This window comes from Hyperolius riggenbachi, chromosome 3 (genome assembly GCF_040937935.1).
Source record: "Hyperolius riggenbachi isolate aHypRig1 chromosome 3, aHypRig1.pri, whole genome shotgun sequence".
In the NCBI taxonomy this organism is placed as follows: domain Eukaryota; kingdom Metazoa; phylum Chordata; class Amphibia; order Anura; family Hyperoliidae; genus Hyperolius; species Hyperolius riggenbachi.
The window spans coordinates 59,093,994-59,227,429 of record NC_090648.1 but is presented as its reverse complement, the minus strand read 5'-3'; the positions used below and the strand labels follow the sequence as shown (position 1 = coordinate 59,227,429).

The window sequence follows — 133,436 nt, the reverse complement described above, 5'->3', positions numbered from 1 at the left end:
GACCTGACATACTGTGCATGTGCAGCATAGTCTGTTTACTTCAAAGGGTGCCAACCAAGCTTAGGGCGTAAGGATTTTTACTGCACAAGGATGGTGATGCTGGCACACAGGAGGTGTGGTAAGCATCTGCACACCTCCTCACACTCACATACAGCCATTACATTTTTTCTGCTCCAGCTCGACTCAGGTATCCTTTAAGTGATGAGGACAAGGGGCTTGATTCACAAAGCGGCGCTAAGTGTTAGCTCCACTGTGAAAAGCCTTTAGTGCCCCTTAACGGCCGCTTAGCTACTTCGCTCACAGGACCACGCACATTGTGCGCAGTGCGACGGGACAGTAATAGTGCGCCCTGTAACCGGTGCACCCGGTGTGATGAAAACAGCGCATCGGGTGCTCCCGCGCACTATTACTGTCCCGCCGCGCTGTGCGTGATGTGAGTGGTCCTGTGGGCACAAACCACCTAACGCTGTGGTTTGCGCCCACTAGCTCTCAAGGCCTCCTAACCGGCTTAGCGTCGGCTAGTGAATCGAGGCCATTGAGTGATGGCTACATGCAGCAGTGATTTCTTAGGAAATTAAAATTAATGTATTTTTGAATACAATATCAGAATGCGCAAAAGGTGAATTTATTTGAAACAAATTATTCAAATTGTATTTTTTAAGATAAAACAAAATCTGTGTAATTCTTGTGAATTACAACCTAATATGAAACAAGCAGTATTATAGATTATCACATGCTAATTCCAAGTGTCAAAAAAGGGATTATCATCAATTAACCACTTCACCACTGAGGGGTTTTACCCCCTGAGCACCAGAGCAATTTTCACCTTTCAGCGCTCCTTCCATTCATTCGTCTATAACTTTATTATTACTTATCGCAATGAAATGAACTATATCTTGTTTTTTTCGCCACCAATTAGGCTTTCTTTAGGTGGGACATTATGCCAAGAATTATTTTTTTCTAAATGTGTTTTAATGGGAAAATAGGAAAAATGTGGGGAAAAAAATAATTATTTTTCAGTTTTCGGCCATTATAGTTTTTAAATAATGCATGCTACTGTAATTAAAACCCATGAAACGTATTTGCCCTTTTGTCCCGGTTATAAAACCATTTAAATTATGTCCCTATCACAATGTTTGGCGCCAATATTTTATTTGGAAATAAAGGTGCATTTTTTTCAGTTTTGCGTCCATCCCTAATTACAAGCCCATAGTTTATAAAGTAACAGTGTTATACCCTCTTGACATAAATATTTAAAAAGTTCAGTCCCTAAGGTAACTATTTATGTATTTTTTTTAATTGTAAATTTTTTAATTTTTTTTTAATTACAAAAAAAAAAAATGGGGAGTGTGGGAGGTAATGAGTTAATTTTATGTGTAAAAGTCATTTATTTGTATGTGAAAAATGTGTAGGGTGTAGTTTACTATTTGGCCACAAGATGGCCACAGTAACTTTTTGTTTTAATGCGACCTCCTAGCTTCCTTCCGGAAGCTTGGAGGAAGAATAAGGAGGCTGGACACGTGAGTTTTTTCTCACAATGATCGCGCTGCCCATAGGAGAGCAGCTGATCATTGCGGGGCTTAGATCAACGAACGGGAATGGATTTTCCCGTTCATTGATCTCTGGGCGAGCGGGCGGCGGCGGTTTTACTAGCGGCGGGCGGCGTGTTTACGAGCGGGAGCGCGGGCAGCGTCGGGAACGCGGAAAGTACGTGTTTCTCCGTCCCTGGTTTTTAAAGGATGGAAAAAGGGGCGGAGAAATACGTACGCGCGGGGGTAAAGTGGTTAAGTTGAAACAATATCTGGCCTCAATAGTTGAAGCCAACCTGTAAATACTTAATTTTTCTGCATTAATTTTCCCTTTAAGTGACAAAGACAATACATTGCAGCTTGTAGAGCAGACCACAATTCTTCTTTGCTAACCATATTACTCAAGAGGACCTGTCTGTGATTCCAAAATCTTAAGCGCTATGGGCAGTATAAGATTTTACAAAATAGAGGTGAGCCTAAATAAACAATAGAAAAACACAGAGCACATTTTTATGGTCTATCTTTTAAAGTGAACTAGGACACCCTTTTTTAACATTTTTCTTCTCAGTAAAGAATATTGTACTAAAATAGCCTGAAAAGGGCTACAGTTAATCATATTTTAGAATTTTAAAAATAAATGCAATTTCTTGATTTATTTTAATGTATGCTCACCAGTAGTCTATATAATAATGTTGTTTCTAAAGTTATATAGAATAAAAATAGGCTCAAATGTAAAACTAATATCAACCTAGAGGTTAGCCTGCATGGATTATCCAGGCAATACCAATAGCATTTTATTATTATCACCAACATATGTAGCTTTGTTCAAGTCAGTCTTTTTAGAGAGATCACTTGTGACATCAGCAGGAATGCTCTTCTAAAATTCAGTTATTTTTTTAAAGGTTTAGCCGATAGGCGTCGGCAGGTCGAAGTGGTGTTACCATGGAAACGGCCGTTCCATGTCAGTTCACGGAGGGTGTCTCCGTGAACAGCCTGCGAGCCTCCAATCGCGGCTCGCAGGCTACATGTAAACACGCGGGGAAGAGATCCCCTGTGTTTACATCCTACGGCACTGCTGCGTAGCAGCGCCGTAAAGGAGATTGGCGATCCCCGGCCTCTATTTGGCCAGGGATTGCCGGCATCTGATAGGCTGAAGCCTATCAGAGGCGGCGCAGGACGGATCGACATCCTGTGACGCCCAGAAAGAGGAGGGGAGAGAGGGAAAGAGAGGGAGGTTGGGAATCGCTGCAGAGGGGGGCTTTGAGGAGCCCCCCGCTACACGCAGGTAGCTGGCGGTGATCAGACCCCCCCAGCAGGACATCCCTCTAGTGGGGAAAAAAGGGGGAAGTCTGGTCACCCTGCCTGCAAAGTGATCTGCGCTGTGGGCTGAAGAGCCCACACAGCACAGATCATATCAAAATCGCCTGGTCCTTAAGTGGTTAAATAGAAAGGTATGAAATAAACCTAATGAGAGGAGGTCACCTGATAGCAGAGCATCAGAGCACATTTCCAAAGTAGGAAGAAGAATTTTGTGCTGTGATATACAAGTATTTAATATATTCAGATATTAAATAATGTAAGTTTTAATGCCAGAGCAAGAAAATAATAGAAAAAAAATAAATGAATAGATTTTAAGGAAAATGCTTTCCAAGTTTGTAAATTAGGTACTGAACATATTATAGTGTATGCATTGAACAGTGAAACTAATTATCATTATAGTGACCTCTGTATTGTGGTCACATCTGTTGTTATGTTATTGAAGAAGGTCCAACTTTGGTCAGATTCTCACCCTTACCTTTTGTTTGTATTGTGAAATGTTAATGATGTTCTCACTTTGCTAGGTGGGGGTTTATTTAAATAAAGAGGTGTTTAAACTGCACTTTTATACTACTGTAAACACACTTTTTGTTATTAAAAAAAACGTTTTTTAACCAATGGAAAACAACCTCACATTAGTGAATAGAGAAAAAGCAAATGTAAGATGGGTCAGGCCTAAGTCAGGTAGCAGAATACCAGAGACTTCCCAGGAAAAAGGAGTTCCAGTACTGCATCCTACCAGGTAACTATGACCATTCTGATTTATTCAATTGAAATATTAGTCTAAATGCATTGTAGTTTTGTATTGTGCTATTTTGCTTTCTTTAGTTTATATTTTTTAAGATCAATTATGTTAATAAGTTTGATATTACATAAACCAGTAGGTGGAACTCTTATAACTGGGTGATAGATGTTGTGGTGTTATACTGTACAAAAGTGCACCTGTTATAAGGAAAACATTAATACTAGTTTTAAGCCTGAGCTAAACTTTTTTGTATGTGGTTAAAAGATTTAACTTCTTGTTAATAAGTGCTTTTTAAGTCATCTTTGTCTGATTATTTAAAAATAGTGTAAATATTATTATTGTACATAAAAAGGCTAAATAAATCCCACATGCAAAAGAGAATTTGATAAACAAATTAGGAATGATAAAAGGAATTTACCGTCTATCAGACTTCAGTCACCAGTCATAAGGAGATACGTAGGTCAGTTATAAAAAATAATAATGTAACATTTTAAAAGAGAAGTAAAACAATCTAGAGGGCAGTAGTCAAATAAGAACTAAAGCCTGACTGGCAAGGGACAGTAGAGAAGGGGAGGCTGACAATAAGTGGCCAGAGGGCACAGTTCTCAGAGTCATCTGAGGGTAAGTGGTATGAGGAATAGTGACATGAGCCAGTAAAAAATAAACTCCTTCCTGGAAAGGACCTATACAAAGTTGCCAGTAGACTGCTTACTCATGGCACACTATTCTGGCAGCTGGAAAGTGCACTTTGCATATACGGTAAGTAAAAGAGGCAAGTGTTCATGTTGGTGCTGTTATTTCTTTTGTTATGAATGTTGTCAACAATATTGTAATAACAGCTTAGCAACAGTCATTTAAATGTCACTATTATCATTGCTTAACTATCTCTAATACTTCTAAAGTTAAATAAATCTTAACCTTCTAAAATTATGAAATCAAGCCCCCTACTACCCTATTTCATAACACTTACTTTTCTAGATCTAAGCTGGATCCTAATATTAACCCTATGCTAAAGCACTAACCTTTCTATAACTATGCTTCACCTTAACTTGTTACCCCCTCTGCTAGCACTAACTCTGCTATAATTAACTACTTGACAACAGAGGCAATTTTCCCCTTGTGGACCAGAGCAATTTTCACCTGTCAGCGCTCCCCCCTTTCTTTCGCCAATAACTTAATCACTGCTAATCACAGTGAAATGATTTATATCTTGTTTTTCTTGCAACCAATTAGACTTTCTTTGGGAGGTACAGTATGCTAAGAATTATTTTATCCTAAATGCATTTTAATTGGAATAAAAATGGAAAAAATGCATTATTTCTCAGTTTTGGGCCATTATAGTGTTAAAATAAAACATTCTACAGTGGATAAAAGCCACACATTTTATTTGTCCACTTGTCCCGGTTATTGCAATGTTTAAAAAATTTCCCTAGTATAATGTATGGCGCCAATATTTTATTTGGAAATAAAAGTGCATTTTTTCATTTTTACATCCATCACTAATTACAAGCCCGTAAATTAAAAATTAATAGTAATATACCCTCTTGACATAAATATTAAAAAATTTCAGTCTCTAAGCTAACTACTTATATATTTTTTTAACATAATTTTTTTTCCTATACAAAAAAAAAAAAGTTTAGATACTATGGGAGGGTGTGGGAGGGAAATGGTTAATTATAAAACTCATTGTTGGGATTTTAATTAAATAAAAATGAATTTTGGTGTAATTTACTATTTAATATAAACATATTTTACATTTTCCTGTTTTGTTCTTTTTTCAACTAGTTTACAAATGTCACATAAATCAAAGTTGTTGTTTTTTCGGTGTATTAATAGATTTGTGGTGCATCCAGCACTGTGTGTTATGGTGGAAATTTTCAAATATACCAAGATAATAATACCAATATATTCATAATCTATGGATTTTGTTTTATTACAGTGATAGACTTTTTTTATCCTAAGAGGAATTAAAATTATGTCTTTAATATAGGTTCTGCTGTTGTTGATAAATTTCATGTCCGACTAAATTATTCCTCTAATGCACAAATCTTTATTTATTTATTTATTTTTACTGCATGAAGGCAAACCTCTTTATGAGATAATATTGTATCTGTTCTTATATTCTGGCCATGAAGACTTTCCTTTTTAACATAACGGACACCTGATGGTACAGAAAAAAAGAATAGTGTAAGTGTGGGGGAAGTGCAGAGACGCTTGCCGCACCTCCTGTGTGCCAGTGTCCCCTCCCATTGTGCAATAAAAAGCCTTGTTCTGGAACCCTGGTCAGCGCAGTCAGCTCTCTTTGATCCAGACATACTATGCTGTGCATGCACAGTAGCCTTGTGACTGTGCTCCCTGCTTGTCTTCTTCCATGTGCACATGCAGGGAGTGCAGTTACAAGTAGTATTTATCTACTTCTATATGTGGGTTTTTTTCTGAGATAGTATGGCTGACAGTTCCTCTTAAAATGTACTAGGACACACTTTTTTAAACTTTGTTCCCAACAAAGACTATTGTACTAAAATAGCCTGAAAAGGGTTACAGTTAATCATCTTTAAGAATTGTAAATTAAATGCAATTTCTTGATTTATTTTTAAGTAAGCTGACCAGTAGTCTATATAATAATGTTATTTTTCAAAGTTGTATAGAATAAAAATGGACTCAAATGCAAGAATATGCAAGATCTCAAAATCAACCTAGAGGTTAGCCTGCATGGCTTAACCATGCAACGCAAATATCATTTTATTATCACCAACACATGTAGCTTGGTTCAAGTCAGTCTGGTTCGAGTGATTCATTGTGACATCAACAGGAATGCTCTTCTAAAATTCAGTTGAATAAATGAGAGTGTAGAGAATTTTTTATTTTCTCATTTAATTTTAAAAGTTGTTTCAAATTAAAAAAGGTTTAGCTAAATAGAAAAGTATGGAATAAACCTAATGAGATGAGGTCACCTGATAGCAGAGCAGACACATTTCCAAAGTAGGAAGGACATTTTTGTGCTGTGGTATACAAGTATTTAATATATTGAGATATAACATAATGTATGTCAGAGCAAGAAAATAAGAGAAAATATTTGAATAGATTCTTAGGAGAGTGCTTTCCACATTTGTGAACTGCGTACTAAAGATATTATTGTGTATGCATAGAAACACTGAAACTGCCCATAATCTAGTGACCTCTGTATTGTGGTCACATCTGTTGTTATGTTATTGCACAAGCCTCAACCTTGATCAGCTCCTTCAATGTACCTTTTGTTCATATTCTGAATTGGTAATGAAGTCGTCACCTTGCTGGGTGGGAGTTTATTTGAGTAAAGAGGTGTTGAAACTGCCCTTTAATACAACTGTAAACACACTTTTTGTTGTTAACAATAAACCTTTTTTAACCAATGGAAAACAACCTCTTGCTAGTGAATGAAGGAGAAGCGAATAAAAGATGGGTCAAGCCTAAGTCAGGTAGCAGAATAACCAATACTACATCCTACCAGGTAACTATGGCCTTTCTTGATTTACTCAGCTGCAATATTAGTCTAAATACATTGTAGCTACATTTTACTGTGTTATTTTTCCTTCTCTAGTTTATATTTATAACATTTTGTTAATAAGTTTCATATTAAATAAACCAGTTTTTATAGTGTACCTGTTATAAGGAAAACATTAAAACTACTTTTAGACTGGGCTATACGTTTTTTTTGTAAGTGTTTAAAATATTCAACTTCTTGTTTACAGGTGCTCTTTAAGTCAACTTTGTTGATTTTAAAACAGTGTAAATATTATTATTGTACATAAAGAGTCTGAATAAATCCCACATGCAAAAGAGAATTTGATAAATTAGGAATCATAAAATGGATGTACAGTCTATCAGACTTCAGTGACCAGTCATAAGGTGATATGTAGGTCAGTTATAAAAATGTAGGAATGTAACATTTAAAAAAAGAGGTTTAACAATGTAAAATTTTGGAGAGCAGTAGTCAAATAAGAACTAAAGACTGCCTGGCAAGGGACAGGGATGAGCTTCGGATGAAATCTGAATGGGTTTCATTTGGAATTCATCCTGATAATTACTACACCTGAGTGGGCAGGTGAGGAATGGTTAACTTACCCAGGAGCCATCTGCAAGAATGCGTCCCACGGCGTGCTTCATGCTGCTTACTCATGACACACGTATATGGAAGCTGGAGAGTGCACTTTGCATACATGTAAAAGAGACATGTGTTCATTTTGGTGCTGTTATTGCTGTTGTTATGAATATTGTTAATAATATTGTAATAACAGCTTAGCATCCCTAATTTTAATGCCACTATTATCATTGATTAACTATCTCTAACACTTCTAATGTTAAATTAAGCTTAACCTCCTAACATTATCAAGCACCCTGCTACCCTATCCCATAACACTTACTTTTCTATATCTAAGCTGGACCTTAAAGAGGAATTCCAGTGAAAATAATGTAATAAAAAAGTGCATTTTTACAATAATTATGTATAAATGATGTAGTCAGTGTTTGCCCATTGTAAAAACTTTTAAATCCCTGATTTAAATTCTGGCATTTATTACATGGTGACATTTTTACTGTTGGCAGGCGATGTAGCTGCTGCATGCTTTTTTGGGCAGTTGAAACAGCTGTAAACAGCTATCTCCCACAATGCAACAAGGTTCACAGACAGGAAACTGCCAGGAGTACCACGGACCTCAGAGTTTCTTGTGGGAGGGGTTTCACCACAATATCAGTCAAGCAGCGCCCCATTATGGTCTGTTTGTGAAAAGGAATAGATTTCTCATGTAAAAGGGGGTATCAGCTACTGATTGGGATAAAGTTCAATTCTTGGTCAGAGTTTCTCTTTAATATTAACCCTATGCCTAAACACCAACCTTCCTATAATTATGCTTCACCTTAACTTGTTACCCTCTCCCCAGCACTAACCCTTCTATAATTAAGCCTAACCCTAGATTTTGTAGTTCACTTTTTCAACTCTGTCATAGCCAGTAATGTTACTCAGCTATACTTATAGTTGATAATAGTACTTGGCTATCAGCTCTGCACCCAATCCGGAGTCTTCAGTGCTGACTGCCCAACTCAATCACTTGCAACCCCAATAGTTAGTGTTCAGCGATATAATAGCCGTACTTCAGTATCAAATTTCATTACTCAATGCAACATAGCTGAAAATTTACATTGTGATTTATAACAGTACCTGATTTAACAAATTGGGCACGCCAATTCACTGATTTGGTGCACTTCTTTTCAGGGACTGCTTTTGATCGTAAAGATAATCGTGAAAAAACCCCAGAAGGACGCAGGCTAATCTAAAACCTGTTGGTGAGAGTTTCAGAGCTGTCAGTTAGTAATACCCACTGTAAGTGACATCTACATAGGAAAATACATTTAGTGTGCAGTGTACTCTTGGACAAATGTACCTCCTTTATGTGTGTATGTAAACATATTTCCTGTTTTTTTTTCACTGGTGTACAAAAGTCACATAAATCAATGTTATTTTTTCGGTGTATAAATAGATTTGTGGTGCATCCAGCAATGTGTGATATGTTGAAGCTTTCCAAATATACCAAGATAATAATACCAATATATTCATAATCATTTTTTTCTAGTGTTAGAATGTTTTTGTCCTGAAAAAATGAATAATGTGTCTTTTATATCTGTTCTGCTGTTTTTGTTCATTTCATGTCAGGCTGAATTATTCCTCTAATGCACAAATTTTAATAGATTTTTTTACTGCATGAAAACAATCCAATCATGAGATAATATTGTATCTGTTCTTATATTCTGGCCATGCAATCTTTTTAACATAAAGGATACCTGATGATACAGATAAATGAATGGTATAAGTGTGTGTGGGGAGGTGCAGAGATGCTTGCCGCACCTCCCCTGTGCCAGTGTCCCCTCCCATTGTGCAGTAAATGGCCCTGTTTTGTTTTCGTGGTCAGCACAGTCAGTGCTCTTTGATCCAGACATACTATGCTGTGAACTGTGCTTGTGACTGGACTCCCTACTTGTCTTCTTCCATATGCGCATGCAGGGAGTACAGTTACAAGGCTGCCAACCTGACATACTGTGCATGTGTAGCATGGCATGTCCGCCTCAAAGTGCACCAACCAAGCTTACGGAACAAGGTCATTTTACTGCACAATGGAAGAGGACACTGTCACATGGGAGGTGCTGTAAGCATCTGCACACCTCCCTACACTCACATATAGCTGTTACATTTTTCTGTACCAGCTCAGCTCAGGTATCCTTTAAGTGATGAGGACATTGGGCCTGATTCACAAAGCGGTGCAAACACTTTTCACGCCTGTGAAAAGCCCTTTATCACGCCTAAACTTAGTTTAGGCGTGATCTGAAGCAACTCGCGCGAAGCTCCCACGCACAAAGTTTTGCGCGCGCAATCGCGTAGGCGCACGCACAGAGCACCACGCTTCGCGTGCAGCGCCCATTAAGCCCTATGGGACTTTGCGCACGGGAGCTTCGCGCGAGTTACAGCACAAAGCGGTGATAACTTTGCTAGTGCAAAGGTTATCATGCCTAAAGTCTTTCAGGCGTGATAACTGAGTTATCACCGCTTTGTGAATCAGGCCCATTGAGTGATGTCTACATGCAGCAGCTGTGATTTCTTAGGACAATTAAAATTAATGTATTTCTGAATACAATATCAGCATAGGCAAAAAGTGGAATTATTTAGAGCAAATTATTCAAATTTCATTTTTTATTTAGACTACAATTTTTCTGTGTAATTCTTGTGAATGACGTTCTAATAAGAAACTAGCAGCATTATGGATTATCCTGTGCTAATTTCAAGAGTCTTAATAGGGATTGTCATCTGAAGTATAGTTTCATGGCAAACCTAATTGTGTTTGATACATTCTAAGAATTTCTGGGAATATAGTAACAATCACATATACTATCTTCAATTGCAGAAGCAAAAAGTATCTCCATGAGCACATGATGAGTCACAGAGGAGACAAGCCGCATCACTGCTCAGAGTGTGAGAAAAGCTTCAATTATCCTTCACAGCTTATTAAACACCAGAGGAGTCACACCGGGGAAAGGCCGTTTTTCTGTTCGGAGTGTGAAAAACATTTTACTATAAAGTCACACCTTGAAGCACACCAGAGGATCCACACCAGAGAGAAGCCATTTTCTTGTTCTGAATGTCAGAAATGTTTCAGATGGAAGGATTACCTCAGGATTCATCAGAGGATTCATACTGGAGTAAAGCCTTTTTCCTGCTCAGAATGTGACAAATCTTTCACTGACAAGACAACCCTTACAAACCATCAGAGGATTCATACTGGAGAGAAGCCTTTTTCCTGCTCTGAATGTCAGAAATGTTTTGCCAGAAAATCATTTCTTAAGTCACACCAACTCACTCACACAAGAGAAACGACATTTAAATGTACAGAATGTGATCAGTTTTTTTTACACAAGGCAAATCTTACTGAGCATCAGAGAGCTCACACAGGAGAAAAGCCATTTCAATGTACAGAATGTGATAAATGTTTTTCACGAAAGACAAATCTTACTGTGCATCAGAGAACTCACACAGGAGAAAAGCCATTTAGTTGCCCAGAATGTGACAAGAGCTTCTCACACCAGTCACATCTGAGAAGACATCAGAAGATACATGAGCGAGTGGATGTCAACCTGTAAACTGTGTTTAATGAACATTTTTCTGTATTATCACAGGATTATGATGTTTGATGAGTAGAAACGATTCTATAACATGTGATTTGAAGGTTAAAGAGAAACCATGACCAAGGATTGAACTTCATCCCAATCAGTACCCCCTTTCCCATGAGAAATCTTTTCCTTCACAAACGAATCATTGGGGGCTCTGTATGGCTAATATTGGGGTGAAACCCCTCCCACAGTGTGATGTCAGGACCGTGGTTCTGACATCACACTATGGGAGCCTTGTTGCATTGTGGGAAATAACAGCTGTTTCCAACTTCCAGAAAAGCAAGCAGCAGCTACTTCCACTGACATCACCTGCCAGCAGTAAAAATGCCACCATGTGGTAAATGTCTGAATGTAAATCAGAAGTGAAATATTTTACAATGGGCAAACACTGACTAAATCATTTATACATAATTATTATAAAAAATAAGCACTTTTGTTCATTACGTTATTTTCACTGGAGTTCCTCTTTAACTGCTTGCCGACCGCTCCGAGCTAATTGGTGACATCAATCTCCCAGCGGTGATCACCGCTAGGAGACTGTTAGATGGAAAAACCGCCATCTATTTACACTGTACAGCGCTGCGATCTATGGCAGCACTGTACTGGGGACAGCCATGTGACACGGCTGTCCCCCTGGGAGGCACAGAAATGATCAGCTGTCATAGGCTGATATCTATGACAGCCGATCACTGTGATTGGTTGGGGGGGGGGGGGAGGAAGGGATATCAAAATAATTTAAAAAAGGAAAATTTATAAAAAAAAAAAAAAAAAATTAAAAGAAAACAAAATAAACATGCTGACAGGGATCATAGCCCAAACACAGAAAGCTCTGTTGGTGGGCAGAAAAGGGGGAGGATCACTTGTGTGTTAGGTTGTACTGCCCTGCAGCAAGGCCTTAAAGCTGCAGTGGCCTAAATTGTAAAAAAAATAGCCTGGCCACTAGGGGGGTGTAAGCCTACGGTCCTCAAGTGGTTAATGCACAAAGCTGCAGTAATAGTGCTGTGTGCAGACAGTGCACAACAATATTACCATTACTGATATTAATATTAATAACAAAGCCCCCATACATGGTACAATCCCCCAAATTGCATGGATTATCGAGGTGATAAGGGGCAACATAACTTCAACATAAAAAATTCCAAATTTTTTTTTTTAATGGCTTTTAACCACTTCGCGTCCCTGGGGTTTTCCCCCTAAAAAACCAGAACAATTTTCTACATTTCACGCTCCTCCCATTCATTTGCCAATATCTTAATCACTACTTATCATACATAAATGATCTATACCTTGTTTTTTCCGCCACCAATCAGGCTTTCTTTGGGTGGTACTTTTTGCTAAGAATTATATTCTTTTCTATGCATTTTAAAGGGAACAAGGGGTAAAAAATAAAAAAGTCATTATTTCCCAGTTTTCAGCCATTATAGTTTGAACATAAAAGTTGCTGCTGTACGTTAAACCCACACATTTTATTTTTCCATCCGATCTGGTTTTTTCACCATTTAAAATTCAATCCTAGTACAATGCATGATTACAATAAATTATTTGGAAATAAAATGCATTTTTTTCAGTTTGTGTCCGATTTTTATTGTTGTTTTTTTCCTCGTTTATAATTCGATTCTCCCCCCCCCCCAGTTAGCCAGATGTGCACCCACATATTCCTCCCTCCCCCATAGTTGGTCAGATGTGCCTCTGGATACCCCCCCTCCCCCCAGGCAGGCCTTAGTACCCTTCCCCCCAGCTAGCAAGATGTGGATATTTATCTATTCCCCCCCCAAGCTGTCTGGCTGTGGCTATTCACCCCCCCCCTCCATAGCCAGGTGTGTGTGCGCCCCTTTAACTCCCCCCCTGTTGATCCTGTGTTGCTTACCCGAACCCCCCCCCCCCACACAGAGCAGCGGGGTTTCTGTAATGCTCCCCATCCATCCCCCCCCCCTTGCAGAGATCGGCTGCGCAGGGAAGCTATGAAAAGTCTCACCTAATCTTGTTCCTGCGGCGGCGATCGGCTCCCCTCCATTCAGTACCGCTGACAGCCTCTATGTGCAGAATGGATCGTGTCCCGGCTTGATGACGTCATTAAGCCGGGACCCGATCCATTCTGCACATAGAGGCTGTCAGCGGTACTGAATGGAGGGGAGCCGATCGCCGCCACAGGAACAAGATTAGGTGAGACTTTTCATAGCTTCCCTGCACCGCCGATCTCTGCAAAGGAGGGGGGGTTGTAATTACAGGGGATCGCGCTTGGGTGGGGGGATCGGACACCTGGGAGGGGATCCTTTATTAGTGTAGTTAGAGGGAGGGGGGTTGATGAGCCCAGGTGCGTGCTAGCACGCACGCTGTGCTCATTTAAAGGGGGCAATGTATAATCACGTCATGTGGCTTTCACAAGCCACTTGCAATGACGTGATTATACTGTAGCTGGGACAGGAACTGGTTAGAGACAAATCACCACTGTAAATGGGGCTATTAATTGGTAATACGTGGTTTTAAAAAGGGATATACGCGTTAAGCAATCAAAGAGGTGAAGGCGAGTTCCAATGGCACTTGGCGGCGAAGGTACCGCTGGAGGAGGATGAGTGGCTGATGCCAAAAAGGCCCCAGAGAGGTTTTTGTAATTTTTTTTTTTTTGCAGCAATTAGCAATGACATCGCAGCAGAGTTGTCAGTGGACACGGGCAGTGTGAACGCAGAGTGCAGTGGTGGTAGCGACTGAGTCAGGAGAAGGACTATGCAGGCGGTCAGTTCAGCAGCACATAAGGACCACGGCAACATACTGGTAGTAGTAGTAGCAGCACAGCGTCATAGTGCTGGCCAAAAAATTAAATGCACCCGGTGACCCGGGCAGTGTGAACGCAGGCAGAGTACATTGGTGGAAGCGAGTGAGTCAGGAGGAGGAGGAGAATGCGGGCGGTCAATTCAGCAGCACAGAAGGACCATGGCAACATACTGGTGGTAGTAGTGGCAGCACAGCGTCATAGTGCTGGCCAAAAAGTTAAATGCACCCGGTGACCCGGGCAGTGTGAACGCAGACAGAGTACATTGGTGGAAGCGATTGAGTCAGGAGGAGGAGGACAATGCGGGCAGTCAGTTCAGCAGCACAGACCATGGCAACAGGACCATGGCAACATACTGGTGGTAGTAGTAGTAGCACAGTTGAATGTTGTCAACAATATTGTAATAACAGCTTAGCAACAGTCATTTAAATGTCACTATTATCATTGCTTAACTATCTCTAATACTTCTAAAGTTAAATAAATCTTAACCTTCTAAAATTATGAAATCAAGCCCCCTACTACCCTATTTCATAACACTTACTTTTCTAGATCTAAGCTGGATCCTAATATTAACCCTATGCTAAAGCACTAACCTTTCTATAACTATGCTTCACCTTAACTTGTTACCCCCTCTGCTAGCACTAAATCTGCTATAATTAACTACTTGACAACAGAGGCAATTTTCCCCTTGTGGACCAGAGCAATTTTCACCTGTCAGCGCTCCTCCCTTTCTTTCGCCAATAACTTAATCACTGCTAATCACAGTGAAATGATTTATATCTTGTTTTTCTTGCAACCAATTAGACTTTCTTTGGGAGGTACAGTATGCTAAGAATTATTTTATCCTAAATGCATTTTAATTGGAATAATAAGAAAAAAATTGAAAAAATGCATTATTTCTCAGTTTTGGGCCATTATAGTCTTCACTTTTCCCGGTTATTGCAATGTTTAAAAAATTCCTCTAGTATAATGTATGGCACCAATATTTTATTTGGAAATAAAAGTGCATTTTTTCATTTTTACATCCATCACTAATTACTAAAGCCCGTAAATTAAAAATTAATAGTAATACACCCTCTTGACATAAATATTAAAAAAGTTCAGTCTCTAAGCTAACTACTTATATATTTTTTTAACATAATTTTTTTTTCCTAATCAAAAAAAAAAGTTTAGATACGATGGGAGGGTGTGGGAGGGAAATGGTTAATTATAAAACTCAGTGTGGGGATTTTAATTAAATAAAAATGAATTTTGGTGTAATTTACTATTTAATATAAACATATTTTACATTTTCCTGTTTTGTTCTTTTTTCAACTAGTTTACAAATGTCACATAAATCAAAGTTGTTGTTTTTTCGGTGTATTAATAGATTTGTGGTGCATCCAGCACTGTGTGTTATGGTGGAAATGTTCAAATATACCAAGATAATATTACCAATATATTCATAATCTTTGGATTTTGTTTTATTACAGTGATAGACTTTTTTTTATCCTAAGAGGAATTAAAATTATGTCTTTAATATAGGTTCTGCTGTTGTTGATAAATTTCATGTCAGACTAAATTATTCCTCTAATGCACAAATCTTTATTCATTTATTTATTTTTACTGCATGAAGGCAATCCTATTTATGAGATAATATTGTATCTTTTCTTATATTCTGGCAATGAAGACTTTCCTTTTTAACATAACGGACACCTGATGGTACCGAAAAAAAGAACAGTGTAAGTGTGGGGGAAGTGCAGAGATGCTTGCCGCACCTCCTGTGTGCCAGTGTCCCCTCCCATGGTGCAATAAAAAGCCTTGTTCTGTAACCCTGGTCAGTGCAGTCAGCTCTCTTTGATCCAGACATACTATGCTGTGCATGCACAGTAACCTTGTGACTGCGCTCCCAGCTGGTCTTCTTCCATGTGCACATGCAGGGAGTGCAGTTACAAGTAGTATTTATCTACTTCTATATGTGTTTTTTTTCTGAGATAGTATGGCTGACAGTTCCTCTTAAAATGTACTAGGACACACTTTTTTAAACTTTGTTCCCAACAAAGACTATTGTACTAAAATAGCCTGAAAAGGGTTACAGTTAATCATCTTTAAGAATTGTAAATTAAATGCAATTTCTTGATTTATTTTTAAGTAAGCTGACCAGTAGTCTATATAATAATGTTATTTTTCAAAGTTGTATAGAATAAAAATGGACTCAAATGCAAGAATATGCAAGATCTCAAAATCAACCTAGAGGTTAGCCTGCATGGCTTAACCATGCAACGCAAATATCATTTTATTATCACCAACACATGTAGCTTGGTTCAAGTCAGTCTGGTTCGAGTGATTCATTGTGACATCAGCAGGAATGCTCTTCTAAAATTCAGTTGAATAAATGAGAGTGTAGAGAATTTTTTTATTTTCTCATTTAATTTTAAAAGTTGTTTCAAATTAAAAAAGGTTTAGCTAAATAGAAAAGTATGGAATAAACCTAATGAGAGGAGGTAACCTGATAGCAGAGCAAACACATTTCCAAAGTAGGAAGGACATTTTTGTGCTGTGGTATACAAGTATTTAATATATTGAGATATAACATAATGTATGTTTTAGTGTCAGAGCAAGAAAATAAGAGAAAATATTTGAATAGATTCTTAGGAGAGTGCTTTCCACATTTGTGAACTGGGTACTGAATATATTATTGTGTATGCATAGAAACACTGAAACTGCCCATAATCTAGTGACCTCTGTATTGTGGTCACATCTGTTGTTATGTTATTGCACAAGCCTCAACCTTGATCAGCTCCTTCAATGTACCTTTTGTTCATATTCTGAATTGTTAATGAAGTCGTCACCTTGCTGGGTGGGAGTTTATTTAAGTAAAGAGGTGTTGAAACTGCCCTTTAATACAACTGTAAACACACTTTTTGTTGTTAACAATAAACCTTTTTTAACCAATGGAAAACAACCTCTTGCTAGTGAATGAATGAGAAGCGAATAAAAGATGGGTCAAGCCTAAGTCAGGTAGCAGAATAACCAATACTACATCCTACCAGGTAACTATGGCCTTTCTTGATTTACTCAGCTGCAATATTAGTCTAAATACATTGTAACTACATTTTACTGTGTTATTTTTCCTTCTCTAGTTTATATTTATAACATTTTGTTAATAAGTTTCATATTAAATAAACCAGTTTTTATACTATACAAAAGTGCACCTGTTATAAGGAAAACATTAAAACTACTGTTAGACTGGGCTATACATTTTTTTGTAAGTGGTTAAAAGATTTAACTTCTTGTTTACAGGTGCTCTTTAAGTCAACTTTGTTTGTTGATTTTAAAACAGTGTAAATATTATTATTGTACATAAAGAGTCTGAATAAATCCCACATGCAAAAGAGAATTTGATAAATTAGGAATCATAAAAGGGATGTACAGTCTATCAGACTTCAGTGATCAGTCATAAGGTGATATGTAGGTCAGTTATAAAAATGTAGGAATGTAACATTTAAAAAAGAGAGGTTTAACAATGTAAAATTTTGGAGAGCAGTAGTCACATAAGAACTAAAGACTGCCTGGCAAGGGACAGGGATGAGCTTCAGATGAAATCTGAATGGGTTTTGTTAAATAGAAGCTTTTGTGAATTTTTCCAGCAATGTCTTTGTTCTCCAGTCAGAGATAGGCGTTGAACAAAAATCACCTTTTAATGAGGTTTATTGTTTCAGCTTATAAATATACAAAGTCCATAGTACAAGTCTTCTAAGTAAAATAAAAGAGTTATTAAAGATCTTAAATAAAATAAGAATTAAATAAAGTTTCTTTGTCTTGAAATGTTTGTGAGAATAGTAGGACTTAGGTGTGTGTGCTCAGTCCAAAGTCCATCTAAGAATGACCAGCGTGTGTGAGCTCGCTCAACCCCCCTTCTCCTTATTTAAATAACAACCCGAACTTCTGACGTATCAGATTCCAAGCTGCCTTCTGATTGGTTGATTCAAATGATACTTAGTTCTATTTGCTAACACATATAAGCTTATACTAAACAAATGTACTCATTATAAACTATCTACTCATTACTAACTATATATATGTTCTTACATATAACTCACTATTCTAAAGATGCTATAGTTATTGTACAAATACATTCTTGTTAGAATTCTTGGGTAACTCCTATTCAAGGTTTGAAAGAGTTAAACAGGCTGCTTTGTCCAGTGCTGGCAAAGGAATTTCCCATCCTCCAACCCTCAATAATAGAAGCCAGATGGCTAGCTACCTTGTGGGGGAGACAGTATCTCCTGTTACCATGGGGGGTTGGAGTGGCATAACAACTTTTAAGACAGAGAAATGATGACAAAGATTCTTGTACTAGACTGGAAGCAAAACCATATCCCCATACAACCCTGGTTCACCTTCTAATATTTCCAAATGGGAGATTACTTCCACTAATTAAATAACCTCAGACATAAGTCTAATCAACAGGATCCTTGTCAATTAAACTTTATCAAAATATAATATTTCATATCTCCCCCTTGAAAATATTATAATATTTTAAAATCATACATAATTCCCATTCACGTCACATTCGTATCCATTCATACTGGTCTATGAAGATTTGGCAAAGCTCCTCTATCTACAAGATCTCTGTCCACATTAATCAATTGTCTTAATTTCCTTTGAATTATAGTTCTGATATACAATTCCATTTCCCTAATTTCTATTTTGATTAGTCTATAAAATTTCCTAATTCTAAATGCTAAAAGTATTTGACATATAATACAAAATATTATTATAATAAACAAAAGGAATATAGGATGTAATAATAAATTTCCTGCAGCTGATAACACTGAAGTATTCCCTAAAGTTCTTATCGATTTTTTCAAACTATTCCAAAAAGACGTACTAGAAAATGTGATAAAAATCATGTTCTACATTTTCCAATATTCCTTGCTGATGGTTAAATTTAATTTCTGCCGCATGCAACTCTTTAGTCAGGGTTAACAACAATCCTTTGTCTTTAATTATTTCTTGTGTCCATTTATCCCAGGGAAATTCATTTATTTGTGAGACATTATATTGTATAGGGAGACTATCAACATCTTCAGATATCAAAGATGTGATATTAATTCTTAGATCATTTAAACTAACTGCATTTATGTCCCCTTCTACACAGTACAAACCTCTAACTAACTTCTCTGAATGAACACACGATTTAAAATGCCCTTTAACCATTTCTTCACTGGACATTACTTGAAAACATATCTTTCTTTGTTCCACGTGTGTGATTAGATCAGTGTGAGTGTTAACCCTTTCAATCCTTGCAGTACACAGACTCTGATTGTGATAACATGAATGATAAATAGATTTTCCCTGATTAGGCAAACAAATAACCTTTGATTGAAAATGCAAACACGATGATAAATCTAATTGATCAACATTATCACTGTTTTCATCCATGGCAAAATCATTATAAAACATTTGATAATACAATAATTGTGTATTACTCACTGGAACCCCTAATATAGTCACAGGCACTAAAATTTGTTCTTTCCCCGCTATTGGTATCATCGATGTACTAATGCATTCATACTGATTGCATCCGTACCATTTATTAATCCACAAATCTATATGATTTAACGCATATTTATATTTCTTAGGTAAATTTCGTAGTATTCCTAGAGGTGTTATTCCTCCTTGGAAAGCCTGTGCTATAATTTTAAAATTTGTTGAATATTCAGTTTGGGTTTCCAAACATATCCTTGCCAACTGTGATTTCTGTTCACTATCAATCAACATTAAAGCTATATCTTGCAAATGTGATACAGAAGAACCTAATACAGATGCAGTTTGTATTATCATATGCTCCATCAATTGGTTTATATTCCTTTGCACCTTTAATCCTTTACCTCCTAACAAACCCACTGTTTCCAAATCAGATTTCAAAGTTTTTACATCCAAGCTGTTAGTTATGGCACCAATGGTTCCTGCGCCTCCTAAAATACCTTCTAGAATACCTCGTTTGTTCCTAGGGAAAGTTTCAAAACTATTTTCAAACCATTGTTCCATTCCATGTATCGAATTTGCAAGATAATTTTGGCATATTGGATATCTTGTGGAAATTTTCCAACTTGAAATATTAAACTTCCAAACAATTATCACAAATCTACCTTCTCTTAACAGTGGCTTGGTCTGGAAATGATTGAATTGAAAAGGACTTGCCTTGTAGAATTTTTTATCATTACAAATGGTCCTTTCAGGAGATTTTACTGTGATTTGAGTCATATCACATTTAGTAGGAAATCCTTGTAAACTAATACAACATTTATAGGTTCCATTATCCTCCATAGCCACTTCATTAAAAGAATAAACCAATTTAGAATTTATCCATTTTACACTACCTTTAGCACCTTGATTAATCACATGGATATTACCCTTATAAAAATTTCCTAGAAATTCATTATTTTTACTCCATGTTAAAGTTGCATTTGGAGGTAACAATACACTAGTATTGCATATCAATTGTATATCCTTATATCCTTCTCTGATTTCTAAAGAACGTGGCATAACTTTAATCTCTGGATACTCTATATTTGTCACGGTCAAATTAACTTTTATATTTGCTACTACCTCTCCTCTGGATATTTGAAATCTCCAAAATCTATTAATATCTCCTTCAGCATCACTTTTAATGGCATTACTATCAGGAAATAAGAATACCATTACACCTTCGGACAATAAAACATCCTTTTCCCCATTTTCCCCTTTCATATACTCACTTCCAGTTCCTTTAGTAAAATTTCCAGACCAAACTGCTGAGTCATTGCCCTTGATTTGTACATACCAGAAATTAAATTCAGTTAAACTACAATTCATATTTCCTGTTATTTCATTATGGATATATTGTCCTGTCAATTTAGTGAATACATTTCTAGATTCTATCACTGCTTGGACACCTATATTTGTGTTATGTTGGAAAAACAATTGTAAACAACAATCATTATCTGACCCTAGGCAAAAACATCCTACAATGTCATTTGTGGTATCTACAGTGCTTTCTTTAAAAAACTCTTCATAAGAATAGCCTTTTCCTCTGGATAGTGTCTTTTCCTTCATCGAAACTTCAGAGTTTAAGTTTGTTTCTTCAGCTTGCACTGTCACTGTCAAACAATGGATCACCGAAGTCATCAAAGTCACATAAAAAATAAACAACAAGAAAACGTCTGTTGCTTTGTCTTTCAAGGCATCCCCCTTTAATCCATTCTTTGGATTAATCTTCTTCCATTTGGATTTATGCCCAGACATGATACCTGCAAAACAAATGCAGCATCATTATTTTGTAACATACAATTTGCATTGATCTACATGAACCCACATTTCCTGCTGCCTACGAATATTTTTAGCAGAGATCTGAGGTCTCTTAATTTTAATCATCACTTGGCCCAATGTATCAATAATTTCAAAAGGACCTTCCCAATTACTGTGCCATGGTCCTGGTTTTTTAAACATTTTGACCATCACTAATGCCCCTTTCACAAATTTTGAATTATGAGGTGGCGCCATTTTCTGCATATGAGATGCAGCATGTGGCAAAATTGCATTCAAATTTTCCTGCAACAACTGTAACCATTTAGTTTTTTCTATAGCCTCTCTCTGTGGAGTAGACAATCTTGGCTCCTGAGGAAACAAAAGTGGCATTTTCCTTCCTGTCATCAATTCAAAAGGAGTGTATTTAGTAGTTGCATTAGGAGTGCTCCTAATACCCATCAAAACAAAAGGAATGGCATCTACCCAAGTATTTCCTTTTTCCATTAGCATTTTAGCAATTCTTTGTTTAATTGTCCTATTCATCCTTTCCACAATGCCTGCTGACTGTGGGTGATAAGGCACATGGAATTGTTGCTTAATTCCCATGATATTACACATTGCTTGCATCACTTTTCCTGTAAAATGTGTACCTCTATCACTGGATAAATTTTGTGGAATTCCCCATGTTGCAAACACATGACTGACTAGAGCCCTAGCCGTACTCAATGCATCATCTTTTCTCAAGGGAATAACTTCTACCCATTTTGAAAAAACATCAACCACTACCAATGCATATCTCAAACCTTGTTTACCCATAGGCAATGGACCTATAAAATCAATTTGCAATGTAGACCAAGGACCATCTGCAGGTGGAGTTCTCTGCAGAGGTGGCTTCTGTCCCTTTGGCCTGGGATTTATCTGTGCACAAATCAAACATGATTGAACTACATTCTGCACTGTTTCTTCCATTTTCTCCCAATAGAACTTCTCCTTCAAAACTTCTAGCAACTTTTCCTGGCCCAAATGTCCCAAACTACTATGATTGAATTTAACAAATTCCACTTGTAAATGTTTGGGAATTACTGGATACAGAATTCCTCTCAATTCGTAAAACAACATTTGATCCTTGCAAACAAAAGGAGATTTAGGATCTGTCATTTGAGCCACTAAAGAAGGATCTTTAGCCTGCTCTGCTGCAAAAGATACCTTTGTGACATCATCATCTTTCCTGACAGCTGCGACAATCAATTTAGACTTTTCCTGTTCTATCTCTACGCCTCTCATTGCTGCTTCTTTGGCCAACATATCTGCCAAATTATTACCTTCAGACAACTCACTATCATCTTTCCTGTGAGCGGGAACCTTTATAATCGCATAAGCTAAAGGATTTCTTTCTGCAATCTCGATAATCGATTGTAACATGTCTTTATACACAAGAGCCTTGTTAGATGAATCTACAAAACCTCTTCTCTTCCAGATTGGCAAATAATCTAGCAATGAACGTGTCAACCAAGAACAATCAGTGTAAATCACTAAAGGATTCTTATTCTCCTTTTCATCCAATTCCAGCACTGTTTTGACAGCTTGCAATTCTGCTCTTTGTGCTGAGTAATGACCAGGTAATTTATGCTGGATCGCATAACCTCTCTTAGGATACCAGATCGCATAGCCTGTACAATACTTCCCATCAACTTGATGTCGAGAACCATCTACAAACACTGGTTCATCAGACCTTTGCTCCTCCCGCCGGAAGAGAGAAGGAAAAGTTTCTGAACCCTCACAAGGACATACATGTTCTTGCCCTTGATAATCCATAAGTTGAGGAAGAATGTACTTAGCATTGTGATCTACCTGGATTTGTTTTGTCGACAAAGCTAATAACCACTGATTGAATCTTTGGTTAGTCACGCCTGGCAAATTCCTCTCTAGCAAAAGTTTCAAAGTAGAATGGGGAGTCTGCAAAATGATGTTATTAAATCCCACAATATGTTCAGTTGCTTTCACTGCATAATAAACTCCTAGCAGATGTCTGACACAAACATCAAATCCTTTTTCCACAGGTGTCAACAGTCTAGAGAAATATCCCAATATTCTCCAGTTTCCACTTTGTTTTTGTAAAAGAACCACTGATATGGACACATCTGAAACATGCACTTGAATAGCAAAACTAGCCTCTGGTGACTTATCAATTGTTGCTAGTGCTGGTGCATTTTGCAAAGCCTTTTTCAAATTTTCAAATGCCTGCATGTGTCGATCTTCCCATGGGCCAAAACAATCTTTACTTTCTCCTTGCAACAATTCATACAAAACCGCTGCTTTTTCAGCAAAGCCTTCTATGAATTCTCGCGAGTAATTTACAAGACCAAGGAATTGTCTCAGTGCTTTGTGATTGGTTGGAATGGGAAGTGACATGACTGCTTTAACCCTTTCCTGCAATGGCTGTCTTACACCATGGGCTATTTTCACTCCCAAGAATTCCACTTCAGTTTTCAAAAGTTTTACCTTGCTGGTATTTAATTTCAGACCTGCTTCTGACAAAATCATGAACAATTCATCTAGCAGTTGCAAATGCTCACTCTCTGTCTCACTAAAAAGTAAAATATCATCGATGTAGGATATAATACAATCTGGCCTCGAAAATTTTGACAAAACCTTTGTCATCGCTTGACAGAAAATTGAACTTGAAGAATGAAAACCTTGAGGCAGACGTGTAAATACAAATTGTTCGTTGTTGTAACTAAAAGCGAATTTGTATTGACAACTTCTTGCCAATTTAATGGAGAAGTATCCATTGGCTATGTCCAGACTTGAAAAGTATTTGGCATTAGCTGACAATTTTGACATGACATCAGGCGTGCTCGAAACTATCGTCGTAATGTTTGGAGTATATTTATTAAGCATACGTAAGTCCAACAGAAATCTATACGTTTGATCGCGCTTGACAATACTCCAAACCGGAAAATTACATACAGAATTTGCCTTTCTTATAACGCCTTGATCTAATAGATCTTTAATTAGTTTCCCGATCGGTTCAATCGCATCTGGCGGCAATTTGTACTGCTTTTGAGGGGGAGGATCTCTGCCCTCAATATTCACTACAACATCTTTCATTGTCCCCACTTCACTTCGAAACTGAGCCCATAACTGAGGATACCTTTGTATGACAGCTGTCAAACTTGGATTGTCATCCACCTCAGGCCATTTACGACAGGTGGTTTTGACTTCTGTCATGCAAATGCTACTCACTTCATGGAAATCGTTAGGGTCTAGCAACACAGGTTTACGGTTGATAGAATCTTTCCAAATTACTGCATTGCCCAGGTCCAAAACCCAGCCTCTTTTCGTCATTTCATTTGAACCAATTATCGACTCCGCCCCTTTATAATGCCAAATATCAATTTCAGTCTGCACATAACCTGGAATTTCAAAAGACACATTTTTGCACAAAGTAGCTCTGTTACCTGTCTTCCCATCAAAGCCCACAACTGCGCATGTATTTGCCCCAGGCTGTAATGGCAAATCTTTTGTAGTGACACTGATCTGAGCGCCTGTGTCTAGCAAAAATAAAAATTCCTCTCCCTCTAAAATGGCTTTTACAAATGGTCTCCCACAATTGTCTAAAAATAAAGGTGCTACAAATTCCAAATTCCTAATCGGTTTAACCTCTGCTAGTCACGGAGTTTTTAACAGCCCCACTGACTGAAACCTGTCATGATCATCATTACCATCATAGCTGATCTTGATTTCATGTAACTGTTTGATCAGAGGTGCATATGGTGAAGATGTCTGAACTTCTACCTCTGCAGCTGGTGCAGAAGGTTTGGATTGAAAATTGACCAATCCATTTTCTTTGCCAAAGTTCTTCCGCATTTGCACATCATTCAAAAATCTATAACATTTCCATTTAATGTGTCCAGGCTTATTGCAATAATAACAAACCATTGGAGATCTTTGGTATGACTGCTTCTCCTTCTCATTCCTGCAGGGGGCAGCATCAGCTGGTTTTGTAAAAGAGACCTTACCCAAATCTCCTCCCTGCATTTCAACATTTTTATTAGCAGAAATTTTAGCTTTGATATTCTTAGTTCTGATCTGCCTGCGAATTTTGTCAATAAACGCAGCTATTTGATTCAGATTCTCTTTTTCTACCGCGATAGTAGCTGAGATAGGGTCTAAATACTGAAATTTCTTAACAAAAGCTTTCCTTAAAGCTGAATCTGACTCATCCTCTACTGTAAACAGCATGTTATATATCTTTAAGAATTTCTGTTTGAATTCAAAAGGATCAGTTTCAAGAGTCGCCTTTAATGACTCTAACAAATCCAAATTTGGAACGTCATCTCCTGTCATAAACTTTAATAACTGTCTTAGTCTATCATCCTCAGTGTGGTGTCTTTCATCACCTCCAGCTGATAAAATAACACTTGGTTCTAACCGTTTACTCATGTGACTAGGTAACCACAAACGGAACAAAGTGTTTTTCTGTAATTGAGATAAATTAAAACGGTCCGTGAAATCCTCAAATATTGTGATCAATTCAACGGCATCCAAACTTTTATTAAAAGGTGGAAGCATCTTAAATATCTTCATCAACTGATCATGTATTTTTAATTTTAATTTTCTAGCTCTATCTAGCATTTCTTTTTTAATTAATTGCCTGGGAGTAAGTGCTTCTTCTTCTTCATCTTCATCCTCTTTATGTTCAGCATTCAGGCTGCTATCACCCTCAACACATGTCAATGGATCTGGAAATACATGCTGTTTACTAGGACAACCACTAGGTGGAGCCCTTAATGGAGAAACTGATGGGTCTGTAATTGTGCCAGATTTAGTAACCACAGAAATATTTTTTCTCTGCATTTCTAGCATTTGCTGTGTCCTAAATTCTAATTGCTTCTCCAATTCTTCTAAATATGCTGCTAAAATGTCGCAGTTTGGACAGCCCTCTGACTTTTGCTGAACCGTACAAATCTGAGATGCAGATTGCACGTCTGTTGTAACTTGTGACTCCTTTGCCTCACCAATAATTAAAGAATTAAACATCTGTACTAACTTCATTACATTTTTCGTTTTCTTTTTAATCTTACACAAAGTAAATCTAGAAGAATCTATTTCTTCATTAGCAGCCATGCATTGGCTATACATAGAAATCCACAACTCAGAATCTTTAGTACATGTCCCTAAATCCTTAAACACCAAATTACTCTTCTCTGCGGAAAAATTAATAAAATCCATACTTATCAGACTCTAGTCGATGGCCTCTGGAAAACCGTCACTTTAAGCCTCTGTAGATTCTCTTGGAAAACTTCCAACACTTTCAGAGATAGGAAGATTTTTTCCCGCCAAAATCAAAGTTCAAAAAAAAATGAATAAAAATTCTTCCAAATATCAATCTTCCCCCGTGATGAAAGTGAAAATATTGTTTTCCAAGTCCTTTGTTGGCTCGCCACTATGTTAAATAGAAGCTTTTGTGAATTTTTCCAGCAATGTCTTTGTTCTCCAGTCAGAGATAGGCGTTGAACAAAAATCACCTTTTAATGAGGTTTATTGTTTCAGCTTATAAATATACAAAGTCCATAGTACAAGTCTTCTAAGTAAAATAAAAGAGTTATTAAAGATCTTAAATAAAATAAGAATTAAATAAAGTTTCTTTGTCTTGAAATGTTTGTGAGAATAGTAGGACTTAGGTGTGTGTGCTCAGTCCAAAGTCCATCTAAGAATGACCAGCGTGTGTGAGCTCGCTCAACCCCCCTTCTCCTTATTTAAATAACAACCCGAACTTCTGACGTATCAGATTCCAAGCTGCCTTCTGATTGGTTGATTCAAATGATACTTAGTTCTATTTGCTAACACATATAAGCTTATACTAAACAAATGTACTCATTATAAACTATCTACTCATTACTAACTATATATATGTTCTTACATATAACTCACTATTCTAAAGATGCTATAGTTATTGTACAAATACATTCTTGTTAGAATTCTTGGGTAACTCCTATTCAAGGTTTGAAAGAGTTAAACAGGCTGCTTTGTCCAGTGCTGGCAAAGGAATTTCCCATCCTCCAACCCTCAATAATAGAAGCCAGATGGCTAGCTACCTTGTGGGGGAGACAGTATCTCCTGTTACCATGGGGGGTTGGAGTGGCATAACAACTTTTAAGACAGAGAAATGATGACAAAGATTCTTGTACTAGACTGGAAGCAAAACCATATCCCCATACAACCCTGGTTCACCTTCTAATATTTCCAAATGGGAGATTACTTCCACTAATTAAATAACCTCAGACATAAGTCTAATCAACAGGATCCTTGTCAATTAAACTTTATCAAAATATAATATTTCATATCTCATTTGGAATTCATCCTGATAATTACTACACCTGAGTGGGCAGGTGAGAAATGGTTAACTTACCCAGGAGCCATCTGCAGGAATGCGTCCCACGGCGTGCCTCATGCTGCTTACTCATGGCACACTTATATGGAAGCTGGAGAGTGCACTTTGCATACATGTAAAAGAGGCATGTGTTCATTTTGGTGCTGTTATTGCTGTTGTTATGAATATTGTTAATAATATTGTAATAACAGCTTAGCATCCCTAATTTTAATGCCACTATTATCATTGCTTAACCATCTCTAACACTTCTAATGTTAAATTAAGCTTAACCTCCTAACATTATCAAATCAAGCACCCTGCTAATATATCCCATAACACTTACTTTTCTATATCTAAGCTGGACCTTAAAGAGGAATTCCAGTGAAAATAATGTAATAAAAAGTGCATTTTTACAATAATTATGTATAAATGATGTAGTCAGTGTTTGCCCATTGTAAAAACTTTTAAATCCCTGATTTAAATTCTGACATTTATTACATGGTGACATTTTTACTGTTGGCAGGTGATGTAGCTGCTGCATGCTTTTTTTGGCAGTTAAAACAGCTGTAAACAGCTATCTCCCACAATGCAACAAGGTTCACAGACAGGAAACTGCCAGGAGTACCACGGACCTCAGAGTTTCTTGTGGGAGGGGTTTCAGCACAATATCAGTCATGCAGCACCCCAATATGGTCTGTTTGTGAAAAGGAATAGATTTCTCATGTAAAAGGGGTATCAGCTACTGATTGGGATAAAGTTCAATTCTTGGTCAGAGTTTCTCTTTAATATTAACCCTATGCCTAAACACCAACCTTCCTATAATTATGCTTCACCTTAACTTGTTACCCTCTCCCCAGCACTAACCCTGCTATAATTAAGCCTAACCCTAGATTTTGTAGTTCACTTTTTCAACTCTGTCATAGCCAGTAATGTTACTCAGCTATACTTATAGTTGATCATAGTACTTGGCTATCAGCTCTGCACCCAATCTGGAGTGTTCAGTGCTGACTGCCCAACTCAATCACTTGCAACCCCAATAGTTAGTGTTCAGCGATATAATAGCCGTACTTCAGTATCAAATTTAATTACTCAGTACAACATAGCTGAAAATTTACATTGTGATTTATAACTGCCCAGAGTGTGAGGAAAGCTTCCCTTATCAATCAGAGCTTATTAGACACCAGAGAAGTCACACCGGGGAGAGGGTGTTTTTCTGTACAGAGTGTGAAAAACAGTTCACTGACAAGTCGAACCTTAAAGCACACCAGAGGATCCACACCGGAGAGAAGCCATTTTCTTGTTCTGAATGTCAAAAATGTTTCAGTCAGAAGCAACACCTCATGACTCATCAGAGGATTCATACTGGAGAGAAGCCTTTTTCCTGCTCCGATTGTGACAAATCTTTCTCTGACAAGGTAAACCTTACAAAGCATCGGAGGATTCATACTGGAGAGAAGCCTTTTTCCTGCTCAGAATGTGACAAATCTTTCTCTGAGAAGACAACCCTTATAAAGCATGAAAGGATTCATACTGGAGAAAAACCTTTTTCCTGCTCTGAATGTCAGAAATGTTTTGCCACAAAATCATCTCTCATTTCACACTAACACATTCACACAGGAGAAAAGCCATTTAAATGTACAGAATGTAATACAAGTTTCGCAAAGAAGGTACATCTTACTCGGCATGAGAGAACGCACACAGGAGAAAAGCCATTTAAATGTATAGAATGTGATCAATGTTTTTCACTTAAGGAATATCTTACTCTGCATCAGAGAAGTCACACAGGAGAAAAGCCATTTAGTTGTTTAGAATGTGGCAAGAGCTTCTCACACCAGTCAGATCTGAGAAGACATCAGAAGATACATGAGCGAGTGGATGTTAGCCTGTAAACAATGTTTTAATGAACATTTTGCTGTAGCATCACAGGATTATGATGCGTGATTAGTAGAAAAGATTAATTCACATATGTGATTTGGGGGTTGATGCACAAATCTGCAGTAATATTGCTGTACACAGAGCAATATTACTGTTACTACCGGCAGCAGGTTACCGTGAGTCCTGTTATTTGTATGACCCATGGTACTCAGGTAACAAGAGCATTCCTATGGTAACAACATTAGTAACGGTTGTTATTGTAGCAATGCGAGCAGTATTTGAGCACCGCAGGTTGCGCTAATAGAAAAAGTCGCAGTAACCTGCTGCCAGTAGTAAAGGTAATTTTGGCGTGCATTGTCTGCAAACAGCAATATTACCACAGCTTCATGCACACATAGGAAGCTTAAGCCACCATCACAGAACATAAGAAAAACAGAAAGTACAATATTTTTGGTGACGTATTAAGACCATTACAATGAAGTGAACTGTGATCGGCGGGTACATGGAAACCTGGCCATTTTTTTAAATATACATTTACATTATGTGCACAATGGACTGTAATAATAGAAGGATACCCATTTTATCAGTGTGTCATGTAGTGTTAGGTTATGATCTGTAACTTGCCCTTGCAATCTATTGTTAACTTTGATGTGAAATGATGCAACTTTTTTTATTTCTATATTTGCATGAATATGTGTTCATCATTGAATTTAGAAAATTATGTCAATCTGAAGTTAAAATAATCTTTGAGGCCCCGATTGACATAGGGTGGTGGGATAGATGAAGATTTGAATATGTTTTAATTTGTCGTATATGTTTTATCTGCTCATTAATGGAGGTGGTTATGTGATTTAAGATTGTTTTAATAAAAACTGTAAATTCTTTAATATGTTTTCTGTGCTGGAAATATTGTTTGAATTGTTTTTCTATAATATGTATCTTTAGTTTGATTGCCACTGTATCTTCTCTTAAAAACAAAAATACCAATCCATGGCTTAGCCAAGTAGGGTTATCTGATTTATCCAATCAGCAGAATGTACAGAAAGACTGATTCAGTGTTTCAGGACAGATAACTGGGGACCAGAGAAAGGAATAAAGCCCAAATCATTGTGCTTGTGGGTCTTTTTATATGTTCTACAGGTTGAATATTTGGCATAGACCTCGTATCCCGCTTTTTCAGTCGTGTATCTGGGTGTGGTGGTAACTGGGAATGAGTGAGAAAGTCTCTGGCAGTTTCAACTTTTTTTTTGCGAAAAGCATTAAAGTCAAGGGGGAAACTTTAGAGTTTAAATGCATGCTGGAATCACCAAATTTGCTAAGTATATTAAGGAGAACAGTGGTAACAATTGCCTGTAATTTAATAATATTGTTGAATGCACGTGTGTTAGTCCCTTGGCACTATGTAACAATTAACCAGCGCCACAGTCCTACATGCAATCACCATAAACATAGTTGTCGGGTGGGATTGCTGCAGATAGTCCAATTTCCAAGTGTTTACTGTTGATCCTGCTGCGCTTTCCACCAGTAACAATAATACAAAAATAAAGCATAAGGTAATAACATCCAAAAACCTTCATTCAATCATACCCCAGTGTCTGTGAAAACAAGTGCCATGCGTCACTACAAACTCCTAATACTGCATTGCTCACCAGATGTAATCCACCTCTGTTGTCAGGTGGGTCATGCGTATTTTGGTCTCAATTCCTTTCTGCGCATTCTGGGTTATTCTAAAATGACACAGTTGATCTCCACATAGAGTAGGACAGTTATAATTAGAACAATCTGTGCTCAAACCTATTCCCTGTGTAAGCGGGACGCCAGCAATCAGTGCTATTTCACACTCCCCAAGATTCACACTGTAACTGCTCACCAGATGCAGCCCAAATCTCTCTTGCAGGTGGAAACAGCGCTGGAATAAACTGATGCACTCCAAATGTTTTAGCTCCAACTTGTGCTTTTAAACAAATAACGATTCTCAATAAAACATAAAACCAATATAGTGCAAAACCTTTTTCCACCTGCAAGAGAGAGGTGGGTCACATAAGTCCCAAAAGTCCCATAAACCAATGTTATTTTTTCAGTGTATAAATAGCAATCTTAAAGGGAACCAGAGACGAAGCACCCTCATGTATTTTACCATATATATCAGTGGGAACATTTGAGAAAACACCTACCTTGCTTTCTGCTTCATTCTGCACTGCACAGCCTGCTTCAGTCTGTGTTCTCTCATGTCTTTTCAATTCCAAGCCTACCCCCTGCTGGCTCTGCTCAGGAATAATTATAGCTGAGTCATTATAGCAAAGCCAGACTGAATGCTCAGTAGGGGATTTTATCAGGTTTGATAAGGAACAAGCTGTGCAGTGCAGTGCAGAATGAAACAGACAGCAGGTTAGGTGTTTTCTCTAATGTTCCCACTGATATATAGTAAAATACATGAGTGTGCTTCGTCTCTGGTTCCCTTTAGACAAATCTTTATAGTTTTTTTTTTACTGCATGAAAGCAATCCAATTATGAGATAGTATTGTATCTGTTCTTATAGGCTGACCATGAAGACTTTCCTTTTGAGCATAAAGGATACCTGATGGTACAGAAAAATGAATGGTATGAGTGTGTGTGGGGAGGTGCAGAGATGCTTGCTGCACCTCTCGTGTGCCAGCATCTCCTTCTATTTGCAGTAAAAAGCCCTGTTCTGTAACTGTGGTCAGCATGGTCAGCACTCTTTGATCCAGACATACTACACTGTGCATGCACAGTAGCCTTGTGACTGAACTTTCCGCTTGCCTCCTTCCATGTGCACATACAGGGAGCGCAGTTACAAGACTGCTGACCTGACATACTGTGCATGTGCAGCATAGTCTGTTTACTTCAAAGGGTGCCAACCAAGCTTAGGGCGTAAGGATTTTTACTGCACAAGGATGGTGATGCTGGCACACAGGAGGTGTGGTAAGCATCTGCACACCTCCTCACACTCACATACAGCCATTAAATTTTTTCTGCTCCAGCTCGACTCAGGTATCCTTTAAGTGATGAGGACATGGGGCTTGATTCACAAAGCGGCACTAAGTGTTAGCTCCGCTGTGAAAAGCCTTTAGTGCCCCTTAACGGCCGCTTAGCTACTTCGCTCACAGGACCACCCACATTGTGCGCAGTGCGACGGGACAGTAATAGTGCGCCCTGTAACCGGTGCACCCGGTGTGATGAAAACAGTGCATCGGGTGCCCCCGCGCACTATTACTGTCCTGCCGCGCTGTGCGTGATGTGAGTGGTCCTGTGGGCACAAACCACCTAACGCTGTGGTTTGCGCCTACTAGCTCTCAAGGCCTCCTAGCCAGCTTAGCGTCGGCTAGCGAATCGAGGCCATTGAGTGATGGCTACATGCAGCAGTGATTTCTTAGGAAATTAAAATTAATGTATTTTTGAATACAATATCAGAATGCGCAATAGGTGGATTTATTTGAAACAAATTATTAAAATTGTATTTTTTAAGATAAAAAAATTTCTGTGTAATTCTTGTGAATTACAACCTAATATGAAACAAGCAGTATTATAGATTATCACATGCTAATTACAAGTGTCAAAAAAGTGATTATCATTAATTAAGTTGAAACAATATCTGGCCTCAATAGTTGAAGCCAACCTGTAAATACTTAATTTTCCTGCATTAATTTTCCCTTTAAGTGACAAAGACAATACATTGCAGCTTGTAGAGCAGACCACAATTCTTCTTTGCTAACCATAATACTCAAGAGGACCTGTCTGTGATTCCAAAATCTTAAGCGCTATGGGCAGTATAAGATTTTACAAAATAGAGGTGAGCCTAAATAAACAACAGAAAAACACAGAGCACATTTTTATGGTCTATCTTTTAAAGTGAACTAGGACACCCTTTTTTAACATTTTTCTTCTCAGTAAAGAATATTGTACTAAAATAGCCTGAAAGGGCTACAGTTAATAATATTTTAGAATTGTAAAAATAAATGCAATTTCTTGATTTATTTTAATGTATGCTCACCAGTAGTCTATATAATAATGTTGTTTCTAAAGTTATATACAATAAAAATAGGCTCAAATGTAAAACTAATATCAACCTAGAGGTTAGCCTGCATGGATTATCCAGGCAATACAAATAGCATTTTATTATTATCACCAACATATGTAGCTTTGTTCAAGTCAGTCTTTTTAGAGAGATCACTTGTGACATCAGCAGGAATGCTCTTCTAAAATTCAGTTGAACAAATGAGAGTGAAGAGTATTTTTTATTTTCTTATTTCATTTTAAAAAGTTGTTTTTATTTTATTTTTTTAAAGGTTTAGCCGATAGGCGTTGGCAGGTCGAAGTGGTGTTGCCGCCATTCCATGTCAGTTCACGGAGGGTGTCTCCGTGAACAGCCTGCAAGCCTCCGATCGCGGCTCGCAGGCTAAATGTAAACACGCGGGGAAGAAATCCCCTGTGTTTACATCCCACGGCACTGCTGCGCAGCAGTGCCGTAAAGGAGATTGGCGATCCCCGGCCACTGTTTGGCCGGGGATTGCCGGCATCTGATAGGCTGAAGCCTATCAGAGGCGGCGCAGGACGGATTACCGTCCTGTGACACCCAGAAAGAGGAGGGGAGAGAGGGAAAGAGAGGGAGGCTGGGAATCGCTGCAGAGGGGGGCTTTGAGGAGCCCCCCCGCTACACGCAGGTAGCTGGTGGTGATCAGACCCCCCCAGCAGGACATCCCCCTAGTGGGGAAAAAAGGGGGGAAGTCTGGTCACCCTGCCTGCAAAGTGATCTGCGCTGTGGGCTGAAGAGCCCACACAGCACAGATCACATCAAAATCGCCTGGTCCTTAAAGGGACTCCGAGCTCACCCAAAAAAAGAAAGTTGTACTCACCAGGGGCTTTCTCCAGCCCAGTGCTGGTCGGGAGGTCCCACGCCGGTGTCCTGGCTCCTCTCCTTCTCCCCGCTCGGGAATGGCTGACAGGCCGCAGCCCGGGCGACACTCGGCAGAGTGTCGGGCTGCAGCTTCCGCGTATGACGCGGCTGACGTCACATGACGGCCGCCTCGCGTCATCACGGCAGCCGGCGTGAAAGTACTGCGCATGCGCGATTAAAGCGTGCATGCGCAGTACTTTCACGCCGGCCGCCGTGATGACGCGAGGCAGCTGGCGTGTGACGTAATCCGCGTCATACGCGGAAGGAGCAGCCTGACACTCGGGCGAGTGTCGCCCGGGCTGCGGCCTGTCAGCCATTCCGGAGCGGGGAGAAGGAGAAGAGCCAGGACGGCGTCGTGGGACCTCCCGACCAGCACTGGGCTGGAGAAAGCCCCAGGTGAATACAACTTTCATTTTTTTTATGAGCTCGGAGTCACTTTAAGTGGTTAAATAGAAAGGTATGAAATAAACCTAATGAGAGGAGGTCACCTGATAGCAGAGCATCAGAGCACATTTCCAATGTAGGAAGAAGAATTTTGTGCTGTGATATACAAGTATTTAATATATTCAGATATTAAATAATGTAAGTTTTAATGTCAGAGCAAGAAAATAATAGAAAAAAAAATAAATGAATAGATTTTAAGGAAAATGCTTTCCAAGTTTGTGAATTAGGTACTGAACATATTATAGTGAATGCATTGAACAGTGAAACTAATTATCATTATAGTGACCTCTGTATTGTGGTCACATCTGTTGTTATGTTATTGAAGAAGGTCCAACTTTGGTCAGATTCTCACCCTTACCTTTTGTTTTTATTGTGAAATGTTAATGATGTTCTCACTTTGCTAGGTGGGGGGTTATTTAAATAAAGAGGTGTTTAAACTGCCCTTTTATACTACTGCAAACACACTTTTTGTTATTAAAAATAAACTTTTTTAACCAATGGAAAACAACCTCACATTAGTGAATAATGAAAAAGCAAATATAAGATGGGTCAGGCCTAAGTCAGGTAGCAGAATACCAGAGACTTCCCAGGAAAAAGGAGTTCCAGTACTGCATCCTACCAGGTAACTATGACCATTCTGATTTATTCAATTGAAATATTAGTCTAAATGCATTGTGGTTTTGTATTGTGCTATTTTGCTTTCTTTAGTTTATATTTTTTAAGATCAATTATGTTAATAAGTTTGATATTACATAAACCAGTAGGTGGAATTCTTATAACTGGGTGATAGATGTTGTGGTGTTATACTGTACAAAAGTGCACCTGTTATAAGGAAAACATTAAAACTAGTTTTAAGCCTGAGCTAAACTTTTTTGTATGTGGTTAAAAGATTTAACTTCTTGTTAATAAGTGCTTTTTAAGTCATCTTTGTCTGATTATTTAAAAATAAAGTGTAAATATTATTATTGTTCATAAAAAGGCTAAATAAATCCCACATGCAAAAGAGAATTTGATAAACAAATTAGGAATGATAAAAGGAATTTACCGTCTATCAGACTTCAGTCACCAGTCATAAGGAGATATGTAGGTCAGTTATAAAAAATAATAATGTAACATTTTAAAAGAGAAGTAAAACAATCTAGAGGGCAGTAGTCAAATAAGAACTAAAGCCTGACTGGCAGGGGACAGTAGAGAAGGGAAGGCTGACAATAAGTGGCCGGAGGGCACAGTTCTCAGAGTCATCTGAGGGTAAGTGGTATGAGGAATAGTGACATGAGCCAGTAAAAAATAAACCCATTCCTGGCAAGGACCTATGCAAAGTTGCCAGTAGACTGCTTACTCATGGCACACTATTCTGGCAGCTGGAAAGTGCACTTTGCATATACGGTAAGTAAAAGAGGCAAGTGTTCATGTTGGTGCTGTTATTTCTTTTGTTATGAATGTTGTCAACAATATTGTAATAACAGCTTAGCAACAGTCATTTAAATGTCACTATTATCATTGCTTAACTATCTCTAATACTTCTAAAGTTAAATAAATCTTAACCTTCTAAAATTATGAAATCAAGCCCCCTACTACCCTATTTCATAACACTTACTTTTCTAGATCTAAGCTGGATCCTAATATTAACCCTATGCTAAAGCACTAACCTTTCTATAACTATGCTTCACCTTAACTTGTTACCCCCTCTGCTAGCACTAACTCTGCTATAATTAACTACTTGACAACAGAGGCAATTTTCCCCTTGTGGACAAGAGCAATTTTCACCTGTCAGCGCTCCTCCCTTTCTTTCGCCAATAACTTAATCACTGCTAATCACAGTGAAATGATTCATATCTTGTTTTTCTTGCAACCAATTAGACTTTCTTTGGGAGGTACAGTATGCTAAGAATTATTTTATCCTAAATGCATTTTAATTGGAATAAAAATGGAAAAAATGCATTATTTCTCAGTTTTGGGCCATTATAGTGTTAAAATAAAACATTCTACTGTGGATAAAAGCCACACATTTTATTTGTCCACTTGTCCCGGTTATTGCAATGTTTAAAAAATTTCCCTAGTATAATGTATGGCGCCAATATTTTATTTGGAAATAAAAGTGCATTTTTTCATTTTTACATCCATCACTAATTACAAGCCCGTAAATTAAAAATTAATAGTAATATACCCTCTTGACATAAATATTAAAAGTTCAGTCTCTAAGCTAACTACTTATATATTTTTTTTTAACATAATTTTTTTTCCTATACAAAAAAAAAGTTTAGATACTATGGGAGGGTGTGGGAGGGAAATGGTTAATTATAAAACTCATTGTTGGGATTTTAATTAAATAAAAATGAATTTTGGTGTAATTTACTATTTAATATAAACATATTTTACATTTTCCTGTTTTGTTCTTTTTTCAACTAGTTTACAAATGTCACATAAATCAAAGTTGTATCTGTTCTTATATTCTGGCCATGAAGACTTTCCTTTTTAACATAACGGACACCTGATGGTACAGAAAAAAAGAATAGTGTAAGTGTGGGGGAAGTGCAGAGATGCTTGCCGCACCTCCTGTGTGCCAGTGTCCCCTCCCATTGTGCAATAAAAAGCCTTGTTCTGGAACCCTGGTCAGCGCAGTCAGCTCTCTTTGATCCAGACATACTATGCAGTGCATGCACAGTAGCCTTGTGACTGTGCTCCCTGCTTGTCTTCTTCCATGTGCACATGCAGGGAGTGCAGTTACAAGTAGTATTTATCTACTTCTATATGTGTTTTTTTTCTGAGATAGTATGGCTGACAGTTCCTCTTAAAATGTACTAGGACACACTTTTTTAAAGTTTGTTCCCAACAAAGACTATTGTACTAAAATAGCCTGAAAAGGGTTACAGTTAATCATCTTTAAGAATTGTAAATTAAATGCAATTTCTTGATTTATTTTTAAGTAAGCTGACCAGTAGTCTATATAATAATGTTATTTTTCAAAGTTGTATAGAATAAAAATGGACTCAAATGCAAGAATATGCAAGATCTCAAAATCAACCTAGAGGTTAGCCTGCATGGCTTAACCATGCAACGCAAATATCATTTTATTATCACCAACACATGTAGCTTGGTTCAAGTCAGTCTGGTTCGAGTGATTCATTGTGACATCAGCAGGAATGCTCTTCTAAAATTCAGTTGAATAAATGAGAGTGTAGAGAATTTTTTTATTTTCTCATTTAATTTTAAAAGTTGTTTCAAATTAAAAAAGGTTTAGCTAAATAGAAAAGTATGGAATAAACCTAATGAGATGAGGTCACCTGATAGCAGAGCAGACACATTTCCAAAGTAGGAAGGGCATTTTTGTGCTGTGGTATACAAGTATTTAATATATTGAGATATAACATAATGTATGTCAGAGCAAGAAAATAAGAGAAAATATTTGAATAGATTCTTAGGAGAGTGCTTTCCACATTTGTGAACTGGGTACTGAACATATTATTGTGTATGCATAGAAACACTGAAACTGCCCATAATCTAGTGACCTCTGTATTGTGGTCACATCTGTTGTTATGTTATTGCACAAGCCTCAACCTTGATCAGCTCCTTCAATGTACCTTTTGTTCATATTCTGAATTGTTAATGAAGTCGTCACCTTGCTGGGTGGGAGTTTATTTAAGTAAAGAGGTGTTGAAACTGCCCTTTAATACAACTGTAAACACACTTTTTGTTGTTAACAATAAACCTTTTTTAACCAATGGAAAACAACCTCTTGCTAGTGAATGAAGGAGAAGCGAATAAAAGATGGGTCAAGCCTAAGTCAGGTAGCAGAATAACCAATACTACATCCTACCAGGTAACTATGGCCTTTCTTGATTTACTCAGCTGCAATATTAGTCTAAATACATTGTAGCTACATTTTACTGTGTTATTTTTCCTTCTCTAGTTTATATTTATAACATTTTGTTAATAAGTTTCATATTAAATAAACCAGTTTTTATACTATACAAAAGTGCACCTGTTATAAGGAAAACATTAAAACTACTGTTAGACTGGGCTATACATTTTTTGTAAGTGGTTAAAAGATTTAACTTCTTGTTTACAGGTGCTCTTTAAGTCAACTTTGTTTGTTGATTTTAAAACAGTGTAAATATTATTATTGTACATAAAGAGTCTGAATAAATCCCACATGCAAAAGAGAATTTGATAAATTAGGAATCATAAAATGGATGTACAGTCTATCAGACTTCAGTGATCAGTCATAAGGTGATATGTAGGTCAGTTATAAAAATGTAGGAATGTAACATTTAAAAAAGAGAGGTTTAACAATGTAAAATTTTGGAGAGCAGTAGTCACATAAGAACTAAAGACTGCCTGGCAAGGGACAGGGATGAGCTTCAGATGAAATCTGAATGGGTTTCATTTGGAATTCATCCTGATAATTACTACACCTGAGTGGGCAGGTGAGGAATGGTTAACTTACCCAGGAGCCATCTGCAGGAATGCGTCCCACGGCGTGCCTCATGCTGCTTACTCATGGCACACTTATATGGAAGCTGGAGAGTGCACTTTGCATATATGTAAAAGAGGCATGTGTTCATTTTGGTGCTGTTATTGCTGTTGTTATGAATATTGTTAATAATATTGTAATAACAGCTTAGCATCCCTAATTTTAATGCCACTATTATCATTGCTTAACTATCTCTAACACTTCTAATGTTAAATTAAGCTTAACCTCCTAACATTATCAAATCAAGCACCCTGCTACCATATCCCATAACACTTACTTTTCTATATCTAAGCTGGACCTTAAAGAGGAATTCCAGTGAAAATAATGTAATAAAAAGGTGCATTTTTACAATAATTATGTATAAATGATGTAGTCAGTGTTTGCCCATTGTAAAAACTTTTAAATCCCTGATTTAAATTCTGACATTTATTACATGGTGACATTTTTACTGTTGGCAGGTGATGTAGCTGCTGCATGCTTTTTTTGGCAGTTAAAACAGCTGTAAACAGCTATCTCCCACAATGCAACAAGGTTCACAGACAGGAAACTGCCAGGAGTACCACGGACCTCAGAGTTTCTTGTGGGAGGGGTTTCAGCACAATATCAGTCATGCAGCGCCCCATTATGGTCTGTTTGTGAAAAGGAATAGATTTCTCATGTAAAAGGCGGTATCAGCTACTGATTGGGATAAAGTTCAATTCTTGGTCAGAGTTTCTCTTTAATATTAACCCTATGCCTAAACACCAACCTTCCTATAATTATGCTTCACCTTAACTTGTTACCCTCTCCCCAGCACTAACCCTGCTATAATTAAGCCTAACCCTAGATTTTGTAGTTCACTTTTTCAACTCTGTCATAGCCAGTAATGTTACTCAGCTATACTTATAGTTGATAATAGTACTTGGCTATCAGCTCTGCACCCAATCTGGAGTCTTCAGTGCTGACTGCCCAACTCAATCACTTGCAACCCCAATAGTTAGTGTTGAGCGATATAATAGCCGTACTTCAGTATCAAATTTCATTACTCAATGCAACATAGCTGAAAATGTACATTGTGATTTATAACAGTACCTGATTTAACAAATTGGGCACGCCAATTCACTGATTTGGTGCACTTCTTTTTCAGGGACTGCTTTTGATCGTAAAGATAATCGTGAAAAAACCCCAGAAGGACGCAGGCTAATCTAAAACCTGTTGGTGAGAGTTTCAGAGCTGTCACTTAGTAATACCCACTGTAAGTGACATCTACATAGGAAAATACATTTAGTGTGCAGTGTACTCTTGGACAAATGTACCTCCTTTATGTGTGTATGTAAACATATTTCCTGGTTTCTTTTCACTGGTGTACAAAAGTCACATAAATCAATGTTGTTTTTTCGGTGTATAAATAGATTTTTGGTGCATCCAGCAATGTGTGATATGTTGGAGCTTTCCAAATATACCAAGATAATAATACCAATATATTCATAATCATTTTTTTCTAGTGTTAGAATGTTTTTGTCCTGAAAAAATGAATAATGTGTCTTTTATATCTGTTCTGCTGTTTTTGTTCATTTCATGTCAGGCTGAATTATTCCTCTAATGCACAAATTTTAATAGATTTTTTTACTGCATGAAAACAATCCAATCATGAGATAATATTGTATCTGTTCTTATATTCTGGCCATGCAATCTTTTTAACATAAAGGATACCTGATGGTACAGATAAATGAATGGCATAAGTGTGTGTGGGGAGGTGCAGAGATGCTTGCCACACCTCCCCTGTGCCAGTGTCCCCTTCCATTGTGCAGTAAATGGCCCTGTTTTGTTTTCGTGGTCAGCAGAGTCAGTGCTCTTTGATCCAGACATACTATGCTGTGAACTGTGCTTGTGACTGGACTCCCTACTTGTCTTATTCCATATGCGCATGCAGGGAGTACAGTTACAAGGCTGCCAACCTGACATACTGTGCATGTGTAGCATGGCATGTCCGCCTCAAAGTGCACCAACCAAGCTTACGGAACAAGGTCATTTTACTGCACAATGGAAGAGGACACTGTCACATGGGAGGTGCTGTAAGCATCTGCACACCTCCCTACACTCACATGTAGCTGTTACATTTTTCTGTACCAGCTCAGCTCAGGTATCCTTTAAGTGATGAGGACATTGGGCCTGATTCACAAAGTGGTGCAAACACTTTTCACACCTGTGAAAAGCCCTTTATCACGCCTAAACTTAGTTTAGGCGTGATCTGAAGCAACTCGCGCGAAGCTCCCACGCACAAAGTTTTGCGCGTGCACAGAGCACCACGCTTCGCGCGCAGCGCCCATTAAGCCCTATGGGACTTTGCGCGCGGGAGCTTCGCGCGAGTTACAGCACAAAGCGGTGATAACTTTGCTAGTGCAAAGGTTATCATGCCTAAAGTCTTTCAGGCGTGACAACTGAGTTATCACCGCTTTGTGAATCAGGCCCATTGAGTGATGTCTACATGCAGCAGCTGTGATTTCTTAGGACAATTAAAATTAATGTATTTCTGAATACAATATCAGCATAGGCAATAAGTGGAATTATTTAGAGCAAATTATTCAAATTTCATTTTTTATTTAGACTACAATTTTTCTGTGTAATTCTTGTGAATGACGTTCTAATAAGAAACTAGCAGCATTATGGATTATCCTGTGCTAATTTCAAGAGTCTTAATAGGGATTGTCATCTGAAGTATAGTTTTATGGAAAACCTAATTGTGTTTGATACATTCTTAGAATTTCTGGGAATATAGTAACAATCACATATACTATCTTCAATTGCAGGAGCAAAAAGTATCTCCATGAGCACATGATGAGTCACAGAGGAGACAAGCCGCATCACTGCTCAGAGTGTGAGAAAAGCTTCAATTATCCTTCACAGCTTATTAAACACCAGAGGAGTCACACCGGGGAAAGGCCGTTTTTCTGTTCGGAGTGTGAAAAACATTTTACTATAAAGTCACACCTTGAAGCACACCAGAGGATCCACACCAGAGAGAAGCCATTTTCTTGTTCTGAATGTCAGAAATGTTTCAGATGGAAGGATTACCTCACAATTCATCAGAGGATTCATACTGCAGTAAAGCCTTTTTCCTGCTCAGAATGTGACAAATCTTTCACTGACAAGACAACCCTTACAAACCATCAGAGGATTCATACTGGAGAGAAGCCTTTTTCCTGCTCTGAATGTCAGAAATGTTTTGCCAGAAAATCATTTCTTAAGTCACACCAACTCACTCACACAGGAGAAACGGTATTTAAAGGTACAGAATGTGATCAGTTTTTTTTAAACAAGGCAAATCTTACTGAGCATCAGAGAGCTCACACAGGAGAAAAGCCATTTCAATGTACAGAATGTGATAAATGTTTTTCACGAAAGGCAAATCTTACTGTGCATCAGAGAACTCACACAGGAGAAAAGCCATTTAGTTGCTCAGAATGTGACAAGAGCTTCTCACACCAGTCACATCTGAGAAGACATCAGAAGATACATGAGCGAGTGGATGTGAGCCTGTAAGTTGTGTTTAATGAACATTTTTCTGTATTATCACAGGATTATGATGTTTGATGAGTAGAAACGATTCTATAACATATGTGATTTGAAGGTTAAAGAGAAACCATGACCAAGGATTGAACTTCATCCCAATCAGTACCCCCTTTCCCATGAGAAATCTTTTCCTTCACAAACGAATCATTGGGGGCTCTGTATGGCTAATATTGGGGTGAAACCCCTCCCACAGTGTGATGTCAGGACCGTGGTTCTGACATCACACTATGGGAGCCTTGTTTCATTGTGGGAAATAACAGCTGTTTCCAACTTCCAGAAAAGCAAGCAGCAGCTACTTCCACTGACATCACCTGCCAGCAGTAAAAATGCCACCATGTGGTAAATGTCTGAATGTAAATCAGAAGTGAAAGATTTTACAATGGGCAAACACTGACTAAATCATTTATACATAATTATTATAAAAAATAAGCACTTTTGTTCATTACGTTATTTTCACTGGAGTTCCTCTTTAACTGCTTGCCGACTGCTCCATGCCAATTGGTGACATCAATCTCCCAGCGGTGATCACTGCTAGGAGACTGTTAGATGGCAAAACTGCCGTCTATTTACACTGTACAGCGCTGCGATCTATGGCAGCACTGTACTGGGGACAGCCATGTGACACGGCTGTCCCCCTGAGAGGCACAGAAACGATCGGCTGTCATAGGCTGATACCTATGACAGCCGATCACTGTGATTGGTTGGCGGGGGGAGGGAGTGATATCAAAATAATTAAAAAAAAGGAAAATGTATAAAAAAACAAAACAAATAAATTAATAGAAAACAAAACAAACATGCTGACAGGGATCAGAGCCCAAACACAGAAAACTCTGTTGGTGGGCAGAAAAAGGGGGGGGGGATCACTTGTGTGTTAGGTTGTACTGCCCTGCAGCAAGGCCTTAAAGCTGAAGTGGCCTAAATTGTAAAAAAAAATAGCCTGGCCACTAGGGGGGTGTAAGCCTACGGTCCTCAAGTGGTTAATGCACAAAGCTGCAGTAATGTTGCTGTGTGCAGACAGTGCACAACAATATTACCATTACTGATGGCAGCAGGTTACCGTGAGTTCCGTTTGGGCTAACATGAGCATTGCTATGGTAACAACATTACTAATGCTTGTTATCATCACATCCTCCTCAGGGCTCAAGCACCGCAGGTCGCGCTAATAGCAAAACTCGCAGTAACTTGCTGCCGGTAGTAATGGAAATATTGCCATGCACTGTCTGCACACAGCAATATTACAGCAGCTTCATGCACCCTTAGAACATTAATCTACCATCAGAGATCACAGGACAAACAGAAAGTATATATTTTTTTAGGTGACTTATGTAAACTGTGTTTAGAAAATCACAAATGAACAGTACTGTGCTCAGCTGGTACATGGAAACCTGGCCATTTTTTAAATATACATTTACATTATGTACACAATGGACTTTAATAATAGGATACCCATTTAATCAGTTTGTCATGTAGTGTTAGGTTTATAATCTGTAACTTGCCCTTGCAATCTATTGTTAACTTTGATGGGAAGTGAGTCTACAATTTTTTTATTCCTATATTTGCATGAATGTGTGTTTATCATTGGTTTAGATAAATTATGTCCATCTGAAGTTAAATAGGTTTTGAGGCCTTGGTTGCCAAACGGTGGTGGGATAGTTGAAGTTTTGCATAAGTTTTGATGTGTATATGTATTATCTGCTCATTAATGAAGGTGGTTATAGTTTGTTTTAGGGCTCGTTCCCACTATCGCGAATCTGCATGCGTCCAACGCATGCAGATCCGCACATGTAATGCAAGTGGATGGGCCTGTTTCCACTGTAGCATTGTTGAGGTGCGTTTTTTTCAGCGGTAAAAAAACGCACAAAAGAGCCAACGAATTCGCCTGCGTCGGGAATCCGTGCGAATCGCCGCTAATGTATTTAATAGTAAAAACGCATGCGTTTGTTACATGCGTTTTTACCCGCGATTTCGCGTGCGATTTCGCACCTTTTTCAATTTTATTTAGCCCTGGCAGTGTCATGGTTAATTTCGCATGGCACCCTGCCATGCCAAATCGCACGCGAAATTGCGGGTAAAAACGCATGCGGAAACGCATCCGCATGCGTTTTTACAAGCGTCGGAATGCGGCCGAAATCGCGTCGCAACAGTGGAAACGAGCCCTTAATAAAAACTGTACAATTTTTAATGTTTTCTGTGTTGGATATATTGTTTGAATTGTTATTCTATAATATGTATCTTTAGTTTGATTGCCACTGTACCTTCTATTGAAAACAAAATAATCAAACCAGGGCTCAGCCAAGTAGAGTTATCTAATTTATTCAATCAGCAGAAAATACAGAAAGACTAGCTCAATGGCCCAGAGGAAGAGAATAAAGCCCAAAACATTTTGTGGGTTTTCTTATACCCCACCACCAGACCTAGGGTTGGTCACTGCCCATTGGTGACCATCCACATTGCCCCTCCAAAGGAAAGAACTTCTACCATGTAGCAAATTGCAACCAGCTGCATGAGTATGCTAGATTCATGACCTGGGAGTAGAGATGGCCCGAACGGTTCGCCCGACTGGTAGTTCGCGCAGATATCAGCTACCCCGCTCGTGGTGGGTAGCGAATACATAGCGTGTTCAACCTGCCTCCTATACCTCGACTTTGGGCTAAACTTTGACCCTCCACATCACAGTCAGCAGACACATGGCAGCCAATCAGGCTGCACTCACCCACGGACCCCTACCCCCCTATAAAAACACAGCAGTGTTGGCCATGTTCTCAGTCTGCTGATGTTGCTGTAGTGAGAGGAAGGGAAAACATTAGTTAAGCTGTTGTTAGCTTGCTCCTCACTGAAAATCTCTTTTGAGAGCTAATATTCTTCTGATGTGTTTTTTTGTGTGTGACACAGACAGGCATAGATACAGCCCTGTCTATCACAGCTGGGCCTAGTTGCTGTACTGTGCCAGCCCCAGCACACTCTGTATTACCATTACATATCTTTCCACTGTATTGTGATTTATCTTACATAGTATAGCTGTATTTGTGGGTGACACTGCATCACTGCATAGATACAGCCCACAGACAGTTGCCAGCCAGGCCAGCTGGGATTTGTAGTCCCACCACTGGCAGCACACTGCCTAGTGTGTTCCTAACCTAAAGGATTTAATTGGGTTTCCTATGCAGGTGCTGTTTCTTCAAACAAGTTCAGGTGAAGCATATATGTAAAGGTGGCCATATATCTCTCGACTTGGCAGCAAATTGACCATCTGATTTCATGACTATAATTGAATTGCATGAAAATCAGTGCAGCCAAGTGCATGCCCAATCAACAATGCAACCAATTTCAGGCCAACATTGTTTTTTGTAAATAATGTAGGCATTAACTACATTTATAAAAACCTATCTCTCCAAAAGAACTAACCCCTGTATACTGGGGTGCATCTATTGCACTTGACATTAAAATATCTTTTAAACTGGGGGCTCTTCTATACATAACTTCCAGATTCTCTGGCAAAAAGGAGCACAAAATTGGATCCTCCTTAACCACTTGAGGACCACAGTCTTTTCGCCCCTTAAGGACCAGAGCCTTTTTTTCCATTCAGACCACTGCAGCTTTCACGGTTTATTGCTCAGTCATACAACCTACCACCTAAATTAATTTTACCTCCTTTTCTTGTCACTAATACAGCTTTCTTTTGGTGCTATTTGATTGCTGCTGCGAGATCTAGTTTTTATTATATTCATCAAAAAAGACATGAATTTTGTCAAAAAACTTTTTTAACTTTCTGTGCTGACATTTTTCAAATAAAGTAAAATTTCCTATACATTTGAGCGCGAAAGTTATTCTGCTACATGTCTTTGATAAAAAAAAAAACATTCAGTGTATATTTATTGGTTTGGGTAAAAGTTATAGCGTTTACAAACTATGGTGCCAAAAGTGAATTTTCCCATTTTGAAGCATCTCTGACTTTTCTGACCACCTGTCATGTTTCATGAGGTGCTAAAATTCCAGGATAGTATAAATACCCCCCAAATGACCCCATTTTGGAAAGAAGACATCCTAAAATATTCAGTGAGAGGCATGGTGAGTTCATAGAAGATTTTATTTTTTGTCACAAGTTAGCGGAAAATGACACTTTGTGACAAAAACAAAAAGTTTCCATTTCTTCTAACTTGCGACAAAAAAAATGAAATCTGCCACGGACTCACTATGCTCCTCTCTGAATACCTTGAAGTGTCTACTTTCCAAAATGGGGTCATTAGTGGGGTGTGTTCACTGTCCTGGCATTTTGGGGGTGCCTAATTGTAAGCACCCCTGTAAAGCCTAAAGATGCTCATTGGACTTTGGGCCCCTTAGCGCAGTTAGGCTGCAAAAAAGTGCCACACATGTGGTATTGCCGTACTCAGGAGAAGTAGTATAATGTGTTTTGGGGTGTATTTTTACACATACCAATGCTGGGTGGGAGAAATATCTCTGTAAATTACAATTTTTTGATTTTGTTTACACACAATTGTCTATTTACAGAGATATTTCTCCCACTCAGCATGGGTATGTGTAAAAATACACCCCAAAACACATTATACTACTTCTGCTGAGTACGGCGATACTACATGTGTGACACTTTTTTGCAGCCTAGGTGCGCTAAGGGGCCCAACGTCCTATTCACAGGTCATTTTGAGGCATTTGTTTTCTAGACTACTCCTCACGGTTTAGGGCCCCTAAAATGCCAGGGCAGTATAGGAACCCCACAAGTGACCCCATTTTAGAAAGAAGACACCCCAAGGTATTCCGTTAGGTGTATGGTGAGTTCATAGAACATTTTATTTTTTGTCACAAGTTAGTGAAAACTGACACTTTGTGAAAAAAACAATAAAAATCAATTTCCGCTAACTTTTGACAAAAAATAAAATCTTCTATGAACTCGTCATACACCTAACAGAATACCTTGGGGTGTCTTTTTTCTAAAATGTGGTCACTTGTGGGGTTCCTATACTGCCCTGGCATTTTACGGGCCCAAAACCGGGAGTAGTCTAGAAACCAAATTTCTCAAAATGACTGTTCAGGGGTATAAGCATCTGCAAATTTTGATGACAGGTGGTCTATGAGGGGGCACATTTTGTGGAACCAGTCATAAGCAGGGTGGCCTCTTAGATGACAGGTTGTATTGGGCCTGATCTGATGGATAGGAGTGCTAGGGGGGTTACAGGAGGTGATTGATGGGTGTCTCAGGGGGTGGTTAGAGGGAAAAATAGATGCAATCAATGCACTGGGGAGGTGATCAGAAGGGGGTCTGAGGGGGATCTGAGTGTTTGGCCGAGTGATCAAGAGCCCACACGGTGGCAAACTAGGGCCTGATCTGATGGGTAGGTGTGCTAGGTGGTGACAGGTGGTGACAGGAGGTGATTGATGGGTGTCTCAAGGTGTGATTAGAGGGGGGAAATAGATGCAAGCAATGCACTGGCAAGGTTATCAGGGCTGGGCGTTCTGAGGGTGTGGGCAGATGATTGGGTGCCCTAGGGGCAGATAGGGGTCTAATCTGATGGGTATCAGTGACAGGGTCTGATTATTGATGGGTGATCAGTGGGTGATTAGATGGCAGAACAGATGTAAACAAAGCACTTTGGAGGTGATCTGAGGGTAGGTCTGGGGCAATCTGATGGTGTGAGTGGGTGATCAGATTGCCCGCAAGGGGCAGGTTAGGGGCTGATTGATGGGTGGCAGTGACAGGGGGTGATTGATGGGTGGCAGTGACAGGGGGTGATTGATGGGTGATTGATAGGTGATTGACAGGTCATTGACAGGTGATCAGTGGGTTATTACAGGGAAGAACAGATGTAAATAATGCACTGGTGAATTGATAAGGGGGGGTCTGAGGGAAATCTGAGCGTGTGGGCGGGTGATTGGGTGCCCGCAAGGGGCAGATTAGGGTCTAATCTGATGGGTAACAGTGACAGGTGGTGATAGGGGGTGATTGATGGGTGATTTATGGGTAATTAGTGGGTGTTTAGAGGAGAGAACAGATGTAAACACTGCACTTGGGAGGTGATCTGATGTCGGATCTGCGGGCGATCTATTGGTGTGGGTGGGTGATCAGATTGCCTGCAAGGGGCAGGTTAGGGGCTGATTGATGGGTGGCAGTGACAGGGGGTGATTGATGGGTGGCAGTGACAGGGGGTGATTGATGGGTGATTGATAGGTGATTGATGGGTGATTGATAGGTGATTGACAGGTGATCAGTGGGTTATTACAGGGAAGAACAGATGTAAATAATGCACTGGCGAATTGATAAGGGGGGGTCTGAGGACAATCTGAGCGTGTGGGCGGGTGATTGGGTGCCCGCAAGGGGCAGATTAGGGTCTAATCTGATGGGTAACAGTGACAGGTGGTGATAGGGGGTGATTGATGGGTGATTGATGGGTAATTAGTAGGTGTTTAGAGGAGAGAAAAGATGTAAACACTGCACTTGGGAGGTGATCTGATGTCGGATCTGCAGGCAATCTATTGATGTGGGTGGGTGATCAGATTGCCCGCAAGGGGCAGGTTAGGGGCTGATTGATGGGTGGCAGTGACAGGGGGTGATTGATGGGTGATTGACAGGTGATTGACAGGTGATCAGTGGGTTATTACAGGGGGGATAGAGGCATACAGTACACAGGGGGGGTCTGGGGGGGTCTGGGGGGGTCTAGGGAGAATCTGAGGGGTGGGGGGTGATCAAGAGGGAGCAGGGGGCAGTTTAGGGTTAAAAAAATAGCGTTGACAGATAGTGACAGGGAGTAATTGATGGGTGATTAGGGGGGTGACTGGGTGCTAACAGTGGTCTGGGGGCTGGGCAGGGGGGGGTCTGAGGGGTGCTGTGGGCGGTCAGGGGGCAGGGGGGGGAAATCAGTGTGCTTGGGTGCAGACTAGGGTGGCTGCAGCCTGTTCTGGTGGTCCCACGGACACTGGGACCACCAGGGCAGGAGGCAGCCTGTATAATAGGCTTTGTATACATTACAAAGCCTATTATACAATGTTTCAGCTGCGATTCGGGTGCTAGTAACCCGCCGGCGCTTCCGAACGGCCGGCGGGTTACAGCGCGAGGGGGCGGAGCCAGTCGGCGGCAGCTGATCGCATCACGAATGATGTGATCGCCACATAACAACGCCCGCCGCCGTCTCCGCCGATGGGCGTATTGCGGTCGTTTGGGCCCAGCCCTTGCCGCCGCCCATCGGCTTAAGGCGGTCGGCAAGTGGTTAAGGAGCGACCAATGTTTTGAAATAATCCTTTTCACCTTTTTTTGTTGTCTACTATATCCTGTTATGAAGGGACAGATCATCTTATTGTCCACCTTCTCTTTTTCTGCTAAAATTATTTCTCTGTCTATTTGTGCTACTTCACTCTGTACTTGTATCAACTTAGATGATTCATAACCTTTATCTTCAAATTTTTTCTTTAATTTCTCACTCTCTGCATAATAATTCTCAATCTCCCCACAGTTCCTCCTCATCCTTAAAAATTGGCCCTTGGGAATAGCTCGTAGTCAATTGGGGTGATGGCAGCTACTGACGGGTACAAAACTAATCCTATCAGTAGGTTTGAGGAAAGAATAAGTCTTTATCTTATCATTTGATTTTTTATATTCAGATCTAAAAAGTGTATCTCTGATTTACTATATTCACAGGAGAACTTTAAATTAACCACTTTATCATTGAAGCTTCCAATAAATCTCTCTAAGGATATCATATGCCCTTTCCACATAAACAGAATATAATTGACACATCTTTTCCAGATAATTAATTCCCTTCCTTGTTCCCTATAAACGAATTTCTCCTCCCACAGTGCCATATATAAATTCACCATGCTAGGAGCAAACTTAGCCCTCATGGCTACGCCCACTTTCTGAATGTAATACTCCCCCCCCGAACCAAAAATAATTATGTTCTAAAGCAAATATGGTACATCTAACAGTAAACAATATTTGACCATCCTCCATCAAAAATTGCTCATTAGCCTTTAAATCTTCCCCATGCGGTATGACCATATAAAGTGAAGTTACATCAGCAGTAACTATGACTGGTGGTTCTTCAAAGCATAAATCCTGATGAATAAATTGTAAGGCTGTTTAAGGTGAGAGCCTGTTAGGTTAGGCCTGTAATTGTATTATTATCATTATGGGGATATGGATGGGGTGCAGATATGAATTAGACCATTAGATGGCAGTAGACTAGGAAGAAGAGTTGCTATAGGGTATGGTTTTCTTTTTCTTTTCATTTTTCTTTTTATTGTTTTTTTTTAAGTTGCTGTAGTATAGATGAGGAAAGTCAAATGAAATTATGGATTGGTTTTGCAAATAAAGTGCCAGAAAAAAATCTACCAGATCTCAATGGAGCGGCGCAGAGTTCGAGCAATGATATCCCTCTTCTGTGCGTTCCATGCGTATAAGCTGAAGGAAGTAAATACTTTACCTTCCGTGCGCTCCAAGCGGCGGAAGTACTTTGACGTAGCGGCGGAAGTGACGCCGCCTTGACATGCGTATTGGAGAGCCGTGTCCGAGGCGGCTAATCCGGAGACGGTAAATCTATTTAAGATGCCGTATTGTGACCATTCGGTAAGCATGCCCCTGATGACGCCATAGCAAAAATAGTCGGGCTTACGAATGGTAGATGGAAAGACGGCACTTTATGACCTTGTGAAGTGCTATCGTACGCTGTGGGTCCCTGTTACAAGGGCCCGGATGTGAGTATTTTACCTGTTTTTAGAGAAGCAATAAAAGGTTAAGCATTTTAAATGGAGTACACTTAGATGTGTTTCTGGTTATTGTTGTTTTATGCTGAGGATTAATTCTGCTGCATAAGGAGAGTTGGATCCTTGGGGAGGACAAGGAAGAAACAGTGATCGTTGGATGACTAATATATGCGTATAGACCTTGTAATTTGGGTCTTTCTTTTAATTGGTAAGCTTGCACTTTGAAGGGTGTCTGGTGATGGATTTGGTAATCTGATATTCTGCTCAGCGCTGAAGTTAAGGAGAATATTGATCAGATATGCTGCAAGATGTTGGGTCCTCACGGTTGATCGGGTGAGCAGAGGTAACGGCAAGCAATATCAGGACTAGCGTTGAAACTCCCAGTGCTTTTTCCCAAGTGTATAAATGTACATGTGTGCATTTATACATAACCTGTCCTCTGTGCCCATCCATCTTCCGAATCCACTGCTCTTCCATTAGCGGTAATCACGCTGCGGGCGCATAACATGTTGTGTTGTCATCGGGGCAGAAGATGCAGCAGACTCAGAGTGATTCCCCCAGAGATTTCATGCTGAAATTGATTGGGAATCAGCCTCCAGTGTATGGGCAGCCAACAGATCTCTCTCTAATCAGATTCAATAAGAAAGAGATTTGTCTTTTGATCGAGTCTGCCCATCATAACTAGATGTATGGCTACCTTAAGATAAACATTCATTACATGCTAGGGGAACTCTCGTATCTGAATGCAAAATAAAAATGTGCCTTTTTTAAAACAAAAGGTATTTGCAATTATTCAAATTGGAGTAAGCATATGATTTTTTCCCATGATGCATCACTACTAAATATACAAATCATCCTTTGTTGTCCCTGTAAGCTAAACACACCTCCAGAACCGCTGAAATGCAATGATGTGTCTGCTTGTTAATTGTACAGAGCCACAGTAATCCAACATGCATGCAGTTTCTGTTTGGTTTACTCTGCTGCAGACATTTTGGAACCAGATATCACAAGGCCCATTTGAAGGAGTCTTAAACACCAATAGTGGTGCTCACCGCCAGGTCGTGATCACGCTTACGTGTGGATTCACAACCATTTTGACGCATTCCGCCTCGGACACGCTAAGCCGTGAATAGATTTTCAACCACGAAAATCTACTTCGGCTTCGCGTGAATGCGGACAGAAATCCGCATTCATGCTCGTGAAACCCGGTGCTGAAGTCGTGGTTTGCGGAAATGCGTCAAACTATGCGGAAGTGACACATTGCAGGCCAATCAGAGTGCCCCAGCCAGGCCCTAGCAACCAATCACAGGAGGGAAGCTATGCCCTCCCCTCCTGAATATAAAGCGGCGGCCATGATGGAAAAGCTCTGTCCTTGCTAGACTGTGGTGCTGAGAGGATTATCTCCAGGCCATTGTTGTTTGAGCAAGTGCATTTATTGTGTTAAAAACAAAGCGTTTTTTTTGCTAACACTGCTCTTATACTGTACACAGTTAGCTAGTCAGTGAGTGATTGCTGTAGTTAGTTGTAGTCAGTGTAGTGTAGTGGGAGTGTGGGAGTCTAGTGATTATTTAACTGTGTGTAGTGCAGGCAGGTTCAGTGCTGCAGTGTAGTCAGTGTAGTGGGAGTGGGGATTATCTGTGTGTAGTGCAGGCAGGCAGGTTAGTGCAGCTGCAGTGTTCACTTGTATATTCCAGTGACAATTATACACTTGTACTATTTGCAGGCAGCCAGTCACACCGCCGGCGCCGCCACTCTCTGCCAGCGCTGTTCATTCATTCTGTCAGTGACCTTGTGCCGTGCCCAGTGCCCACTGCTTGCTCGCTGGCATATGAGCATCTCATTACACAGTGTGACATCCTTGTGTACCCACTGCATCCTTCAGGGCTCGTTTCCACTGTAGCGGTGCGGAATCGCCTGGATTCCACCGCAGAAGAAATCGCATGCAGGTGCGTTTTTTTACGCGTTATTTTACGGGATTACGCATGCGATTTCGCATAGGTTAGGCTATGTGCATTTTTAACCATGTCACTGCCTGTGTTAATTTACATTGGTTCCTATGCGGAATCGCATGCGGAATCACGTAAAATAACGCGTAAAAAAACGCATGCGATTTCCCTATTAAATACATTAGCGGCGATTCGCATGCATTCCACTAGCAGGCGAAATCGTTGGCTCTTTTGTGCGTTTTTTCACCGCTCATAAAAACGCACCACGCAAACGCTACAGTGGAAACAGGTCCATTCACTTGCATTACGTGTGCGAACCTGCATGCGTTGGATGCATGCGGATTCGCGATAGTGGAAACGAGCCCTCAGTGACCTAGTTGTATATCCAGTGCCCACTGCTGTGCCCACTGCATCCTTCAGTGACCTTGTACTGTGCCCACTGCATCCTTCAGTGACCTTGTACTGTGCCCACTGCATCCTTCAGTGACCTAGTTGTATATCCAGTGCCCACTGCTGTGCCCACTGCATCCTTCAGTGACCTTGTACTGTGCCCACTGCATCCTTCAGTGACCTTGTACTGTGCCCACTGCATCCTTCAGTGACCTAGTTGTATATCCAGTGCCCACTGCTGTGCTCACTGCATCCTTCAGTGACCTTGTACTGTGCCCACTGCTGCATCCTTCAGTGACCTTGTACTGTGCCCACTGCTGCATCCTTCAGTGACCTAGTTGTATATCCAGTGCCCACTTCTGTGCCCACTGCATCCTTCAGTGACCTTGTACTGTGCCCACTGCATCCTTCAGTGACCTTGTACTGTGCCCACTGCTGCATCCTTCAGTGACCTAGTTGTATATCCAGTGCCCACTGCTGTGCCCACTGCATCCTTCAGTGACCTTGTACTGTGCCCACTGCATCCTTCAGTGACCTTGTACTGTGCCCACTGCTGCATCCTTCAGTGACCTAGTTGTATATCCAGTGCCCACTGCTGTGCCCACTGCATCCTTCAGTGACCTAGTTGTATATCCAGTGCCCACTGCTGTGCCCACTGCATCTTTCAGTGACCTTGTACTGTGCCCACTGCATCCTTCAGTGACCTTGTACTGTGCCCACTGCTGCATCCTTCAGTGACCTAGTTGTATATCCAGTGCCCACTGCTGTGCCCACTGCATCCTTCAGTGACCTTGTACTGTGCCCACTGCATCCTTCAGTGACCTTGTACTGTGCCCACTGCTGCATCCTTCAGTGACCTAGTTGTATATCCAGTGCCCACTGCTGTGCCCACTGCATCCTTCAGTGACCTTGTACTGTGCCCACTGCATCCTTCAGTGACCTTGTACTGTGCCCACTGCATCCTTCAGTGACCTTGTACTGTGCCCACTGCTGCATCCTTCAGTGACCTAGTTGTATATCCAGTGCCCACTGCTGTGCCCACTGCATCCTTCAGTGACCTTGTACTGTGCCCACTGCATCCTTCAGTGACCTTGTACTGTGCCCACTGCTGCATCCTTCAGTGACCTAGTTGTATATCCAGTGCCCACTGCTGTGCCCACTGCATCCTTCAGTGACCTTGTACTGTGCCCACTGCATCCTTCAGTGACCTAGTTGTATATCCAGTGCCCACTGCTGTGCCCACTGCATCCTTCAGTGACCTTGTACTGTGCCCACTGCTGCATCCTTCAGTGACCTAGTTGTATATCCAGTGCCCACTGCTGTGCCCACTGCATCCTTCAGTGACCTAGTTGTATATCCAGTGCCCACTGCTGTGCCCACTGCATCCTTCAGTGACCTTGTACTGTGCCCACTGCATCCTTCAGTGACCTTGTACTGTGCCCACTGCTGCATCCTTCAGTGACCTAGTTGTATATCCAGTGCCCACTGCTGTGCCCACTACATCCTTCAGTGACCTTGTACTGTGCCCACTGCATCCTTCAGTGACCTTGTACTGTGCCCACTGCTGCATCCTTCAGTGACCTAGTTGTATATCCAGTGCCCACTGCTGTGCCCACTGCATCCTTCAGTGACCTAGTTGTATATCCAGTGCCCACTGCTGTGCCCACTGCATCCTTCAGTGACCTTGTACTGTGCCCACTGCATCCTTCAGTGACCTTGTACTGTGCCCACTGCTGCATCCTTCAGTGACCTAGTTGCATATCCAGTGCCCACTGCTGTGCCCACTACATCCTTCAGTGACCTTGTACTGTGCCCACTGCATCCTTCAGTGACCTTGTACTGTGCCCACTGCTGCATCCTTCAGTGACCTAGTTGTATATCCAGTGCCCACTGCTGTGCCCACTGCATCCTTCAGTGACCTTGTACTGTGCCCACTGCATCCTTCAGTGACCTAGTTGTATATCCAGTGCCCACTGCTGTGCCCACTGCATCCTTCAGTGACCTTGTACTGTGCCCACTGCTGCATCCTTCAGTGACCTAGTTGTATATCCAGTGCCCACTGCTGTGCCCACTGCATCCTTCAGTGACCTAGTTGTATATCCAGAGCCCACTGCTGTGCCCACTGCATCCTTCAGTGACCTTGTACTGTGCCCACTGCATCCTTCAGTGACCTAGTTGTATATCCAGTGCCCACTGCTGTGCCCACTGCATCCTTCAGTGACCTTGAACTGTGCCCACTGCATCCAGTGATTCATTACTACCAACATGTCTGGCAGGGTTTCGCGGGGTGAGAGGAAAGGGAGTTCAATTGCCTCAGCCACTTCTGGGACTGCTCCACGTCCAGGGAGAGGACGCCCAGCTGTACGTGGTCGTGATGCAGCAGAAAGGGGGGCAGCAAAGCCTGGGCCGAGTCAGCGGACGCCATTGTCCAAATATTTTAAAGTTTCTGGTCCCCGTGTGGTGGTTGAGCAAATGGAACCTGACGTACTCATGGACATCATGACTTCCTCCCAGACCTCTACTGTGAGCACCACTCCAAGCAGCAGCAGCAACCAATGTCCCACGCTTGTTGTGACATCCACCCCAGCGCCCACTGGTCAGCAGCCCTCCCAGGATGACAGCGTTCTGTCCCTCAGTCCGGCTTCTGGGAACCTGCTGATGCAAGAAGCTCAGGACTTACTGGGGACTGATGTGGCAGAGATTGAGATCGAGCCACAATCACAAGCGTTGTTGAGTTCTGGTGATGAAGAAGAGGGGTCTGTGTCTGGGGATGTAGGGACAGAAGAGGAGGCGGGGGAGTCAGAGGAAGAGCTGGATTATGATGATGCTGCTGATGATGACGACGTTGTGGACCCTAACTATGTGCAGCCTGCTGAGTCTGTGGAAGAATGGTCAGAGGCAGAGCAGGATGATGAGTCACCTCGGCCTAGGCAAGGATATCGCCATATGTCAGGCAGGGGCAGGGGCATCGGCAGCAGTGGGCGTGGAGGAAGTAGACAGAACACTGCTTCAGCCGGCACCACCACCATGCAACCCCCGGCAACTACTACCACACATTGTTCCGCTGCACCCTCTGCTAGTGGGGGCCGCAGTAAATTAAAGTCACCAGTGTGGGATTGCTTTGAGGAATGTACTGATGACAAAAGGTATGCGGTGTGCAGGTTATGCAGCAAAGGATTGAGCCGTGGGAAAAGTCTGAGCAAGATGGGTACCTCATCCCTCCAGGGCCACCTGAGAAGCCGCCACTGCTGCGAGTATGCGGACTTTAAGAGGAAGCAGGCACTGCTGGCAGGGGTTCCTGAGAGCAGAAGGCCCACCAGCGCAGCAGCATCATCCCTCCCTCAGGGTCGTGAATCCCCCACAGCAGCAGCAGTAGTAGCACGCAAGCGCTCTTCCACCTCGGCTACTCAGGACACAGACATTGAGGCTGGCAGCCAGTGTTCGTCTCTCTCCTCTGTCTCCCCTGCATCCCAGCGTCGTCAGACCCTGCTGAGCGACACCTTTCAGGGTCTGACCAAGCCTCTGCCTCCAAGCCACAGGCAGATCCGCAAACTAAATGGCTTGCTGGCCCGGGCCATGGCATCACAGCTGCTTCCCTACTCCCTGGTGCAGGAGGGGAGCGCCATGCGGACGCTGCTCCAATTTGGCATCCCCGAGTGGCAAGTCCCCAGTCGCCACTATTTCAGCAGGAGCGCGATCCCAGCACTCCACAAGTTTGCGGTGGAAAACGTGGCCCGTTCCCTGGACTACTCTGTGGGCAAGCGGGTCCACGTGACCATGGACTCGTGGAGTAGCAGATTTGGGACAGGTCGCTACCTGTCCTTTACGGCCCACTGGGTGACACTGATGGAAGGGAGGGAGGACAAGAGCGCATCAGCCCAGCTAGTGGTGCCACCACACGGGATCAGGGGGGATGCAGAAGGGTCCTGTCACGACACTCCCTCTGCACCTGGAAAGCAAGCCCGCCTCGGCAGCAGCAGCGCCAAGCCTCGGCACTGCCAAGCCCTTTTAAAATTGGTGACCCTGGGGAAGGAGAGGCTTACGGCCACCAACGTCCTGGCCGCCCTCAGGAAGCAGGAGCGGAGGTGGCTGACCCCCAGAGGCCTGGAAGTGGGGTATGTGGCAGCCGATAATGGGGCCAACCTGGTGGCAGCAGTGCAGCAGGGAAACCTCCAGCACATCCCCTGCTTGGCCCACGTGCTCAATCTTGTGGTGCAGCGCTTCTTGCGCACCTACCAGGGGATGAGCGAGCTGCTGCAGGATGCCCGGGCGGTGATACGCTTTTTCCGCCTGTCAGCCACTGCCTCTGCACTCTTATCCACCTTACAGCAGCAGTATGGAAGGCCACAACACCGGATGATCATCGACATGCCAGTTCGCTGGAATTCGACTCTGGCCATGTTGGAGCGGCTGTGTCAGCACAGGCTGGCTCTTAGGGCCTACATGCTAGACTCAAGTGTCCCCAGCAACCAGCAAGTCCCCATGATTACTGCCACTCAGTGGACACTGATGCAGCAAGTATGCCTGGTGCTGAGTCCCTTCCTGGAGGCAACCAAGATGGTCAGTGAGGAGCGGGCCTCTGTGTGCCAGTGGGTGCCCTTGGTTTGTCTACTGGAGCAGGCAATGGACAATTTAATTGAGCGTGGGGATGAAGCCCTGAGGCAGTTGGAAGAACAGGAGCAGATGGCAGCACAGTCCAGCACAGAGGAGGGCTCACAGCAGGTAGTGGAAGAGTTGGAGGTCCCTAACCTGAATGAGGAGGAGGAGGAGGAGGAGGAGCGGAGTGCAGCAGGCATTGTACGTGGATGGCGGTTTGAGGAGGACAACGACATGGCACAGGAAGAGGACAGGCATGCGTTATGGGACAATGGCGAGGACGAGGAAGATCTTGCTGGCAGGGTCCACTTGTTTCCCATGGCTGTGCACATGTTGCGCTGCCTTCGCAGGGACCCCCGGGTGATCCAGATGCGTTCAAGGGAAGACATCTGGATTACCTTGATGCTTGATCCCCGTCTGAAGGGGAAGCTGGGAGACTTAATGACGCCATCCACCACCGAGCAACGCACAAGGGAGTTGAAGGAGGCCCTTGTGCGCAGACTACTGGAAGCATTCCCCCAGCCTTCCACCCCCACTGTAACTGCTCTGCCAAGCCAGCAAGAGGTGCCTGCCATTGCCACTAGCAGCACAACAACAACCACCAGCAGCAGCAGCAGCAACTGGCGCCCCGGAGACCTGCAGAGCCTAAGCAAGAGCCTGTATGCAGTGCAGCAGCCCAGAACAGAGGTGCCCGCCACAGCATCCACCACCAACCAGCACAAGCAACGACTGACCACCATGGTGTCTGACTATATGGGGTCATCCAGCGGGCTCAATGACACCGACAGCCCCATGGACCCCTTGGAGTACTGGGTCAAGAGACTGGACATCTGGAGCGAGCTTTCCCAGTAGGCCCTGGAACTCCTATCCTGCCCTCCTTCCAGTTCTCTCTCAGAGAGATGCTTTAGTGAGGCCGGTGGCGTGGTCACAGAGAAGCGCTCTCGGCTCTCCCACGCCTCTGTGGACAAACTCACCTTCCTGAAAATCAACCAGGCTTGGGTGGAAGGTGAGTTCCTGGCCCCTATTGTCGGACACAGGGGGACATGAAGTGGCTGCTGCATGTGCTGTTGTTAACTATGCCTGCCTTTATAAAGACAGTTACTACCTGCCTAGTGCCTACCTTGGTTAATTTTTTGGTGTTATGGTACTACTACCAGTAAGTTGCCATGGTCCTCCTTCTGAGCTGCTGAACTGACCGCCCGCTTTGTCCTCCTGACTCAGTCGCTACTACACTCTGCGTTCACACTGCCCGGGTCACCGGGTGCATTTAATTTTTTGGCCAGCACTATGACGCTGTGCTGCTACTACTACCACCAGTATGTTGCCATGGTCCTTCCTTCTGTGCTGCTGCTGCTGCTGAGCTGAACGCCCGCTTTGTCCTCCTCCTGACTCAGTCGCTACCACGGTACCACCAATGCACTCTGTCTGCGTTCACACTGCCCGGGTCACCAGGTGCATTTAATTTTTTGGCCAGCACTATGACGCTGTGCTGCTACTACTACTACCAGTATGTTGCCATGGTCCTTCTGTGCTGCTGCTGCTGAACTGACCGCCCGCATTGTCCTCCTCCTCCTGACTCAGTTGCTTCCCGCTGCTGCACTCTGCGTTCACACTGCCCAGGTCATCGGGTGCATTTAAGTTTTTGGCCAGCACTATGACGCTGTGCTGCTACTACTACCACCAGTATGTTGCCATGGTCCTTCCGTGCTGCTGCTGCTGCTGCTGCTGCTGAACTGAACGCCCGCTTTGTCCTCCTCCTCCTCCTGACTCAGTCGCTACCACGGTACCACCAATGTACTCTGTCTGCGTTCACACTGCCCGGGTCACCGGGTGCATTTAATTTTTTGGCCAGCACTATGACGCTGTGCTGCTACTACTACCACCAGTATGTTGCCATGGTCCTTCCTTCTGTGCTGCTGCTGCTGCTGAACTGAACGCACGCTTTGTCCTCCTCCTGACTCAGTCGCTACCACGGTACCACCAATGCACTCTGTCTGCGTTATCACTGCCCGGGTCACCGGGTGCATTTAATTTTTTGGCCAGCACTATGACGCTGTGCTGCTACTACTACCACCAGTATGTTGCCATGGTCCTTCCGTGCTGCTGCTGCTGAACTGAACGCCCGCTTTGTCCTCCTCCTGACTCAGTCGCTACCACGGTACCACCAATGCACTCTGTCTGCGTTCACACTGCCCGGGTCACCGGGTGCATTTAATTTTTGGGCCAGCACTATGACGCTGTGCTGCTACTACTACTACCAGTATGTTGCCATGGTCCTTCTGTGCTGCTGAACTGACCGCCCGCATAGTCCTTCTCCTGACTCAGTCGCTACCACCACTGCACTCTGCGTTCACACTGCCCGTGTCCACTGACAACTCTGCTGCGATGTCATTGCTAATTGCTGCAAAAAAAACAAAACAAAAAATTACAAAAACCTCTCTGGGGCCTTTTTGGCGTCAGCCACTCATCCTCCTCAAGCGGTACCTTCGCCGCCAAGTGCCATTGGAACTCGCCTTCACCTCTTTGACTGCTTAACGCGTATATCCCTTTTTAAAACCACTTATTACCAATTAATAGCCCCATTTAAAGTGTTCATTTCACTTTAAAATCCATTTTCTCTAGAAAAAAAAAATTTGGGGGAATTTTTTATGTTGAAGTTATGTTGCCCCTTATCACCTCGATAATCCATGCAATTTGGGGGATTGTAGCATGTATGGGGGCTTTGTTATTAACGTTAAAAGAAAATCCGCCTCCGGGCTCCACGCGTGATTACGCCATTCACGGCAGAAAATCCGCGTGGTTGCAGGGACGCGGACAAAAATCCGCATGCGGCGGGGCCGAATGCGGATTTTTTTTTGCAACCACGCGGATTGCCGAATTTGTGGATGAGGCATCCCTGATCACCAATCTGTACATAGGTCTGAGCTGTTTTGGTGGCATAAGGAAGGTTTTAATAAAATATTGGAAAGGTGTGTTTAAGTGTTTTAATATGTGGTATGCTTTTGGTTTTTCCATAGTAACAACTGCAACTGAATTCCTATTGAAAACCTACGGCACTTTTAATTAAATGGAAATGCCAGTATTTATAAAAACAAACAAATAAAAAAGATAATTGCCATAAACACAGATCAGTGTTGCACAAAGCATTTTGCATTCTAAGATTAAGATTTTTTTTTTACTTTTATGATTTCCAATGCTGACATTAGGCACAAATTATTTTTTAGTTGAACCTCGACTGCAAAACTCTTTGTACTCTGTTGAAGGAGCTGTTATGACTTAACCCTCTAGAAATTCTCATCTTTCTACACAAGCAGTTAGCTGCACATGGGAAGAGGGTTTGTTACTTTCAATACCTGGAATAATTCATTGTCTACTGTCAAACCTTCATATTGCTTGTTTTATTAACACACAGAAACAAAGCAATTAATGGGCAACTGAAGTGTGAAGAATATGGAGGCTGCCATATTTATATGCATTTAAACAATACAGTACCAGTTGCCTGGCAGCCCTGCTGTTGTATTTGAACACAGTGTTGCGCATACATAGAACACTGAAACTGTCCATAATTTACTGACCTCTATATTGTGGTTACATCAGTTGTTAAAAGAAGAAGAAACTCTAACTTTGATCAGCTCCTTCCATTTTCCTTTTGTTCCTATTGTGAAATGTTAATGAAGTTATCACCTTGCTGGGTGGGAGTTAATTTTAATAAAAAGGTCTTGAAACTGCCCTTTAATACTACTGTAAACACACCTTTTGTTGTTCACAATAAACCCTTTTTAACCAATGGACAACAACCTCATGCTAGTCAATAGAGGAGAAGTGAATATAAGATGGGTCAGGCCTAAGTCATGTAGCAGAATACCAGAGACTTCCCAGGAATACGGAGTCCAAATACTACATCCTACCAGGTAACTATGATCATTCTGAATTACTCAGGTGCAATATTAGTTTAAAGTCTAAATACATTGTAGTTAGAATTGTATTGTTATTTTTCTTTCTTTATCTTGTATTTTTAAGATGAATTATGTTAATAAGTTTGATATTACATAAACTAGTAAGTGTGTATAATTGGGTGACACATGTGTGGGTTTCATACAGTGCAAAGTTGCACATGTTACAAGGAAAATATTAAAACTAGGGTTAGGCATGGACTATACTTTTTGTATGTAGTTAAAAGATTTAATTTCTTATTAAAAGAACCTCTTTACATCAACTTTGTTTGTTCATTTAAAAATAAAGTGCAAATATTATTATTGTACATAAAGAGGCTGAATAAATCCCACATGCAAAGGAGAATTTGATAAAGAAATTAGGAATAATAAAAGGCATGTACAGTTTATCAGACTTCAGTAACCAGTCATGAGGCAATATGTAGGTCAGTTATAAAGAACGTAGATAATGTAACATTTTAAAAAAGAGGCATAACAATCTCAAATTTTGGAGGGCAGTTGTCAAATAAGAACTAAAGATTGACATGCAAGAGATAATACAGAAAGGGAGGGATAAAAATGAGTGGCCAGAAGGCAAAGTACTCAGTCAGAGTCAGTTTTACTGCATGAAAACAATCCAATTATAAGATAGTATCGTATCTGGTATAAGTGTGTGTAGGGAGGTGCTGAGATGCTTGCCGCATCTCCCGTGTGCCAGTGTCCCCTCCCATTGTGCAATAAAAGGCCTTGTTCTGTAACCATGGATAGCATGGTCAGCACTCTTTGATCCAGACACACTACACTGTGCATGCACAGTAGCCTTGTGACTGTGCTACCCGCTTCTCTCCTTCCATGTGTGCATGCAGGGAGCACAGTTACAAGGCTGCTGACCAGACATACTGTGCATATGCAGCATGGCATGTCCACCTCAAAGGGTGTCAAAGAAGCTTACAGAACAAGGCCTTTTACTGCACAATGGAAGGGGACACTGGCACAGGGGAGGTGCAGTAAGCATCTACTCACCTCTCCACACTCACATTTAGCTGTTACATTTTTTTTGTACCAGCTCAGCTCAGCTATCCTTTAAGTGATGAGGACATTGAGTGATGTCTACATGCAGCAACTGTGATTTCTTAGGTATATTAAAATTAATGTATTTCTGAATACAATATCAGCACATGCAATAGGTGGATTTTTTTGGCACAAATTATTAAAATTGCATTTTTTAGATTGCGATTTATTAGTGTAATTCTTGTGAATGACAATCTAATATGAAACAAGCCACATTATGGATTATTCTGTACTAATTTCAAGTGTCTTAAAGGAAATCTAAACTGAATCTAAAAAAACAGTTTAACTTACCTGGGACTTTTACTAGCCCACAGCAGCCGCCCTGTGCCCACGCCAGGACAAACCGATCCTCTGGCCCCCCACAGTAACTCAGTTTCCTTTTTGGTGACTGATGGTCATTTTGCCTGTGCAGTTCTGGCCGCTAATGTCCTCGATCATCGGGAGTATCTTACAGATGTACAGCATGAGATTCTCTTGTATCGAGCATGCACAGGATGCTGCAGGCAACAGGAGTTTGATCGAGGACATGCACAGCCAGGGCCATTCAGGCACAGTGACCATCAACTGGCTCAGTCACCAAAAACAAACCTGAGTCCATGCGGGGGACCAGAAGATTGGTTTGTCTTGATGCAGGCACAGAATGGCTGCAGGGGAACGGTAGAAGCTACAGGTGAGTTAAATTCCTTTTTTTTTTTAACTAAGTTTAGGTTGACTTTAAAAGGGATTATCATCTGATGTATAGATTTATGACAGACCTATTTTTTCTTTGATAAACTGTAAGAGCTTCTGGGAATATAGTAACAATAATATATAATATCTTCAATTGCAGGTGCAAGAAGTATTTCCAGCAGCACATGATGAGTCACAGAGGAGACAATCCACATCACTGCCCAGAGTGTTGGGAAAGCTTCACTTATCAATCAGAGCTTATTAGACACCAGAGGATTCACACCGGGGAGAGGGTGTTTTTCTGTTCAGAGTGTGAAAAACATTTTAATGACAAGTCAAACCTTAAAGCACACCAGAGGATCCACACAGGAGAGAAGCCATTTTCTTGTTCTGAATGTCAAAAATGTTTCAGTCAGAAGGTACACCTCATGACTCATCAGAGGATTCATACTGGAGAGAAGCCTTTTTCCTGCTCAGAATGTGACAAATCTTTCACTAACAAGTCATCCCTTACAAAGCATCAGAGGATTCATACTGGAGAGAAGCCTTTTTCCTGCTCTGAATGTCAGAAATGCTTTGCCACAACATCATCTCTCATTTCACACCAACACATTCACACTGGAGAAAAGCCATTTAGATGTACAGAATGTAGTAAAAGTTTCTCAAAGAAGGGACATCTTACTCAGCATGAGAGAATTCACACAGGAGAAAAGCCATTTAAATGTACAGAATGTGACAAGAGCTTCACATGGGAGAGACATTTTACTCGGCATCAGAGGATTCATACTGGAGAGAAGCCTTTCTCTTGCTCAGAATGTGACAAATATTTCACTGACAAGTCATCCCTTACAAAGCATCAGAGGATTCATACTGGAGAAAAGCATTTTCGCTGCTCAGAATGTGACAAATCTTTCTCTGACAAGCCAACCCTTTCAAACCACAAGAGGATTCATACTGGAGAGAAGCCTTTTTCCTGCTCTGAATGTCAGAAATGCTTTGCCACAAAATCATCTCTGATTTCACACCAACACATTCACACAGGAGAAAAGCCATTTAGATGTACAGAATGTAATAAAAGTTTCTCAACGAAGGGACATCTTACTCAGCATGAGAGAACTCACACAGGAGAAAAGTCATTTAAGTGTACAGAATGTGACAAGACCTTCTCATGGGAGGGAAATCTTACTCGGCATCAGAGAACTCACACAGGAGAAAAGCCATTTAGTTGCTCAGAATGTGACAAGAGCTTCTCACAACAGTCACATCTGAGAGGTCATCAGAAGATACATGAGCGAGTGGATATAAGCCTGTAAACTGTGCTTTAAAGGGGAACTGAAGAGAGAGGTATATGGAGGCTGTCATGTTTATTTCCTTTTAATCAATACCAGTTGCCTGGCAGCCCTGCTGGTCTATTTCTCTGCAGTAGTATCTGATTAAAACCAGAAACAAGCATGCAGCTAGTCTTGTCAGATCAGACTTATAAGTCTGAACCACTGAAACACCTGATCTGCTGCATGCTTGTTCAGGGGCTATGGCTAATAGTATTAGAGGCACAGGATCAGCAGGGCTGCCAGGCAACTGGTATTGTCTAAAAGGAAATAAACATGACAGCCTCCATATACCTCTCTCTTCAGTTCCCCTTTAATGAACATTTTGCTGTATTATCACAGGATTCTGATGTTTGATAAGTAGAAAAGATGCATTCATATATGTGATTTGGGGGTTGATGCACAAAGCTGCAGTAATATTGCTGTACACAGAAAGTGCACAACAATCTTACCGTTACCACCGTCAGCAGGTTACCGCGAGTCCTCTTATTTGTATGACCCATGGTACTCAGGTAACAGGAGCATTGCTATGGTAACAACATTAGTAACGGTTGTTGTCGTAGCAATCCAAGCAGTATTTGAGCACAGCAGGTTGCGTTAATAGCAAAACTTGCAGTAACCTGCTGCCGGTAGTAATGCTAATATTGCCGTGCATTGTCTGCAAACAGAAATATTACCACAGCTTCATGCACCCATAAGAAGCTTAATCCACCATACATAGGAAAGACAGAAAGTAAAATATTTTTGGTGACATATTAAGACAATCACAATGAAGTGAACTGTGATCAGCTGGTACATGGAAACCTGGACATTTTTTTTTTAATATACATTTACATTATGTGCACAATTGACTGTAATAATAGAAGGATACATTTTTTTTATCAGTGTGCCATGTAGTGTTAGGTTTATGAACTGTAACTCGCCCTTGTTAACTTTGATGAGAAATTATTCTACATTTTCTATATGTATATTTGCATGAATGTGTGTTTATCATTTGGGGTTTAGATAAATAATGTCAATCTGAAGTTGAAATAGTCTTTGAAGCCCTGATTGACTAACGGTGGTGGGATAGTTGAAGTTTTGCATATGTTTTGATTTTTGTATGTGTTTTATCTGCTCACTGATGGGGGTGGTTATGTGATTTAAGTTTGTTTTAATAAAAACATTAAATTCTTTAATATTTTTCTGTGTTGGAAATATTGTTTGAACTGTTATTCTGTAATATGTATCTTTAGCTTGATTGCCTTTGCATTTTCTTAACTAGCACTAAACTAGCAGTAAAGTAAGGTTATCTAATCAGCAGAACATACAGAAAGACCAGCTCAGTGGACCTGAGGAAGGGAATAAAGCCCAAAGCATAGTGTCAATCCTCTTGTCTGTTCTACAGGTTGAATATTTAGTATAGATCTGGTATCCTGCTTTTTTCAGTGGTGTATCTGGGTGTGGTGGTGACTAGGAATGAGTGAGAATGAGTGAGAGTGCTTTTGGCAGTATCAAAAAAGTTTTTGTGAACTTTGAATGTTTTTTGCAATTTTCCTGCAAAACAGTTTTGCAAATTGCATTAAAGTCAAGAGACCCACTTTAGAGTTTGAATGAATGCTAGAATCACCAAACTTGCTATGTTAAGGAGAACAGTGGTAACAAGGGGAAGGTAAAAAAAAAAGCTTGTTTTTTTCAGGTAATTTCATTTAAAGCGGACCCAAACCAAACTTTTTTTTTAATTCAAAATATTTAGTTGCACCACTCTGACACATACAAATATAAATAAACACTCCTTCAAGCCTATGAGCATTTTAGTGCATGCTTTTCACCCTCCTCTTTGCATAACTAGGGTTATACAGGTGGCAGCCATTAGCAATTCCTCCTTTGCTGGACACCATTTACTCCACCAGTTTGCCGGATTATTTCCCGGCAAAATGAAAGGAAGGGAGGGGTTTCTCCAATAAATGTAAAATATTTTATATTTGTCATCATGCAGCTGAAAAAAGGCTGCTATTTATTATTATAATTTAGAAAATAGATTTTATTTCTGAAATCTTGTATTTTTAATTTGGGTCCACTTTAAGGTGACAACAGATTTTTCCTAAAGGACAACTGAGGTGACACAATGAGATAGACATGTGTATGTACAGTGCCAAGCACAGGAATGACCATTCTGTGTTCCTTTTTTCTTACTCTACCTGAAAGTGTTAAACATCAGTTATTAAAGTGACAGTTTCTGTTAGGGTTGGGACTTGGTCGGACTATAGAGTAACTTTCACTGATAAGACATTACAGCCAAAATACATTGACCTGTCAGTAAATGGCTTTTGAGAGCAGGAAAGACATAAAAAGGGTCAATAGTTAATGGATTTGAAACAGTAGCAACTTAAAAACTAGATTTAAATATAAACTAAAACTGCTGGATATCTAAAAAAAGCCATTTTTAGGAGTAGGAGAATAGGTACCATTGTTTATCTCATCAGTTAATTTTCACCTCGGATGTCCTTTACATGCAGAAAAATGACAAAATTTACAGCTGGTTTAGAGGGATCAATTAACTTATTTATTGGATGTGAGACTGCGAGTAAAGTGGAGCTGGAGACATGGGCCGGAATGTGTAAACTGCATGGTGCAGATGTTGTACATGAAACATGACATGATTTTGAGGTGGCAGGGAAGTTTGGATGCTCATGTTATTTCCCATGATTAGCGGCCACAGCTGGAAATTTGAGTGTCAGAGGTGCCTGATAAAACATTAGGGATGTCCATTATACAAACTGGGGATATGCAGCACCCAAAATTGCCTGCACCTCTGGCACCCTCTGTGGTAGTGGGCACCAGCTGTAGCCGTAGTTAGGTTAACCATACATGGAGTGTGGACTACCGACTCTGACAACAACATAACAACAAAAAATTAATTTATGGCTCATTTTACCCTGGAAGAAAAATGCTTCATATTTGTATATATTTACACGCTTTTTAAATGTTATAATTTTTCATGATCAAAAAGAGGTGTGTGCTCAAGCCAGGTATCACCTGACTTATATACTGGCTGCCAAAATGTCTAGACAAATTAAAATGGCACAGCAAATGCATATTACATCCAATTGCCAGAATGTGAAGGGTTTTAAGCTAACTCAGTGCTATGCCCTGCAGGAGGCTCTCACAAAATTATTTTCAATTATTTTCATTTATTTTTAACAGGGACACTGTGTGTAGACCTCCCATGCCCCAAGAAATAGGTGGCAGCGCTGACAGAACCCTGAGCACTGTCACCACTCAGGAGGGAGCAGATAACAGCAGATAGCCCAGCTTCAGACTTGGCCAAAACATGGGGGCACCATCCACATTGCCCCCCAAAAGAAAAGATTTCCTACCTTGTAGCGAATTGCTACTAGCTGCAAAAGTATGCAAGATATGTGACCTGGGAACGTCATCACCAAACTATGGGGGAAGATGCAGGCAGCCCCCACCAGGGGAACCTTCTGCGCCTCCCCCACCCCCCACACACCACCACTACAAGAAGGAAGAGCTGCTGAACTGCATTCAAAAGAAAAAGAGGTATGTGCTCAAACCAGATAACACCTGACTTACAGTATATACTGGATACCAAAATATCTATTGACATTAATATTGCAAATCAAATGCATATTGCATCTGCTTGCCAGAATAAACAGGGTCCTAAACTAACTCACTGCTATGCCCTGCAGGAGTTGGCTCATGCAAAAGTCCCTGCATCTCAACAGAAGCACCCTGTGTAGCCCTCCCATGCCTCCAAGAAATGGATGGGCAGTGCTGACAGCACCCCAAGCACTGACACCACTCAGGAGTGCAACTGCACCACAGGGAGAGGGGGAGCTTAGAACAGCAGCTAGCCCACCCTCAGGCTTTGCCACCAGCCGGGGGGGCCATCCATCAGGGCTAATGCTTCAATCAAGGCAAAAGGGGCAAAAGCGTTTGTCTCACTTTAAAAAAAATACATTTTTTGGGTTATGGGGCGCTGGATATTGTGGTGTGTAGTGACGGTGGACTTGGTGAGCCGCAGTGACAGGGAGGCATATTTTGTAGCTGATTCCACACTGGCCTGGTTGCCATGGTTTCCAACTCCTCCAGAACCCCTGGAATCAGGGATGTTCATAATGGATTAATCACGAGAAACCACGGTGGTTACTCGTGATTCAAATTAGCTTTAATTGCCGCAGCTGAGTGGCTAGATGCGGCAAAGATAATTACCCATAATGCCGCTGTCCGCCCAGCATTTCAATGAGCTTGTGAGCATCTATTGGATGTGTTGCAAGCCTCGCTATGGCGCACTTCCTCTTTCAAGCCGGAAGGAGGAAGTGCTAAATAGCGAGGCTTGCAACGCGTCTGTAATGGATAGCGGAGATGCCACCGCGGAGACAAGTGGCATGGCGGCTATCTCCGCGTATCAGCCGGTGGCTTCGGCCACGCAGTTACATGCTGGTGCTCTGCCTGGTCCTTCTATTGCACATAGATTAAGGGCTACACACGTGCGCGCCAGGCGACAGGACCTTTATGCGAATAGAAGGGGAGTCAGCTGATCTGCCAGGTCAGTTGACTCCAAATGCTATCTCGGATTGGCTGAGTGACTGGGGCGGCAAAAGCGTTTGTCTCCCTTTAAAGAAAAAATAATTTTTGGGGGTTATGGGGCACTGGATATCGTGGTGTGTAGTGTGACTTAGTTTATGGTGGACTTGGTGAGCGGCAGTGACAGGGAGGCATATTTTGTACCTGATTCTACACTGGCCTGGTTACCATGGTTTCCAACTCCTCCAGAACCACTGGAATCAGGGATGTTTATCATGAATTAATCACGAGCAACCACGGTGGTGACTCGTGATTCAAATTAGCTTTAATTGCCAAAGCTGAGCGGCTAGATGCGGCAAAGTTAATTACCCATAATGCCGCTGTCCGCCCAGCGTTTCAACGAGCTTGCGAGCGTCCATTGGACGTGTTGCAAGCCTCGCTATGGCGCACTTTCTCCTTCAAGCCGGAAGGAGGAAGTGCCACATAGCAAGGCTTGCAACTTGTCCATTATGATGCTTGCAAGCTCATTGAAACACTGGGCGAAGAGCGGCATTATGGGTGATTAACCCCGCCACATCTAGCCGCTCAGCTGCGGCAGTTAAAGCTAATTTGAATCACGAGTAATCACCATGGTAACTCGTGATTAATCCGTGATGAGCATCTCTGACTGGAATGCAATGATGTATCTGCTTGTGAATTGTGCAGAGGCACAATAATCAATCATGCATACAGACTGTTTCTGATTGGTTGACTCTGCTGCAGACATTTTTAAAACAGATATCACACGATACATTTGAAGGAGTCTTGGACACCAATCTGTACATAGGTCTGAGCTGTTTTGGTGGCATAAGGAAGGTTTTGATAAAATGTTAGAAAGGTGCGTTTAAGTGTTTTTGATGATCAATATGTGATATGCTTTTGGTTTTTCCATAGTAACAACTGAAAATGAATACCTATTGAAAACCTAAGGCACTTTTAATTAAATGAAAATGCCAGTGTTACTTTTATGATTTCCAATACTGACATTAGGCACAAATTATTCTTTAGTAGAAACTTCACTGCAATACTCTCTGTACTCTGTTAAAGGAGCTGTTATGATTTAACCCTCTAGAACAGTGGTGGCTAACCTTGGCACTCCAGCTGTGACAAAAGTACAAATCCCATCATGCCTCTGCCTGTCCGAGTTATGCTTAGAGATGTCAGGGTATTGCAATGCCTCATGGGACTTGTAGTTCCACCACAGCTGGAGTGCCAAGGTTAGCCATCACTACTCTAGAAATTCTCATATTTCAACACAAGCAGCTAGCTGCATATGGAAAGAGTATTAGTTACTTACAATATCTGGAATAATTCATTGTCTGGTGTCAAACTTTCACATTGCTTGTTTTATTAACACACAAAAACAAAGCAATTAAAGGGCAACTGAAGTGTGAAGAATATGGAGGCTGCCATATGTAGATCCATTTAAACAATACCACTTGCCTGGCAGCCTTGCTGTTGTATTTGAACATAGTATTGTGCATGCATAGAAGACTGAAACTGTCCATAATTTACTGACTTCTGTATTGTGGTTACATCTGTTGTTAGAAGAAGAAGAAACTCTAACTTTGATCAGCTCCTTCCATTTTCCCTTTGTTCCTATTGTGAAATGTTAATGAAGTTATCACCTTGCTGGGTGGGGGTTAATTTAAATAAAGAGGTCTTGAAACTGCCCTTTAATCCCACTGTAAACACACCTTTTGTTGATCACAATAAACCCTTTTTAACCAATGGACAACAACCTCATTGTAGTCAATAGAGGAGAAGCGAACATAAAATGGGTCAGGCCTAAGTTAGGTAGCAGAACACCAGAGACTTCCCAGGAATAAGAAACCCCAATACTACTTCCTACCAAGTAATTATGACCATTCTGATTTAGTCAGCTGCAATATTAGTCTAAAGTCTTAACACATTGCGGTTAGAATTGTATTGTTATTTTTCTTTCTTTATCTTGTATTTTTAAGATGAATTATGTTAATAAGTTTGATATTACATAAACTAGTAAATGTGTATAATTGGGTTACACATGTGTGGGTTTCATACAGTGCAAAAGTGCACCTGTTACAAGGAAAACATTAAAACTAGTGGTAGGCCTGGGCTATACTTTTTGTATGTGGTTAATTTCTTATTAACAGAAGCTCTTTACATCAACTTTGTTTGTTTAATTAAAAATAAATGTAACGTTTTAGAAGAGAGGCATAACAATCTCAAATATTGGAGGGCAGTAGCCAAAAAGGACTAAAGGCTGACAGGCAAGAGATAATACAGAAGGAGAGGGATAAAGATGAGTGGTGAGAAGGCACAGTACTCAGAGTCAGTTTTACTGCATGAAAGCAATCATTATATTTTGGCCATGAAGACTTCCCTTTATAACATAAAGGATACCTGATGGTACAGAAAAATGAATGGTATAAGTGTGTGTGGGGAGGTGCTAAGATGCTTGCCTCATCTCCCTTATGCCAGCGTCCCCACCCATTGTGCAATAAAAGGCCTTGCTCTGTAACCATGGATAGCACGGTCAGCGCTCTTTGATCCAGACATACTACACTGTGCATGCACAGTAGCCTTGTGACTGCGTTCCCCGCTTCTCTCCTTCCATGTGTGCATGCAGGGAGCACAGTTACAAGGCTGCTGACCTGACATACTGTGCATATGCAGCATAGTCTGTTTACTTCAAAGGGTGCCAACCACGCATAAAGAACAAGGCCTTTTACTATACAATGGAGGGGGATGCTGGCACAGGGGAGGTGCAGTAAGCATCTGCATACTTCTCCACACTCACATTTAGCTGTTACATTTTTCTGTACCAGCTCAGCTCAGGAATCCTATAGGTGATGACGATATTGAGTGATGCTTACATGCTGCATCCGTGATTTCTTAGGAAAATTAAAATGAATGTATTTCTGAATACAGTATCAGCGTGTGCAGTAGGTGGATTTTTTTGGAACACATTATTCAAATTGCATTTTTCTTAGATTACAATTTTGCAGTGTAATTCTTGTGAATGACGGTTTAATATGAAACAAGCAGCATTATGGATTATTCTGTGCTAATTTCAAGTGTCTTAAAGGAAACCTAAACTGAATCTAAAAAAAGAGTTTATTTTACCTAGAGCTTCTACTAGCCCGCTGCAGCCGCCCTGTGCCCGCACCAGGAAAATCTGATCCTCCAGTCCCCTGCAGTGACTCGGTTTCATTTTCGGTGACTGATGGTCACTGCGCCTGTGCAGTCCTGGTTGTGCACATCCTCAATCATGCACCTGTCACCGGAAGTTTCCTGCACATGTACAGTACAGTATTTTCTTGTATTGAGCATGCGCAGGATGCTCCAGGTGATGGGATCATGATCGAGGACACACAAAGCCAGGGCTGCTCAGGCACAGTAACCATTAACCAGCTCAGTCGCCAAAAACAAAACTGATTCACTGCAGGGGACCGGAGGATTGGTTTGTCTCAATGTGGGCACAGGACAGATTCAGAAGACTGGTAGAAGCCCCAGTTGAGTTTATTTTTGCAGCGTGACTCATACTTCTGTACACCAATCATGCTGATACTCAGAAGCCTGCACGATTTTAACTACTTGAGGACCGCAGGCTTTACCCCACTTAAGGACCAGACCCTTTTTTTCCATTCAGACCACTGCAGCTTTCAAGGTTTATTGCTCGCTCATACAACCTACCACCTAAATGAATTTTGGCTCCTTTTCTTGTCACTAATAAAGCTTTCTTTTGGTGCTATTTGATTGCTGCTGCAATTTTTACTTTTTATTATATTCATCAAAAAAGACATGAATTTTGTCAAAAAAATGATTTTTTTAATTTTCTGTGCTGACATTTTTCAAATAAAGTAAAATTTCTGTATACATGCAGCACGAAAAATGTGGACAAACATGTTTTTGATAAAAAAAAAACATTCAGCCTATATTTATTGGTTTGGGTAAAAGTTATAGCGTTTACAAACTATGGTGCAAAAAGTGAATTTTCCCATCTCTGACTTTTCTGACCACCTGTCATGTTTCATGAGAGGCTAGAATTCCAGGATAGTATAAATACCCCCCAAATGACCCCACTTTGGAAAGAAGACATCCCAAAGTATTCACTGAGAGGCATAGTGAGTTCATAGAAGATATTATTTTTTGTCACAAGTTAGCGGAAAATGACAGTTTGTGACAAGAAAAAAAAAAAAGTTTCAATTTCTGCTAACTTGTGACAAAAAAAAATGAAATCTGCCACGGACTCACCAAGACCCTCTCTGAATACCTTGAAGTGTCTACTTTCCAAAATGGGGTCATTTGTGGGGTGTGTTTACTGTCCTCGCATTTTGGGGGGTGCTAATTTGTAAGCACCACTGTAAAGCCTAAAGGTGCTCATTGGACTTTGGGCCCCTTAGCGCAGTTAGGCTGCAAAAAAGTGCCACACATGTGGTATTGCCGTACTCAGGAGAAGTAGTACAATGTGTTTTGGGGTGTATTTGTACACATATCCATGCTGGGTGGGAGAAATATCTCTGTAAATGACAATCTTTTGATTTTTGTTTACACACAATTGTCCATTTACAGAGATATTTCTCCTACCCAGGATGGGTATGTGTAAAAATACACCCCAAAACACATTGTACTACTTCTCCCGAGTACGGCAATACCACATGTGTCGCACTTTTTTGCACCCTAACTGCTCTAAGGGGCCCAAAGTCCAATGAGTACCTTTAGGATTTCAAGGGTCATTTTGCGGCATTTGGTTTCCAGACTACTCCTCACGGTTTAGGGCCCCTAAAATGCCAGGGCAGTATAGGAACCCCACAAATGACCCCATTTTAGAAAGAAGACACCCCAAGGTATTCTGTTAGGAGTACGGTGAGTTCATAGAAGATTTTATTTTTTGTCACAAGTTAGTGGAAATTGATTTTTATTGTTTTTTTTCACAAAGTGTCACTTTCCGCTAACTTGTGATGAAAAATAAAATCTTCTATGAACTCACCATAGTCCTAACAGAATACCTTGGGGTGTCTGCTTTCTAAAATGGGGTCACTTGTGGGGTTTCTATACTGCCCTGGCATTTTAGGGGCCCTAAACCGTGAAGAGTAGTCTTGAAACCAAATGTCTCAAAATGACCTGTGAAATCCTAAAGGTACTCATTGGACTCTGGGCCCCTTAGCGCAGTTAGGGTGCAAAAAAGTGCCACACGTGGTATAGCCGTACTCAAGAGAAGTAGTACAATGTGTTTTGGGGTGTATTTTTACACATATCCATGCTGGGTGGGAGAAATATCTCTGTAAATGGACAATTGTGTGTAAAAAAAATCAAAAAAATTGTCATTTACAGAGATATTTCTCCCACCCAGCATGGGTATATGTAAAAATACACCCCAAAATACATTATACCACTTCTCCTGAGTACGGTGATACCACATGTGTGGCACTTTTTAGCACCCTAACTGCGCTAAGGGGCCCAGAGTCCAATGAGTACCTTTAGGCTTTACAGGGGTGCTCAAAATTTAGCACCCCCCCACTTGCCAGGACAGTAAACAAACCCCACAAATGACCCCATTTTGGAAAGAATGCACAACAAGGTATTCCATGAGGGGAATGGTGAGGTAATTGAACATTTTATTTTTTGTCAAGTTAACGGAAAATGACACTTTGTAAAAAAAAAAAATTCTGCTAACTTGTGACAAAAACTAAAATCTTCTATGAACTCACCATGCACCTCACAGAATACTTTAGGGTGTCCTCTTTCCAAAATGGGGTCATTTGTGGAGTCTGTCCTGGCATTTTAGGGTCTCTGCAATCATTACATGTATGGCCAGTATTAGGAGTTTCTGCTATACTCCTTATATTGGGTATACGGGTAATGCACTCTGGGCTGAAAGGAAAAATGAATGGCAAACATACCTTGCTCCACATCAATGGCAGATCTTCCTCCACATCAATGGCAGTGATAACCTCAGGAGAGAGACACACCGTGCCACCCTGCACTCAGGGTGAGCCACCAACTTATGTGACTGGGCCTCAGAACTTTAGTATACAGCATTATGCCTGTAGTATACAGCAATATGCCTGCCAATATAGATGACTCTGTGTGGCATTAAAGTATCATAATAGGCCCAAAGTAAATCACATATAAACCAGGGGTGTCCACACTCAAGGGAAATTCAAACATGCCGTCTTATATCGCCAACCCAGCACAGATCAGCAATATCAAGCATGGAAACCAATCCTTCTTCCGACTTTTATGCTTACCTGTTTGTTTGGTTTTCAAGCTTACCTCTCCTCCCCCTGAGACAATGTGCGAAATACCACTGAGTATGTGCCTACTCCTGTGTCTGGAGTTCCCTAGGTTCTAATAGTGTACCTGCTCGTGGTACCTCTCAAAACACTCGCCCTAGGCATAAGCCAGGCTGGTCAGGACATTTGGGACAATAAAAACTGGTGTCAGTCCTTCTTCTAGCACTGCTGCAGACACGACAATGTTTTCTTCGGATGCGTTGACCTGGGGTACTCGGAAGCTGATAGGCGTAATGCCTTCCATGCAGTCGGCTAGTTGCATTTGAAGGGGGGGGGGGGGCTGGCACCTCCTGGATACAGGAGGTCCAGAGCGATCTGTTCCTGAAATTGAAGGAAAGATCCTGTTCTCCCAGCCTTACTGTAGAGAACAAAGCTGTTGTAAACTGCCAATTGAATTAGATAAAAAGACACTTTCTTATACCAGCGTCTTGTTTTCTGGGAAATTAAAAAGGGCGCTAACCTCTGGTCATTGAAGTCCACCCCTCCCATGTTGACATTATATTCGTGGACGACAAGGGGCTTTTCAATAACCTCAGTTGCCCGTTGAATTTGGACTGTCGTGTCTGTGTGAATGGTGGACAGAAATTAAACATCCCTCTTGTCCCTCCATTTCACCGCTAGCAAATCGTCAGTACGCAAGGTAGCCTTCTGCCCCCATTCAAGTCTGGTGGTAACGAGCCGTTGGGGGAAGCCCTGGCGACTAGGCCGCACAGTGCCACAGCATCGGATTCCTTCTAACTTTAAGTGCTGATAGAGGGCCACACTTGTGTAATAGTTGTCCACATAAAGATGGTACCCCTTCTGGAACAAGGGTGACACCAAGTCCCACACAACCTTTCCACTGCTCCCCAGGTAGTCAGGGCATCCGACCGGCTCCAATTTTGAGTCTTTTCCCTCATAGACCCTAAAACGACATGTATAGCCTGTGGCCCTTTCACAGAGCTTATACAGTTTCACCCCATACCGGGCACGCTTGCTTGGGATGTACTGTTTGATGCCAAGGCGCCCGGTAAAGCGTAAGAGGGACTCGTCTACACAGATGTTCTGTTCAGATGTTCTGCATCTGCAAATGTTGATGACAGGTGGTCTATGAGGGGCTGAATTTTGTGGAGCCGGTCATAAGCAGGGTGGTCCTTTTTATGACTGGTTTTGTCATCATTGAAGTGCAGGAAGCGCAGGATGGACTCAAATCGTGTCCTGGACATGGCAGCAGGGTACAAGGGAACATGATGTACTGGGTTCGTAGACCAATACGACCGCAATACATTCTGTTTCATTAGTCCCAAGTGAAGGATAAGGGCCAAAAAGATTTTAAGTTCGGAAACTTGGACTGGTTTCCACCGGAAAGGCTGGGCATAGCTGCTATCCGGGTTCTCGGTGATGAATTGTGTGGCTTTACGGTTGGTCTCAACCACAATTAAGTCCAAGAGAACCTGGGTGATGAACAGCTGCAAAAAGTCTAGGGCCATTCCTAGATGAGCTGTCGCCACCTGGACTCCAGACTGGGCAGTGAAAGGGGGCACTACGGGTGCGGCGGAATCAGGGGATTGCCAATCTGGATTTGCCAGCACCTCTGGGAGTCTATGGGTACTACGGGCCCGTCTTCTTCTTGGTGGCTGCGATGGGGGTACTACTGCACGTGCCACTGTACCAGTTTCAACTTCCATGCTGGCGCTCACCACTTCACCAGGGTCTACGGAAGTACTGGTACTAAGTCCAGGAGATGCTGCGCTGCTGGTGCCTGCCTCACCAAGAAAACTCTCATCAGCGCTAGCACCACCCTGCTGCCCTTGAGGCGGATCCTGCGCCACCTGCGGTCTAACGACATGGGGTCTGGTATGCCTGGCTCTAGCCGGGACCAAAACCTCGTCATCACTTTTGGTCAGAGAACCACTGCTTTCCACAGGTTCAAATTCGGACCCGGGTGATTCATCGGCTGAGTCTTCCCAAACGCTCTCATCCGACTGGTCCATGTACCTGTATACCTCCTCATCGGAAATCCCCCTTCTTGCCATTGTGGTCTGCTAAATTTATGGGGTTTTCCTCCGAGACTACCCAGAAAAAAAGAGCAGCTACCTAGGAAAGGGGAGTATTTGAGAGGTAGAAAGCTGTGGTCACTGAGTTTTGATAAAAAAAAAAATCTAAACTGATCTTTACAGCGCTACAGCTAGTGTACAGTGTTTTTGCAGTGATCAGAAAAAAAAATCTGTCACTACAGTGGGGCGGCTGAACGCAAGTGCGGGTGAATAATCAGGCCTGAACGGGTAAACACTGCGTTTTTAGTGGAGCCTACACTAAGGTGACCCTAATGTACTGCTATAGATCTGTCCGATCAGGAATGATCACTAGATACTATATAGTACCAATGCTGATTAGCGACAGTGATGGAGCTAATCGGCGACTAATCGGTGAATGCGGTGCAGTGGGCTGGGCACTAACTGACCCTAACAAAGGGGACTAGCTAACTGGCCTAACTGCTAACACTAGTGATACTAAAAAAGTGTCAGTTTTCACTGATCACTGTTTTTAGATCACTAGGATAGTAACAGGGGGATGATCTGGGGTGGGGGTGGTGGGAAGTGGGGTCTCAGAGGCAATCAAACAATCACGAGACAATCAAAGTTGATCACGGGACAATCAAATACAATTACAGCACAATCGAATCCAATCACCGCACAATCAAATCTGATGCACTCGGAAGGTGGAGGGGGTGGTGGTGGTGGTGGGGGGGGTTGGTGGGAAGTGGGGTCTCAGAGGCAATCAAACAATCACAGGACAATCGAAGCAGATCACGGGACAATCAAATACAATTGCAGCACAATCGAATACAATCACAGCACAGTCAAATACAATGCACTCGGAAGGTGATTAGGGGGGTCTGAGGGCGATTTGAGGGGGTGGGGGGTTGATCAGGAGCCCGCACGGGGCAGACTGAGTCCTGATCTGATGAGAGGCAGACACAGGGGGTTACTGATCGAAGATCAGTTAGTGATTGCTGGGGAGGACAGATGTAAACAATGCACAGGGGATGTAATCAGGAGGGGGGTCTGAGGGCAATCGAGGGTCTGGGAAGGTGATCGGTTGCCCCCGCAGGGCAGTTAGGGTCTCCTCTGATGGGTGGAGGTGCTGAGGGGTGATGGACAGGTGATAGACAGGTGATCAGAGGGGGATCAGAGGGGGATGAGGGGGTAAGCAAGCTGTATACAGAAGTATACAGTATATAGGGGGGTAGTCTGGGATGGGGTCTGGGGGTGATCTAAAGGTAGGGGGGGGATCAGGGGTGATTAGGAGGCAGTTAGGGACCTAATCTAGGGGATAGCGTCGATAGTTAGTGACAGGTGGGGGAGGTGGGGGTTTTAGAGGGGTGCAAGGGTGCTGGCAGGGGTCTGCTGGGGTGATTAGGGGGGATCTGAAGGCTGGGGTGGGAGATCAGGGGGGCTGTGTGAAAAAAAAAATGTGTGGTGTATACTCACTAGTGCTTCCTCCTCGCTGGTGGTCTCTGGAACAAAGAGACCACGAGGCGAGGAGGAAGCGTGTATAAAGCACTTTGTTTATCTAACAAAGTGCCTTATACACTTTAATTGGGCGAATTTGTGTATTCCTCCGCCCGCGGCGCTGCTAATTGGACGGCGGGCTGGAGGCTAAATGCCCGGCCATCGATCCCCAGTGGAGGATCGCGTCATGGATGACGCGATCGCTGCGTAGATGCCCCTAAAAGGACCGCCACCTCTGCGCGTTAGCCGGTCCTTAGGGCTTCCACTTTCCGACCACCCCTGTGCAGTGGGCGGTCGTTAAGTGGTTAATAGGTCCTGATATCACTTCGGGTGGGCTCATCTCTTGTGGTAGTGCATGTGATTAGCTGCAGAACCAGCTCGTTTTTCCCTGTCTCCTGCCACCGCTGCTGCTGTGCGGCAAGGGAGCTTGTGTTTGGGGTTACAGTGTAGCATTTGGACTATAAGATGCATGGACTTTCCCCCCCACACTTTTGGGGGAGAAAAAGTGTGTCTTATAGTCTGAAAAATACGGTACATACGGTACATACATTGAAAACGTACTGCTCTTAAACCAAAAATCATGGACAAAAAAAAACCCCAAGAGGTTAATTAAATGCAGAGTGTTATTCATTGCTGGCATTAGACACAGCTCCCCAGTGGACAAAAGAGTAAGAATTTGTAACACTGTAAAGCAGGGAACACACTAGGCAGAAACACCAGGGTTGCGGGAAACACAACGAAAACACACGTAGAGCAAGTCAATGAGCCGCATGAAAAAACTTGTACACTTGCATTCTGCAATGTGCATTTTTAAAAATGCTGGTTTTGTTGCATATTTTTCAAAAACTCATCAAAAATGCACATAATAAATGTCAATGGTGATGCAGAGGTATTGCGTTTTAGTGTATTTTATATGCATTTTATATGTGTTTTTCATGTGTTTTTATATGTGTTTAAAAAAAAACAAGTTTGATGATTTATTTATGCTTCCTGTTGACTTCCTAGTGATATGCATTCAAAAACGCATATGCATATTTGATTTTTTATATTCAGATCTAAAAAGTGTATTTCTGATTCACCATATTCACAGGAGAACTTCAAATTAACCACTTTATCATTGAAGCTTCCAATAAATATCTCTAAGGATATCATATCTAGGGATGCTCGGAAAATTCCGCGGAATTATGAATTCCGTGATTCAAGCCGGAATTAGGTTAATTCCGGTATTCGGAACCATCCATCCTCTTATGTCATGCAGTAGGGAATTGCAGATTTTCAAAAAGCATGCTTATATACCATAGCTGGGATTTGAACCCAGGACGCAGTGTGTAGTAGGCATCTGTCTTAACCTCTAGACCATGAACCACACTCAGGGCCAGGCTGAGGCAGGTGCTGGGTTCAAATCCCAGCTATGGTATATAAGCTGTTTTGAAAATCTGCAATTCCCTACTGCATGACATAAGAGGATGGATGGATGAGAGAGAGAGAGAGATTTTAAAAAAAAATTTCCGACGGAATTTCCGTATACCGCGGAATTCCGCAGAACTGGTCCGGAATACCGCCGGAATGAAAAGGAAGCGGAATTTCGGATCGGCGGTATGCGGAATTACCGCGGAATGGGAAATAGCAATTCCGAGCATGCCTGATCATATCCCCTTTCCACATAAACAAAATATAATTGATACATCTTTTCCATATAATTAATTCCCTTCCTTGTTCCCTATAAACGAATTTCTCCTCCCACAGAGCCATATATAAATTCGCCATGCTAGGAGCAAACTTAGCCCTCATGGCTACGCCCACTTTCTGAATGTAATACTCCCCCCCGAACCAAAAATAATTATGTTCTAAAGCAAATATGGTACATCTAACAATAAACAATATTTGTCTGTACTCCAAAAGGCCATCCTCCATCAAAAATTGCTCAATAGCCTTTAAATCTTCCCCATGCGGTATGACCGTATAAAGTGAAGTTACATCTGCAGTAACTATGACTGGTGGTTCTTCAAAGCATAAATCCTGATGAATAAATTGTAAGGCTGTTTAAGGGCTGGTGCACACCAAGCGGCTTTTTGGGCGTTTTCAGATCCGCTTGCGGCTTCGGATCTGCTTGGTCAATGTATCTCAATGGGGTGGTGCACACCAAAGCGGGAGGCGTTTTGCAGAAACGAAAAATGCCGGGGTGAGGCATTTTTTGGATTTCGGATGCGTTTCAGCCTCAATGTTAAGTATAGGAAAAACGCAAACCGCTCTGAAAAACGGCACTTCAGAGCGGTTTGCCAGGCGTTTTTTGTTACAGTAGCTGTTCAGTACCAGCTTTACTGTAACAATACATGAAATCTACTACACCAAAAACGCTTCCCAAAACCACAAAATGCTAGCTGAAACGCTACAGAAAAATAAGAAAAAGCGTTTCAATATCTGCTAGCATTTTGCGGATCTGCAAGCGGGTTTTGGTGTGCACCAGGCCTTAGGTGAGAGCCTGTTAGGTTAGGCCTGTAATTGTATTATTATCATTATGGGGATATGGATGGGGTGCAGATATGAATTAGACCATTAGATGGCAGTAGACTAGGAAGAAGAGTTGCTATAGGGTATGGTTTTCTTCTTCTTTTCATTTTTCTTTTTATTGTTTTTTTAAGTTGCTGTAGTATAGATGAGGAAAGTCAAATGAAATTATGATTTGTTTTTGTAAATAAAGTGCCAGAAAAAAATCTACCAGAGGTCCATGGAGCAGCGCAGAGTTAGAGCATTTTCCGTGCGCTCCATGCGTATAAGCTGAAGGAAGTAAATTATTTACCTTCCATGCGCTACAAGCGGCGGAAGTACTTTGACGTAGCAGCGGAAGTGACGCCGCCTTGACATGCGTATTGGAGAGCCATGTCCGAGGCGGCTAATCCGGAGACGGTAAATCTATTTAAGACACCGTATTGTGACCATTCGGTAAGCATGCCCCTGATGACGCCATAGCAAAACTAGTCGGGCTTACGAATGGTAGATGGAAAGATGGCACTTTATGACCTTGTGAAGCGCTATTGTACACTGTGGGTACCTGTTACAAGGGCCCGGATGTGAGTATTGTACCTGTTTTTAGAGAAGCAATAAAAGGTGAAGCATTTTAAACGGAGTACACTTAGATGTGTTTCTGGTTATTGTTGTTTCATGCTGAGGATTAATTCTGCTGCATAAGGAGAGCTGGATCCTTGGGGAGGACAAGGAAGAAACAGTGATCGTTGGATGACTAATATATGCGAATAGACCTTATAATTTGTGTCTTTCTTCTAATTGGTAAGCTTGCACTTTGAAGGGTGTCTGGTGATGGATTTGGTAATCTGATATTCTGCTCAGCGCTGAAGTTAAGGAGAATATTGATCAGATATTCTGCAAGATGTCGGGTCCTTATGGTTGATCGGGTGAGCAGAGGTAACGGCAAGCAATATCAGGACTAGCGTCGAAAATCCCAGTGCTTTTTCCCAAGTGTATAAATGTACATGTGTGCATTTATACATAACCTGTCCTCTGTGCCCATCCATCATCAGAATCCACTGCTCTTCCATTAGCGGTAATCACGCTGCCGGCGCATAACACGTGGTGTCGTCGGGGCAGCAGATGCAACAGACTCAGGGTGATTTCCCCAGAGAGTTCATGCTGAAATTGATTGGGAATCAGCCTCCACTGTATGGGCAGCTGACAGATCTCTCTCTAATCAGATTCAATCAGAGAGAGATTTGTCTTTTGATCGAGTCTGCCCATCATCACTAGATGTATAGCTACCTTAAGATAAACATTCATTACATGCTGGGGAAACTCTCGTATCTGAATGCAAAATAAAAATTTGCATTTTTTAAAACAAAAGGTATTTGCAATTATTCAAATTGGAATAAGCATAGGATTTTTTCTCATGATGCATCACTCCTAAATATACAAATCATCCTTTGTTGTCCCTGTAAGCTAAACACACCTCCAGAACCACAACCACTGAAATGCAATGATGTGTCTGCTTGTTAATTGTACAGAGCCACAATAATCCAACATGCATACAGACTGTTTCTGATTGGTTGACTCTGCTGCAGACATTTTGAAACCAGATATCACAAGACACATTTGAAGGAGTCTTGGACACCAATCTGTACATAGGTCTGAGCTGTTTTGGTGGCATAAGGAAGGTTTTGATAAACTATTGGAAAGGTGTGTTTAAGTGTTTTTGATGATCAATATGTGATATGCTTTTGGTTTTTCCATAGTAACAACTGAAAGTGAATACCTATTGAAAACCTAAGGCACTTTTAATTCAATGGAAATGCCAGTATTTATAAAAACAAACAAATAAAAAAAGATAATTGCCATAAACACAGATCAGTGCTGCACAAAGCGTTTTGCATTCTAAGATTAACAATTTGTTTTTACTTTTATGATTTCCAATGCTGACATTAGGCACAAATTATTCTTTAGTGGAACCTTGACTGCAAAACTCTCTGTACTGTTGAAGGAGCTGTTATGACTTAACCTTCTAGAAATTCTCATCTTTCTACTCAAGCAGTTAGCTGCACATGGGAAGAGTGTTTGTTATTTTCAATATCTGGAATAATTCAATGTCTAGTGTCAAACTTTCATATTGCTTGTTTTATTAACACACAGAAACAAAGCAATTAATGTGCAACTAAAGTGTGAAGAATATGGAGGCTGCCATATTAAATGCATTTAAACAATACCACGTGCCTGGCAGCCCTGCTGTTGTATTTGAACAAAGTATTGTGCATGCATAGAACACTGAGAATGTCCATAATTTACTGACCTCTGTATTGTGGTTACATCTGTTGTTAGAAGAAGAAGAAACTCTAACTTTGATCAGCTCCTTCCATTTTCCTTTTGTTCCTATTGTGAAATGTTAATGAAGTTATCACCTTGCTGGGTGGGGGTTAATTTAAATAAAGAGGTCTTGAAACTGCCCTTTATTCCCACTGTAAACACACCTTTTGTTGATCACAATAAACCATTTTTAACCAATGGACAACAACCTCATTGTAGTCAATAGAGGAGAAGTGAACATAAAATGGGTCAGGCCGACGTCAGGTAGCAGAATACCAGAGACTTCCCATGAATAAGAAGCCCCAATACTACATCCTACCAGGTAACTATGACTATTCTGATTTACTCAGCTGCAATATTAGTTTAAAGTCTTAACACATTGCGGTTAGAATTGTATTGTTATTTTTCTTTCTTTATCTTGTATTTTTAAGATGAATTATGTTAATAAGTTTGATATTACATAAACTAGTAAATGTGTATAATTGGGTTACACATGTGTGGGTTTCATACAGTGCAAAAGTGCACCTGTTACAAGGAAAACATTAAAACTAGTGGTAGGCCTGGGCTATACTTTTTGTATGTGGTTAATTTCTTATTAACAGAAGCTCTTTACATCAACTTTGTTTAATTACAAATACATGTAATGTTTTAGAAGAGAGGCATAACAATCTCAAATATTGGAGGGCAGTAGCCAAAAAGGACTAAAGGCTGACAGGCAAGAGATAATACAGAAGGAGAGGGATAAAGATGAGTGGTGAGAAGGCACAGTACTCAGAGTCAGTTTTACTGCATGAAAACAATCATTATATTTTGGCCATGAAGACTTCCCTTTATAACATAAAGAATACCTGATGGTACAGAAAAATGAATGGTATAAGTGTGTGTGGGGAGGTGCTAAGATGCTTGCCTCATCTCCCTTATGCCAGCATCCCCACCCATTGTGCAATAAAAGGCCTTGCTCTGTAACCATGGATAGCACGGTCAGCGCTCTTTGATCCAGACATACTACACTGTGCATGCACAGTAGCCTTGTGACTGTGTTCCCCGCTTCTCTCCTTCCATGTGCGCATGCAGGGAGCACAGTTACAAGGCTGCTGACCTGACATACTGTGCATATGCAGCATAGTCTGTTTACTTCAAAGGGTGCCAACCAAGCATAAATGAACAAGGCCTTTTACTATGCAATGGAGGGGGATGCTGGCACAGGGGAGGTGCAGTAAGCAACTGCATACTTCTCCACACTCACATATAGCTGTTACATTTTTCTGTACCAGCTCAGCTCAGGAATCCTATAGGTGATGACGATATTGAGTGATGCTTACATGCTGCAGCTCTGATTTCTTAGGAAAATGAAAATTAATGTATTTCTGAATACAGTATACAGCATGTGCAGTAGGTGGATATTTTTGGAACAAATTAGTCAAATTGCATTTTTCTTAGATTACAATTTTGCAGTGTAATTCTTGTGAATGACGGTATAATGTGAAACAAGTAGCATTATGGATTATTATGTGCTAATTTCAAGTGCCTTAAAGGAAAAAGGAAACCTGAACTGAATCTAAAAAAAGAGTTTAACTTACCTCAGGCTTCTACTAGCCCACTGCAGCCGCCCTGTGCCCGCGCCTGGAAAATCTGATCCTCCAGGACCCCACAGTGACTCAATTTCATTTTCGGGTGACTGATGGTCACTGCGCATGCGCAGTCCTGGTTGTGCACATCCTCGATCATGCACCTGTCACTGGAAGTATCCTGCACATGTACAGTACAGGATTTTCTTGTTTCTGTGCATGCGCAGGATGCTCCAGGTGATGGGAGCGTGATCGAGGACACGTGCAGCCAGGGCTGTTCAGGCACAGTAACCATCAACCGGCTATGTCGCCAAAAACAAAACTGAGTCACTGCGGGGGACCGGAGGATTGGTTTGTTTCGATGTGGGCACAGGACAGCTTCGGAAGCCCGGTAGAAGCTCCAGATTAGTTTAATTATTATTGTTTTAAAAAATTCAGTTTAGGTTTACTTTAAAAGGGATTATCGTCTCATGTATAGTTTTATGACAGACCTATTTTTTTTTAATATGCTAAGAAAAACAAAAATTTGCTTTCCTAATATGCTGTAAGAGCTTCTGGGAATATAGTAACAATAATTTTTAATATCTTCAATTGCAGGTGCAAAAGGTATCTCCAGCAGCACATGATGAGTCACAGAGGAGACAATCCACATCACTGCTCAGAGTGTGAGAAAAGCTTCACTTATCAATCAGAGTTTATTACTCGCCAGAGGCATCACACCGGGGAGAGGCTGTTTTTCTGTTCAGAGTGTGAAAAACATTTCACTCATGAGTCAAAACTTAAAGTACACCAGAGGATCCACACCGGAGAGAAGCCGTTTTCTTGTTCTGAATGTCAAAAATGTTTCAGTCAGAAGCAACACCTAATGGCTCATCAGAGGATTCATACTGGAGAGAAGCATTTTTCCTGCTCAGATTGTGACAAATCCTTCAGTTACAAGTCAAACCTTACAAAGCATCGGAGGATTCATACTGGAGAGAAGCCTTTTTCCTGCTCTGAATGTCAGAAATGCTTTGCCATAAAATCATCTCTCATTTCACACCAACGCATTCACACAGGAGAAAAGCCCTTTAAATGTACAGAATGTAATAAAAGTTTCTCAAGGAAGGGATATCTTACTCAGCATGAGAGAATTCACACAGGAGAAAAGCCATTTAAATGTACAGAATGTGATCAATGTTTTTCACTTAAGGAATATCTTACTCAGCATCAGAGAACTCACACAGGAGAAAAGCCATTTAGTTGCCCAGAATGTAACAAGAGCTTCTCACAACAGTCACATCTCAGAAGTCATAAGAAGATACATGAGCGAGTGGATGTGAGCCTGTAAACTGTGCTTTAATGAACATTTTGCTGTAGCATGACAGGGTTGTGATGTTTGATAAGTAGAAAAGATGCAGTCACATGTGTGATTTGGGGGTTGATGCAAAAAGCTGCAGTAATATTGCTGTACACAGACAGTGCAAATTATTTTTGGTGACACAGACAGTGCACAGCAATATTACCATTACCACCGGCAGCAGGTTACCGTGAGTTCTGTTATTTGTATGACCCGTGGTACTCAGGTAACAGGAGCATTGCTATGGTAAGAACATTAGTAATAGTTGTTATTGTGGCAATGCGAGCAGTACTCGAGCACCACAGGTTGCGCTAATAGCAAAACTCGCAGTAACTTGCTGCCGGTAGTAATGCTAATATTGCCATGCATTGTCTGCAAACAGAAATATTACCACATCTTCATGCACCCATAAGAAGCTTAAGGCCGGGTTTCCACTGCTGCGAATCCCGGCCGATTCCCCGCCCACTAATTCGGATGGATTACAGCAGCCTACAGAAGTCTATGAGACCATCCGAATTCGTGGCCGAGGAAAAATCTGAGGCCCTGCAGCATAATTTCGTCCGTAGCTGTCCGAATCCCATAGCCGTGCATAGCGCGGCTAGAGGGATTCGGCTGCGAGAGGCAGCAGCTGTGCCGGCATCGCGTCTCGCAAGACGCATGCCTCCGCACAAATGGAAACTTAGCCTTAGCCACCATCACAGACAGAACACAGGAAAGACAGAAAGTACATTATTTTTGGTGATGCATTAAGGCAATCACAAATGAAGGGAACTGTGATCAGCTGGTACATGGAAACCTGGAAATTTGTTAACTTCTTCCAGACAGACGTAGGTGGAATCTACGTCCAGGAGGTGGCGCTGCGGGCCTGACTGGACATAGACTCAACGTCCCATTAACCACGCGTCCCTGCCATTACCACCGAGCTCTGCGCTTTAACCCTGCCGCAATTCGCTCGCCCTGCCGTCTCTATGACGGCAGAGCACTGCGAGCTGGTCAGGAGCAGTTTTCATTGGCTCCTGGCTCTGTCATCACTGTAAGCCAATCCCATTGGCTTACATTGATTGACAGAGTCAGGAGCCAATGAAAGCGGCTCCTGACCGGCGCACAGCGCTCTGCCGTCATAGAGACGGCAGAGAGAGCAGCCTGCGGCGGGCACAGAATGGCATGACTGGCGGGAGCGGTGAATTTCTGAGGCAATTCGAAAAGAAGCAGCGTTTTACTGTACCAGCAGCTTCTGGACCTTAAGGTGGCAGAGGCTGCTGGTACCAAAATGGTTAAAGTATACATTTACATTATGTGCATAATGGACTGTAATAATAGAAGGCTACCCATTTTATCAGTGTGTCATGTAGTATTAGGTTTATGATCTGTAACTTGCCCTTGCAATCAATTGTTAACTTTGATGGAAAGTGATTATACATATTTTTATTTCTAGATTTGCATGAATGTGTGTTTATCATTGGGGTTTAGATAAATGATGTCAAGCTGAAGTTGACATAGTCTTTGAAGCCCTGATTGACTAACGGTGGTGGGATATTTGAAATCTTGCATATGTTTTGATTTGTTGTATATGTATTATATGCTCATTGATGAAGGTGGTTATGTGATTTAAGCTTGTTTTAATAAAAACTGTAAATTCTTTAATATTTTTTGTGTGTTGGAAATATTGTTTGAATTGTTATTCTGTAATATGTATCTTTAGTTTGATTGCCTCTGCATCTTCTAAACTAGCACAGTAGCACTCAGCCAAGTAACATTATCTGATTTATTCAATCAGCAGAACATACAGAAAGACTAGCTCAGTGGACCTGAGAAAGGGAATAAAGCTCAAAATATAGTGTCAATCTACAGTGGCTTGCAAAAGTATTCAGCCCCCTTGAAGTTTTCCACATTTTGTCACATTACTGCCACAAACATGAATCAATTTGATTGGAATTCCGTGTGAAAGACCAATACAAAGTGGTGTACACGTGAGAAGTGGAACGAAACTCATACATGATTCCAAACATTTTTTACAAATCAATAACTGCAAAGTGGGGTGTGCGTAATTATTCGGCCCCCTGAGTCAATACTTTGTAGAACCACCTTTTGCTGCGATTACAGCTGCCAGTCTTTTAGGGTATGTCTCTACCAGCTTTGCAAATCTAGAGACTGAAATCCTTGCCCATTCTTCTTTGCAGAACAGCTCCACCTCAGTCAGATTAGATGGGCAGCGTTTGTGAACAGCAGTTTTCAGATCTTGCCACAAATTCTCGATTGGATTTAGATCTGGACTTTGACTGGTCCATTCTAACACATGGATATGTTTTGTTTTAAACCATGCCATTGTTGCCCTGGCTTTATGTTTAGGGTCATTGTCCTGCTGGAAGGTGAACCTTCACCCCTGTGTCAAGTCTTTTGCAGACTCCAAGAGGTTTTCTTCCAAGATTGCCCTGTATTTGGCTCCATCCATCTTCCCATCAACTCGGACCAGCTTCCCTGTCCCTGCTGAAGAGAAGCACCACCAGAGTATGATGCTGCCACCATCATATTTGACAGTGGGGATGGTGTGTTCTGAGTGATGTGCAGTGTTAGTTTTCCACCACACATAGCGTTTTGCATTTTGGCCAAAAAGTTCCATTTTGGTCTCATCTGACCAGAGCACCTTCTTCCACATGTTTTCTGTGTCCCCCACATGGCTTGTGGCAAACTGCAAACGGGACTTCTTATGCTTTTCTGTTAACAATGGCTTTCTTCTTGCCACTCTTCCATGAAGGCCAACTTTGTGCAGTGCATGACTAATAGTTGTCCTATGGACAGATTCTCCCACCTGAGCTGTAGATCTCTGCAGCTCGTCCAGTCACCATGGGCCTCTTGACTGCATTTCTGATCAGTGCTCTCCTTGTTTGGCCTGTGAGTTTAGGTGTATGGCCTTGTCTTGGTAGGTTTACAGTTGTGCCATACTCCTTCCATTTCTGAATGATCGCTTGAACAGTGCTCTGTGGGATGTTCAAGGCTTTGGAAATCTTTTAGTAGCCTAAGCATGCTTTAAATTTCTCAATAACTTTATCCCTGACCTGTCTTGTGTGTTCTTTGGACTTCATGGTGTTGTTGCTTCCAATATTCTCTTAGACAACCTTTGAGGCCCTCACAGAGCAGCTGTATTTGTACTGACATTAGATTACACACAGGTGCACTATATTTAGTCATTAGCACCCATCAGGCAATGTCTATAGGCAACTGACTGCACTCAGATCAAAGGGGGCCGAATAACTACGCACACCCCACTTTGCAGTTATTTATTTGTAAAAAATGTTTGGAATTATGTATGATTTTCGTTCCACTTCTCATGTGTACACCACTTTGTATTGGTCTTTCATGTGAAATTTCAATAAAATTGATTCATGTTTGTGGCAGTAATGTGACAAAATGTGGAAAACTTCAAGGGGGCTGAATACTTTTGCAAGCCACTGTACATGTCAAACTCCAGCCCGCAGGCCAAATCTGGCCCTCAGAGCCATTAAATTTGGCCCTCAAGTGGTTTCCCGACTTTGCATTATGTTTGGCCCACTCTAGACCACCAGGGAAGCAATATTGGAGGTGAAGCCCTAGAACACAAGGGAAGCCATAAGGGAGAGGTTTGGGGAAAGCACTAAACACTAGGTAACTGTATAGGGGAGGGTGGGGGCCTCTAGACACCAGGGAAAAGTATAGAGGAAGGAGGACCACTAGACCCCTGGGAACTTTATAAATGAGAAATGTGGCCAGCAGACATTGAGGTTGGCCCGTGACTAGGTTCCCGTGTACAATTTTGACCCACTTTGTATTTGAGTTTGACACCCCTGATTTAAAGTGACAACAGATTTTTTTTAAAGGACGACTGGGGTGACATGTGACATATTGAGATAGACATGTGTATGTACATTGCCAAGCACAGGAATTACCATTCTGTGTTCCTTTTTTTCTTACTCTACCTGAAAGAGATAAACGTCAGTTATGAAAGTGACAATTTCTGTTAGGGTGGGGACTGGGACGGACTATAGAGTAACCCTTACTGATAAGGAATTACAGCCATAAAACATTGACCTGTCAGTAAATGGCTTCTGAGAGCAGGAAAGAGATAAAAAGGATCAATAGTTAATGGATTTGAGCCCTGGAATATTTCAATGCCTGTGTCATTGAGCAGAGTCAATGAAACAGTAGCAACTTAAAAACTAGATTTAAATATAAACTAAAACTGTGAGATATCTAAACAAAAGTCATTTTTAGGAGTAGGAGGATAGGTACAATTGTTTATCTAATTTTCACCTCGGATGCCCTTTACATTCAGTAAAATGACAACATTTACAGCTGGTTTAGAGGGATCAATTAACTTATTTATTGGATGTGGGACTGGGAGTAACGTGGAGCAGCAAACATGGGCTGGAATATACAAACTGCATGGTGCAGATGGTGTACATGAAGCATGACATGATTTTTAGGTGGCGGGGAAGTTTGGGTGCTGCCATATGTGCTCATGTTAATTGTCATGATTAGCGGCCACAGCTGGAAATTTGAGCACCTGAGGTGCCTGATAAAACATTAGGGATGTCCATTATACAAACTGGGGATATGCAGCACCCAAAATTGCCTGCACCTCTGGCACCCTCTGTGGTAGTGGGCACCAGCTATAGCCGTAGTTAGGTTAACAATAAATGGAGTGTGGACATCAACAGAGATTGTAGCAGGTTGGGTGGTTAGGCATAATTGTGGGGGGTGGTTAGGGTTAGGCATTACTTGGAGGTTGGTTAAGGTTAAGCACCAGTTGTCGGTTAGTTAAGTTAAGGACCACTGTTGCAAAAATCGGCCAAAATACTGTACATGTAAACACAAACTAGTAAGAAGTATGTTTCTTCCAGAGGAAAATTAACCATAAATAACTTTTCTCCCATGTTGCTGTCACTTGCAGTAAGTAGTAGAAATCTGACAGAACCAACAGGTTTTCAACTAGTCCATCTCCTCATGGGGGATCCTCAGGGTTTTATTTACAAAAGCACTTAGTTAATGGGAGTTGCTCTGTTCAACTGCCAAAAAAGTGTGCAGCGAGCAGGGAAGCTGGTCAGCATCATTGTATAAAACCTTCTCAGGGAATGTCTTTATAAAGAATAAGAGCTTTGCTGAGAATCCCCCAAGAGTCCATGGGCTAGTCCAAAACCTGTCAGTTCTGTCAGATTTCTACTACCGACTCTAAATGACAACAACATAGGAAAAAAATAATTTACGGCTCATTTTTCCCTGGAAGAAAAATACTTCTTATTTGTATATATTTACACGCATTTTAAATGTTATAATTTTTTATGATAGTGTCCCTTTAAGACATTGGATGGGGGGGGGGGGGGTTAGGGTTCAGCACCCATAGAGGAAGTGCTCAAGTCAGAATGCAGTAAGATTAGGTAATAGTAAAATATTAGTAAAATGATTGATATATTTTAATCTTATAATTACATAGGGCATTTAAAAGAAAAAGAGGTGTGTGCTCAAACCAGGTATCACCTGACTTATATACTGTCTGCTAAAAATGTCTAGACAAATTTAAATGGCACAGCAAATGCATATTACATCCACTTGCCAGAATGTGAAGGGTCTTAAGCTAACTCAGTGCTATGCCCTGCAGGAGGCTCTCACAAAAGTATTTTCAATTATTTTCATTTATTTTTAACAGGGACACTGTGTGTAGGCCTCCCATGCCCCAAGAAATGGGTGGCAGCACTGACAGAACCCTGAGCACTTACACCACTCAGAAGTGCAGCAACTGCACCCTGGAGGGAGCAGATAACAGCAGATAGCTCACCTGCAGGCTTGGCCAACACATGGGGGGCACCATCCACATTGCCTCCCTCCCCAAAGAAAATATTTCCTACCTTGTAGCGAATTGCTACTAGCTGCAAAAGTATGCAAGATACGTGACCTGGGAACATCATTACCAAACTATGGGCGGAAGATGCAGGCAGCCCCCACCAGGGGAGCCTTCTACACCTCCCCCACCCCCACACACCATCACTACAAGTAGGAAGAGCTGCTAAACTTCACTCAAAAGAAAAAAAAGAGGTATGTGCTCAAACCAGGTAACACCTGACTTACAGTATATACTGGACACCAAAATATCTGTTGACATAAAAATTGCAAATTAAATGCATATTGCATCCACTCAACAAGTGTACCATGTGTAGGCCTCCCATGCCTCCCAAAAATGGGGGCAGTGTTGACAGCACCCCAAGCATTGCCACCACTCAGGAGTGCAGAAACTGCACCGCAGGGAGAGGGGGAGCTTAGAACAGCACTTAGCCCACCCTCAGGCTTGGCCATCAGCCAGGGGGACCATCCACCAGGACTGATGCTTCAATCAAGGCAAAAGGGGCCCCCAAGCATCTGTCTCCCCTTAAAAAAATAAATTTGTCGGACCATGGGCTGCTGGATATCATGGTGTGTAGTGACTTCGTTTGTGGTGGACTTGGTGAGCGGCAGTGACAGGGAAGCATACCGTATTTTGTACCTGATTCCACACTTGCCTGGTTGCCATGGTTTCTAACTCCTCGCCTTCCTCCTTTCTTTTTGGTGGTAAAACACACTCAATGCGGTTGGCTGCAGCAGTGCTCTCCCAGTCCTAGCAGTTTTGTGACATCATGTCAGTATGTCTATACCTGCATGGAGGGAAGAGGCACCTTGTTGTCAACCTGCGGTACGTGCGTCTAACCAGCAAAAAGAAAGGAGGAAGGTGAGGTGTTGGAAACCATGGCAACAGGCCGTAATGGAAATTAGGTAAAGTATATGCCTCTCTGTCACTGCTGCTCACCAGCACCACTGCAACTTAACTCACTACAATCCATGGTACTCAGCAGCTGTGGCTCGACACATGCACATTTTTAAGGAAAGACAAATGCTTGGGGGGGGGGGCCCTGATGGACTGGGCTGTCATTGGGGACCTTAGCTTAAGCCCCGGGGGCCCCTTAAACTAGCAAGATGCATGATCTGGGACTCCCATGCCCCCAAGAAATGGGGGCAGTGCTGACAGCACCCCGAGCATTGCCACTACTCGGGAGAGCAGACACTACACCCTGGGTGAGAGGGGGAGCAGAGAACTACATATAGCCCACCACCAGGCTTTAGGCTTGGCCACTTCCCGCTGGTGACCATCCACATTGCCCCCCTCAAAGGAAAGATCCCCTACCATGTAGTGAAATTGCAACCAGCTGCAAGAGTATGCTAGATTCATGACCTGGGAGGGACACCAAATGATAGGTGAAGGTGCAGGAAGCCATCAAAGGTCCTGCCACCACTAGGGGATAGGAGTGATTGCAATGTCCAATTTCCTGTAAATATACAAGTGAAATGCCTGATAGCTACTTATCTTGCAGAAAGTACACTGTGCTGTGCTGTATACAAGGGGGGCAGTGGGCGCCAGTGGTGCATGACATTATGAGTGTTTCACTGAGGTATTCCTTGCTTTTTCTGAAGCTAGTGCAAACCTATATACTGTAGGTCTGAGCTGTTTTGGTGACATAAGGAGGTTTTGATAGAATGTTAAAAATGTTTTTTTTTCTAAGTTAGATACTTACTTCAATAAGGGGAAACCTCTGGGTGATCCAGAGGCTTCTCCAATAGAGATAGCCCGAACGGTTCACCGGCGAAAACATAGCAAGTTCGACCCGCCCCCTATACCACATAATTGGGCTAAAGTTTGACCCTCTACATCACAGTCAGCAGACACATGGCAGCCAATCAGGCTGCACTCCCTCCTGGACCCCCGGCCCCCTTATAAAAGGCAGAAGCGTCGGCCATCTTCTAACTCTATCTACTGCCTGCTGCTAGTGAGAGAAGGGAGAGACGTTGGAGAGATAGGGAAAGCATTAGTTAGCTCTTGTTAGCTTGCTCCTTGCTGATATTTGTTGCTAAAAAGCACCCCAAAAAAGATCTTTTGAGAGCTAATGTTCTTGTGATTTGTGTGTGTGTGTGTGTGTGTGTGTGTGTGTGTGTGTGTGTGTGTGTGCCACTTACATTGCATATACAGCCCTGTCTGTTGCAGCTGGCCCTTGCTATACTGTGCCAAGCCCAGCACACTGTATTATTCCAATCAGTGCATACCTTTCACTACATCTGTGACTGCACACTGGTTTATACCAGTCAGTGCATACCTTTCACTACATCTGTGTGACTGCACATTGTTTTATACCAGTCAGTGCATACCTTTCATTGCATCTGTGACTGCACACTGTTTTATACCAGTCAGTGCATACCTTTCACTACATCTGTGGGACTGCACACTGTGTTATACCAGTCAGTGCATACCTTTAACTACACCTGTGACTGCACACTGTTTTATACCAGTCAGTGCATACCTTTCACTACACCTGTGACTGCACACTGTTTTATACCAGTCAGTGCATACCTTTAACTACACCTGTGACTGCACACTGTTTTATACCAGTCAGTGCATACCTTTCACTACACCTGTGACTGCACACTGTTTTATACCAGTCAGTGCATACCTTTCACTGCATCTGTTACTGCACACTGTATTATACCAGTTATAGCATACCTTTCACTGCATCTGTGGCTGCACATTGTATTATACCAGTCAGTGCATACCTTTCACTGCATCTGTGTGACTGCACACTGTATTATACCAGTGAGTGCATACATTTCACTACATATGTGACTGCACATGGTTTTATACCTGTCAGTGCATACCTTTCACTGCATCTGTGTGACTGCACACTGTACTATACCAGTCAGTGCATACCTTTCATTGCATCTGTGTGACTGCAAACTGTATTATACCAGTCAGTGCATACCTTTCATTACATCTGTGACTGCACACTGTTTTATACTAGTTAGTGCATACATTTCACTGCATCTGTGGGACTGCACACTGTTTTATACCAGTCAGTGCATACCTTTCACTGAATCTGTGTGACTGCACACTGTTTTATACCAGTTAGTGCATACCTTTCACTGCATCTGTGTGACTGCACACTGTATTATACCAGTCAGTGCATACCTTTCACTGCATTTGTGTGACTTCACATTGTATTATACCAGTCAGTGCATACCTTTCACTGCATCTCTGTGACTTCACACTGTGTTAGTCCAGTCAGTACATACCTTTCACTGCATCTGTGTGACTGCACATTGTATTAGTCCAGTAAGTGCATACCTTTCACTGCATCTGTGACTGCACATTATATTATACCAGTCAGTGCATACCTTTCACTGCATCTCTGTGACTTCACACTGTATTAGCCCGGTCAGTGCATACTTTTCACTTCGTCCCCAACAATATGGACAAAATAACAGGCAGAGGCAGAGCCAGAGGCAGGCCACCAGGCAGGTCTGTTCGAGGTTGTGGTGTCGTGATTTTGTGCGGCCCTCAACCAAAGTATCCTGGAAGGTTACTGCCTGCTCGAAGACTAAGTCAGCCCCCACACACAGCATCTCTGCCTGCACGCCGTGTGACTGCCTGCCTGAAGACTAAGTCAGTCCCCACACAGGATCTTTGCCTGCCGGCCGCTCCTGACTGCCCCAAGACTAAGTCAGTCCTTACACAGCATCTCTGCCTGCAGGCCGCTTGACTGCATTCTCCACCACCGCCAACAGGGTCCAGAACTCCAGGTGGATTCCTGAATTTTTAAGGCTGCTGCTAGCAGTGGCCACTAACAAAAACAAAAATAATAATCTTTCTGGTGCATGTACATGCCTGCCAAATTTTTCTGGCTGCACTGCGACTGCAACAACAAAACAAAAGGCATGTACATGTGTCAATTCACCTTCGTGATCGTTACCTTGCTGCGGTGAAAGGGCTTGCGTATCACAATGAAGCAATAACCTATGAGTGTTTTGGGGGGCACACGAAAAGATTATTGATTAATTGTGGACAGACCAAATTCAATCAGCTGGACAGTCACTGTTGTTCTGTCATTGAGCTACCTCAGCCCCACCACATGGGCTGGAAAACCGCCATTGCCTGCACTCTTGCCATCGTGAGCACCAGCATGGCCATCACTACACAAACAGCTGTTTGCGGTGCGTTACACAGTGAGTTTGGTCAGTGTGAAGCAGTACACTACTTACACTACCTTCTGATCCATGTATACACATGCAAGATGTTTTCAAGCACTTTATGCCTCCAATTTAGGAATGCAATGTGATTTCTGCCCCTTAGGCATTATATCACTGCTGTGCGTTATATTTGTAATTTTCTCATGGACTTTTGGCATGTATCCCACTCCGCCATGCCCTCCTCTAGGTGTTAGACCCCTTGAAACATCTTTTCCATCACTTTTGTGGCCAGAAACAGTGTTTGTAGTTTTTCAAGGTTGCCTGCCCATCGAAGTCTATTGCGGTTCGCTGAGTTCGCCGATTCACAGACTTTTGTGGAAGTTCGCGTTCATGGTTCGCGAACCCAAAATTTGAGGTTCGAGACATCTCTATTCTCCAATCATCTGCGTCTCCTCTGCTGCCAACCAGGACCTTCCTTATCTTTGCTGCCATTCTTTCCTCTATATACCTGTGCAGCCGCACTGCGCAGGTGCCAGTGGTTTTGCTCCTGTGCAGCAGCATGCAGACACTCGTGCATGGAGAAAAAAGCAATGCATGAGCAAACCTGTGTAACTGGGCAGGAGTGGGCTGTACTTTGTGCCTGTGCAGTGCGGCCACTTTGCAACTGCGTAGGGCGGACACACTTTTTTTTTTTACTTTTACTTCACAATAAAGAACATTGTACTAAAATAGCCTGATAAAGATTACAGCTAATCATATTTTAGAATTTAAAATTAAATGCAATTTATTGATTTAATTTAAAGTAAACTGATCAGTTGTCTGCATCATAATGTTATTTTTGCAAAGTGATATAGTATAAAAACTGACTCAAAGGCAAGAATAAAATTAACCTACAGCACAGCCTGCATGGATTACCCAAGCAATACAAATAGCTTTTTATTAGTGCCAGCACATGTAGCTGTGTCCAGTTCAGTCTGGCAATAATGATGCAGCGTGCCAACAGTAGCAGCTGCAGCAGCAGCAGCTCCTCTAGAATTAAAGGAAACCTTAATTGAGAGGTATATGGATGTTTACTTTTAAATAATACCAGTTGCTTGGCAGTCCTGCTGATCTCTTTGGCTGCACTAGTGGCTGAATCACACATCTAAAACAATCATGCAGCTAATCCAGTCTGCCTGCAGTCAGAGCACCTGATCTGCATGCTTGCTTGGGGCTGTGGCTAAAAACATTATAGACACAGGATCAGCAGGAGAGTCAGGCAACTTGTATTATTTGAAAAGGAAAAATACATATCCTTCTCAGTTTAGTGTTCCCTTTAACTTCTAAAAACAAATGAGACTTGACACAAGACAAGATTACAGTAGGAAATTGAGCTCTTGTTAACTGTTAGGGCTGGAACCCACTACAACAGCATTTTTGGCAGCGTTTTGGGATCACTGACAATCATCGACATTTTCCAAAAATGTTTTGCCAATAAAATTGAGTGAGGGTGAACCCATTAGTGTGATTGCTATTAGGGCTAATCACAATCACAGGACATGCAGTGTTTTGAGTGCATTTGTGCTCAATTCAAAGTATATAAGCGCTGCATAAATCGTTTATCAAAGTGATTATGCAGCGCTTTGGAGGGCTGAGCAATTAGTTTATTAAACAACTTTATTATACTTACTGGGTTTCTGTATTTCCTTCTTCCATCCATAGCCCTGCCCCCGAAAGGAAGAGAAGCCCCTATGACTTCTTCCTTTAGGGGCTACAGACGGAAAAAAGATGTCTGGCAAGTATAATAAAGTTTTATTAAAAAATGCACCGTAGTAAGAGCCCACTGCACCAATGGGAAATCAGGATGTGCTGTGATCACCTCTGGAGCCACAAGGGTCTTGTCATATATTCCAAACGATCCGCACCATCCAAAATGAATACTTTATTAGCTCAGTTTAAAAACATCATAAACAGATAAAATCCAAAAGTGGGTCTGTGCATTATGCACAGACCCACTTTTGGATTTTATCTGTTTATGATGTTTTTAAACTGAGCTAATAAAGTATTCATTTTGGATGGTGCGGATCGTTTGGAATATATTAAAAAATGCACCAACATTATTTGCAAATCGGAAGTGCTGTACAGCGCTTCCAAGCATCAAATAATCTTGATTGCAAACACCCTATGAATTGCTGCACAGAGAGCTGCAGCAATTTTAAGGTGCTGCAGCCATTCCTAGTGGGATCCAGGCCTAAAGAGTATTATTTAGTTTCTCATTTTATTTTGAAAATATTTTTTTTATCTAAAAAAAGTTTAATGATTTACATTTTTTGGAAAATATTGCTAGTGAGTGGAGGTCACCTGATAGCACAACTAACAAACTGCTTAAGTAGGGAGGATAACTTAAGCTGTGGTACACACGTTTTTCATATATTCAGATATTAAATATGTTGTAGTGTTACAGCTAGAAAATAATATAAAAAAAAGAATTAGAATAAAGGCTCCATTTATTGATACATATATTTGTGTAAGATTTCTGAAAAGATTTTGAGGAGAGTGCTTTCCCAAATTGTGAATTTGGTACTAGACATATTATTCTGTATGCAAAGAACAGTGAAACTGTCCATCCTCTGCTGACCTCTGTATTGGGCACTTGTATTGTAATTTTACATCTATTGTTATGTTATTGAAGAATCTCTAACCTTGATCAGCTAATTCCATTTGTCTTTCGAAGAAGTTGGACAATTTTTGTACTTGTTCTCTGGTTGATTGTACTTGTTCTCTGGTTGAACTCGATGGAGGTATGTCTTTTTTTAACCAAAATGTAACTATGTAACATGCAAACGGCAAGGCAATATCATTGACATTGATAAAAGGCGTCCAACGACTGGTAAGACGCAGCTCAAGTCAATCCAACTCTTGATTGACTTAACAAACAACTTAGAGAAGTTGTGTCCAGCATGGCAATGTGTACAGAAATCTGCTCTCTCAGTCGTTCGTCAAATCAATCCAACAGCGGGATTCACTTAAGCTTCGTCTTATCAGTAGTTTGACGCCTCTTATCAGTGTTAACGCCTTGTCATTTGCACATCTTTTACTTGACAAAAATTGTCCAACTTCTTCAAGTTGTTTGATAATCATGCATTTAAAAGACTTTTGTTGAGCGTGTGTTTGAGCCTTTAAAGCGCAATATAACCCAGAATTTCTTCTTTGCTCTAAAAGATTATTTACAGCATATAATATACTAACACAATGTTTTTAGTAAAACAGCATTCAAAGGGTTAAATCACAGGGCTGACTCTTTCTTCTGCAGGGAGAACCCGCATCCGAACTGCTGTTAAGCTTATCTTGTGTACACATTCTTTACTTGATACATTTATGTTAACATTCTCTGGCTGTGCAGGACTTCAGCTGATGAGTCCTGGGGTGAAACACAGGTCAGAAATCACTGCTGGCAGCATTCACAACAGAATTACAACAGTTATGAATAAAATGCACCAGCAGCTTTAAACATAAATTAACTGAACTTTGGGAAGTTATAATGTCTAAATGAATAATAATACTTGTGCACAAAAGCAAATATGATAATTGTATGGGTTATAAAAAGTAGGAAAACACATTTTTGTTGAAAATGTTGTCAGAGTTTTAAACCGCTTTAATAAAGTTATCACCTTGATGGGTGGGGGTTAGTTTCGATAAAGATGTCTGGAAACTGTCCTTCAATACTTCTGTAAACACACCTTTTGATGGTAACAATAAAACCTTTTTAACCAGGGAAAACAACCTCATGCTTGTGAATGGAAGAGAAGTAAATATAAGATGGGTCAGACCTAAGTCAGGTAGAGAACGAACTGTAAAGATGAAATAATAAAGATTCATAATACTACATCCTACCAGGTAATTGTGACATTTCTGGTTTCCTGAGCTGCAATACTAGTCTAAATGCATTGTAGTTAGAATTGTATTGTTATATTTAGCTTTTTTGTTTGTATTTTTAAGATAAATTGTGTTAATATGTTTGACATTACATAAACCAGTCATTTGTAAGTGTGACTCTTATAACTGGGTGGCACATGTATGAGTTGTATGCTGTACAAAAGTGTATCTGTTAGAGGGAGAACATTAAGGGTAGTGTTAGGCCTGAGCAAAACTAGAGAGTTGTTATTTTTGTTGTTGTTTTTTTGCATGCAAGCAAAACATTTAACTTCTTGTTAAATGTGGCCATAAATCATTGGAGATTTGGAATGCCCACTTTCTGGCTACCTACACTGGGGGTGGCACTGTCTGGCTACCTATAATGGGTCGGCACTCACTGGCTACCTATACTTGGCGGACATCTTTGGCTATCGATAAGGGGGGGATGAGCACTCTCTGGCCACCAATCCTGGGTGGGGGCCCTGTCTGGCTATATATAATGGAGTCAGGGAACTCTCAACCTACCTATATTTGGAGCACCTCTATGGTTGCCCATAAGGAGCGGCAATCTCTGGCTACCTACACTGGGCAGAGAATTGGGGGGGGGGGTATATTATTGTGGCACCAGGGCATATGCTGGAACTATTATAAGACAGATTCAGAGTTATTGGAATTGTATACGACTTTTGCCAGAAAAACTAATACCTACAGTGAAAACATGTCCTGCTCTTGAAACAAAAATCCTGGAAAAAAACAACACCCAAGAGGTTAATTAAACGCAGAGTGTCATTCATCCTAAGGCAATGAACACACTGGGCAGAAATGCCAGGGTTGTGGAAAATGCAGCGAAAACACACATAATGCAAGTCAATGAGCCGCATAAAAAAAGCATACACTTGCGTTCTGCAGTGTGTGCTTTTAAAAATGCTGGTTTTGTTGCATATTTTTCATGAACGCATCAAATATGCACATAATGAAAGTCAATGGTGATGCAGAGGTATTGCGCTTTAGTGCATTTCATATGCATTTTATATGCGTTTTACATGTGTTTTTATATGCGTTTCAAAAAAAATAAAAAAGTTTGATGCTTCCTGTTGACTCCCTAGTGATTTGCATAAAACGCATTCAAAAATGCATACAAAAAAAACGCATATACGATTTGTATATGCGAACCGCAAATGCATTAAAACGCATGCAAAATGCAAGAAAAAACGTATGTGCGGGGAAAAAAACACACACCACACAGAAAATGCACATAAAATGCACTACAAACGCATATGCAGCAAAATGCTATCTTTCCTGCACTGCCTAGTGTGTTCCTAACCTAAAGAATGTAATTGGGTTTTGTATGCAGGTGCTGTTTCTCCAAACAAGCTCAGGTGAAGCATATATGTAAAGGTGGCCATACATCTCTCGACTTGGCAGCAAATTGACCATCCAATTTGATAAGTATAATCGAATCGCATGAAAATCAGTGCAGCTAAGTGCATGTCCAATCTACAATGCAACCAATTTCAGGCTAAAATTGGTTGCATGTATTGATCAGACATGCTGCAAGATGTTGATCGGGTGAGCAGAGGTAACGGCGTTTTCCCCAGTGTATAAATTTACATGTATGCATTTATACATTACCTGTCCTGTGTCGTGGTGCCCATTCGTCTTCCCAAATACACTGCTCTTCCATTAGCGGCATCACGTTGCCGGCGCATAACACGTGCCGTGTGTATGACGTCAGTGGGGCAGCAGATGCAGCGGACTCCCAAGAGATTTCATGCTGAAATTGATTGGGAAACAGCCTCCAGTGTATGGGCAGCTGACAGATCTCTCTCTAATCAGATTCAATTAGAGAGAGATTTGTCTCTTGATCGAGTCTGCCCATCATCGCTAGATGTATGGCTACCTTAAAGTGAACCTCCGGACTAAAAGTCTACTCAGCAGAACTGAAAAGGCTTGGTGTTTTTTTAACAGTTTCACAGTATCAGAACTTTGTTTTTCTTACCAAACCATCTTTTTTAGCTGCATTTTTAGCTAAGCTCTGCCCCATCAAAGAAAACTGCCCGGGGTTTTTTCCCCTGATGCTGTGCAAAGCATGATGTGATTTCCTATGTTGTTATTCACGTTGCCTAGCAACTGGGAGGGGTGATCAGCACACAGGACAGTTGAAACTGTGTCTCATGCTCTCTGTCACCTCCTTTCAACCGAAAAGATGGCTGCCCTCATGAAATTACAAACATTTGCCTGTTCTTTTAAAACAGGGAGGGTAAGAGATGATATTACCTATCTATTTTAATTAACATAACTAATGTAACTTAATGACAGTATGTTTGTTTAGGCTGAAGTTCCTCTTTAAGATAAACATTAATTTCCTGCTGGGGAAAGTTTGTATTTGAATGCAAAACAAACATTTGCCTTTTTTAAAACAAAAGGTATTTGCAATTATTCAACTTGGAGTGAGCATATGATGTCTCCCACGATGCATCACTGCTAAATATACGAATCATCCTTTGTTGTCCCTGTAAGCTAAACACACCTCCAGAACCACTGAAATGCAATGATGTGTCAGCTTGTTAATTGTACAGAGCCACGATAATCCAACATGCATACAGACTGTTTCTGATTGGTTGACTCTGCTGCAGACATTTTGAAACCAGATATCACAAGATACATTTGAAGGAGTCTTGGACACCAATCAACCAATAGGTCTGAGCTGTTTTGGTGGCATAAGGGAGGTTTTGCTAAAATATTAGAAAGGTGCATGTAAGTGTTTTTGATTATCAATATATGACATGCTTTTGGTTTTTCCATCGTAACAACTGAAAATTAATACCTATAGAAAACCTAAGGCACTTTTAATTAAATGGAAATGCCAGTATTTGTAAAAACAAACAAATAAAAAAGATAATTGCCATAAACACAGATCAGTGCTGCACAAAGCATTTTGCATTCTAAGATTAACATTTTTTTTTACTTTTATGATTTCCAATACTGACATTAGGCACAAATTATTATTTAGCAGAACCTTGACTGCAATACTCTCTGTACTCTGTTGAAGGAGCTGTTATGATTTAACCCTCTAGAAATTCTCATCTTTCTACACAATCAATTAGCTGCACATGGGAAGAGTGTTTGTTACTTACTTTCAATATCTGGAATAATTCATTGTCTGGTGTCAATCTTTCACACTCCTACCTGACAGTTTCTGTTAGAACAATTTGAGCATTGCTTGTTTTATTAACACACAGAAACAAAGCAATTAAAGGGAAACTGAAGTGTGAAGAATATTGAGGCTGCCATATTTATATCTATTTAAACAATACCAGTTGCCTGGCAGCCTTGATGTTGTATTTGGGCATAGTATTGTGCATGCATAGAACACTGAAACTGTCCATAATTTACTGACCTCTGTATTGTGGTTAGATCTGTTGTTAGAAGAAAATGAAACTCTAAAGGCAGCCATACACTGGTCGATGTGCCATCAGATCGACCAGCTGACAGATCCCTATCTGATCGAATCTGATCAGAGAGGGATCGTATGGCTGCCTTTCCTGCAAACAGATTGTGAATCGATTTCAGCCTGAAACCGATCACAATCTGTTGTGGTGGTGCTGCCGCCGCTCCCCCCGCCGGTATACATTACCTGAGGCTGGCTCCCGGGCGTGATGTCCCCGTCATGTGGCACCTCCGGCTCCGGCATCCGCATAGAACTTAAGCTATCACACCAGTGACAGCGGAAGTTCAAATAGAGCGCCCTCTAGTTGTACTTCCGCTGTCACTGGCATGACAGCGGAAGTTATACGAGGATGCCGGAGGTGCCATGACGGGAGCAGTGACGGACGGGATGCCCGGGAGCCAGCCTCAGGTAATGTATACCTGATCGGATCGGCCGCCGCTAGCGACGCGCTCCCTACCCGTGGGCGATCGAGGGTAATTTCCCGCACGGCGCGATCGACGGACCGATCCGATTTCGGGAGGAAATCGGATCGGCGGGTGCGTGTTGCGCGAACGATTGGCAGCAGATTCGATCCCAGTGATCGAATCTGCTGTCGAAACTGCCGCAAATCGGGCCAGTGTATGGCCACCTTAACTTTGATAAGCTCCTTCCATTTTGCCTTTGTTCCTATTGTGAAATGTTAATGAAGTTATCACCTTGCTGGGTGCAGGTTAACTTAAATAAAGAGGTCTTGAAACTGCCCTTTAATACTATTGTAAACATGCCTTTTGTTGTTCACAATAAACCCTTTTTAACCAATGGAAAACAACCTCATTGTAGTCAATAGAGGAGAAGTGAATATAAGATGGGTCAGACCTAAAGGTCCGTACACACGCCGGACTTTAGGCAACGACGGGTCCGTCGTTGCCTCCCGCTGGGTGGCTTTGCTTTACATGTATCGATAAAGTTCTAAACATGTATAAGATCTTGGGTAGAATGAACATGTAAAATGAAGCTAGGTGACCTGACCAGGATAATGAGAATTTTGCCAAAGATTGGCACTCGGATTTAGTGTTTGCTAATAAAGGAACATAAGTGTGTTTGAAGAGATCAGATGTTGATGCTGTTAAGTAGATGCCCAGGTATTGTACCACCAGGGATGCCCATGGAAAAGTAAATTTTTCAGAAATTGAGGACCTAAAGTTGGGGGGTAGGTTTAAGCCTAATGAATAAGATTTGGTGTGGTTGAGTTTATAGTAAGAGACAGCTGAGAATAAATTTAGTTCTTCAAGTAGATGTTGTAATTATTTTAGTGGATCAGTTAATATTAACACCACTTCATCTGCAAATAAACTAATAATGTGGGGTTGTCCATTAATACTAATGCCATCAATATATGGAGAGGACCTGATTTTCTGGGCTAACGTCTACATAGAAGTACAAAGATAATAGGGGATAGTGGACATCCCTGGCGGGTGCCGTTAAAGATGTCAAAGGTGTCTGATAAGTAACCTGCAGCATTTACTCGAGCAGAGGGGCTGGAATACACGGCCATGATAGCTGAGAGGATTGGACCTTGGAGAAAGCCCCAGTGAACTCTGTCGAAAGCCTTCTCGGCATCCAAAGTGAGGAGCAGAGAAGGTGTTCGACAGAGCTCAATGTGTCTCAAAACATCCAACATATGCCTGGTTCCATCTGGAGCCTGTCTCCCTTTAGTGAATCCCACCTAATCAATGTTCAGGAGGTTGGAAGTTATTAGCATCAATCGGTTAGCTATGAGTTTGGTGTACAGTTTAATATCTGAATTCAATAGGGATATTGGTCTATAGTTAGCGGGGCTTTGTTGATCTTTCACAATTTTATGGATGACAGAAATTGTGACTGCGAGAAATTCTTTGGGAATTAGAGTGCCTGTCCTAAAGGAGTTGAATAGTTTAGTTAAGCTAATATAGTATTCATTTGTAAAGCCATCAGGGCCTGGGGCTTTATTGTGGTTGAGTTGTTTAATAGTTTTGGTGATCTCTGAGTCTGTAAAAGGAGAGTTCAAAGCTTTGAGTTGGTCAGAATTCAAGCTAGGTAAGTTTATATTTGAAAGATAACTGTTTATTATACTGGGAGTTGGTTGTGGGGTTGAGGGGTCATTTTTTAAATTGTATAACTGCATGTAGTAATCTTTGAAGGCATTAGCTATGGCTTTGGGATGGAGGGTTTTGACTTTAGTAAATGGGTGAATAACGGAGTGGATTGTGGTCTTAGTGGCTCCGTGTTTTATCATGTTGGCTAGGAGTTTCCCTGCTTTATTATTTTGTGATTATTTGGAGGAGTTAATCGTCTTAAGGTTAAGATCATATCTGTATAGTAATAAATTGCGTAATTCTTGTCTAACCCAGAATAGCTGTTTATATAATGCAGGGTCTTGTGATTGTTTATGTAACTTTACTAAATGCTGAATTTGGGCTAGGAGGTCAGAGCATGCTTTCTGTCTTTCTTGTTTTATTTTGGCACTGATCTGTATGAGCAAACCCCTGGTATAGGCTTTATGGGCAGCCCAAATCGTGGTGTCCGCCAAGTCTGGTGTTTGATTTATGTGAAAGTAATCATTAATATTATCAGTGAGTTTGGAAGTGTATTTTGCATTAGTGAGAATGAATTGGTTTAATTTCCCCATATTGGGTCTGGGGAGACGTGATGGGTCGGAAAGTGAAATAGGGATTGGGACGTGATGTGACCACGTGATATTACCAATATTTGTGTCCACTACAGATTGTAGTGAGTATCTACTTATGAGGAAGTAATCGATACGGGAATGTGTTTTATGCACTGTTGAGTAGAAAGATTAGTATTTTTCAGAGGTGTGGAATATTCTCCATGGGTCTAGCAGGTCATGCCATCGAATTGTTTTTTCAAGTAGAGGGAGATGTGAAGTACGTTTAGCTGATGTGTCATTGGAAGATATACAGGCATTAAAATCCCCACCCACCAGAAGGAGACCTTGCTTAATTGTATTAACTTTTGCCATTACTTTTTGTAAAAAGTGACATTGGGGGGTGTTTGGGGCGTATACAGAGACTATTGTAAGGGTTTGGTTATTAACTTTCCCTACAAAAATAATACATCTTCCACTGTCATCTAAAGTGACTGAGACGGGTTCAACTTTTAATTCCTTGTGGAATGCCTATAATACTCCCCTTTTCCTTTTTAGTATAAACACTGTGATATATTGTTGGAAAATTACTATTGACACAGTACTTAGTATCTTTTTCTGTAAGTTGGGTCTCTTGAGCCATGAGAATGAGGGTACTATGTGTTTGGGCTTCTTTCTAGAAGAGTTTCCTACAGAAGGGAGCATTTAGGCCTCGTACATTTAGGGGCGTTATTTTTATAGTATTAATTTCAGCCATAGGAGAGGTAAAGTTAGCAACCAGTAGCGCGGTAACATAGAGATTATTTCAGGAGCATAAGAGCAAGTCATATAAGCTGAAACATCATGGTTATGAAATATCTGATTGTGTAACAAGGCCAGAACTAAACATATCAACAAGTTAAACAACAAAAAATAATTAAGTGTAGAACAAAAGTTCAGAGTTCTACTCGGCATTTGAGAAAGTATCAGAATACTGTACTGCAGGAATCAGACAGGAAAGGTCCTATACGAGTGACCACGAACACAAGTGTAACCACAAAATGGCAGTTCTCGGTGTTAAGCAGAAAAAGTGTGCCATTCTTGTGTAACTTTCGGAGGAGGTGCAGCTTTGCCTTTAAATGAGTTTTTGGCGATGTGTGGAGGTTAAGTGCAAATATTATTATTGTACACAAAGAGACTGAATAATTCTAAACATGCAAAAGAGAATTTTATAAACAAATTAGAAATGATAAAAGGGATGTACAGTTTATCAGACTTCAGTATCCAGTCATGAGGCGATATGTAGGTCAGTTATGAAGAACATAGATAATGTAACATTTTAAAAGAAAGGCATAACAATCTCAAGTATTGGAGGGTAGTTGTCAAATAAGAACTAAAGACTGACATGCAAGAGATAATACAGAAGGGGAGGGATAAAAATGAGTGAGTGGCCAGAGGGCACAGTACTCAGAGGGGTTTTATTGCATGAAAACAATCCAATTATAAGATAGCATTGAATCTGTTGAATCAGTTTTATATTCTGGACACGAAGACTTCCCTTTTTAACATAAAGGATACCTGATGGTACAGAAAAATGAATGGTATAAGTGTGTGTAGGGAGGTGCTGAGATGCTTGCTGCATCTCCCTAGTGCCAGCATCCCCTTCCATTGTGCAATAAAAGGCCTCGTCTTGTAACCATGGATAGCATGGTCAGCACTCTTTGATCCAGACATACTCTGCTGTGCATGCACAGTAGCCTTGTGACTGTGCTACCAGCTTCTCTCCTTCCATGTGTGCTTGCAGTTACAAGGCTGATGACCTGACATACTGTGCATATGCAGCATGGCATGTCCTCTTCAAAGGGTGCCAACCAAGCTTAAAGAAAAAGACCTTTTACTGCACAATGGAAGGGGACACTGGCACAGGGGAGGTGCAGTAAGCACCTGCACACCTTTCCACTCTTATATATAGCTGTTACATTTTTCTGTACCAGCTCAGGTATCCTTTAAGAAGCGATGAGAACATTGAGTGATGCTTACATGCAGCAGCTGTGATTTCTTAGGAAAATTAAAATTAATGTATTTCTGAAAACAGTATCAGCTTGGAACAAATTATTCAAATTGCATTTTTCTTAGATTACAATTTTTCAGTGTTATTCCTGTGAGTGATGATTTAATATGAAACAAGCAGCATTATGGATTATCCTGTGCTAATTTCAAGTGTCTTAAAGGAAACCTAAACTGAATCTAAAAAAAAGAGTTTAACTTACCTAGAGCTTCTACTAGCCCGCTGCAGCTGTTCTGTGCCCGTGCCAGGACAAACTGATCCTGCAGTCCCCCACAGTGACTCCGTTTCATTTTCGGTGACGGATGTGCACATCCTCAATCACACACCTGTCATCAGGAATATCCTGCACATGTACAATACAGGATTGACTTGTATTGAGCATGTGCAGAATGCCTTAGGTGATGGGAGCGTGATCAAGGACATGCGCAGCCAGGGCCGTGCAGCCGCAGTGACCATACACTAGCTTAGTCGTCAAAAACAAAACTCATTCACTGCGGGGAACCGGAGGATTGGTTTGTCTTGATGCAGGCACAGGATGGCTGCGGGGGACCGTTAGAAGCCCCAGGTGAGTTTAATTCCTTTTTTTTTAATTCAGTTTAGGTTCACTTTAAAAGGGATTATCATCTGAAGTATAGTTTTATGACAGACCTATTTTTTTTATTTAATACGCTGTAAGAGCATCTGGGAATATAGTAACAATAATATATAATATCTTAATTTGCAGGTGCAAAAAGTATTTCCAGCAGCCCATGATGAGTCACAGAGGAGACAAGCCGCATCACTGCTCAGAGTGTGAGAAAAGCTTCACTTACCCATCACTGCTTATTAGACACCAGAGGAGTCACACCGGGGAGAGGATGTTTTTCTGTTCTGAGTGGGAAAAACATTTCACTCAAAAGTCAACCCTTAAAGCACACCAGAGGATCCACACCGGACAGAAGTCATTTTCTTGTTCTGAATGTCAAAAATGTTTCAGTCAGAAGGAACACCTCATGACTCATCAGAGGATTCATACTGGAGAGAAGCCTTTTTCCTGCTCAGAATGTGACAAATCTTTCACTGACAAGTCTACCCTTATAAGGCATCATAGGATTCATACGGGAGAGAAACTTTTTTCCTGCTCTGAATGTCAGAAATGCTTTGCCACAAAATCATCTCTCATTTCACACCAACGCATTCACACTGGAGAAAAGCCATTTAAATGTACAGAATGTAATACAAGTTACTCAAGGAAGGGACATCTTACTCAGCATAAGAGAACTCACACAGGAGAAAAGCCATTTAAATGTACAGAATGTAATACATGTTTCTCACAGAAGGAACATCTCACTCAGCATCAGAGAACTCACACAGGAGAAAAGCCATTTAGTTGCTCAGAATGTGACAAGAGCTTCTCACACCCGTCAGATCTGAGAAGACATCAGAAGATACATGAGCGAGTGGATGTGAGCCTGTAAACTGTGCTTTAATTAACATTTTGCTGTAACATCACAGGGTTATGATGTTTGATAAGTAGAAAAGATTAATTCACATATGTGATTTGGGGGTTGATGCAGGAAGCTGCAGTAATATTGCTGTACACAGACAGTGCAAATTATTTTTGGTGACATCTTAAGACAATCACAGTAAAGTGAACTGTGATCAGCTGGTACATGGAAACCTGGCCATTTTCTAAAATATAAATTTACATTATGTGCATTAGGGACTGTAATAATAGAAGGACACTATTTTTTATCAGTGTGTCATATAGTGTTAGGTTTATGATCTGTAACTTGCCTTTGCAATCAATTGTTAACTGTGATGGGAAGTGATTCTACATTTGTTTATTTCTATATTTGCATGAATGTGCGTTTATCGTTGGGGTTCAGATAAATGATGTCAAGCTGAAGTTGAAATAGTCTTTGAAGCCCTGATTGACTAACGGTGGTGGGATAGTTGAAGTTTTGCATATGCTTAGATTTTTTTGTTTTTTTAGCTCTGGCATATTTCAATGCATGTCTCATTGAACAATGAAACAGTAAAAACTTAAAAACTAGATTTAAATATAATAAAATTCAATCCACAGCGCTATTATGAAGTAAAATAACATCTTTATTAATTAAAACAGCAAGCAGCATGTATCTCCTGGGTACTTAACCCTTTTTAAACCATCAATAATCAACAAGCATGCTGTCAGGAACCATGCATAACCTTTTCCTGCCTGCTGGTGGCAGCATTTGCATGGACTGCCGGGACTTTCATTGTGCCACCAGCAGAGGGCTCTGTGGACTGTGAGCAGCCCTACTTTTCTGCAACTCATCACATGCATCCTATTATCACTCGGACTGTTTAAGGACTGCCTCTTCCCCCTGCTAATTGCCAGAACTTTGAGCTCCTAGGTCTGAGTTTCTGGACACCCTGGTTCCTGTTCACTGCCCTGATTTCTGTGTATGCCTTCCTGTTGCCGAACCTGTTTATTCTGTCTGTCTGAGACTTTGCTTTTGCCTAATCCCTGGTACCGTGCTTCTCTGATTCTCTGTTGCTGACCTTGCTCTCCTGCTGACTCTGATTTTCTGCCTGATCCCTTTTGTACTGCGATTGTGTATATATTATCCTGTATATATTTTCTGTATATATTTAGATAGTTAGATAGTCAGTCCAGCACAACTATCCACTGGTGGGGCAGAGCGGTGTTCCCTCTACCAACATAGATAGTCAGGGTGTTATATATATTTACCACTGCTTTCCCGGGTTGTTGCATATTTTGTGTGCTGTGCATGGGTTTGTATGATATTTGCATTCACGTTTGTATGTGTGCATCCTCAATAAATCATTATCTTTGCACCTTATTCCCTGGTTCCTGTCTCTGTATACTGCAAACTGTGGTCAAACCCTGTTCCTCTGTTCAGGTTTGTGACACATGCGTTACCCACACACACAATTCGCTGCAGTGAATGGACTTTAGATGGAAAGAGAAAAAACTGGGCCCAAAGCAAAAACATGCGCTGAATCAAATCTTCTAAAATTATAAAAAATATTGTATATCAACAACAAAAAAAGTTCTGTGCACAACTATTAAAACAACCTCCTGTCAAAAAGCTAAAAGCAACTGTTCCAACAATTGTAGAGGCAGAGGTATTAATCCCATATAGATATGTTGATGTATAGTTATATGTGTACATCGAGTCTCTTTAAATCCAAATGATAGAGCCACTGGAGTAAATCCTGTGATGTGTGTACAATACAGAATCAGCTGCTAAATTTGCACAATCAAGTTGCAGATCAGCAATAAACTGGGTAACCATTCATACGTTACCCATCCAGAGTGGGTGGCTTGTTAGGTAACAGATATCGTCGTCTCAATCCTTCGCTAAAGGATGTCCGTTCCAACAAGCGGGGAGAGACCAGTGTTCATGCAGCCTCAGATGTCTAGCACTGCACACAGATACCGGAAGTGTCCGCTGACAGGGTGCAAGATCGTGTTATTCAGAGTGACGTCACTCTGAATAGCACGATCTTGCACCCTATCAGTGGGTGCAAGATTATATAACACAAGGATACTGTTATCCATTCAGCAGCTGACAGGCCTTATTGGCGCAGGTGTTTGACAAATAATATTATTTTTTAGATTTAAATATAAACTAAAACTGCGGGATATCTAACAAAGTCATTTTAGGAGTAGGAGGATAGGTACAATTGTTTATCTCATCAGTTTTTTCTCACTTTGGATGTCCTTTAAATGCAGTAAAATTACAAAATTTAAAGCTGATTCAGAGGGATCAATTAATTTATTGACTGAATGTGGGACTGGGAGTAACACGGAGCAGCAAACATGGGCTGGAATGTACAAACTGCATGGTGCAGATGGTGTACAAGAAACATGACATGTTTTTGAGGCGCCAACGAAGTTTGGGTGCTGCCATAGGTGCTCATGTTAATTGCAATGATTAGCGACTACAGCTGGAAATTTGAATGCCCGGGGTGCCTAATACAACATTAGCGATGTCCATTATACAAACTGTGGGTATGCAGCATCTAAAATTACCGGAACCTCTGGCACCCGATGTGGTAGTGAGCACCAGGTATAGCCGTAGTTAGGTTAGCCATACATGGGGTGTGGAAATCAACAGGGATTGTAGCAGGTTGGGTGGTTAGGGTTAGGCATCATTTAGGGGGTTGGTTAGGGTTAGGCATTGCTTGGAGAGTTGGTTAAGGTTAGGCATCAGTTGGGGGTCAGTTATGTTTAGGCATTGGAAGGGGGTTTAGGGTCCGGCATCCCTACAGGAAGTGTTCAAGTGAGAATGCAGTAAGGTTAGGTAATAGTAAAATATCAGTAAAAATGACTGATATATTTTACTATTATAATTACATAAAGCATTTAAAAGACAAAGGGGTGTGTGCTCAAACCAGGTATCACCTGATTTATATACTGGCTTCCAAAATGTCTACTGAGTGACGAATCAAATGGTACAGCAAATGCATATTACATTCACTTGCCAGAATGTAAAGGCTCCTAAGCTTATTCCGTGCTATGCCCTGTATGAGTTGGCTCTCACAAATCTATTTTAAACTCAACAGGGACACTGTATATAGGCTTCCCATGCCCCAAGAAATGGGGCAGCACTGACAGAACCCTGAGCACTGCCACCACTCAGGAGCACAGCAACTGCATCCTGGAGGGAGCAAATAACAGCAGATAACCCACCCTCAGGCTTGGCCACCACACGGGGAAATGTCCATATTGCCCCCCCCCCCCCCCCCAAAGGAAAGATTCCCTACCTTGTGGCAGATTGCTAACAGCTGCAAAAGTGTGCAATATACATGACCTGGGAATGTCATCACCAAACTATTAGGGTAAAATGCAGGCAGCACCCCAGGTGTTGCCACCACCAGGGGAACCTTTTACACCTCCCCCACACACACACCACCACCACAAGAAGGTACAGCTGATAAAAAGCATTTAAAAGAAAAAAGAGGTATGTGCTCAAAACAGGTATCACCTGACTTATATACTGGATACCAAAATGTCTATTGACATTAAAATTGCAAAGCAAATACATATTACATCAGCTTGTCAGAATATACAAGGTCATAAACTAACTCACTGCTATGCCCTGCAGGAGTTGGCCCATGCAAAAGTCTCTACATCTCAACAGGTGCACCCTGTGTAGGCCTCCAAGAAATGGGTGGGCAGTGCTGACAGAACCTCAAGCACTGCCACCACTCAGGAGTGCAGCAACTGCACCACAGGGAGAGGGGAGCTGAGAACAGCAGCTAGCCCACCCTCAGGCTTGGTCACCAGCCGGGGGGACCATCCACCAGGGCTGATGCTTCAATCAAGGCAAAAGGGGCAAAATCCCACGGGTCCCCAAGCATCTGTCTCCGCTGGATATCATGGTGTGTAGTGACTTAGTTTGCAGTGGACTTGATGAGTTGCAGTGACAGGGGGCATATTTTTCACTTGATTCCACACCGGTCTAGTTGCCATGGTTTCCAATGCCTCACCTTCCTCCTTTCTTTTTGGCGGTGAGACACACTCACTGCAGATCTCCCAGTCTTAGCAGGCTTGTGACATCACGTCAGTACATCTATGCCTGTATGGAGGGAAGAGGCACCATGTTGTCACCGCAGTGGGTGCGCCTCACTAACAGGAAGAAAGGAGGAAGGTGAGGTGTTGGAAACGATGGCAACAGCATGGAATCAGGTATATGTCTCCCTGTCGCTGCAGCTCACCAGCAGCACCACAATTTAAGTCACTAAATACCACGGTACCCAGCATCCAAATGTAAATTTTTAAGGAGAGACAGATGCTTGGTGGGTGGCCCCTGGGTACCATGGTGTTTAGTGACTAAAAGAAAGAAGGAAGGTGAGGCATTGGAAACCATGGCAACTAGACCAGTGTGGAATCAGGTAAAAAAAAATATGCACCCTGTCACTGCCACTCATCAAGTCCACCACAAACTAAGTCACTACATACCATGATATCCAGCGGAGACAGATGCTTGGGGGGAATCAGGGGTCCTTGGGGGCTCCAGCTTAAGCTTAAAAGCCCCAAATTTTACTTGTGTACTCTGTACAACTTTTTTTTTCTAATGCTAGTTAAAAAACATTTTCAATTTAGTTACTGTATTATTGTATAATATTATTGTTTACTTTGTAAGACTTTATATAGTGCTACCACATTCATCAGTACATTTGACAGTATATAGTCGTATCTCTAATTGCCTCTGCTGCACATATTTTGGTGCCAGATATCACAAGATACTTTTAAAGGTGTTTTAGGCCTCATGCCTATTTAGCTATTTTAATAGCATAAGGGTTTTAATAAAATATTAGAAAGGTTGGTTTAACATACAGTACACCTGCAATTTTTTTTTAAAGTTAGATACTTACCTCCATAAGGGGAAACCTCTGGGTGATCCAGAGGCTTCTCCAATCCTTCATGACTCCTCTGCTGCTGCCCGGGGCCTCCCTTATCTTTGCTGTCATACTTACCTCCATGAACAAGTGAAGCAGCGCTGTGCAGGTGCCAGTGGTTTTGCTCCTGTGAAGCAGCATGCAGACACTCGTGCACAGAGAAAAAAACCTATGCATGCAGAAAAAAGCTGTGCATGAGCAGCCCTGTGCGCAGGAGTGGGCTGTACTTTGCCACTTTAAAAACTGCGTAGTGCAGATCCACTTTTTTAACTTTTACCGGACAGTACAGTACAAAATATTGTGCTAAAATAGCCTGAGAAAGGTTACAACTAATCATATTGTAGCTTTTTAAATGAAATGCAATTGATTGATTTAGGCTACTTTCACATCAGGACGTTGCGGTTTGATGCGACGTTAAAGTCGCACCGCAAACTAACAACGCACCGCAAACTAACAACGCAACACGGCCAAAAAGTCACACTTTGCGTTACCAACGCATACAGCATGTACAGTAGAAAATACAGGTAATGAAGAGTATGTCGGCAAGTCTTACTGAGCATGTGCAAACAGTCTATCGCAGCTAAAAACATGTATAATGCATAGCATGCAGCACTTTAATTTAACCTGCACCGTTAGACACCATCGCAAAATGTGCACTGTGAACAGGGCATTGATTTTTCATTGCTGTGAGTTATTCTGTGTTACATGTTGGTTTAACATGCAATTTTAACGTTGCACTGTGAAAGAGCCCTTAATTTAAAGTAAACGGGTCAGTTGTCTGCATCATAATGTTATTTTTGCAAAGTTGTGACTCAAAGGCAAGCATAATATGAACCTAGAGCACAGCCTGCATGGATTACCCGGGCAATACAAATAGCATTTTATGATTGCCAGCACATGTAGCTGTGTGCAAGTCAGTCCCAAATTAACAGATATGAAACATGAGTATCAAACTGGAATGTATGCCTGACAACTTCTATTGTTCAGCTGCTTAATGTCCGATTTGTGTGAAAATCGGTCAGTGTCTGACTTTAATAACTTTTTAAAAAAATGATGTAATTCATATGTTTGTATCACCCTAAAACTATGAATTATGAAGACACATGGCTTGTCAGGGTTACATTGAGTTTGGCTGCACACGCTTGCAGGACAGCTGTGTGGAGATAGCATCTGTTTTTCCTTTGAAGCTGGCAGAGGTTTACCAGAGGTGGTATCTGCATTTGCCCTGTCTAGAATGAAGCTACTTTTATGATTTCCATCAAGGTTGACTGATGTTTTTGTCAGCAGGGTGCTGATAAGGTTCAAGAAGGCCCTAATAAGAATTCATCTAATGAATTCTGCAATTTGGCCTGGCATAGCAGAGGAAGTTTAATTGTCAGATCTGGCTGCTTGTGACACTGTGACTGATATATGTAATGGAACAAGCAGTCAGGAGGAGCACCACAATAAGAAAAAGAGAGTGTGCCACAAACTCAGTCTCTGTGTCCCAAGAGACGCAATGTAGCCAATCTCCCCGATGGATCAGCACCACGCAAAGATATGTATAAATAAGCTCTTTTATTGCATAAGATAAATAGCACAAGCAATGACAGATGCTGTTTTGGGCATAGCCCTTTCTCAAATTGCATGAGAAAGGGCTATGCCCGAAAAAGCATCTGTCATTGCTTGTGCTATTTATCTGATGCAATAAAAGAGCTTATTTATACATATCTTTGAGTGGTGCTGATCCATCATGGAAGATTGACTGATGTATGTAATGATGTATTCGATTATGAAAAATGGTGAATGCATCACAGTGTTTTTTGGGGGGACATGATGATCATTCTTATTATGTCTTTTGGAGTAAAGCTTGCATAATGATGTTCATTGAAGGACTTGCTCTATAATCAAGCGTTTGTGATATGTTGATGTAATGTTTTCATGAGTAACTTGACAATACTAACCACTTCCTGTCCGTCTAACGCAGAATGGTGGCGGGACAGCGGCTCTCTCAGGTCTCAGCAGCGCCATATGGAGCTCTCCAATCACTGCACACTGGGGACTCCAGGGATCAGCCTTCCAGCCAGTAATCAGCGCTGGCAGGCTGTTTATTTAGGTAGATAAGCATTTAAATATTTATATAGCACTGACATCTTACACAGTGCTGTCTTGTCACTTAACTGTCCCTTGGAGGGGCTCATAATCTAATCCCTGCCATAGGCATATGTCTATATATGTGAAGTATAGTGTATGTGTCTTATTCTAGGGCCAATTTATGGGAAGGGGGAATCAATTTATTTTTTTTTGCAAATATTTGATTAATAAAAAAAATAGCAACAACAATCAAATAGCACCAAAAGAAAGCTCTATTTGTGAGAAGAAAAAGAGGTAAAATTAATTTGGGTGCTAAGTTTATGACCAAGCAATAAATAGTTAAAGTTGTGAAGTGCTGAATTGTAATAAAAAAAAGGCCTGGTCACTAAGGGGTATAAACCTCTGGGGCTCAAGAGGTTAAATGAGTAACTAATTTTTGTATTAGCATACCATTACATCATGGTGCATATATTCAATGTATTTTTAAAAGAATAAAGCGCTGTTCTACAAAAAAGAAGTCTATAACAGTGGTTCAGAAAGACAACAGACATCAGGTAAGATACATGTTATATGTTGCTTGAACTAGACCTCTTAATTACAATACTACTAACCTGTTTGCATGTTATAACTGGAGTATATAACCAAGCATATTGTTTATTTAAAAAAAAAAACTTTTTATAGAACTGACATTTTTGCTTTTTTTGATCAAGACTAATCTTGTTTTTTTTTTTTTGCCCCTTAACAAATATGAGCCACACAGTGGGCCATATCCAATTATAAAATTCACCAGTGATAAGTGCTAGTGACTTCTTGAATTAGGCGATGGGATTCGCTATGTCTCCTTTATATTGTCCTATACTGCTGAGTCATACATGCGTGCAACTTTCTCGAGGTTCCCATTGCATGGGCCCCATATGTAAGTTTTGCTTTTATGCTATTTTTTATGCTGTTCATACTATGAAATCTCTATATTAAACGGTTTACACTTAGAGTTGCCGCATGTTTGTTTTTTTATGATGTTTGCTGATAGTCGTGAGATGAATCATTGCTGAATTGGTGGATCCTGGATGGACTGTTGCTTCCTGATGTCCTACCAAAGCATTGATACAACCTTATAATATGGGTTGTCACCAGCTGGTAAGCCTTTTTTCTTTTTCTGTGTATTCATGATTACAGAGCTGTGCCATGACCCCGATATTTATTGTGGTGGAGATTTGCCTGCTCTTTTTCTTTGTTGAAGACTCGTCTTCTGTTTTTTGATTCTGCGCATTTTATATATTATTTACCTGTTTGTGAACTCTGGACATTGTTTTTCTCTCAGCGGCAGCCACTTTGTTTACTTGTGGCTGATACACAAATGAGAGAATAACACTCTGCATTTAATTAACCTCCTGGGCATTTCATTTCTGCAAGGATTTATGTGCTAAAAGTGGAACCTGGGGTTGGCCTATTGCAGCTCCTTGCCCCCACGGTGCAATTGCTGTGCTCCGTAGTGATTGCACTGGTCAGGGTGCTGTCAGCGCATTCCCCCCACTTCTTGGGGGCATGGGAGGCCTACAAATGGTGCCCCTGTTGAGAGGCAAAGAATGTGCAGATCAACTCCTGCAGGGCATAGAAATGAGTTTGTTTGGGACCCTGTACATTCTGGCAAGCGGATGCAATATATATGTACTGTGCCATTTTAACCACATCCCCACCACAGCTTATTTACCCTTAAAAACAATTTCACACTCCTCCCATTCATTCGCTAAAAAAATATATTGCCACATGCATACATAATTTTTCTCTACAAATTAGGCTTTCTTTTTGCCCAAATTAATTTATTTTAGCTGCATTTTAAAGGGATTATTAAATAAAAAAAAACAGCCATTATTGTTTTATAATAAAATGTGCTATAATAGATAAAACCAACATGTTTTATTTGCCCATTTGTCCTAGTTATTACAACGTTTAAATTGTGTCCATAGTACAAGGTATCTTGAAAATATTTTTGTAATGAATAGCGGAGATGCCGCCGCGCGGTCTAGCGGCAGGGCGGCTATCTCCGCGTTCGGACTGGCAGTTTCTACGCAGCAACATGTGTCTAGTTTGCCTGGGCCTTCTGCTGCACACAGATGGAGAGCTATGCGCGCGCACACCAGAAGACAGGACCTGTATGCCAGCAGGAGAGGTATCAGCTGATCAGGCTGATCAGCTGATCCCGGCTGGACTTCTGATTGGCTGAGTGGCTGGGGCGGCGCTGCGGAGCGCTGTGGGTATATATAGTACTTGGTTGGCAATTGCCGGTTGTCTGCCATTGCGAATACTTATGTGTGAGCACTCAGACCTCAGTCAGATCCTACAGTGTGTTAGAACCAGTTGGAACTGGGAATTCACACTTAGCCAGATTCCGCTCTTGAAGTTTACTGTGTTATACTTTAGACCAGTTCCGGGGTGTTGAGACCAAGGACCTCACACCCAAGTTTAGGATTACTGTGTCATTACTGTGTTATACTTTAGATCAGTTCCCGGGTGTTGAGACCAAGGACCTCACACCCTAGCTTAGGATACTGTGTTATACTTCAGACTAGTTCCCGGGTGTCGAGACCAAGGACCTCACACCACAGACTAGGATTGTGCTTATTGATATTTGTTATGACCTCTGGCTCTCTTGACCTCTCTCTTGCTTTCTGACTCGGTACCTCCGCCCATCTGCCTTTCAGTTGCCAACCTTGCCTGTACCCGGTTACCGAATCAGCCTTCTGTCGCTGTACCTTATCTGCCCGTGTGTTGCCGACCTGGCCTGTCTGACCCTTCTGGCTGTCACTCATCCCTCGAGTGATCAGTCTTGCTGTACTACTAGTGACACTAACCCTCCAGGTGTCAAGTAGCTGCAAGGGCTGCCTGCTCCTCAGGAAGTCCTCCTTGCAGTTCAGTCAGGGGGCTCTACCCCATAGGAGTCCACTGGCTGCAGTACAATCTGATTCCCAATCTATCAGGGAATCCTTGGCTGCAGTAGTGTCTGTGTCTCCCGCTCCTCGGGAGATAATCTTCCTTACTGTTGCACCAAACACTTTACCTCACTGGTGTCCTGTGTTAAGCTATACTGGTATTATTGGTGATTCTGCAGATCACACATAATCGGGAATAGCATCTGTATTATTGGTGATACTGCAGATCACCAATAATCAGAAATCCTCTGTGTGCTGACACCAATCGTTACAATTTTGTTTGGAAATAAAGGTGTATTTTTTTCATTCGTGTTTCTTTATGCTAGATCAGTGATCCTCAGCCAAGGTTCCGCTGAACCCTGGGGTTTCCGTGAGAACCCCTCAGGGGGTCTGTGATGTTTTGCTACTTCTGCGGGACAGATTTGTCCCGCTTTCTCCTTCCATGGGACAATATAGTCCCACTGATGGGACCGGCAGATTAATTCAATCTGTAGAGCATCGCGCTGCTCTCTTATATGGCAGTTTTTGCACCCTTCAGTGATGCGACAGAGAGCAGCGTGGTGGATGTGTATGCGAGGAGATGGTGACGGTGAAGGAGATGGTAAGCGACGGCTGAGGAGACAGATCGAGGCAATCACCCAGTGAGTTTGTTTGAGCCTGTGACTCAGCATGCACTGTGGATGGCTGGATGATAGCTGACCGGGGGCCTGTTACTTTCCCCACATGCTGAAACACGGAGGCTGGAAGCCCTTATTCCAGCCTGCATATACTGGATGGAAACATCTATGCCTGGTTACCTACACTGGGGGTATCTATTCCTGCCTACATATACTGGAATCATCTATGCCTGGTTACCTATATTGGGGGTCCCTATTCCTGGATCAGTTCATTTTGGCATGCGCCTCTGAGAGCCGAGCGCCGACACTGGGCGCTGTCATAGCAGCAATGCTATCATGCATGCCTTGTGTAGCGGTAATTCGGGGCTCTGGCGGCTGCCAGACCGCGAATTACATCTCCCTCTGAGTTGCGACAACTTGGAGGGGGAATAGTATTTAACGCTGCCTCTGAGTTTAGCAGCAGTGGGGAAAGCCATCATTCGGCTCTTCCTGGGCCGAACTGAGCGGCACCGACATAATATGCACCCCCTATTCCTGCCTACATATACTACAAACATCTATGCTTGGTTACCTATACTAGGGGTGATTGCCACATTGTACATGGGGTGATAAATACTTTTGTTATGTGAGATGATTACTACATTTGCTATTGTAGTAGATTGGTGCAATTTATATGTGCAACAACCCCACATATAAAATGTAACATTCAACCCCCATAGCAAATGTAACAATTATCCCACATATTACATGGGGTAATTACTTCATTTCATATGGTTGATAATATCTGCATGTGGCATGGAAGTTGATTTGTGCATTGCATATGTGAGGGTGATTCCTGAATTTCATGTGGGGATCATCTTTGGGTTTCATGATGTCATTTCTAGTAAGTTAGGATGAAACATTAAGATTAAGTGTATTTAGTGATCATTTTTATTTTTACTTACACTATTTCCTTTTGTTTTATGTTTAGATTTTCTTCTTGAAAATGATGAGTGGAGGACCAATGTGGCGCTTTGTGAGGAAGAGGTGTGAGATGGAGAAAGATGACATTAGGCCTGAAATAACAGGTCTATCCCAAATATTCAAATCAAAGAACATATAAACAGACCAACACAATGTTTAGGCTTTAGTTGCTTCCTCCTGTCCTCAGTCTTCTGTCCTGAAACACTGAGTTGGTCTTTTTGTATGTTCTGTTGATTGAATAAATCAGATAATCCTACTTGGCTGAGCCCCGGGCCCATATGCAATTAACTTTTTCACCTGAGCTTTCTCCGAGGTGATATTTTCACTCCTTGTGAAAAAAAAATGTTTAACCACAGGCACACCTCCCTAGTGACCAGGCGATTTTTTACAATTCAGGCCACTGCAGCTTAAACAGCTTACTTCAGGTCTATACAACACACAAATGAATCCTCCCTCCTTTTGTTGCCACCAACAGAGCTTTCTGTTGGTGACCTGTGATTGCTGCTGCAACGTTTCATTTTTTAAAAATTAATTTTATTGTAAATATATTTTATAAAATGTTTTGTTTTTCTTAAAATTTTCCCTCCCAAGCTCTCCCCCCCCCCCCCAACAGCCAATCACAGGAGATCGCCTCTCATAGGCAGCCTATGAGAGGGATCTCTTTCCTTGCCCCTCAAGGGGACAGCTCAGAGATAGATCTGTCCCCGTACATTGCCCCAGTAGATCGCATCGCTGTACATATTAATATTATTTTTTTTCTAACAGCCTGCCGGCCTGCTATCGTAATCTATCAGACTGATTGCGATGGCCTCTGTCCCCCTGCAGGGAACGGGCACTGAGAGATTCCGCGTTAGGTGGTCACAGAAGGTTAAGATACCAGCAAGCAAGAAAAAAAAATTTCACCTACTTTTGGTAGTTTTTCATTTCCAAAGTGCTGAAAAATTATTTTAAACAGAAGATGAAAAATTATTTCCTAAGAGAAAACTCAGGAGAAAAAGTCAATTGCACGTGGCCCCTGGTGTGACTTTTTTTCCTCCAATAGAATATGCAGAGGCAATCAAACTAAAGATACACATTATAGAATAACAATTTAAACAATATTTCCAGCAAAGAAAAATATTGAAGAATTTACAGTTTTTATTAAAAAATAAAATAAAATCACAAAACCACCTCCATCAATGAGCAGATAAAACATACACATCAAATCAAAACATAAACAAATCTTAAACTATCCCACCTCCGTAAGTCAATCAGGGCCTCAAGACCAATTTAACTTCAGATTGACATCATTTATCTAAACATCAAGGATGGACACATATTCAAGCAAATATAGAAATAAAAAAATGTAGAATCACTTCCCATCAAAGTTAACAATAGATTGCAAGGGCAAGTTACTGATCATAAACCTAACACTACATGACACACTGATTAAATGGGTATCATATTATTACAGTCCATTGTGCACATAATGTAAATGTATATTTCAAACAAATGTCCAGGTTTCCATGTACCAGCTGAGCACAGTTCACTACGTTTGTGATTTTCTTAATAAGTACCAAAAAACAATATGCTTTCTGTGTGTGCCGTGATCGTTAATGGCGGATTAAGCTTCAAGAGGTGCATGAAGCTGTGGTAATATTGCTGTGTGCAGACAGTGCATCACAATGTTACCATTACTATTGGCAGTGAGTTACTGCTCGCTCTGCTACAAGTGTATCTGTAGTGCTCGAGTCCTGCTCGCATTAGTAATGTTACTGCAGCAATGCTCATGTTATGTGAGTACCAAGGACAGGGCCGGATTTACCATAAGGCACTGTAGGCACGTGCCTAGATGCGGCTGATGATGGAAAGGCGGATCACTCCTCTTCCCAAGGGCTTCCCTCCCTCCTTCGCTATGCAGAGGCCTGATGAGAGTGTAAATGAGAGGTTACTCACCCAGCTCTCAGCACTCCACTGACAAGATCTCCCTTCAGTCACGGGCACCTCGAGATACTTAATACTGAGGCTCCTCTAGCTACCTAATACTTGTGGACACCACTAGCTACTTAATATTGAGGGTACTTCTGGCTCCCTAATACTAAGGGGCACCTGTAGCTACCTATGACAGGCAAGGGAAGTAAGGAAGAAGTAGCAGCTGGGACAGCCAGCACACTTGCAGTGCAGTCTAGTGGGGGGTTGTAGTTTCATGGACGGCTAAGTCTAGGGTGCCAGGACACCTGTGCCTATAGGCTCCTGTGACATAAATCAGGGTCATACTAATAATGACACTTGCGGTAACCTGCTGCCAGTAGTCAGGTTAATATTACTGTGCACTGTCTATGTACAGCAATTTTACTGCAGCTTCATGCATCAACCCCCAAATTACACATTTGTAAATGAATCTTTTTTACTTATCAAAAATCATAATGTTGTGATGCTACAGCAACATATTTATTAAAACATAGTTTACAGGCTGACATCCACTCGCTCATGTATCTTTTGATGACTTCTCAGAGATGACTGGCGTGAGAAGCATTTATCACATTCTGTACATTTATATGGCCTCTCTCCAGTGTGAGTCCGGAGATGGACACTGAATGCATCTTTAGAGCTGAAGGACTTTTCACATTCAGAGCAAGAAAATGGCTTCTCTCCAGTATGGATCCTCTGGTGGCATATGAGGTGGGGTTTAGTGCGAAAACATTTTTGACATTCAGAGCAGGAAAATGACTTCATTCCAGTATGAATGAGTTGGTGTAAATTAAGAAATGATTTTCTGGCAAAACACTTCAGACATTCAGAGCAGGAAAAAGGTTTCTCTTCAGTATGAATCCTCTGATGCCTTATAAAGGATGGCTTGTCAATGAAAGATTTATCACATTCTGAGCAGGAAAAAGGCTTCTCTCCAGTATGAAACCTTTGATGAGTCGTGAGATGTTCCTTCCGACTGAAACATTTTTGACATTCAGATAAGAAAATAGCTTCTCTCTGGTGTGGATCCTCTGGTGTACTTCAAGGTTTGACTTTAAAGTAAAACATTTTTCACACTTCGAACAGAAAAACGGCCTCTCCCCGGTGTGATATCTCTGATGTCTAATAAGCTGTGATTGATAAGTGAAGCTTTTCTCACACTCTGAGCAGTGATGCGGCTTGTCTCCTCTGTGACTCATCATGGGCTGCTGGAGATACTTTTTGCACCTGCAATTGAAGATATTATATATTACTGTTACTATGTTCCCAGTTTCCAACATACAATAGGTATGCCATAAAACTATATTTCAGATGCTAATCCCTCATAAGGCACTTGAAATTAGCACAGGATAATCCATAGTGATGCTTCTTTTTTATTAGATTGTCATTCACAAGAATTACAGAAAAACTGTAATTTCAAAATATTGCAATTTGAATAATTTGCTCCAAATAAATCCACCTATTGCACATGCTGATACTGTATTCAGAAATACATTAATTTTCATTTTCCTAAGAAATCACAGCTGCTGCATATAAGCATCACTCAATGTTCTCAACACTTAAAGGATACCTGAGCTGAGCTGGTACAGAAAAACGGACGCTATATGTGAGTGTGGAGAGGTGTGCAGATGCTAAGAGCACCTCCCCTGTGCCAGCACCCTCCTCCATTGTGCAGTAAAAGGCCTTGCTCTGTAAGCTTGGTTGGCACCCTTTGAAGTGGACATACTATGCTGCACATGCACAATATGTCAGGTCAGCAGTCTTGTAACTGCACTCTCTGCATGCGTACATGGAAGGAGAAAAGCAGGGAGTGCAGTCACAAGGCTTCTGTGCATGCACAGTGGAGTATGTCCTAATCAAAGAGTGTTGACCGTGCTATCCATGGTTACAGAACAGGGCCTTTTACTGCACAATGGAAGACGACATTGGCACACAGGAAGTGTGATAAGTATCTCCCCCCACACTTGTATTGTTCATTTTTTTGCACCATCAGGTATCATTTATATTAAAAAGGAACGTTTTCTTGTCCAGAATATACGAAGAGATAAAATATTATCTCATAATTGGATTGCTTCCATGCAGTTCAAGGAAAAAAAAAACCTTTAAGATCTGTGCATTCAAAGAATAATTTAGCCTGTCATGAAAATTAATAAGAACAGATAGAACAGATATAAAAGGCACATTTATAATTATTTTCAGGATAAAATAAAAACCTAACACTGAAACAAACCAAAATCCAAAGATTATGAATATATTGATATTATTGTCATGGTATATATGGAAAGTTCCAACATAACACATATTACTGGGTTCACCACAAATCTATTCATACTCCGAAAGAAACCTAATTGATTTATGTGACTTTTGTACACTAAGTGAAAATAAACAAACATGAAAATGTAATATATGTTTGTATACACACATATAAGAGGTACATTGATGTATCTTTCCTGTGTAGAAGTCACTTACAGTAGGTATATTTTCACAAGATTATCTTTATGATCACAAGCACCCCCTGAAAATGAGTGTACCAAAGCAGTTCATTTACATGCATACAGTAGTTTTTTTTTTTTCGTTTTTTTTTGTTTTGTTAAATCAGGTGCTGTTATAAACCACAATGTAAATGTGCAGCTATGGTGCATTGAGTAATTAAATTTGATACTGAGTTTCAGCTATTCTACAACTGAACTCCAGCTATTGGCATAGCAAGTGGTGGGGTTGGGCAGTCAGCATTGGGGAATCCGGATTGGGTGCAATGCTGATATAGCCAAGTACCACTATTGGCTATAAGTAGAGCTGAGTAACATTACTAGCTATGATGAAGGTGAAGAGGTGAACTATAGAGGTTAGTGTTGGGCTTAATTATAGTAGGGTTAGTGCTAGGGAAGAGGGTAGCAAGTTAAAGAGAACCTGAACTGAAAATAAAAAGACAAAATAACCACACACAGGTCATAAGTACCTCCTGTGTAGTCTACTCCTCAATCTCTTTCTCCTTTCCTGCATCCGATTTGTCCACTGTGATCAATGAAATTCTCCGTCCTCCATTTTAAAAATGGCCATTACCCCATAACAGTTTCCTGGTCAGCACATTGTTAAACTGTAATATCACCCACTTGAGCCATAGGGAAACATGGACATTACCTTGCACATTCAGTTGTAAGCGAATGACAGGATTGGCACATGCAGTTCCTTAATAAAAACAGCTTTATTCCATCCGGCTGTACATCATAGAAAAAACAAGATTCCAATCATAGTAAGGATTCCTACCCGATCCCATGCTTGGTGGGGTGAAGTGGGAGCGGGGGCTCGCCTGACGCACGTTTTGCTCGTAAGAGCGTCTTCTGAGGCTCTTACGAGCGAAACGTGCGTCAGGCGAGCCACCGCTCCCACTTCACCCCACCAAGCACGGGATCGGGTAGGAATCTTTACTATGATTGGAATCTTGTTTTTTGTATGATGTACAGCCGGTTGGAATAAAGCTGTTTTTATTAAGGAACTGCATGTGCCAATCCTGTCATTCTCCTACTGTGCCATATATATCCTGTATTTTCTGGAAATTAATAGCACGCTATCCCTGCCATCCCATTACCCGATCAGTGCTGCAGCTATCCACTTGGAACATTCATACTGTACGCATGTGACTGCAGTGCCTGTTGTTTTCTCTATCTTGGTCTACATTCAGTTGTAAATGGCAGCTGCTGATATAAAACTGACAGCAACTGGTATGTTTCAGTTCTGACAAAATATTGTCAGAACTGGAAGGGATCACTGTAAGAAGAAAATGGTGAGCTTCTGAGAGGAACTTACGGTGAGGTAAGTATGTAATATTCATTTGCAGCTATATTATGCGTTTATTTTAAATAATTTTACTCACTTCAGGTTCCTTAAGGTGAGGCATCAGTATTGGAGGGATAAGGTCTCGCTTACTTATAGGAGACTTAGGGCCTTATGCAATTCACTTTTTCTCCTGGGTTTTCTCCTAGGATATAATGTTTTATCTTCGATTTTAACCACTTGCCGACCGCCCACTCATAACGTGCGTCGGCAAAGTGGCAGCTGCAGGACCAGCTACGCACGTTCTGCGTCGCCGGCTGCAGGCTACTTAATCAGGAAACAGCCGCTCGCGCGAGCGGCTGCTTCCTGTCAATTCACGGCGGGTGGCTCCGTGAATAGCCTGCGGGCTGCCGATCGCGGCTCGCAGGCTAAATGTAAACACAAGCGGAAATAATCCGCTTTGTTTAAATTTTTACAACGCTGCTAGCAGTAGCAGCGTTGTACTAGATCAGCAATCCCCGGCCAATCAGCGGCCGGGGATCGCTGTCACATGACAGGCAGGAGCCTGTTAGAGGCTGCACAGGACAGATCCGTTCCTGTGCAGCCTCCGATCTCTGGGGCAGAGAGGGAGAAGAGGGAGAGGGGGAATCCTTTGAGGTGCCCCCCCGCCACCCACACGCATGCAGGAGCGATCAGACCCCCCCAGCACATCATCCCCCTAGTGGGGAAAAAGGGGGGCGATCTGGTCACTCTGCCTGTTATTTGATCTGTGCTGGGGGCTGTAGAGCCCACCCAGCACAGATCTTAGAAATCAGCACTGGCCCTTAAGGAGGGGGGGGGGGGTAAAGGCTGAGTCCTGAAGTGGTTAATTAACTTTTTAGAACTTTGCAATTGAAAAAGTACAAAAAAGTAGGTAAAACAAATCTGTAAAAAAATGTTTTGAGTATTTATTTGCTTACTTACTGGTGGTGTAAAGGGCATTTTATTTACAAGTTGTGAAAAGATCACCTAGGAGAAAACTCAGGTGAAAAAGTAAATTGCATATGGCCCTTAGTGTTATGAGATAGGGAAGTAGGAGTCCCAATTTGATAGTGTTAGACAAAGCTAAATTTAACACTAGGGGCCATATGCAATTCACTTTTTCTCCTGAGTTTACTCCTAGGAGATAATTTTTCATCTTTGATTTATAATAACTTTCTAGCACTTAAATAGAAATAATAGCAATAGAAAAAGTACAAAAAAATGCAAGAAAAAGTATTATAAAAATTATTTCGAGCATTTGTTTGCTTGCTGGTGGTTTAAATGGCATTTTATTGACAAGTTTGAAAATTTCCCCTAGGTGAAAAGTGAATTGCATATGGCCCAAGAAGTGGTAAAGATAATTTAGCTATGATAATAGTGACATTCAAAATACTGATGCTAAGCTATTGTTACAGTATTATTAACACTATTCACAACAATGGCAATAACAGCACCAAAATTAACACATGCTTCTTTTACGTATGTGTAAAAAAGTGCACTCTCCAGCTGCCAGAATAGTGCGCCATGAGTTAGCAGGCTTGTTGGCATCTTTGTATAGGTCCTTGTCAGGAAGGGCTTTATACTGCCTCATGCTACTATTCCTCATGCCACTTGCCCTCAGATGACTCTGAGTACTGTGCCCTCTGACCACTCATTGTCAGCCCTCCCCTTCTCTATTATCCCTTGCCAGTCAGGCTTTAGTTCTTATTTGACTACTGCCCCCCAGAATTTGAGATTGTTGTACCTCTCTTTTAATATGTTACATTATCTATGCTCTTTTTAAGGGACCTACATATAGCCTCATGACTGGTTACTGGTTACTGAAGTCTGATAAACTTTACATCTCTTTTATCATCCCTAATCTGTTTGGATTCTCTTTTGCATGTGGGATTTATTCAGAATCTATATGTACAAAAATAATATTTACACTTCATTTTTTTAATCAACAAACAAAGTTGATATAAGGAGGTACTGTTAACAAGACGTTTAATCTTTTAACCACATACAAAGGAAGCATAGCCCAGGCCTTAATGTTCTCCTTATAACAGAATCACTGTTGTACAGTATAAAACCCACACATGTGTCACCCAATTATACACATTTACTAGTTTATGTAATATCAAACTTATTAGCATAATTCATCTTAAAATACAAGATAAAGAAATATAACAATACAAATCTAACTACAATGTATTTAGACTTTAGACTAATATTGCAGCTGAGTAATTCAGAATGGTCATAGTTGTAGGATGTAGTATTGTACTGTGTCACCCAGTTATAAAAGTCACACTTAGTGGTTTATGCAATTCACACTTATTAACATAATTCATTTTAATACAAACTAAAGAAAGCAAAATTACACAATACAATTCTAACTACAATGAATTTCCACTAATATTGCAGCTGAGTAAATCAGTTACCTGGTAGGATGTAGTTTAGGGACTCCTTATTCGTTAGAAGTCTCTGGTATTCTGCTACCTGATGTAGATCTGACCCATCTTTTATTTGCTTCTCCTTCATTCACTAGCATGAGGTTGATTTCCATTGGTTAAAAAGGGTTTATTGTTAACAACAAAAGGTGTGTTTATAGTAGTATAAAAGGGCAGTTTCATGACCTCTTTATTTAAACTCACCCCACCCAGCAAGGTGATAACTTCATTAACATTCCACAATGGAACAAAAGGTAAATGGAAGGAGCTGCTCAAAGTTGGAGTTTCTTCTTTTACATAACAACACATGTAACCATAATACAGAAGTCAGTAGATGATTGACAGTATCAGTGTTCCATACATACAGAATAATATGTTCAGTACCTAACTCACAGATTTGGAAAGCAACATCCTCCAAATCTGTCCATTTAATGTTTCTATTATTTTCTTGCTCTGGCACTAAAACCTTCAGCATTTAACATCCAGGGCATTCGGTTTCTGATGGATTTTTGTGCAAAAAGTGATCCAATTTATTTTCATAACCCTTTTTCCTTGTTCTCTCATCATTAACACTTCCAAACTGCAGCTGCTCAACCTGCATTAATATGAATGTAAAGTTAGCCATAGATCTAGCAATGATGGACAGATTTGAACAAGAAACAAATCTCCTGTCAGCTACCTGTACACTGCCCGTGATTCTTGATCGATTTCAGCATGAAATATCTCAAGAATAATCTGCATTAGCTGCCTCACTGCTGCCCTCTTAGGGCTTGATTCACAAAGCGGTGCTAACTGTTAGCACGTCTGTGAAAATCCCCTTAGCACGTCTAAACAAGCTTTTCGCGCGAAAAACTTTATACGCGCAAAACTTTACACGCGCACTGCACAGTGCAGTTCAATGGGCACTGCTCCGCACAAAGTTAGCGCGTGATCTGATTGAGAAATCCAGTGCTAACCTACTTAGCACCCTGCTTAGCACGTCTAAAGACTTTAGACGTGCTAAGTAGATTAGCACCGCTTTGTGAATCAAGACCCATGTGTGCATTTATTCATTACTTGTTTTGTGTCTGTCACTGCATGGTGCCCACCTGTCTTCAGAATCCCCAGGTTATTGTGTTGAATTCAACACAAAAAAACTAAATTAGTTTGTCGCCAGATTTTGATGACACTGGGTGACCCTGGCATCATCAACACCGATCGTCGAGGAACATGTCACTACCAGAGGTTAGTGTTGGGCGAACAGTGTTCGCCACTGTTCGGGTTCTGCAGAACATCACCCTGTTCGGGTGATGTTCGCGTTCGGCCGAACACCTGATGGTGTTCGGCCTTTTAAGTTCGGGTTCGCCCCGAACTTCTAATGGCCGCCGAACAGGGCCGAACAGGGCCCCTGTTCGGCCGAACAGGGCCCTGTTCGGCCGAATACGGCCCCCCTATGGGGTCGCAGGCATAAGGGGGGAGCATGCCCCGATCGCGGGGGGGGTCGGAAATTCCCCCCACCCCCTCCGCTAGCGCTCCCCCCTCTGCCCGCTTCCCCATAACAAAGTTTCAAGAAGTACCTGCTGTGTCCGGTGGTAGTGTGGGTGGCTGGCAGTGGGCGGCACTATGCAGTGACTGAATGAGGAGGAGGAGTCCGGAGAGTGACGCGTTGAGGGAGGCCGGGCAGCGGGCGGTTCAGCAGTGAACCGCCCGCTGCCCGGCCTCCCTCAACGCGTCACTCTCCGGACTCCTCCTCCTCATTCAGTCACTGCATAGTGCCGCCCACTGCCAGCCACCCACACTACCACCGGACACAGCAGGTACTTCTTGAAACTTTGTTATGGGGAAGCGGGCAGAGGGGGGAGCGCTAGCGGAGGGGGTGGGGGGAATTTCCGACCCCCCCCCCGCGATTGGGGCATGCTCCCCCCTTATGCCTGCGACCCCATAGGGCCCCCAAAAGCTGGATGTTCGGAAAGTTCGGGGTTCGGCCCGAACATGCCGAACATCTCGGCCATGTTCGGCGAACTTTCCCGAACATCCAGGTGTTCGCCCATCACTACCAGAGGTACACGACAAAAGGACAAAATTATCAGCATGCTAATGGTAAGTATAAGCCGACTCAAGCATGTGCATGATGCAGAGTGTGCATTGGAAGCTAAGCTTCAACTTCCAATCAGGGAATAATTTTTTCCCCCAACCCCCCTCCTTTGGGCTAGAGAACATTATTTCTGATGCTGTATTTAGCTGCTTAGTATAGGTAGCCAGGTACATGTGTACCCCAGTATAGGTTAGACAGTTACAGATGTCCCCCAGTATATAGGTCAGCCAGTTACAGGTGCCCCCAGTATATGTTAGCCAATTACAGGTGTCCTCCGGTATAGGTTAGCAAGATTTAGGTGCTTCAGTATAAGTTAGCCAGCAATAGGTGACCTAGTATACTTACTGTGCCTCTCTCCAGTGATCGGAGCACCCCCGCCGCAAAGCTTCACTATTCTCTGTGCAAAAGATTGGGACTCAGCATCATGACATCATCTATGTCATGACGTAATTTAGTCCTGATCCTCCTCAAAGACAATAGCAGAGCTATGCGCAGGGGTGCTGTGATTGCTG

The 133,436-nt window shown here is 41.6% G+C and overlaps 2 protein-coding genes across 2 annotated transcripts; both read left to right on the top strand.

The window, feature by feature from the left end:
• Positions 1-10,548: 10,548 nt before the first annotated feature.
• On the top strand, positions 10,549-11,256 carry LOC137562130 (zinc finger protein 25-like). Its single transcript, XM_068273461.1, has one exon. The coding sequence runs from the start codon at positions 10,549-10,551 to the stop codon at positions 11,254-11,256; it is 708 nt and encodes a 235-aa protein (XP_068129562.1).
• Positions 11,257-29,047: 17,791 nt separating this feature from the next.
• LOC137562129 (zinc finger protein 850-like) lies at positions 29,048-111,154 on the top strand. Its single transcript, XM_068273460.1, has 6 exons — positions 29,048-29,122; positions 32,122-32,183; positions 42,205-42,642; positions 64,546-65,571; positions 86,966-87,637; positions 110,461-111,154. The coding sequence occupies exons 1-6, from the start codon at positions 29,048-29,050 to the stop codon at positions 111,152-111,154; spliced, it is 2,967 nt and encodes a 988-aa protein (XP_068129561.1).
• Positions 111,155-133,436: the final 22,282 nt, after the last annotated feature.

Bases quoted from the DNA above. Each gene is read 5' to 3' on its own strand.
- LOC137562129 (XM_068273460.1), top strand. From the start codon at position 29,048: ATGACTCATCAGAGGATTCATACTGGAGAGAAGCCTTTTTCCTGCTCC. The intron at 29,123-32,121 runs GTAAACCTTACA...CTGTTCTTATAG, and splicing joins ACAAATCTTTCTCTGACAAG to GCTGACCATGAAGACTTTCC. The intron at 32,184-42,204 runs GTATGAGTGTGT...CTTCAATTGCAG, and splicing joins ATGGTACAGAAAAATGAATG to GAGCAAAAAGTATCTCCATG.
- LOC137562130 (XM_068273461.1), top strand. From the start codon at position 10,549: ATGATGAGTCACAGAGGAGACAAGCCGCATCACTGCTCAGAGTGTGAG.